At 42.4% G+C, this 129,742-nt stretch overlaps 1 protein-coding gene and 1 long non-coding RNA gene across 2 annotated transcripts; one reads left to right on the forward strand and one right to left on the reverse strand.

Moving 5' to 3' along the window:
• Positions 1 to 3,881: 3,881 nt before the first annotated feature.
• Positions 3,882 to 120,001, reverse strand: LOC121640004 (transmembrane channel-like protein 3). The gene is given in 22 exon segments (XM_041985696.1): positions 3,882 to 4,857; positions 14,047 to 14,356; positions 17,716 to 17,758; positions 23,376 to 23,454; positions 23,538 to 23,663; positions 37,632 to 37,742; positions 40,883 to 41,011; positions 41,207 to 41,274; positions 47,506 to 47,634; positions 50,562 to 50,825; positions 65,308 to 65,386; positions 65,516 to 65,625; positions 76,243 to 76,390; positions 82,524 to 82,567; positions 82,683 to 82,830; positions 82,971 to 83,113; positions 83,352 to 83,450; positions 91,881 to 91,987; positions 96,417 to 96,498; positions 112,713 to 112,788; positions 117,297 to 117,443; positions 119,880 to 120,001. Coding segments are annotated over 22 exon segments (3,516 nt in total). The 3' UTR covers positions 3,882 to 3,905.
• Positions 88,513 to 89,027, forward strand: LOC121641372. The gene is made up of 3 exons (XR_006010697.1): positions 88,513 to 88,625; positions 88,825 to 88,904; positions 88,980 to 89,027. It is a non-coding gene; the product is annotated as an uncharacterized LOC121641372 (long non-coding RNA).
• Positions 120,002 to 129,742: the final 9,741 nt, after the last annotated feature.

The following is a 129,742-nucleotide window of genomic DNA, read 5'->3' on the forward strand; positions in this document are numbered from 1 at the left end:
AGAAGAGTTGCATCATCTGTTTGTGTTGTGTGTTTGCGCGCTTGGGTGTGTGTGTGTGTGTGTGTGTGTGTGTGTGTGTGTGCGTGTGTGAATGTGTGTGATTCAAAATGTAAAGTAGATAGCATTTGTGTTATTCTACTCTTACATTTTTAATATATGTTTTTACATTGTAAAGCACTTTGTATTGCATGATAATGTATGAAAAGGGCTATACAAATAAAGTTTGAATTGAATTGAATTGAATCTCTAAGGGAGAGCTCAGCTGCCCTGCGGAGAAAACTAATTTTGGCTGCTTCTATTCACGATCTCGTTCTGTCAGTCGCAACCGACAGCTCGTGACCATAGGTGAGGGTAGGAACGTGGATCAACCGGTAAATCGAGAGCTTTGCCTTTTGGCTCAGCTCCTTCTTCACCACGACAGACCGATGCAGAGTCCGCATCACTGCAGACGCTGCATTGATCTGCCTGTCCATCCTTCCCTCACTTGTGAACAAGACCCCGAGATATCAGCATGCATTAGTTAAATGTTCAGAATTCTAAGTTAATCTAAAATCAAACAAAAGAAGCATGGAATAATAGAAAAGCATGAATATAAGCAAGTGGAAACTTGTATAGCACAGAGGAAAGTAAAACAAAGTGAAGCAGCATGCCCTTCTCTATCTATATAATTGGAAGAAGGATATCTAAACACGTCCAAGTTCAAGGACATCTGGGGAGTAATGATTGTCATCTACTCCGGTCTCAGTTGAAATCCACAAGATCAGTTGCATTAGCAGGCTGATCCACCCTCCGACGTCTGCATACTCAGTGTAAGCGTTCTGTACACTTGTCGAGTTTTCTGCGGAGAGTTTTTGTACGATGGACGTAGAAATAATTCACACCAAATATCAGTGCATATCCTAGGGCGACCATGCCGGCAATTACAGTGGCTTAGGACAGCATTTGAACAGGGATTTTGCCATGGTTTGTGATTTCTTTCAAAATATTTTCTACCGGGCTCGTGTTGATGTGAACTCCTCCACTTGGGGCAGGACCTCATTGCAGACTCAGAGAAGGCACTCCATCCTGTTCTGGCTGAGGACCATGGTCTCGGAATTGGAGGTGCTGATTCTAATCCCAGCCGCTTCACACTCGGCTGTGAATCGCTCCAGTGAGAGCTGAAGGTCACGGCCCGATGAAGCCAACAGAACCACATCATCCACAAAGAGCAGAGACCCAATCCTGAGGCCACCAAACCGGATCCCCTCAACACCTCAGCTGTGCCTAGAAATTCTGACCATTAAAGTTATGACCAGAATCGGTGACAAAGGGCAGCCTTGGCGGAGTCCAACCCTCAAAGAAAACAATTCTGATTTACTGTCAGCAATGCGTACCAAGCTCTGATGAAGTGTGGCTTAAAACATCTCAATAATGATGACAAACCATGGACCCAGGTTTCCTTTGCCCTAACATGGGTCACCAGGGCCCCCCTCTGGAGCCAGGCCTGGAGGCGAGCGATTGGTGGCCGGGCCTTTGCCCATGGTGCTCGGTTGGGCTCAGTCTGAAAGGGTGACGTGGGCTTCCCCACCTGTGGGCTCACCACCTGAAGAGGCCATAGGGGCGAGTGCAGTGTGAACTGGGCGGCTGCCAGAGGCGGGGACCCTGGTGGTCTGATTCTCGGCTGCAGACGGTAGCTCTAGGGTTCAGTGTAATTCTTGCATTATTTGTTTACATGCAAGAATACACTTTTGTCTAGTTCCTTTTCAGACTCACATATTTTATCTATTTCATTATGTACATTTATAACTGTGTCCATGTGCCGGCAACGCTAACTTTTTATTTCCACTCTAAGCTCATCATTTCATGCCCATCAGATGTTTTATCACCATTTCCTCTTGCAATGATCAATGTGTACTTTTGTACTTATCCAGTTCTTTCAGTTTTTCAGTTGTTTTTATTTCTTTCTTTTTTTTGCTTTCTTGTTCATTTGCTTTCTGCTGATAATTCTTACTGTGATAGTTGGCTTTGATTTCTGTCTTGCGTGTGACAAATAGATATCGCCTCACTGAATAGTCATATTCTTACTGTGCAGAAAACTCAAGACTTGTTCCAGCGTCACCAGTTTTTCCAGAGCATCTTCTGCTGAATCAGAATTGCTCTTGCATGGTCATACGTTTTATGTTGAGTTTCCAGGCCAGTTAGCACCAAATCCCCTTTTCTTGTGTACTGCTCTAGTTCATCCAGTACAGATATCTGTTGCTCTAGTACAGATATCTTCCAGTCCATAAGTCGGTGTTTCTCTGTCTTCGGTCCATAGGTCTTGGTCTTTGGTCCAGAGGTCGGAGTCTCCATCTTTGGTCTATAGGTCAATGTCTCTTTGACTTTGGTCCAAAGGTCGGTGTCTCTGTTTCTGGTCCATAGTTAGGTGTCTTTCGGTCTTTAGCAAGTAGATTAGACTCCTGGTTAGTTGGTGGAATGATCTTCTGCATGAAAAACGTCTCTGACGCCATGATGCATTTTTCACAGTAAACTCTCAGCTGACGGCTGAAAACAGTTGGGGATCCAGAATGAAGAAACCACAACCAGAAATTTACTTTTGTATTTGTTATTTTTATAAACTGGTACTTTTATTAACTCTTACTCTTTATTAGTTGCATAATTAAAGACAAAATGCATAGTAAATATTATATAACTGATTATAATCAGACTAGAATTTACACATATCCTATTTATGAACAACTTTGTTTACTGGAAAACACATTTTAACTGACCATTATATGACCACACAGGTGAAGAGTCAATTTTCTGCAGTATGAGGGAAGAACATCTCAAAGGACACGTTTCATCACAGTCACCAATAATTACAGTCAACACATTCATTGAACAGTAAACTGTCAGTTCTGTCTCTTCCCTGCTTAATGCCATCGGGTTCTTATCCCATCGGGTTCTTATCCCATCTGGTTCTTATCCCATCGGGTTCTTATCCCATCGGGTTCTTATCCCATCTGGTTCTTATCCCATCGGGTTCTTATCCCATCGGGTTCTTATCCCATCTGGTTCTTATCCCATCTGGTTCTTATCCCATCGGGTTCTTATCCCATCGGGTTCTTATCCCATCTGGTTTTAATCACAGCCAATTCTTTCTGTGTGGAATTTCCATGTTTGGGTTCTCTCCAGGTTCTCCAGTCTGAAAACATGCTAGGTTACAGATTGTTTTGGACCAAATAAATGTGTTAATTCAGATTAGAGAGTTGTGTGGAGAGAAACTGGATTAACAGATTAGTTTGCTGTAATCTGTAGAAACACTTGCTGATGGGAAGTGTAAAAACAGAAATTAAAACTGAGGTTGTCACTTTTCTGTGGAGTTTCTAAGATTGTTTAAACCAGAACTACAACCAGTCATTATTTTCATAATTTCACTGCCTTCATGTACAGATCAGCGTTGGGATAGAATGCTCTGATCTGATATAAAAACATGTCACATGTGATGCCTTCAGCCAGTCAAGGAAGAGTAGGTGATTCTCGGATAGAGATCAGTTGCAGCACCTCACCTGCTCTTGTTGCCATGACATTTTAATGTCACATGACATGAAAAGTTTTTTAGCGTGTCACTTATGAACCCTCATAGATCACATTAAAACAAGCTGGACACACCTAATGAGGATGTCTGTTGCAGGAACATGTAGAGAACAGAGTCCAGGTCCAAAGATCAATCTTTTTTTGAGACTGAAAGTGGTAAAATGATCAAGAGTTTGTAACTAATATCAAAGTTGGACAGGCAGCAGATGGTCCATGTAATGCACTTCCTAATGGGAGGAATATTATCTCTCACTTTGTGCTTTCAATAGAAGAATAAATGAGAAGACTATGACATCTGATAGTTTCACAACCAGTTTCACAAAAAACATTTTTTTTTTATGAAAAAATCAAACATTGGAGCAAACAAGCTCAATGGACTCAGTGGGATTCAGGTTAATGCTGGTCTTGGATTTCTTCTTGGACAGCTTATCTGGTTTCCCATCAGACTTGAGGTAGCGCTCCTTGCTGTGGATGACCTGAATGTACTGGTCAGTACTGCTATTCTGCTGGTCGCTGCTAGATGCCACAGACGCAGAGTCAGACTCGGTCAGAGGGGTCTCCAGCTTCGGCTTCAGCTTGTGCTTCACATGCACCTCTGTGTGCCTGGATCTGGTCTGGGACTGGTGAAGCCTTCCTGGGGAATGGATGTGAGACCTGGTTCTGGCCAGAAGAGGGTCAGATGCTCTCACGCTTGCCCGGGATGGAGACTGAAAGTCTAAATCTGGCCAGTCTCCCTTGTCACCCTCCTCTTCATCTTCTTGTGTCCCACGTGTTCCTTCACACCTGTCTTTGTGTCTTTCTCCGCGGTCACCGATGTAGAAATGAGCATGCTGGTGGAGGTCAGACAAGGAATAGGGTCTGCTGGTTTTTCCCAGTGACATGCCTCTCTGGCCTCTTCCCTGCTCCTCCTCATCATCTCCGGTGAGATGCTGCGATGATCGGTGAGGATGTGGCAGGTGATGGGTGGTGCGGGATGTGTAGCGTCTGATGTTACGTGGGTACAGCTCCAGGATCTCTGGAGGCTCCTCCATAAGGTAGTGATGTGGGATCCGTGTAGCAGAGCGCAGCAGTTTTTTCCGGGGCTCGTGCTCATTGACAATGACATAGCGGGTGGTGTGACCCCGGCGTCCATTATAATTGTGTGCGGTGATGATTCCTGCAGCCTCCACAGGATGTAGGGAGCGTACCATCTTCCTGTATGGGGAGTCAGAGTAGATATGGTCAGCACTTTAAGATTTTTTTTATACCATGTGGTAGTAGGATTTGGACCTTTAGGTACCACCAGTTAATGGTTGGGGTCTTTTTCTTTAAACATGTCTTGCCAAGAGGAGCTTTATGGGTATCTATGGAAGCGATTTTGTACCTTATTTAAATTTAAAATGGATTAACAGAAATGCTTTTTCCTTTTCAGAATATAGCTGCATTTTTTGACTCAAAAATAAAATGAATAATAAATAATACAAACTGCATTTTTTCTTTACTTCTCCAAGACTGCTTATTTTGTAACTTAATTAAAATGATAAAGAAAAAGACATTTAAGATTTAATTTTCCAAACATGCCCCAGCAAATAGATACCAAAATTCAATTTGAAATGTTAAATTTGAAAATTAAAATGCATTAGCAGAAAGGCTTTTTCATATCAAGGTCATAGGTGCATTATTTGACTCATAAATAAAATTAATAATAGATCATCCAAACTGCATTTTATTTTCAACTTCAAAACTGCTCTTTTTATGACACAACTAAAAAGAAATCGTTAAGGACATTGCTTTTTTGTTTTCATGTCTGCCCTGTTGCAAAATTCAATTTGAATTTGCGATCCCAGGCGGCGCAGGACAGTGACGTCATGGCCGCTCTTCTTTGAATTCTTTGGCCCCAGTCTGACCCAGTGTTGCCAACTTAGCAACTTTCTCGCTATATTTAGTTAGTTTTCAGACCCTGCTAGCGACTTTTAAAAAAGCGACTAACGACAAATCTAGCGACTTTTTCTGATGTTATTGGAGACATTTGGAGACTGAAGTGAATGAACGTAGTTTTCCCAACAAGGAGCGGGTGCTGCGCAGACCCCTTCCCCGTCCAAAAGCACTCATACGAAGCTTGGTCTTCTCAGAGCAGCAGCTGCTGTCAGCTGTATTCAGAGCAGACAACGTTCACCTCTGTTTCATGACTAGAAAAATGAAAAGTACAAAACCATCACAGTAATGTCTATTAATGAAGAGTGTGGACAAAAATATTTTAAAAGTTATAAGTGTTGTGAAATGTGAAAGACTCCTAATTGAAAAACAAAATACACTTAAAAAATTGAACATACACAGAAGAGGTGTAGCCACCCTTAAATCCCAAAGACTTTCCTTCAAATTAACATCTGAGATATAAGATAACGATGGGAGATATTTGATGGAAGACATGAAGGCACCGTAATATCAATATTGAATGTCTACATCCCACCAGATAGTAATATTTTACAGAAAGATTTTTGACCTAATGACAAAGGCAACAGGTATTCTTATATGCGGAGGGGACTGGAACATACTACTCAACCCAAAGTTGGATTCCTTGAAGTCTTTTACAGAGACTGCGACTCACGAAAAATTGGAGATCCTGATGTCGGAATAATGGATGATAAACCTATGGTGAGATTTTCACCCAATATAATGAGACTACGCATTACTCATTCCTGCAAGATGTATACTCAAGAATCAACTTCTTTCTGGTACATAAGAAACACATGTGATCGGACAGGTCAATGTTACCATGCCCACAATGTTGTATTTTGTGACGATTCCTATCTCGCTGACAATCTAAATAGGAGACATCCCTAGGAACACCATGTGGAAACTGAATACTAATAAACTTAATGACTGTCTGGAAGCCGGACAGGACACCTTGTGGCGGAGATGTGTACTGCAGCCCTGCTCAGTTGTTTTCCTTAGCTTCAGTAGCAGCAGTAGCAGAGTGAGTTAACAGTTAGCGAGACAATTAAACTTGTGCAGCGTGAATTGACCGTGCGTTCATGAATAACTTGTAAGTATTAAGATGCCAGACAGATCGAGTGTTCTTTAATTTCTCATAATTATTGTAAATATAACATATATGCGAGTCAATGTGTTTTCCAGTATTCTGTAAGCAGCTAATCATATCATTGTTAGCAGGCTATTAGCATGTAGCTGTATGCTTATCTGTGAGTATATTTAGCAGTTAGTGTCAATCAAGGAATTCATTGCTTCGTGTTAATACTCCTTACTGTTCAGATGTTCTGTAATAGTCATGTTAATGATGCAGGTGTGATGGGAGAAAGTAGGTAATCGCCACGCCTATGTATATTTGAGTTAATATTGTGAATTCCTCCTCTTTAGTTTAGTCCTTCAAGGAACTGTGTAAAGCTTTCTTTAATTCGGTCCCAATATGTGTTCTGTTGCAGACCACACACACACACATACATCTCCAAGCTCAACTACTTCACGCTCATGTTCTGTGCATCTATGTTGGTGAATAAAACGAGTTGAATGACATCTCTTCTCTGGAGCCTGATTCTCTGACCGGGATCAAATTCATATTGCTACCGCGTCAGCCAGCGTCACAGCTTAATGTGGAAACCCTTTGCCACAAAATTTGGTCCTTCGAGCCGGATTGAGAGCAACTCCGAAAGCAATATGGATAACTCTGTTTCGGACAAACCAGAGAGCCAGGAAAGGCCACACAGAGAACACCGCTTGCCCCGTCACCTATGTGACTATGAAGTTGGTTATCAACCCCATCTGGTTCAACCCCCTCCTGCTTCCTCTACTCGCGCCTATAGCCAACATGGAAGTAGGTCTCGGAAAACAACCAGTCAGAGTAGAACTAGCTCCATTTCCAAATCTAGTCGGTGTGCATCAGGCTTTGTTGGGGTATATCCTGCTGAAGCTCTCTCCCCTGTCCAAACCGTTATTCTGGAGGAGAGGATGAAACAAATGGAGCTTGATAATCTTCGTCACCAATTTGAAGAGGATTCACAGGCTGATCTAGAATATCAACAGCTGCAGGTTAAGGTAAAGGAAGCGCAGCGCATTCAGGAAGAGGCACTGCAGGCGAGGGAAACCTTAACCAAACGCCTAGATAGAAACCGTCGCCTGAAGGAAGCAGAAAAGGATTTGGAGAGGGCAAGACTAGTCGCCTCCCTACTCACAACAGAAACTGGGGCTATTCCATCAGTGCCACTACCATCTCCAGATGGTTTCACACCACCAGCTCCACCTTTGTCTGTTAAACACAGAGACAGTCCATGTATCACTCACCCTGTACACCAACCAAAGCAGCCTACTGTGACTCCTATTCAAGCTACTGGCACCAGAGATCTCCAAATCTCCAGACCTGGACAGTCAGCCCCATTATCAGGACCAGGACCTCCAGCCCCGCCATACCAAGCCCTAATGTGTAATGACCCTTTTCAGGGTGTGCCATATCCTATGCCCGGCACACCACCTGTACCCATCTCGGTAATACAGACAACTCCAGGACCTGTGGCCACAACCTCTCTCCCAGCTACCATGGCTACCGCTGCCTCTGGTCTGACACATTCCTTTAACACCACTCTCCAGGCACCGCCAATTAGTGCCATATATGCTCACCAGGCAGCTCCAGTTGTTACAACCCCTCAGCCTGCATCCTTACCAACTCCAGGAGCAGAACTGTTAATTGCCTCAGCTTATGGCATTCCCAAACCAGCACTGCCTATATTCGAGAGCGAACGAGAGAGTGACTTCGCCCTGCTCAAGATGGCGTTAGACAATTTGCTGAACAGCCACAGTCACCTCAGTGAGCAGTATAAATACCAGGTATTGCTCAGCCATCTGAAGCTATCCAGTGCGCTGCAATTGGCTAAGGCCTATATGTACCATACACAGCCTTACACAGCAGCTCTTCAGGCCCTTCAGGAGAAGTATGGCCAGCCAAGACAGCTCGTCCAGTCCGAGTTGGGTGCCATTCTGAGTGCTCCAGCCCTCAAATTAGGGGATGCTAACGCCTTTGATGCATTTGCATTAGCTATTCAGTCCTTGGTTGGGATGTTGAGGACCCTGGAAGGGCAGAATGGGTATGAGCTGATGTGTGGGTCACATGTGGACAGACTGCTGAGCAAGATGCCTCCAGCGCTCCGCGACAACTTTGTAGAGTACTGCTTGAACCGTGGCATTCTGCAGACAGGAACAGATAGGACCTACACTCTTCCTGACCTGGCTGTATGGTTGCAAATGAAGTCACAAGCAAAGAGAATATCCAGTCGTGCAGCAGCATTATTCCAGACTGAATCCTATAAGCCCATAACGAGCAGCAAGGGAAGAACTCAACTGGGGGAGAGGTCGACGCCGGTTCTCTTAACCGTCCAGGGAAAATCCGAATCCTCTCAGCCCTTTCGTTCTAAACCCAGCACAAAGGTGACACCCTATTGTCCTCGATGTGAAAATAAAGATCACTATCTCAACTCCTGTGAAGAGTTTAAGAAACTGACCACTAGCCAAATTGCCCAGTGGATCAAAGAGGGGAAAAGGTGCTGGAGATGTGGCCGCAGCCATGCCGCAGAGGCGTGCAACTTGAAACGTCCTTGCAAAGTCTGCAAAGAGCTGCACCTTACAGTTCTCCACGACTCTGGGCAGGAGAAAGCCAGTGCAGTCCTGATGGTGAACATGACCCCCACGCAGATCTACTTCGACCGTCCAAACCGATCCCAGAGAGTCATGTTAAAGGTTGTTAGAATCCTCCTACACAATGGTGACTATAACATGGAGGCATATGCAATCCTCGATGATGGGTCAGAGAGGACAGTGATCCTTCCCGCTGGAGTGCAACACCTGGGGCTGACTGGCATTCCCGAAATCTTAACCCTGCAGACAGTGCAACAAAATGTAACACAGCTTACCGGTTCCTCTGTCTCGTTTGAGATTTCACCCTTTGATAAACCTGCTGAAAGATACAGGATCTCCAATGCCTTTACAGCTAAAGGGCTCAGTCTTACGGATCTTACTTACCCAGTTTCTGCCCTACAGCAGAGATACCAACACTTGAGAGGGCTCCCTTTATCCCCAGTGGATCATGTACGTCCACTACTCCTGATTGGCTCAGATTTTCCGCATCTCATCATGCCCATCAGACCCATACGTAAAGGCCCACTTGGCGGACCCATAGCTGTCTGCACACAGCTTGGATGGACATTACAAGGGCCGATGAGTCCATTCCAGACCCATTGTGTTGAGCAGCAGTGCCTGCATCTAGCCACATCTACGGAGCATGAGGACCTTCTCAAGAATGTTGAACGTCTGTGGCAGCTAGACACCCTGCCCCAGTCGGAGAAGGCAGCCACCAGATCTAAGCAAGATCAACAAGCCTACAGCCTTTTGCAGACTGCCACCATCAGAGTAAACATAGATGGAGTGCAACGCTATGCTACACCTATGATACGGCGTACTCCTGTCATCAATCTCCATGCACCAAAGGAAGCGGTGCTGCCCAGTTTACGTAGCACGGAACGTAAGCTTGCTAAGAACCCTAAAGTAGCAGAGGCATACTGTGCTGAGATAAAAAAACTGGAGCAAGCAGGGTACGTGGCAAGGATTTCGTACCAAGAAACCACCCAAACAAAGGACTCATGGTTCGTTCCCCACCATATGGTGAACCATAATGGTAAAGACCGTATAGTCTTTAATTGGTCATTTCAGTACCAGGGACAGTCCCTTAATGACCAGCTGTTGGTCACTGCTAGGTCCCTTCACAGGGCGGCTGCGTCTGATGAGAATACACCTTGTGAGGCTGCAGGCTTCATTGAAGCAGAACGGTTGCTTCTTGTTCAAGCACAGCTGCATTCCTTCCCAGAGGAGGTGAAAGCTCTCAAGGCGAAACGACCTATACCACCCGACAGCTGTCTCGCTTCACTCACCCCAGAATACGATGAGGTCACAGGTCTCATCAGAGTTGGAGGGAGACTGAGGCGTGCTGAAGATCTGGATGTGGAGACTATTCACCCAATCATCCTTGACCCAAGCCATCCCACGACCCAGCAGTTAATCCAAGACTTCGACCAACGTTTGCTCCATCCTGGCAAGGAACGGGTCTTAGCCGAACTCCGACGGAAGTACTGGGTGCTCCGTGGCAGAGAGGCTATCAGGAAACTCCAACATGCATGCAGAGAGTGCCAACACTGGCGCGCAAGACCCATCATTCCAAAAATGGCTGACTTGCCACCTAGCAGACTGCGCCTATACAAGCCCCCTTTCTTCTCTACAGGGACGGATTGCTTTGGCCCCTTTGTAGTCAGAATAGGACGGCGACAGGAGAAAAGATGGGGAATCCTGTACAAATGCATGACCACCAGATGTGTACATATAGAACTTCTGAGAAACCTGGATTCAGATGCCTTTCTCCTGTCTCTGCGTCGCTTCATCGCTCGCAGAGGCAAACCGTTTGAGTTGCTATGTGACAATGGCACCAACTTTGTCGGAGCCGAACGGGAGCTACGGGAGGCCTTTGCAGCCATGGAACCCCAGCTGAAAGAGCAACTGGCCAGTCAACAAATCACATTTCACTTCAATCCACCCAGTGCTCCCCATTTCGGGGGTACATGGGAGCGAGAGGTGAAATCGGTGAAGACAGCCCTCAAGGTTATCCTGAAAGAGCAGTCAGTGCCAGAGGAAGTTCTGTACACTGTCCTTGTGGAGATTGAGGGTATGTTAAATGCCAAACCGCTAGGATACGTATTATCGGATGTCGCAGATCCTGACCCCATAACGCCAAACATCCTTTTAATGGGGAGAAGGGACTCCTCACTACCACAGGCCTTCTGTGATTCCCACAACCTACTAGGGAAGCGACGATGGAGGCATAGCCAGGTTCTCGCAGATCGCTTCTGGACAGCATTCATTCGTTTTTACCTTCCAGGACTGCAGGAACGCCAGAAGTGGCGTACGGATACCCCAGGACTCTCTGCTGGGCAAGTTGTATTAATAATGGACCCACAGCTACCACGGGCTCAGTGGCCTGTGGGCATTGTGACAGAAGCAATTACTGGGGCAGATGGACGAGTGCGGATCGCTAATGTCAAGGTCAAGGACAGAACTTATACATGCCCGGTTGCCCGGTTAATAAAGCTCCCTGAGATTGTGGATGATGACCCAAACACTTCTGCCCGTCTTCCCAACTGATTACAAATGTCTAATTTGACATTTGGGGGCGGCTGTGTCTGGAAGCCGGACAGGACACCTTGTGGCGGAGATGTGTACTGCAGCCCTGCTCAGTTGTTTTCCTTAGCTTCAGTAGCAGCAGTAGCAGAGTGAGTTAACAGTTAGCGAGACAATTAAACTTGTGCAGCGTGAATTGACCGTGCGTTCATGAATAACTTGTAAGTATTAAGATGCCAGACAGATCGAGTGTTCTTTAATTTCTCATAATTATTGTAAATATAACATATATGCGAATCAATGTGTTTTCCAGTATTCTGTAAGCAGCTAATCATATCATTGTTAGCAGGCTATTAGCATGTAGCTGTATGCTTATCTGTGAGTATATTTAGCAGTTAGTGTCAATCAAGGAATTCATTGCTTCGTGTTAATACTCCTTACTGTTCAGATGTTCTGTAATAGTCATGTTAATGATGCAGGTGTGATGGGAGAAAGTAGCTAATCGCCACGCCTATGTATATTTGAGTTAATATTGTGAATTCCTCTTTAGTTTAGTCCTTCAAGGAACAATGACAGAAAATTTAAATTAATCAACTCAAGTCAGAAATAGAAGACTTTATACTAGATAACGACAATGGAGAGGTCCTATCAGTAATAGTATGGGACATGCTGAAAGCAGTCCTGAGAGGGAAAATAATTGTATACTGCACAAAATGGAAAAAAGAGAGACAAAGGAACATACCTAGCTAAGGAATTAGAGGATCTTGAGCAAACACATAAACAGAACAGAGACAAAACACAAAGGAAATAAGGAATCAGATAAATATATGGAACACAGAGGAAACAGAAGAAGCTGATCTACACAAAACAAAGGTTTTACGAAACAGGATCAAAATTTTCTAAACTGTTAGCGAGAAAACTACAAAAAGAAAGAGCAGACAACACCATATACAAAATCAGGGCTTCAACCACAAAGAACTTTGTATATGAAATATATGAAATACAAACAGCCTTCCAAAAGTAATAAAGAGAACTATACTCCCAACCACAATTGAAAGAAGAACAAAACATCAGACATTTCTTCAGTCTACTTAACTTGCACATTTTAAACGAAGAACAGATTAACAAGCTGACTACAGAGATAACGGAAGCCGAATTGGACAAAGCAGTCGCTAGATTGAAAACAAACAAATCCCCCGGTCCCGATGGATTCCCATAAGACCTTTAGAATGGAACGGAGACTGTACCTCCTCCAGATTCTCAAAAATGCCCTAAAGGAAGGAAGGATTCCCCCCATCTTGGAAGGAGGCAATCGTATCAGTTATACCAAAGGAGGGGAAAAATACATTGGATTGCACTTCGTATAGACCCATCTCAGTTCTTCATATTGACTACAAATGATATACAGCGATTCTAGCGAAAAGAAGAGTCCTACCATGGCTTATCCATAGGGACCAAACTGGCTTCATCCCACAACGACAGACACATGACAATATAATTTTCTCCCTTCGTGTACTCAGTAATATTCAAGATCTAAAACTACAGGCCACACTGGTCAGTCTAGATGAAGAAAAGGCCTTCGATTCCTTGAGCTGGAAATTTGTATACAGGACTCTTGAAAAATTTGGCTTTCCATAGAACTTAATTAATGCAATAAGCTCCCTGTATGATAAACAGTTAACCAGAGTCAAAATAAATGGACACCTTTTGTAAACATTCATACTAAAACATGGCACCAGACAAGGATGTGGTATGTCGCCCCTACTCCTTGCACTTTTCATAGAACCACTAGCACAATGTATCAGGCAAACAGAGAATGCCAAGGGAGTTAATATGTATAACGACAATCTTAAGGAATCTCTATATGTGGATGACATCTTGGTATACATCCCAATAACAAAACACCACTTGGATTCAGATCAGAGGGGGCATTCCTCCCAATAACACCCCTCCTGGTCTCACTGTCAATGCCCATTTGAGCATGGAAGTCCCCCAGCAGAAGGAGGAAGTCCCCAGAAGGAGTACTTTCCAGCACCCCATCCAAGGACTCCAAAAAAGGTGGGTACTCTGAACTGCTGTTCAGTGCATAACCACAAACTACAGTCAGAACCCGTCCCCGCACAAGTAGGTGGAGGGAGGCTACCCTCTCGCCCATTGGCCTCACTGTCATTGCTCCCGTGAAAATCATTGATTTTTAAAAACTTATTTTAAAATAAAACTTGTAGTGATTCGACAAATAATCACAAACATTACATGAATTACCACAGACTAAATCTTGATTAATATGCAGTTTTATAAAATTCCATTTATAAAATTATCTACAGCCAGACTTTTTCAGACCTGTTGGGTACGTGCTCCGGTCGGTGTTCCAGCTGGTGCTCCAGTCGGTGTTCTGGTCGTCGTTTCGGCAGTAAGGTCACTGCTGGAGTTCGGACAGATCCACGCATGCTAACTTGGTTCAGGTTTGTCCGAGAGGCTGACTGGGTGATGGTACGGATGCTGTTATTTCGATGAACAGGGGACTGGAAGTTAGGGACACTGCCATTCCGTCTGGGAGATGGAGTGTGGATGGAGACGTCCTGACTGGTGGCATCGCTCTCCTGCTGATCTGACGTTTTGTCTGCTGCAGACTCTGGAGCCTGAAGCCTGGCTGTGAGATGGATTAATATTAGTCAGGTAAGAATGTCTGTTTACAACTACAGAGCCAGTCCAACTACAGCTCTCTGATTATTTTGGAACTAGGCATGTCACAATTACTTAATTTCACAATCAATTGCAGTATTAAACACCACAGTTAATTAATAAAAAGATCCCTCAATATCATAATTTTCCATGAAGGATCATGTCTGAACTATATCATCAGATCAGGAAGGAAAACAACATCTGTACACAGTGCTGGACTGGCCATCGGGCATACCAAGCACTTGCCTGGTGGGCCAACGGTGATTTATTTATTTATTTTTTGAGGCTACTAGTGGTACTAATTATAAAAGGTATGATACGTATTGGTACATAAATCTGATAGAGCCACTAGTCATGATTGATTCTGGACTGGACTAATTACAGCCGAGGGTCGATGCCCCCTCCCTCTCGGTCCACAATTGTCATGTCAGTCAATCACACAGCGGGAGACAGAACAAGATGAAGAACAGAAAATATAAAGGAGGTGCAGAAAAAATTTGAGACAGAAAGAGGCAAGCCATTCAGGCAGATGCAGCTAAATGTGTTAAAATAACACAAGGTTTTGCTGCTAGTGGTGGAGTTTTCTCAGCAGCATCAGAATCAGCCGCAGGTGATGGAGGTGGCCGGCAGGTGAATGAGGGGAACAGGGAAGGAGGACAGATTAGCAGCAACCGCCGTTGGGGAAAATGAACTTCTGGTAAGTGATGAACTGAAGTATACACTCGGTCAGATATAAATCAAGTTTGGGCAGGCCTGGACTGGCCGTCGGGAGCAGCGGGACTATCCTTGGTGGCCTGGGCTCTTAAGTGGCCTAATTTTACTGTAAAATTATACAAAAGATTGCAGTAAAGTTGTCTCATTAGTATTTCTTTTCTGCATCATTGCCATCTGCTCCAACTTCACATTTAATTTAACTTGCAAAATTAATTTTCATGTTTTATTATTTTCTTTCAGAAATTAAAATTTTTGGCTAACTTCTCTTGTATGTTCATCTTTTTGGGTCACTGCAATGAGGTGATAGCATGGCCGTTGTAGGAATGGAGGAGACACATTCACTTTGGGCTAAAATTTTTGTCTTCTTTTGTTTTTGTATAATTGACCTGTTTGAGTTCTTAACTTTCACTTTGCAAATGAGCACTATCAGGTAAACCATCAGACAATAGGAAGTCAGTTAATCAGTCTTGTCTTGAGGTGGTCCACCACCAGTAGTAAACCACTTCCTTCTGGTTTTTGCCTTTAAAGGCAGTTTTGAGTTCTTCAATTTTATTTTATAAAGGAAGATAATATAATGGAAATGATGTCATAGTATACATTTTCATTTGTGTTATATTCACAGCAAGTTTTCTGAATTTTTTTTATTGTCTTAGTTGCAGTTTTATAGTTTATAAATAATTGGTGAGCTTGGCACTTGTTTGATCGACATATTTTAATTTAATCTTATTTTATTTTCAGATTCACATTAGTATATGGTGTTTTTGACTCCTTTCTGGGTTTTTATTGTCACTAGGTTTACCTAGCTTAATCCAGGACTCTCTCAGACTACATAAAACAACTTTAAACCACAATCATAAAGATTTACTCCATCTCTGAAACTGGCCCAGAGCATTTTTAAAATTGGTGTTACTCAAATTATTGCTTGATTCAGATAGATTCTATTAAACTGTCCTATTTTTAAGATACAGAGAAGTCAATATTTTAAAGTGTTCTCAGCTCAAAATACCAGTTAGTTCACTAAACTTAAGAAATTGCTTGGAAAATGTTGCCTTCATTTTTTAAACTTAAAACGAAGTAACAGTTTTTACAGTCCACATAGAGGTCTCGTTTTTCCAACAGTTTTCTCTGAGAGAAATCCAGAGTTAATATGGAGGATTTATTTATTGTTTACAGACTTCTTGGCTACTATGTGTTGTTATATTATTTTATGTTGGCATCAAAAGATAAATAAATAAAACATAAAGCCCTATAAGGAGTGTTTGTGTGATTTTACACATTAAATTGCAAATACCAGTTTGGTACCAGTTTGCTTAGATCCTCTGCTAATAGCACTCTACACCTTATCAGCAGTAAAACCTTGTTCCTCCTGCATGCTACCTTCTACAATGCTGATCAAAAGCGACTCAGTGCTGAATCACTTTCACACATTGTGGATCCAGGTCTCACTCTCATGGTGCTGATGAAAATTTTCCTCATAACAGACATAACAGGACTGAGAGAGGCTCAAACCAAGAACCCCCTGACTGAGTGGAGTACTAAAAAATAAGTGTTGTGGAAATTTCACATTATTTCCTTTACTATATTGTGTCTACTGATCCCTCTCAGGGTAAACAGCTTGTTTAAGTTCTTGGTAATTAAGTTTAATATTGAGTAGCCTGTTGCTATCGTAAAAGAGGATGCATTCTTTAGAACAGTTCGCTCTGACCTGTGTGACTTATCTGATACCAGCCCGACGCCTCAGGATGACCCAGCAGGGCATCCTGGCCTTAATGTCACTGGGGTTGTTTATGTGCTCAATAAGTGTCTAATCCTGTGTGAGGAACAGACAGTCTCTTTGTTTTTATCCTACAAGATATATGATGTGCTGTGACGTGATCATTCTGCTTAAAAGATGCTGCCTGTATGTTTCTTATCAGATTCTGTTCAGATCTCTGTACTGTCAGACCTCTGAGCAGTCTCTCAGGAATTGCAATTCTATTCTTTCTATTCTTTCTATTCTTTGTATTTTAATTCTGTGTTCGAATAAACTTGTAATCATTCTTCACTTCAGAACCAGATTCCTCATTCCTTGACAGAGTAACTTTTTTACCTCAACATGGAGATAACATAGTCATGCTGTTTCCACCTTCCAGATACTCACTACAACTGTCCCCTCTCTTAGAACATCATGCCCAGTCCCAAACAACTCGCTGTCCATATTATGGCATCACAGACCTTTTCCAAATGTCACCAGGTCCAGAGAGGAACTACAAACCAGAAATCCTGCCTCCTTCTGTGCCTACCTTCCATGTTTCTAAAGCCTTGTGCATGTAAACATGGGCACTTTTTTACCAGCAGATTTTTCAGTGTGCTTGTGTCCACTGTTACCATGCAAACTGTGTGGCCATAGAAACCTTTCTGGAAAACACCTTCCATGATAAAGTTTTTTACTGATAACTTAAAAGCCAAAGTTTTTGGTTCGTCTCTTCTTCCTTTAACATCCTTTGTTCCCATGACAGTGGTTGACTTTTAAAAAATATCTAAGGTTGTGTCAAGATGAGGGCACAAATGTGCACACCCATACACAGTCATACCGCCCCTCCCATCTTCATCTAAACAGAAGATCAACCATACCTGCAGCCAGCTGGAAAACCTTTTTCTTGTCATCGGTCCGCTCCTGGTAAAATCACAGGAAAATAAAACTTTTTAAAATATATATAACTGATCAGTAAAAAATAATCTCAGGATCATTTTAACAGGCTGGATGGAAATTTTTATTGGACTTTAAAGAGGCACTAAGGAACTTTTACAGATTTTCTCAGTGTTGCGACGGCTAATCCACATCCACCTGTACTGTGAGCTTTCTCTAGCAAGTAAAAGACAGTTTTTCTTGAATATCATCTTTTCTCTTGCTCTGTCCCTTTCTTTCTCTCTTTTCCTCCAATGTCTTCTTGCATTTCTTTGCTGAATCCAGGCTCCAGAAATGCAAATAATAAATGTTATTGTGCCATCAAATGAGTCCGGAATGAGGGGTTTAAAGGTCAAAGTTACCTACTTAATACTGTGCTGGTAGGCCATAAATGATGCATGGGAAGACTGAAGGTTAAATAAAACTTTCCTTGGGTTGTTTTTGGTCCTCCGGCCCCAAGATCCGCTCCTAGGTCAGATTTGGTCATGTAAGCTTCGCCTGCAGTGGCTGCTGGATTTCAGCTTGCCCTACAACATTATGCTGTGTAGAGGAATCAAACCATCTATGTTCACCTGGTGACTGCTGATCCTGATTAACAACAATCACTATAATTTCAGGTATATGCAGAATTTGATCAGTAAATGTCTTTAAATTTCACATAGATGATGAAGAGGTTCATTTGTGGCTACAGTTGAAAAATAAATTGGAAGATCTTTTTTTAATCCAGCATCATTGATGCAGGATGAATTTAATCATCATCTGCAGATCACTGTGCCATATGGTGCTTATTACACATGTGGAGAAAAGTGTTGGTACCCTTTGATTAATAAAAGAAAAACTCACAATGGTCACAGAAATAACTTGAATCTGACAAAATTAATAATAAATAAAAATTGCTGCCAACTGTTTGCTTTGTCTTCACTGGCTATAGAGATTCCGCAAAATTTACATTGTTTTATGAAGTTTTATCATTGTATTTAAAAAATCTCAGTTTCATATATTCCTAACAGAGCACTTCACTCTCAGTCTACAGGTCTACTTGTTGTTCCCAGAGTCTCTAAGAATTGAATTGGAGGAAGAGCCTTCAGCTATTAGGCCACTCTTTTAGGAACCAGCTCCCAGTTTGGGTTCGGGAGGCAGACACCATCTCTATCTTGAAGGTCAGGCGTAAAACCTTACTTTTTGATAAATCTTGTAATTAGGGGTGCTGCCAGATGTTTTTCCTTCCTGTTAAAAGGGAGTTTTTCCTTTCCACTGCCGCTTCTTGGATGCTCAGGATGGAGGATTGGATCAAAGTCAAGTTTTTTCCTTAACTAGGCTATTATTTATTATTATTATCATCCACCCATCGATCCATCCGTCCATCCGTCCATCCATCCATCCGTCCATCTGTCTGTCCGTCCATCCATCCATCCATCCATTCATCCATCCATCCATCCATCCATCCATCCATCCATCCATCCATCCATCCATTTTCTTCTGCTTATCTGGTGTCGGGTGATGGGGACAGCTGCCTAAGCAGGGCAGCCCAGACTTCCCTCTCCTGGCCACATTCACCAACTTTTCCAGGGGGATCCCAAGGCGTTCCTAGGCCAGCTGAAAGATGTAGTTCCTCCAGTGTGTCCTGGGTCTTCCCCGGTGCCTCCTCCTGGTGGGACGTGCCTGGAACACCTCACCAGGGAGGTGTCCAGGAGACATCCTGACCAGATGCCCGAGCCACTTCATCTGGCTTCTCTCGAAATGGATGGAACAGCGACTCTACTCTGAGCCCCTCCTAGATCACTGAGCTTCTCACCCTATCTCTAAGAAAGAGCCTGGCCACCCTGGGAGAAAACCCATTTTGGCGGCTTGCATTCGAAATTGCTTATTTTTTTGGTCACTACCCACAGCTCGTGACTATAGGTAAGGGTAGGAGTGTAGATTGACCGGTAAATTGAGATATTTGCCTTTTGTCTCAGCTCCTTCTTCAGGACAGACCGATGCAGAGTCTGCATCACTGCAGATGCTGCACCCATCCACCTGTCGATCTCCCGCTCCATCCTTCCCTCACTCGTAAACAAGACCCCGAAATACGTCAACTCCTCCACTTGGGGCAGGACCTCTTGACCCAGAGAAACCACTCCACCCTTTTCTGGCTGAGGATCATAGTCTTGGATTTGGATGTGCAGATTCTCATCCCAGCTGCTTCACACTCGGCTGCAAATCGCTCCAGCGAGAGCTGAAGCTCACGGCCCGATGAACCACAACCAACAGAACCACATCATCCGCAAAGAGAAGAGACCCAATCCTGAGGCCACCAAACCGGATCCCCTCAACTCCTTGCATGCACCTAGAAATTCTTACCAGAAAAGTTATAAACAGAATCGGTGGCAAAGGGCAGCCTTGGCGGAGTCCAGCCCTCACTGGAAACGAATCTGATTTGCTGCAGGCAATGCAGACCAAGCTCTTGTACAGGGACCAAACAGCTCATACAAGGTGGTGTGGCACTCCATACTCCCAGAGGCATCCCTCACTGCTGGTGTCCACCAATGAGTTCAAGGATTTTCGCCGTGACAGGCATCAACGACCTTACAGCCACAGCTCTAGTTAGCTGCCTAAATCGAGGCATGGAACACAGTCCCATTCAGACTCAATGTCCCCTACCTCACCCAGGACATGGTTGAAGCTCTGCCGGAGATGGGAGTTGAAACTTTTTTTGATAGGGGACTCCGCCAGATGTTCCCTACAGACACTCACAACACGTTTGGGTCTGCCAGTCCTGACCAGCATCCTCCCCCACCATCTAGGCCAATTTGCCACCAGGTGGTGATTGGTTGGCAGCTCCGCCCCTCTCTTCAACCGAGTGTCCAAGAAATGTGGCTGCAAGTCCGATGATACGACTACAAAGTCGATCATCGAACTGGAGCCAAGAGTTTCCTGGTGCCAAGTGCACATGTGGACACTTTTATGCCTGAACATGATGTTCGTTATGGACAATCCATGACGAGCACAGAAGTCCAATAACAAAACACCACTCGGATTCAGATCAGAGGGGATGTTTTCTCCCACACTATTCTGAAACTACAGCACCTCTCCATGCCCTTCTCAGACAAGATGCCTCCTAGTCTTGAACCCCCACATGCTCTGCTGCAGTTTGCCAGCTCAAATCCCAGCTCACCTCCCTACCGGTGCTCGACATACTGAGTTCGACCTTCATAACCTGCGATGCCTCTAATGCTGCAGTTGGTGCTGTCCTTTCCCAACTTCAACAGGGTACTGGGTGCCTGGAACGGTGCAAGTTTTGGCTATGGCGCATGAAGGTCACCTGGGTGTTGTCAAGGTCAAGCAACGATGCAGGAGTCTGGTTTGGTGGCCGGGCATTGACAGGGACATTCATACAGTAGTAAAAGATTGCTCAGCCTGCCTGACAAAGGGTAAGACGGATCCGCCCCTATCTCCTCCCTTGCAGTCCCCACCTTGGTCACTAGGACATGGACTCACATTCAACTCGACATCTGCGGTGAACTCCATGGCGTACATCAACGCTTCCTCCTGGCCAGAAGTGCTGCCTGCCGGAACCATCACCACCTGGGTGGTAACTGACTACCTCTCTTCCCTCTTTGCCCATTGGGGTGTGCTGGACACCATCACCACTGACAACGGACCCCAGTTCGTTTCAATTTCGCTGCTTTCACTGAGGAATGGGGCCTGAAACATTAGGACCACTCTGTACCACCTGCCGGCCAGTGGTGGCATGGAGCGGTTTAATTAGATCCTCAAGAATGGACGCAGGACAAACCTGGCAGGCGGTCTCCAGTTGGCTGCAGCCTTGCGGAACATCCTTCTTCACTGTAGGACAACACCTCACACTACAAATTCTCCCCACCTCACTTAATACTGGGACGGAACTGCAGCTTTCCCTGGACCGTCACCAGGCCACTGAGAAAGGGTGGTCTGGCAGTGGGGTCTTCTGCAAGTGACAGAGTGGCGGTAGCAACACCGCATAAAGCAAAGGTTCGAAGCATCGACTGACGCATCCCACACTCGCTGTATCGGACTGGGTTTGAGTCCGTCAACCCAACTGATCCCACAAACTGTTGTCTTTCTGGTCTGTGCCACATCAGACCAGAAAGCAGCAGTTAGGACCAGCCACCTTCCACTTGGTCAATGGTTCGCGCTGGCATGCTAGCTGTCTTAGGCGGGTGGCATTACTGTTCCGCCCTGACCAACCAGTTGCATCTGACCTGGGTCCCCTGGGAAACAACTGGGATTTCCTGGACAAGTGGTTGGAGGTTCCGGTTGGGTGCCCACCAGAACCTGACCTGCTGGCTAGACCTCTCCAGCCAGGACACCGCCCTGCATGGACCCACCAGAGGCCTTCTTATTTGAGTGACTGTGTTACAGACTTTTGAATGATTGTGTTTGAGTAGTCAGTGTGTAGCCTGTCAGGTGGCAGAATATTCCACAAGGCTATGTGGGTAAATCAGCAGTCTACCAGGTTTACCCAGTCAGTTTGAGTTCCTTCAGGTTCTGAAATGTTTTGGAGTTGTGTTGGTTCGGATTAGTAAAAAGGGGGTAAACGTGGTGTACGGCTGTGCGCGACACTGAAACGGGTTGGGACAGTGAGACGTCACTTCTGGGAGATGTGCATGTGCGTAATGTTTCGGGTCTGGGCAATAAAAGTTAGTGGACTATAACTTTGTGGTCCGGGTGTTTCCTGGACACTCAGGGTTAACATGACTAGGAGTGTTTTTTGGAACAGGCCCCAGGTGTGTTGCTGCAGGGAAATGTCTGCACAACAGGTGATGATCCTGCACTAAAGTGGAACATATTGGCCCTCTTCTCCACATTCAGGAGAAAATGCTATGTACTACAGTGTTAGTATTTTAAATTTATCAGTGGGTCCAGATGGATTTTGGTTCACATTAAAAACTTAAAAGTTATGGTAAGAACATATTTACTAATCTGAATAAATGTCCATGTTTATCTACAGGAGTTCCGAATTCACTAAAGCAAAGAATTTGTACACAGGAGAGGGACAGAGCATTAGTGAGATTAAGGTAAAGGTCGGTGCTGTCTTAAATATTGGCCGATCAACTGTGAGTATATATTTGAAATTCCTTGTATATTATAATGCTGTCTTCTAAGCAGACCAGACAACCTGCGTTGCATGGCAGGTTGACTTGGGCTTGCATAAAAGGACTTGTGAACATCTCTGCTCTAAACTGAAACATGAGATTAAAAATATTTAAGAAATCATACTTTTTGCACTAAAGAAGAACTTTGCCATATACAAAAAAGTTTTTTAGAAATATAGTTTTTTTTGTATGCTTTGAAAAGTTAATGCTTAAAATCTAAATGCATGTAAAAAAAAAATTATTTCAGTTTGGCCACTGTCTGGGTTGAGTGAATAAAACTTTGTGAAATTTAGATATTTGGTTTTATGGATTTCACAATAACAGCTAATTCACATGGTATATAAAGTTGTTTGGATTCAGAAGATTGATCAGCCTGATCAGAACAGATCAGTCATAATCCTGCACATAACCATTTAAAAAATTTCTTTTGGTAGACAACAGCAGTCTCTCGTTTCTACTCTGTTTCTACTGTCTCTACTGAAACTTGCCGTCTGCAGCTGCATCCTCAGCTGGCTGTTGGTGAATTTCAGGGATCTGGCGATGGCCTGAAGATAGTAAATCAGCATACTGAAACACACAGGCACAAATGAAAAGTGAGGGTGGAGGCGTGGTGGTGATGTGTGTGTAAATGTGTGTTTCTTTAGTCTTACAACAACAGCAGCAGAGCCGGAAGGACCACGACTGGACTGGTAACGTAACTCATCGCTTTACTGAACCACAGGGGGAAGTCACTGGAAACCGTCTCTGAGATGATGTCATAAATCTTCTCTTGACCACTGAAAAACACAATTTAGATGTTTTAGCAATTTCAACAAAATTGTTTGCATATCATTTAAATACAGTTGTACTATCAAGATTTTTTTTCTTTTTTCTTCAGTCTGTCTGTAAAACCTCTTCTCTTTGTTAATATTTGAATATCACCTTCTACTGTGTTCCAGTTAGAAGTGCATTTTTCATGGATGTGACTTCCAGTTTAGTTTTATTTTCTTTTCTCTCTCTCACTGAATGCTCTGTCCCATTTGCACCTGTCTGTCAGAGATGGTTCTTCCATTTTATGATAGCAGGAAGCGGATATTATCATAATTTGTTTCTTACAGTTTTGATTTTGATTTTGACACTTATTGTGAGTAAATAAGTGAGTGGATGCTGTGGCAAGAAGGTTTGCTCTGTCTCCCAGCAGTGTTGAGAGCATGGAGGTAATACTGGGAGACAGGCCAGTATACCAGGAGACATGGAGGCGGCCGTAGGACAACAACCCAGCAGCAGGAGCGCTTATGGCTCCTTTGTGCAGGAGGAACCCAGAACTCTACAAAATTACTTCCAGGCAGCTAATATGCATGTTTCAGCTCAAATTGTCAGAAATGGGCCCAACACCATGCAGCCCGACTGGTATTTCCTAGAGAACAAACAGCACATGTGACAGACGTGAGTCTGGAGATGCTGTAGAGAACGTTCTGTTGCCTACAGCATCCTCCAACATGACCAGTTTGGCAGTGGGTCAGTGATGGTTTGGGGAGGCAAATCCGTAGAGGGCCCAACAGACCTCCGTGTGCTAGCTAGTTACCTTGACTGCCAATGGGTACTGAGATGAGATCTTCACACCCACTGTCAGACCAGATGCTGATGCAGTGGGACCGGGTTCCTTCTGATGCAGGACAGTGCTCGGCCTCATGTGTGAGTGTGTCAGCAATTCCTGCACGATGAAGGCATAGATGGTATGGACTGGGCTGCCCGTTCCATCCATCGCCACCATTTCTCACCACATACTATCCAGGGGTGGACTGGTGCCCTGATTCAGGTCTAAGATGAGATCCCTCAGGAGAACAGCCATCATCTCATCAGGAGCATGCCCAGTCATAGGGATTTTACACACACACACACACGATTAAACGAATAAAAATTTTAATCGCGATTAACTGCATGACATGTTGCGATTAATCGCGATTAATTGCATTGTTACACACAAAATATCTCTTTCCTTTAAAATAAGACCGACACTATATATATAAAAAAATGCAGTAAATTTTGGTTTAAGTAATGGGTGAATCCCATTTGCCCCCTTGGCCCTACCACTTAGCCCTACCCCTCCATTTTGCACGTTCACGTGTAGGGGTAGAGGTGTCCCAATTTATTTTAGGACAGAGGAGTAGGGGTAAGTGCTAGGGCTATATACCCCTTCAAACGAAGATTTTTCAGAGGCACACTTCAAATGGAGGGGTATGAAAAATTTCCCAGAATGCCTAGTGAATCACCGGCAAGATGGCTGCTACCGAGTCAAAAGATGTTCACAAATGTAAGCATTTTCTTTATTGATAAAGTTTTTATAAATTATGACAATGGTCTTTTTCTTAATAAAATGCAAACAGAAGAAAATCGCTCTATGTTGAGGCTCCATTAATGTAGCAGGCTGAACTGTAGGCAGCCCTGATAATATACCGTGATAATATTATCAACAACTTTGGCAACCTTACTGCTGCTCTTGTCACGTCTCCGCTGATAGGGGTCGGTTTTTCCCAGCCGTTCCCGAACGCATCTCCAGTTTTCAGCATGATTAGGGCTGATGCTCTCCACCTGTCGCAAGCACTACTTATACAGGTCTGTGTGACATCCCTTCAGAGCCAGATCGTCTCGGTTTCACCCTGCACGTATCCAGCCTCTGTTCCCTGTCTGTTTCCCAGTATTGCCTGCCTGCCCGTTGCCGACCCTTTATTCCTGCACCTGGACTTTCGTCTCTGCCCTCTCCCTGAGAACTCAGCCTAGTCTGTCTGCCTGCCTGTTGCCAACTCTGTATTCCGGTACCTGGACTTTCACCTCTGCTCGTTCCCGGACTGGTAACTCTGCCTTTGTTAATATTTGGATCCCCTGTTTAACTGACCCCTGGATTGCTCTCTGGAATCTGTCTTTAGATCACGGACTTGGCTTTGCTGCTCCGTCAGAAGACACGGACGCACCTGCCGCTGTGTTCCATCACCCGGACTCTCTGATCACCGTCAGTATCTGTATTATCTTGCACTTCGTTAGTCTGTTAAATAAACCTCCATTACCTATCCCTGGGTTTCTGATAATTTATGAGTCCTCATTCCTGGTACGTGACAGCTCTTCAGTTACATTGAGGACATCATGGGATACAACATGCAGGAATGTCATGAACAAATCGGATGTAACGCTAACCCTGTAACTTTATTGAATCAGTGTGTTTGTGACCTGGTTGATGCATGAAATTGAAGTTTGTGCACATCGACACTACGCATTTATTATATGGATATTGTAACTAAAGTAATTGCAAGCAATATCACTGGTTTATATAAGTTCTCAACAACAGTTATCCCTATGTGCTATCTATTCAGGGACTCCAGATGAAACTAGACGGTTCATTCGGTTCCGAGCTGAGAATGAGAAGCGTTTCTTAAAATCCAGAGCTGCTGCAAAATGACTATGGGAGTGAGAATTCTTTTCAGATGGACTGCATACTGTAGATTTTTTCTTTTTTTTTATCTTGTTTTTAATTGTGTTCTTAAAACAGACTAAATTGTGCACGTAACCATCGCAAAAGACAGACGAAACTGTCCATCTGTCTGCGTATCCGTCTTCTGTGTCAAGCATAAATGGGCCTTTAGACAGCAGGCTTAACCTGCTGCTTTTATCCACTTGCCATTTTATTGTAATTTTTAAATTATAGTTTGGTTTGGACATTGTTTTTCTTACATTTGCTTGTTCTGTTTTTTGCACATCCTTATTTAAATGTATATACTTCTATATGAACTATTCTTCTAATCTATCTAGCTGTCTGTCTGTCTGTCTGTCTGTCTGTCCATCTATCCATCTATCTGTTAGGTATTGTATATCTTTCTGCACCTGCTTGCCAGTCAACCATTTATCCTAAATTCAAACTTAGGTATCAATAATTCTTTTGATTATTAATTTGGTACATTTGCATAGATATTTTAACAGTTGCAATGTTGAGTTTTGAATTTGATGTACAGAAAATTGTTTTCAATTCATGAACATAAATATATTTTATGTAGAACATACTTCTTATCAGCTGCTGCATGCAGACCTAACCTTGAATGCAGATCTGATTGATATATATCTGATCTACACTTTGCAAACACATACAGAGACACTTTTTAAAATTAATTTTCACCCAAATGAAGCCATTCAAACCCTTTATAATCTCCTTTCTCTGGGGTTGTAACTTTATGGCTGTGGTCCATGATGCGTGTAGTTGTGTTTGAAGTTTCTTCAGTGTCAGAACCAGCATCAAAATCCATATTTTCTGTAGATTAAGATGACCTGTCTCCCTCTCCCTATATGTCACTTCCAGTCTGGCATTGTTTAGACAAAGTTAAATTTCCTCACAAAAATTACTCCAAAAGCCTAAATAGTTCATGTATAAGCATATTTTAATTAAAAAACAGTTCCTACACTTGTATATGTTGGAGTGCTGATGCTGAAGTGTTGTAGCCCGAAGCAGCAGTGTGGAGGATCATGTAATATAGAACCAGGAAATGCTGACAGTTCCTGCACAGCTTGTGTGTACGGATTCTTTAAAGAGGATCCATACACACAATCTGTGCATCACTGCTGTAAACAGGAAGAGGCTCACAGCTGCTGGGGAAAATATTAATTTATCTCATAACCGAGTAACGCACCATGGAGTAACGGTAACCTGGACACCGTGGCTCCACTCAATCAGAAAGCCACTGATCCCTAGCTAAATGATGAGACTCGTGGTGTGAGGCGTGAGTGCCGCAGGGCCGAGCGGAAATGGAAAAAAGATCTACAGGTCTCTTTTTAAATTTTGAGAGATTGTCGGGGTTTATATCATTCCACTGTAAAAGAAGCAAAAAGGAATTATTTTGTTAATGTCGTCCTTTTTGTGAGAAACCTCATGTATTGTTTAAATCAACGAAGACTATTCTTAATGCTCCCTGTTTTGAGCTCGCTATTGAAACATGTGAACAGTTTCGGTGCTTTTTCAGTGATAAGGTAGCCTCAGCAAGGGCACAGATAATGCTGCCCACATCTGATCCTCAGCTACTCCTATGTGCTCTGCTGTTTTCCATCAGCTTGAGCCAGCACTCTTGCTCGGCAACAGGAAGTGGTGGGTCACCTGCAGCCCTCAGGTTCATCTCATGAGGCTGTCCCCCCCATGACTGTTGAAGGAGCTTGTTTCTACTGTGGGCTCATCATTTTTAATGACAGTCTCACCTCAGGAGTGGTTCCCAAAAAACATGTGGTCGTGCAGCCGCTTCTCAAAAAAACCTGGGCTAGATGCAAATGTTCTTGCAAACTTTAGGCCAATTTCCAAGTTGCATTTTTTTTTTTAAATCTAAAGCCTTGGAAAGAATCGTTTCTAATCAAACAATTCCACTCCTAAATGAGCCCAATGTTCTTGAGATTTTTCAGTCTCTTTTCAGTCTCTTTTAAACGTTTTTTAACAATATTCTTCTCTGTGCTTCTGGTGATTGTATGGTTCTTATTCTACTGGATTTAACCGGTCCTACCTAAAAGGCCGAATCTTATCAGTTAGTGTAAGGGATTGCGAGTCCTCCTGTGCTCTACTGTCATATGGAGTCCAGCAAGGATTCATTTGGGGCCCACTTCTGTTTTCCTTGTATTTGCTCCCTTGGACTCAATTCTCAGAAGTCATGGCATCTCCTTTCACTGCTATGCAGATGACTGCCAGATCTATCTTCCCCTTAAAAAGGATGGGCTTTTGGTGGACTCTCTGCAAACATGTTTAAAGACATTAAATCTTGAATGGCACTGAACTTTCTTTATTTTAATAATTCCAAAACTGAGGCGATGGTTTCATTTTAACCTAGTTCTGCTGGTGTTCCTTCCGTAGATTTGGAAAATTTTAAATGATTTTGCAAGCCAGCGACTGAACACCAGGGTTTTAAAATGGATTCAGAACTAAAGCGTGAAGCCAGATTTGGATCCAGTTTCTTTCAACTGTGGTCGCTGGTCAGATTTAAGCACTTTTCAGCACCACGAAACTTGCAAATAGTAATCCATGCCCATGTAAACACCTGGCTGGATTAGTACAATGCACTTTATTTTGGGGTGAGTCAGTCCTTTACTTCTCGACTGCAGTTGTACAAAATTTTAGGTCATTTCTCCAGTGTTTCCTCGGAGGGGGCTTTCTGCACCGGGGGCTTTCATCGGCTGTGGCTGCTGCGGCTCTGTCCTGCGGGTTCTTCAGTCTGGTTGGGCGGCTCCTCTGCCTCTCACTTTGCCGTGTGCCCTGGGTCGGTGTCCTGGCGGTCGTGGCCTGTGAACAGCTCCCGGTGCAGACAGCTCCCTGTGATAGTGGTTCCTTACCTGGCTCATCTGTGCTCAACCTCACATTAGTCTTTTATTATGTGCAAGTATGTGTATGTGTATGCCTGCTTGTACATACTGGTATGTGAGAGGACGCGGGGAGGGAGGGAGTTGTGTGTGTGTTTTTGTGTGTGTGTGTGTGTGTGGGGGGGGGGGGGGGGGGGGGGGGGGGGGGGCTATTGTTTTAACCATGGAAAGCACTTTGGGCTGCATTTATGTATGAAAAGTGCTCTATAAATAAAGACTGATTGATTGAAAATGCAGCAGCACGTGTTTTAACTGGCACATAAAGTATGAGCACATCACCCCGGTTTTATCTTCATTGGCTTCAGGATCCATTTTAAATAGCTTTTATTTGTTTTTAAGTGTTTGAACGTGCTGTGCTTGGCCTTAGCCATGTTGACATTTTTTTTTTTAAATTATATATTTATTCAAGTTTTTTAGGGAAAGTACAAAAATTACAAACAATAAAGTGAAAAAAAAAAAAAAAAAAAAAAGGCAAAAACCAACAACCAAACCAACGGAGAACAGAGCCGGGTATACATTACAATGAAGATGTCCATGTGCATCACAAGTGCAAGCATATGCAAGGAAAAAAGAAATGAACAAAAAAGGATGAGTGGTACAAATTAAACTTCACCACAGGTTAGTCATCATCTTGGTGGGCAAGAAAATCCAAGAATGGCTGTCAAATCTCAAGGAGTTCTTTCAGCTTATTTAATAAACCCTATCTGAGTCTCTCCAAGTGCAAGACACCAGTCAGTTCGATCAGCCAGTCCTTAAAGGTGGGAATAGTGTCTGATTTCCACAGCTTTAAAATCAGTTTTTCCGCAATTATCATTCCAAACATCAGGGTGTTCTGTATGGAAAAGCTTCGATTCCTTAGAGACAGAGAGAATCCAAGCAGTCCAATGCTGGGTTCAGGCTTAAGATCACATTTATGTATAGTGGCAAACCATTTGAATATATCACTCCAGAAATTATGTAAATTTGGGCAGGTCCAGAACAAATGAGCAAGAGGTCCCGAGAAAGCCTTACATCTGTCACATAAGGGGGAAACCGTAGGGTAAATTCTATGTAACTTAGTTTTTGAATAGTGAAGCCTGTGTACTACCTTGAATTGAATCAATTGATGTCTAGAATTCATGGAGCATGAACGAATTCTACTAAGGCCCTCCTTCCAGACCGTATCGTCTAACAGAATACCCAGCTCCTCTTCCCAGGCTGCTTTAATGGGTTGTGTATTACAGTTCACCTGCTCAAAGAATATCTTAACAAAACTAGAAGTTAAATGTTTTGAGTCAGGTCGGCCCAGTAAAAGTGTGCAGCACCCCCTTATCTCTGGAAGATTTTCAAAATGAGGTATATTCTGCCGCACAAAATCCCTGATTTGAAAATATCTGAAGAGATGTGTTGATGGAATATTAAATTTTTCTTTTAACTGGAGAAAAGTAGCAAACTGTCCAGCGATATACAAATCTTTAATTGTGATGATGCCTTTTTGCCTCCAGGTATCAAAAGCAGAGTCAGAAAGAGATGGAGGGAAGGCATGGTTAAGATGAACTGGAAGGTTATAGTTCTTCCGGATTTGCTGCCAGATTTTCAGACTATTTAGGATTATTCTGTTATTCAAATTAGAATTCCCGGGAAGGCCGGGAGGAGAAAAAAGGAGAGCTGGAAGCGAGCTCTTAAAAACACTTTTCTTTTCAATGGCAACCCAAGCAGGGGTAACTCTTGAAACCTCAAGGGTATAGTCATCTTGCCAGTAGGTCAGGACCCTTAGATTCGCGGCCCAGTAATAATGTAGAAAATGTGGCAAGCCTAATCCACCCCTATCCCTGAATTTATGTAAATGGGCTTTTGATATTCTATGAGCTTTGAAGTTCCAAATAAAAGGAAAAATTATTGAGTCTAAAGATTTAAAAAAGGACTTTGTTAGGAAAATGGGGAGATTTTGAAACAAGTAAAGGAATCTCGGGAGGGTAACCATCTTAATGGCATTTACACGGCCTATCATAGAGATGGGGAGAATACACCATTTATCTATATCCTCTTTAAGCCTTTCTAGGGCAGCATGAAAGTTCAACCGGAAGATTAATTTAGGATTCTTTGGTAGAGCAACTCCTAGATACTTCAATTTATCCGTAATTTTAAATGGGAGATTATGTAAAAAATTAACGCCATGTTGACATTTTGATCTGATTTTAGTTTATTTTAATTATTTTATTTTATTTAACTATATTTCAGATTTTTAATGTTGTTTGTACGTTATTTATTTGAATATTTTTAATGATATGTGCTCATTGTAGAACTTTGTTAAACTTTGTTGTTTTTAAAGTGTGTTTAAATTTGCAATTGCAGGATCAGTCTCTCCCATGACTTCCTCTCCTAAACAAAGGAGGACGTCACTTTTATGTTAAGATTTTTTATGCAGGGGGTGGATTAATTTATGTATGATTCTAGTTTAACCTGCACACAAGTATGTTTATTTAGCTCCGCCTTTTTTTAAAGGGAACTCCAGCTAGAAGCGACAATAAACCTAGTTTGATAAACATTTGGTCCAGCTATAAAAACATGATATGGATACTCCACTCTACAGTTTTTAATTATTTTGAAGTTAGTTTCACTCATACGGCGCTCTTGTTGTTTACGTGCAGTATGTTCTGGGTAATAGCATCTAAAGGTTGTAGAGGTCTCGGTGCTTTATAGCAACATACTGGCTCATTGTTTTCTGTTTGGTCTTTTCAATGTGAAACCAAGCTCACTGACAACGAAAAAAATGATGACGAAATCACTGAAAACACATTTAAAGATGAGGACAATTGGGTGGATAAAGAGATGGAATCAATGGAAATATCTGTTTAAAAGCTGCTAGCCAATAATACACTCTGCAAAGATGTGTGCTTTCTGTCAGCAGCAGTTCATGGTACGCTTCAGAATCAAATGTTTTCCACAGAGAGGCTGCTGCCGCTTCTCCTGATGGGCAGGAGGAGAGACGTCACGGACGGGGTTTAGTGAAAACTCTGAGTTTGACAGCTCAGAATTGGTCAACCCAGAGTTGTGCTTATAACTCAAAAATTTGTTGAACCCGCTTTCTGAAACGGGGAGGCGGGGGGGGTATACTCTAACCCCTATTCTTTAATAGCAATATGTGTGTGTATTTAGATATATCAACAGTTCAAATAATCAGTATTTGCACAATTTTAATCAATTGAATTAATTATTTCCAGCATTCATACTTAAACACTTTTGCTCATAAGCCTTGTTTACAATCACCTATTGTGTTCACTTCGTTGTGTTTGTGAATGATTGATCAATGCTCAGTTTCAATGTGCATTATTTATCATCTAACTTACACATGGGTTCACAAATGTTTTAATATGATACTTTTGATAAAAGGAGTCAGAAATGTAACACTAAACCACTCCCAGAGATTATAAACCTGATTTCCTGAGTTTTCACTGACCAGCCAAGCTGCAGGGAGCCTGCTCTCATTGGCTGAGCCAGTAACCACACTTCCAAAGACAAAGAAGTTTTACATTTTTCCTCCATACTCTCCCTTTTCACATTTTACACACAAGTCAAGTTGAGAAAGATAGAGAGAGAATGGAGTCTGCAGAAGAATCAGGTTTTGTCACGATGCGGGAAGATGCCTTCCAGAGGACCCAAGCACGAAAATGCATGTGAGAATCACAAGAGGCAGAGAATTCATCTTTGCACATGCCTAATGTCCGTTTTATGTTTTTTTGGTAGCTATTAAACTCTGTTTAGTTTCATATTTTCCTTTTTAAATTTTTGGTAACCAGTTAAATTTGTTCACCAGAATTGGTCGTAAACAGGCCAACTCGGACCCAATAAAACCGGACAAGAACGACCAGTCTCCTCTCTACTAAACAGTTAAGAAGTGTGGTTGGTGTCTTACAGAATCCCTGACAGTGAACTAATTTGGTTTTTTCAGGAGTTGAGCTTCCGTCGTAAACAGACGATGCAGTTTAGCTTCCTAAGATTTAGAAATCCTTTCAGCATCTTTTTTTGAACATTAATTTGAATAATGCCACAGGTTAATGAACTTCTGTTTCGTTTCTGCTCCACATTTTACACTGCTTTGCCATAAGAGTCCGGTCTGAACATTACAGGCATATTTCCTGCCCACGTCTATGTGATTTATGCTTCCCTTTCCTTCTGTAAATATTTATCCTTTTTTTTATCTTATGTAGTTTGTAGACTAGTTAATAAATATTTGCATTTATTTAAACTAGTTGTTGTTTGTGATTTTTCCTTTGAATCATGTTTTTATACTTCGGACAAGAACTTACATAACTGGTGTCCAGACACTGACTGATTAAGTTGAATTAATTAATTAATTAATTTGAGACTTAGATGGTTTTCCTTGCTTCCATTATGAGGAAAAGCTTGATGGTGCCCTGAAGATTAAATATATTAATAGTAATATTTAATTTTAAATATTGGTTAATAAATATTTTACATAAACATTACTAATTTAATAAGTTAATGACACTAAATCTACTACAGATGGGAAACTGAAACCAAGCGCATTGTTTATGTAAATTCACGGTTTAAGTAGAAAAGCTTGCCACAAACAAGTTGCATTTACCTTCGCCTACATGTGTTCTAGTCTAGAGCGCAACCCTTATACGTCCATCCATCCATTATCTGCCGCTTATCCGGAGTCGGGTCACGGGGGCATCTCCCAGACTTCCCTCTCCCCGGCCACATTCACCAGCTCATCCAGGGGGATCCCGAGGCGTTCCCAGGCCAGCCGAGAGATGAAGTCCCTCCAGCATGTCCTGAGTCTTCCCTGGGGCCTCCTCCCGGTGGGACATGCCCAGAACACCTGACCAGGGAGGCATCCAGGAGGCATCCTAACCAGATGCCCGAGCCACCTCATCTGGCTCCTCTCGATGTGGAGGAGCAGCGGCTCTACTCTGAGCCCCTCCTGGATCACCACGCTTTTCACCCTATCTCTAAGGGAGAGCCCGGCCACCCTGCAGAGAAAACTCATTTCGGCCGCTTGTATTTGCGATCTTGTTCTTTCGGTCACTACCCACAGCTCATGTCCATAGGTGAGGGTAGGAACGTAGATCAACCGGTAAATCGAGAGCTTTGCCTTTTGGCTCAGCTCTCTCTTCACCACGACAGACCGATGCAGCACCGATCCGCCTGTCTATCTCCTGCTTCATCCTTCCCTCACTTGTGAACAAAACCCCGAGATATGTCAACTCCTCCACTTGGGGCAGGACCTCATTGCCGACCCGGAGAGAGCACTCCACCCTTTTCTGGTTGAGGACCATGGTCTCAGACTTAGAGGTGCTGATTCTAATCCCAGCTGTTTCACATTCTGCTGCAAATCGCTCCAGTGAGAGCTGAAGATCACGGCTCGACGAAGCCAACAGAACCACATCATCCGCAAAGAGCAGAGACCCAATCCTGAGGCCACCGAACCGGATCCCCTCAACACCTCAGCTGGGCCTAGAAATTCTGTCTATAAAGGTTATGAACAGAATCGGTGACAGAGGGCAGCCTTGGCGGAGTCCAACCCGCACTGGAAACGATTCTGATTTACTGCCGGCAATGCGGACCAAGCTCTGACACCGGTCGTACAGGGGGCAGACAGCTTGTATAAGGGGATCCAGCACTCCATACTCCGGGAGTACCCCCCACAGGAGTCCCTGGGGGAGTTACCTTTATACGTAATCGACCTCCATACCCCAGAAACTTAGTCAATACATATGATTTTTAAAGTAATTAGGAATTTTCACGTGTCAGAAAAAAATTATTTTAGTATAAAAGGTCAATAACTGCATATTAAGCCCAAAATGCGCTAATAGCCGGGGTTTCTTTAAAAATAATTTAACTCAATGTGAGTAAATACAAATGTATAAAAACATGACAACCAGGGAAACTCAACTCCTTTCCCAGATCACAAAGTCATTTTACTTTTATCTTATATCTGCATTATATGTGACAATTCAAAGTGTTTATGGCAAGTCAGACTAAACTACTCTGGAAAAGAAATCTGCTTCCTAGGAGGATGAGGGAAGTATATGTTTGTTTTTAATTAATTTATATTTTTTATCTTTGCTCCTTGGAATTGTGGTATGAACACCTTCTTACATGATGTTAAGAAGCATTCTCTGAAAACAGTCTCTATTCATTTTCCATTCAAATGATTGCAGATTTAAATGTGAACTGCGTCAGGTCAGAAAGTTTGAGTTTGTGAACTGGAATTCCAGGCTGAAGATCCAAGCGCCCTGCAGTTTCATTTCGCACCTTAGCAACTGCGTGTTTTCATGTAAATGCCTAATAGAGAATGTGCACCGACATCATCAACACAGAACTGTGGGAGAAATTGCCATTTTGGTTGTACCCGCCTTCTGATGAACATCTCATCTTATTGCCATTTTTCTCTGAGCTGTATCCTCAGCTGCAGCAGCAACTTTGTGATCAGCACAACAAAAGGAAATAATTCATCCTCGTTTCATCTTGGTGCAGTGCAGAGAGCAGCGGACTTCTACAGAAACCTTTCCAGGTGGTTTGGTTTTGGCTGACCGCGGGTTGGATATAAAGGACAGTTTGGGCTTTTTGTGAGTAGAAGTAAAGAAGGCTGCATTCACAGGTGAGGTGGTACCTGAGAATTTATGTGGAAAGTGTGACTGGCTACAGACTCAAAAAGTATGTGATTTTAAATGCAGCGGTAGAGAACTGGATTAAACTCACATGTACAGAGAAGAACGTCACTTTCCTCCACCAGGCTGTGACAGTTCTTTGTTCTGTGATTAGAAATCCAAGTGTTGTTCTGTTAAACATTTAATCACGCCATTCAGGACTGTTCACGCTTTTCAGATGTTTCAGAGTAGATCTGCCATCAGATACTTCATTGTTCTTATAATAAATAAAATTACTTCCTTTTGACTACGTTTACATTTTTACTGCTTCTTTTCCAAGACGTAGGCTATTAAATAAATTAATCCTATGTATTTAGAGATATGTCTATCTTTTCTAACACAGATAATATATTATTCATTTATTAGAATTGTTTTATTTTAGAATCAAACTATTAGAACAATAACTGTCTAACATATTGTATAGGTGATTGTACAGTTGCCGTTAACAGTATGTGGACCTGCAGGTTTTAACCCGTCTGTCGACAGGTGTAGGAACTTCCACCAAACACCAGGTAAACCCTGACATCTGTGAAATTGTAACGATCAAAGTTATTAATAAATAGTGTTTCTGCAACAACTCTTCACCTCACTTGTGAGGTTTCAGGTTTCAAGAGAAACCTGAAAGTATCGATGGAAACTGTAGCCGGGTGCCCCCAAAATAGCTGCAAAAGCTGTGGGGACATCAGATGCAAGTTCTCCATTAGTGCTTTCCTGAATGAAGCCCCCCACCCCCATCATTTCTGACCTTTAGTTAGGTCTCTGTTGAGAATGTTTTTACTGAGTGCACTGAAGGAAACGTTATCATCAGCAGCTTCTGATCTCTGATAACGGAATGATTTCACAGAGCGGCCGAGCCGCCAGGAGAGTCGATGGGACATAAGCAAAGCTGTGCCTGGTGCTGCAGCAGAAGAAGGGATGTGATCTGCTCTGGATGTCAATTCTAAATAGTGCATTTCCCCTCATAGTATATAGTGTAGATTGTCATGACAGTATAAATATTCTTGCCTTGCTTCCACATGCACGTGCCACATGTGTTTGATGGTGCGAAAAGAAGGCAATAATGTTTTCCTTCATAAAATCCACTAGATGTTCCTCTGCAGAAACCCCTTTGAGTTGTTTGGGTTTCAGTGCACTTGATAATGTGCACATTTATTCTTACAAAGTCCAAGATCCAGCACTGATCCATCTCTGTATGCCAGCCTTTACAGAACTCTTGTACGTTATCTGATCCAGAGTATCACAAAAATAAAAATAGAACAGCCACAAAATCCTGTGGGTGCAATAGGTAAAATACTTTATTCTTTACATACTACCTATTAAAACTGGTTCTATTAAAAAGTCACATTGTTTTCGGAGAAGTCAGGGACCAGCAAGGCTTTATGATGAGTTTTTGCAGTTCTTTTGTTAAATGCATCAGCACAAACACATTTTCATTAATACAGATTTGAACTGAAGGTAAAGCCAAAGTAACCATTTCTGTGAAGCGCAGTCAAAAGCCTTTGTTCAGAATCTGACTGAAAACAATAGGTAATTTAGTGAGGTGATTAAATGTGGTCCTGCGATGGACTGATGACCTGTCCAGATGTACCCTGCTTCTCACCTGCTAAAACACTGGGATAGGCTCCAGCTTCCACGCGACCAGCAATGGATAAAGTGCTACAGATCATGAATGATTAAATGTGGTATAGGGAGCGGGGAATGAAAATCCTGGTAATTCCAGGATGTGCTTACCTGAATGGGCCACAGTGCTGAGACGGTTTGTATTTCACTATAGCAAAGATGGTGGGCAGCATACACAGAAACAGCATGAAGAGCAGCATGGCCAGGTAGAAATTATTTGATCTGGAACAGCAGAGTAAAGAAAGCGCTGAGTTAAAATCACACTTTTTCAGCTTATTTGTAAAATTCACCAATAAATCTGGTCAGGGTACTTTTACAAATATAGTTCACTTGAATCTAATTAATTGTGAGGCAAGGTAGGTTTAATTGCGCAGCACATTTCATACATCAAACAACTCTATGTCCAGCTTATGATCAAAACAAACACTCAGGCAGAGGAACACAGACATTGAGCTACATTTTAAAACATATGCAGTGTTCACATTCAAGAAAATAGATGCAAAAAGAAAAACTGTCCATCTAAATTAAAACTGGTGTCCAATAAAAACATTTTCAGGTCTAATTTTGCAGGATTTAGGTTTGGATCAGACTAAAGGTTTTCAGGTAATTTGCTCCAGATATCAGGAGCATAAAAACGAAATCTTTAGATTTAACATTCAAGCTTCCTGGGGTCGATGGCGGGTCGATGGCTGTGGTTGGTGTGTGTCCTGGTTGTGGGGGCAGATGCTTCTGGCCTGTCCTGCTCTGAGAGGTCTTCCAGGGGAACTTCCACCAGCCCTTCACCTTCTGGAGAGAAGTTCGCTTCCCTCTGGACTTCCTTTCCCGGACCCCTCTCTTCCCCGCTCTCTCACTCACACGTAGGGTGTTGGTAAGCGTGCATGTCATGCTGGGTGGGGTGGAGGGGACAATCTAAGTAGCCTCCTTGGCTGCACCCTGTGGCGACTCGCCTCTCAGTTTTAATCACACTTAGTCATCAAAACATGAGAACACAACACACAAACAAGTTTTGGAGGGTGTGCCATGTAGTGTATAGCGGGTGGGGCTGCTTGTGTGGCCTTGCTCCCAGCACAGTGTGGTTATAGACCCTCAGGCCAGATTTGGGGCTCACTATCCTCTGGTCCATTGGGGATGTCTCCCTTAGGGCGTGGTGGGAGAGTTAAGTGTGATGTGGGTGTGTAAGAGTGAGTGTTTGTGGTTATGGTGCAGGGGAGCCTGCGAATTAGGGGTTACAGGATAGATAGATGGGTGTACAAGGTGGGTGGGTGGAGGAGCAAGGGTGGGGATGAACGGGAGTGGATAAAGGAGCAGCACCCCTCTGCCTTGAGGGGCAGGTGCTGCTTCCAGGGTCTTGGGGCCCTGTGCTCTGACCGCCCTGGATGGACAGTGCCCAGCAGGTGGGTCTGGGGTGGTCTTCGTGGGGGGGTGGCTTGGGTTCGTGCACCAGGATTGCTGCTGATGGCCCAGGTCTCTGGCCCGCCCAAGTCTGCCTCTAGCCTCCGTAGAGGCGTTTGTTACATTTGCAGGATCACACATCTCTGATCCTCCTCATTCCTCATCCTCTGCATGCTGACAGTCACTGAGTCGTCCAGTGGGTTTATACACTAAGAGATACTTTGGTTCAGGGTTTTTGTGTTTCTGGTAATTTGGTTGTTGTTGTGATGCATGTTTGTTTGTTTATTTATTTATTTGTTTATTTATTCATTCATTCATTCATTTAAAGCTTTCCTGTAAAAGCCATAAGAAATTCTCTGTTTCTGTACAGGTGTAGTGGTTGGTTGTCTGGTGTTGGGTTGGACTGAAGGCAGGGTTCGATTTACGGGGGAGCTAAGGGGAGCTTGGCTCCCTTAAAAGGCAGAGGAACTACCCTAAAGAGATATTTTTTGGGGAGCCCTAAAAATCTTCCAAACAATGCGGATGATCCATTCTGTTTCCTTCAGCACGGTGGACAGCAGCATTGCTTGTCTGTTTGTGCTGTGAGCATCCACACAACCACCTGATGTGCTTCTTTTTGTGGTTAAAGAACTCTCCGTCACTGTTTCTGATTAAACAAGCTTCATGCAGTAGTTTTTTTTTATAGTAACCACATTTTTGACCGCGCTACGTGCATTAATATAAATGTGCGTGCACGTGACGTGAAGTCATGGTGCATGTGTGAGAAGACGGCTCCCCCGAACGCCCCAGTGTAATTCGAGCCCTGATTGAAGGTTGTCTCCTCATTATTTTTTTATACTCCCCTTTTTACTTTTGTTTACTATTCTCTTTTTTTTCTTCTGTCTCGTCCAGTCAGATCCAACAAGGTTACCTAAATTCCATAATACAAAACAAATAAATAAGATTTAAAAAAAAAGTAAAAATCAGATTATCAAGATGAGCCTTATACCCACAAAGCTCCCCTAAGCTAATTTGTTCGCCACAACACAGCAGCCAGACCATCCTTCTGCCGCCACCGTGCTGGACAGGACAAGTTGAAAAATGCAAAAGATTGCACTCAGGATGGAAAGCAAACTTGACCAAGATGATCTAAGAGCTCTGGGTGGCTCTCGTAGTGCCAGCAGATCAGATATATATTTTGGACCAGAACCATCACCAGTGTACTTTTTCCAGTCTTTTTTTAGGACAAGAGCAGCAGGATTCTGGATTGCTGTCAGTTGCCAGTTATATACTTTAGAGACCTTTAAAAGCTATATTACAGTAGTCAAGACTACTGAAAAAAAAGATGATGTAGAAGTTTGGTTCCTAAAGCCAAAATGACACCAAGATTTCTGGATTGATCCATTGTTTTTAACACTGCTGAAGGAAGCCGGTCACTAATACGACACAGTCTAGAGAGACGGCAATAAATCATCCTTGGTTCCAAATCAAATTTATCTTTATTTAACTGGAGAACATTCTGGAAAATCCAAATATATCTGTACTGGCAAATGGGGACACAAACATCTCCTTGATCATCATGCTTGATGGTATTTGACAAAACTCTCTGCTGCCTTCTGAGAGTGAAACTTTTCTCAAGTTCTCCATGTTTTGCTGACCTCCACGCAAGTTTTATTTATTATATTTGCACAGGTACAGTCAAAAATTAGGTGCACTGCTAAACTTTTACAAGCCCAAACATGCACATGGTGTTAATAATCAGATCAATATTTCAGACCAGAACTAGCACAAGTGTAGAGTTGTGAGAGGAATATAAATAATGAATAACAGTACAAATAACTGAGAGTAATGTTTGCTGTTCCTAAATAACATTTAAATTGGAACTTTCAGGAAAATGTTAAACATTAAGTTTATAGAGCTACAGTTATACAAGAAATATCTTCCTATTATTTAGCAATTATATTCTTACTGTGTGTGTTTATGTCTCTGACCTTGAAGCTCTGAACACCTGCTGATGGGGAACATTGCAGGTGAGGACGGCCCAGCTCCTCAGATACATCAGACCGATCAGCTTTAGCACATTGAAGGCAGGAAGGCATGGAGAGAAAAACGCTCCCATCCTGACAAGAAAACACTCTCAGATTTATCGTTTCACCTCATTATGCTTATCGCTACACGATTCTAAAATTAGCTGAAAAGTTAACTGACCACGGAGGTGCAATGAGACGCTCTGCCAGTTCATCCAACCACGGTCATGGTGACCGGTGAGAACCAGACAGACTATTAGCTCTGAGTCAGGTGTTATCGAGACTTACCAGATCATTCCTTGGTTATAAATCAGGTGAAGGACATTCTCGGCTATTTTGAACTCTCCATATTCAGGCTGAGAAAGGACAGAAAATCAAGACTTAAGTTTTTAAATTTTAAAACATTTCCTACAGTTAAACTATAAAAAAACTTGCTGATTATTCACAGTTCTGTCTTTTGTGTGGAGTGTGTTTGTTGTTGTTTTGACTCATTAAAGAAAACCAAGAACACTTTAGTGTGATTCTTTGACTAAAACAGGCCCACCATGGCCGTTATGTAATAAAACAGCCAGAACCAACATGTTGTTTTTTTATCAATAAAAACAAACGCTAACAGGCCCCATTTAATACATAACCACCACATAAATGTCTGAAAAGGAGAAGCCTAAGCTTATTTAGCCCACCCCAGTACATTAACAGAAGAATAGCTTTTACAGATCACATCTCTCGTAATACTAGTACTACTTGTGCAATATATATCACAATACTTTTGTACAAACTCAAAATCACATTCACCAGGGCGCAAACAATATTCAGTCATTTTCCTTTTTACCTGCAATCAGCCTTCATGTCAGCACAGGGTTTGTGTTTTTCTTAAACATTTTTTAAACTGAATTAATGTTGGACGGTCTTTTAGTTCTGGGTCCAGCTTCCTCTAAACATGAACCCCAACAACAGAAATACAAGCTGCTTTTCATTGTTCTCACATTTCACCCCCTCTAACATGATAAACAACTACAAACAATCCCTGAATTTGAGCTGGTAATTTATTTTTTTTATTTTATACATAAATTGAGACGTTTTAAAGTCGACAAAGTCCTGCAGTTTTAAAGCGTTTAGGTGAATAAAAAGCTGGTTTGTGTGCTCTTTATGGGCCGCTTTATGAACTATTCTAATCACTCATTTTTGAACCATACAGATTGGGTTAAGGTTGGTTTCATATGTATTTCCCCACACCTCTCAGCCATAGGTCATGTAGGGGAGAACCAGAGAACAATACAAAAGATGGAAACTCTTTTCATTTAAAAACTCTGACTTTTGAAATAATTGCCAGTGATTTACAGATTTTTGCCTTAATATGGTTTATATGAGGTTTCCAGCTAAGTTTACTTTGTATAATTATTCCAAGAAATTTGACTTTATTCACTTGTTCTACATTAGTGTTGTTTATTACTAATTTTCTATCTACGCTGATGGCATGATTTCCAAAAGTTTGAAATTTACTTTGTTTAAATTTAAAGTTAATTTATTTCAATCAAACCATTTTTTTAAACTCTGCTAACTCTTTTCCGACTGTATCTATCAATGTTTCTAAGGTCTGACCACAGCAAAGTGTATTAGTGCCATCAGCAAATAAGACAAAATTTTACTTTTTTAAAACTAAGCATATGTAAGGACCCAACACTGCCCCCTGTGGGAGGCTGCAGGCCACTGTCAGCAGCTGGGAACCAGAACCATTAATGTGGCCAAACTGGGACCTGTTCTCCAAATAGCTCCTGATCCAAGAAAGTGCTACACCTCTAATTCCATATCTGTACATATCTGTGTATATTTAAGTATAAAATGTCTAATTCATCTGGGATAAACATGAAAATGAACTCCAGGCATTGTCCCTTACTTTCTACATCAGACCTAACCTCTAACACCATGACTGATGTGGAGAAAATATTTGTCTACTGCTGCTGCAGATTCATATTTTTACAGTAGGAACATAAAACGGTTCTTATACAAGAAACAAGCCTAGAATACACAGAATTAACTGTGCAATGTATTTTATACAGTGCACATTAAAATAAAAAAAAATCTTTTTTCATTTTATTTCACCTCACATGGAAAATGACCTCCTGTGATGAAGAATAACTCTTCCTTGCCCAGACACAGGTCTCTGGGCCCCCTTTGGAGCCAGGTCTTGGGAAGGGGCTTGCTGGCGAGCTGCTGATCAGATGGTGGCTTAAGGCAAGAAACTCAGTTTGATCCTCAGCTAAAAAAGCTAGCTCTAGAGAATGTCACCTCTCTTTCACTTTGAGACGCTCCTGATGTGCTTGTTACAGATTGTCCATGAAACTTCTGTTTTATTTTATATAAAATTGCTTTGTAATTTCTTCTTTCTATGGAGCATGCATTAATGTAGCTACCAGTTCTGTATTCTATATATAAGCAATATAATGAGTGAAGTTACTTGCAAAACATTTTTCATCATTTCAGAAACACAGTCTGGTTTTATAAAAAAAAATCGACATATAACAAACAATGTAAGGCTGGTGATGGATTTACTAGACTACTCTGATGCAGTGCAGCCAAAGGCTCTTGTCCTCTTTTTAGACTTCTACAAGGCCTTTGATACAATTGAACACACACTTCTTCTCCAAACTTTGAAAATTTTCGACTTTGGCATCCCTTTTATTGGTATTATTGAAATGTTTTATAAAGACATAAATAGCTCTATAATAATCAACCAAAATACAACAAACAGATTTGAAATAAAAGTGGGATTAGGCAGGGATGCCAAATTTCCCCTTCTTATTTGTATTGGTCACAGAATTACTGGCAATAGGTGTAATCCAGGATCGCAAATTACAAGGTATAAAGATTTTTAACAGAGAAATTAAAATTGCACAACTGGCCGATGACACCATTGTATTTGTATTGTGCAGGATAAGGAACAAGTCTCTCACGCGTTAACCTTGGTCGAAGAGCTTTCTAAAGCATCAGGCCTTAGGATTAACACCTCAAAATGTGAAATGTTCTAAAAAACATTCCAGTTAAGGATCATATTAAATACTTAGGAATTCACATAACCAGAAATGCAACAGACAGACAGCAATTAAATTTTACATCGAAACTGGCCAAAACAAAAGGCTTTCTTAATTCCTGTTTGCAAAGAGACTTGAGTATGACTGGTAGAACTCTCTTATCCAAGATGGTCTCTCTCATTTTGTCTAAAACCAAGGAGGTTTAGGTATCTTAGACTTAACTGACACTGTTAACTCCTTCAGGGTTGGTTGGATCAGAAAGATGTCTTCTTCATTCCAATTCCTTGTGGTTTCTTATTCCCAACTATATATTTAATCAGACTGGTGGTCTTTCCTTTGTTTCAAAGTGTAACTACGCTCCTATCAAACCACCGGTCACATTATCTAAATTTCACCAGCAATGTCTTCTTGCTTGGAAACTATGCTTTACTCATAACTTCTCACCCCATAAAACTCTCATCTGGAACAACATGGATATCACAATCAAAGCAAATCCCGCTTTCTCTCTAGATGGTTTGATAATGGCGTCTGTAGTGTTCTGTCCTTGTTTGATGGATCTGGCACTATGCTAACATATGAAAGTTTTTATCATGGCATCCCGATCCCACTAAAAGAATTTAACTCTGTAACTAAAGCTATTCCTAAAGGGTTAGCTCAACTTATGAAAAGCCATCTGTCCTTTGGTATATCCAATATCACACAACATAAACTACTTCTGAATAGGATTGAAGTGACGAACAGAAGATACAACAATAAACATATTCGCCAGATCTTTCAATCACCAAAGAAGATTACACCAAGAGGGAAATTTTATTCGAACTCTTTAATTCAGAACATTAACTGGCAGAAAGCTCGGCTTTTACCTTATAAATATTGTATATCTAACAAGGTAAAGGAGGTTCACTTCAAAATTCTTCACAATATATATGCTTTGAATGTTATCATATTAAAATACAGAGACAAAAGTGCTGTTTGTTCTTTTTGTGATGACAAGAATGAAACGCTGATGCACCTATTCTTTGATTGAGAAAAAACATTAATGAATTAAATTGTCACCTGTTTGATTCCTCATATTGTGTTACTGTGAAATACTTTCTGTTCTACTATGAAAACTCTGCCAACAGCTCACTAGAATATGTAATTAACCTTTTCACTTTACAAGCAAACTTTTTTCTCCACAAACAGAAATGGCTACGAGTTAACTCGTCTTTTCCTGTTTTTAATTTGGAAACAGCCTCCGTCCTAGCTTCTCTTCACCTGGTAAAAAATAACAAAAGAACGATAGACTCTTATCTGTTCTCCCCACAGTTTTACAAAGATAAACTTCATACCTCTTCTACTTGCTAATGTAATGTCCTAATGTTATATATCCCCTTCTCAGGTACCCTGTAACCAAGCATAGGACACAATTCAATAACTCCTCCTTTTTCTTTTTCTTTTCTTTCTTTTTCTTTTTACAGTTTCTTTTTTTGTATGTGTATTATGTATAATATGTCTTTGCTGTTACTGTCAATGTTCTCATTGCTGTGTGTTCTGTTAATTGCCAGGTGTTGTGCTCATGAAGATTTAATAAAAAAAAAAAAAATTTGTGGTATCCACAGAAAGTCCAGAATCTCAGCTTCCAGCTCAGTAAATTCATTTCTATCACCAACAAACACAGTTAAGACAACAATAATTAAAAGACCAGGAACACAAAGTCCGAACACACGTGTAAACACAGATGATGTTTCCCCATGAACACGAACAAACGATTCCACAGCTGGAAGTTTCATCTCGCTACGACCAAGATCCACCGAACCAGAGGCAGAAGAAGACCCGATTTATGCTTCATGTTTGAAAAGACAGAAAACATGTCTTACCTCTGCGGTCTTGCCTAAATTAAAACCGCATTTATTAAAAAAAAAACAAACAAACAAAAAAACATGTAAAAAGTTTCTCGTTCTTTTAGGAGCAGTTTTCTATGGAGTTATTTTTGTGTTTTTATTAAATGCAAAATAAAAGTGATCTGAGAGTGGAAAAAGCATCTGAAAGGAAAAAAATATATTTGATATAAATATTTTTCACACTGATAGCAAAAGATAATAATATTTGAGACTAAAAAAAGTTTTGAGATAAAGTATCTTGTTACAGCACATTTAAAAAATAATTTGACATTTAAAAAAATAATTTCCTAGAAAAAAAAACTCTCAAAAGCCTTTCTTTACTCTCACATATATATTTTTTTGCTATCAGAGTGAAAACTTTTACTCTCCCAATTTTTTCTCTCTCAAAGCTTTTTTCTTTTCTCTCTCAAAACCGAAGTCTTTGCTATCGTTTCAAGATTTTGCTATCGATGTGAAAATTGTGTCATGGGCGGGTTAGTCATGAATATTAATGAGAAAGGCGTAATCAGTATGGAGAAATGATGCCACCCAGCTGTCAATTCGGTTGAGAATGACCAATAGTAACATGGACCTGCCCATGACCTGATGCCGGTCAGGTCTGGCAGGCCCAAACATGTTGTGAAGGTCTGCTAGGAATGTCTGGTTAAGTCCCCGGTCAGAAACAGCTTCATCTCCTACCTTCAGCAGAACTTCAACCATATACTGAGTGAGGCAGTAAATACTGAATCCGAGTGGGCTGACTTTCAGGGTTGGATGAGTCCGTCCGGAGTTTTGCAAGGCTCTTGATGTTGTGTGGCTGTCTTAGTTGACACACCTCTGCAGCCCTGTGTGGACACTGGGGACAGCTCTGGACTGGCAGACACGGAGCAGATGTAGGTATATTTTTGGGGTATGGTATGCCTTAGGGTGGACTCTTGTGGGAAGAAAGGGGGACCAGAGGCTGTCTCCTGATAAGGGCTATTCATGGTCAACCAGCCTATGTGTTTTGTGGATTTTTTATTTTTATTTTATTTAAGTTTTATTTAATTTTTATTTATTTGTAGTTCTTATTGCTGTAGACATCAATATTTGTTTTTAATTTAAAGTATGTTACAAATAAAATGTATTATTATTTATTTCTTGGAGAAGGCGTTCAAGCATGTCACCTGGGGACTCCTGTGGAAAGTGTCTCAGGATTACGGAGTGCCAGACCTTGGTATGGGGCGCTCTTGAATGGCTTGTGTCAGAGCATGGTCTGTATGATTAACCCTTTGTCACAAATTCTGATCATAACTTTTATGGATAAAATTTCTATGAGCAGCTGGGACATCAAAAATGAATGGATACAAATGGATTAATTCATATTTAAATAGGGTAAATAGAAACCAACCCAACCCAACCCAGGCCTAAAGAAAACCATTTGAAGAACGTATTTAGGCTAGAAAATCCTTCTCATACTGAATGTTGAACATGTGTCAGCTCCTCTTCAGGTATTAAAGCAGAATTTCAGATTAACTTTAGATAAAAGCAGGTGTTTCACAGCAGTGGAAAAACATCTCATGTGTTCATTTCCTACAGGAAACAATAAATTCATAATTTTACATTATCAGTGTGTTAGCCTGCTCTGCATTCAGTGGTTGTAAAAGTGATAAAAAAAAACTGTTTTAAAAGATGTTGACTGTGAAAAACTTACAAATTTGCTCTCTAAATCCCAACAGCAACAGTCACTGAGGTATCGAACCACAAGACCTCGGATGAAGTCAATGAGCAAGATGCTGGCCACTGTGAAGATCATGTCAATAATGGAAAGCTTCAGCATCTCCTATAAACACACAACACAGCACTGAGTTTATGACATAAAAGTACAAACACATGATACACTGATAAATTCTTTCACTGCTGAAATCAGAACTGAAATGGTTCATCTGCATCAAGAGTATGAACAAAAACATTTTTTTCTTCTGTTTTCATCAGGACGGTAACCAAATACTATTAATTTATTATCTTAATGAACAAATACAGCATATTAATGAGTCCATTCATGACTAAAATCAAGATATCAATTCTGTCATGATCACAGTTGGATCTGTTTTACTGTCAGTAGTTTGTCAGGTCTTCAGGTGTCTGTTTTACACACATTTACTTTCACACTGACATGACTGGTCGTGTTAGTAGGGCTGGGCATTGTCACTGATTTTCTGAATCGACTGTTAGATTTACAACAGCTTATTTCCACTTGATTTCAATGAAATCAGATTTGATTCAATATTGATTCATTTACAGCTAATTATGTAACACCACCTATTTTTCTTGAATATTTTACAAAAAAACACTGAGTGCATTTACTTGACAATCAAACTCAGTTATCTGGGAGTAATCAGATTACTGTAATAATCTGATCTGATCTACCAGAACAATAGTGTTTCCCCATATTTAGTCAGAGATGCTGTGATTGAAAAACAAAACAAAACAAAACCTCTGGACCGAAAAAAGTTGATGAAATGAAAGCGTTTCATTTAGTGGAGTTGCTCTAAATATTCTTAAAGTTCAGATAATGTGTTGATGTTAATAAAACCTACAAACAATATTGGATCCATTTTTGAACCTGTCATACAACTTAGAAATTCCTTCAGTGACGGTAGATTTGGCTTGTTTTGTTGTGCACGTTGCCACGACGACCGTGACCATATTGGCATAACACCAGAAAAGGCAAAATCTTCCATCTGCTCCTCACTGGAGCAAGATGCTTCCATCTTCATCTGCCTGACAGAATTTAGAAAACACTGATAATTTTGTCTGATTTCCAGCTGGTTGATGTGTTTTCCGACCTGTGCAATCTGTCCTCTGACGGAAACCTGTGTGTGTGTACACGTGTCTGTGTGTATGTTCACACAGCCATCGACACTGAGAGCAGCTATGACATGCCGTCATGGAAACCAGATAAATAACATTAGATTGTTTTCTGTTTGATAAAAGGACGAAGTGTAAACCTGTTCTAGAGTAAATGTGAATCTAAAATAACATGTTGAATTAATTTCAAAGTGTATTACTTCTGTCTGTTAGCATTAGCATTAGTGTTAGCTGCTAATGTGAATGTAATATGCTGCAAAAGACTTTTTAAATGAATGAAATCCACACTGGTGAATAAAAAAACATCTGAATGTGACATTATCTCAGCAGGAGAAGCTGATTTTGGACGGAGGCTAAGTCTCGCTGAGCCTCGGTAAGTCACGCGAGAGAAGGGTCACGTTACCGGAAATGACATAAAAAATCAATCTCCAAGTTTAATGAATCAACATTGTATTTTTTTTTCTTTGAATCGATTAAAATCAATAAATCAAGTTTTATAAACCCATCCCTAATAATTAAAATCAAATCAAAGATCAAAAGGTAACTGCTCATACAAAAAAACAGTTTAGGTTTAATAAGTCAAGTTTACCTTCATGACAGCTGTGTGTGGGGGGTTCTAACTCATCCATTTGGATGTTATTTAATTTATTTAATCTTGAAATTTGGCATAATCAGGGGCGTGTCCTTTTGATTGACAGGTATCCAATATCCATGGCAAGAAGGGAGAGTGCAAAGCAACCACGGTTTTTAGCCGGCTAACAGCGTGCCTTAGCTTTAGGCCACCTATCTCCGTTAGCTGGTTAGCTACCATTAGCTCAGTTAGTTCTTAGCTACAGGTAGCTCAGAGTTTGATGGGTGTCAATCATCCACCCCCACCATTTCACTAACACCCCAGCTGTAACATCGTAATTACAACTTGGTTGATAAAGAAATTTATTAAAGACTGGAATGCACGAAAATACACTGAGGCTATGTTCACACTGCTGGTATTAATGCTTAAATCTGATTTCTTAATTAAATCTGATTTTTTTTTTTTTTTTTCCATGACCGTTCACATTATAATTTCAATGTGACCTTCGTCACAGTGAATGGTATGTGGCCCTGAAGTGACATGCATGCGTAAAGGACAACTCAACGTCATCTAGTGTGTAGTATTTATGGTTACAAATGGATGCCTCACATGTCTACACCAGTAATTCTGAACCAATAAAATTATGCCCAACTGGTGAATGTAAGTAGGAGACTGGGAAAAAAAAGAGCATAAATGTTAACAATGGCCTTTTGTGGAACAGTGGCTCCTACTTCTGTACAGAGGCATGTACAGACAATGCAGCAAAGTTTGTTCGTTCAGAGTCCTGCACGGGTCCAATTTTACCAACCTGCACCCGCCCGAACCCGTTAGGATGATCACCAAACCCGACCCGTGGATATCTTCCAGTGAAATCTATGATAATGGATTTAACCCATGAAAAATGGACGGACACGTTTGGGTCAGTTTTATGTTTTTCCTCCTTGCTGTGAGGTTGCGGTGCTAACCACCGCACCACCGTGCAACCTAATGATGTATGTGCTTACATTACAATGATTTGTCAATGACACAGTGGAAATGTAATTACAGGGACTAATGTTCATGTCAGATAAAATCTGTGACGGATCTTTGTTCTTTGCAGCTAACAAGAAACAGAGTTTAAAGGACTGACCACACATTTTATAACTCCTCTGGACACTCACATTAAGTTTTAAACCTAATCTGTGTGTGGAAACGTATTTAATAATTTGCAGGCCATGTTGATGTGCTGCATCAAAGAGTTTGGATATAACCACTAAGAACTAAGAACTAGCAACTAAGAAAATGTTTTTTTTTTTCGTCCTTCTGAAAGAAAGATGAGATGTATAAACCTGTCCAACGTAGGTCTCCCAGCACTGATCCTGCTGAGAACGGGTGTTCTTCTCAAAAAGAGCTGTGTGATTGTAGATGGTCGCTGAGGTGCTCCTGCTGGTGGTGCTAAAGGTCACCGCTGTGGCGATGGTTGCTATGGTGCTGTTTTGATGCCCTGAGAAAGAGACCTCTGACACAAGTGTGGACAGGCTGTCCATCTCAGGCTGAGACATGGTGGCCCAAACGGAGCTGGTGTCGGTCCAGTTACCTGAACTAGCTTGGAGCTGGAAGACAAACATTACAATAGTCAAATAAGATATGTTAGACTAGCCTAGAGTAAAAACCACTCCATCCACTCATAAATGATTTATGCATAGTTTTATGTACGGAGAAACCATTTTTTTTTTTTTAGAAGAACTGAACTAAGGAAGAAGTCTAGACCATTCTAACTCCTAATAAACAAATCTTATAGACAGAGTTTAGATACAAAAGACAGAATCATGCGAGTGGAAATTCTCGTAGGTGAATGAAATATCTTGCGGATGTGCTGGGACACATCATCAGTAATGTAATCTGGGGTCATTTGGTGATTTGGGTTTTTCTTTTTTCTTTTTTTTTTTTTATTAATTTTGTTATAAATATGTCCTGTCCAGCATCATGACAGCAGAATGATGATGATCATTTCTCCAAAGTGACTTACATCTGAGAGTAAGAACAGCACAAGCAAGAAATCAAACAGGAGTTATAATTTAGTGATAGTCTGACTCCTCTGAGTCCAGTTGGACCAAGGTGCTGTCATATAGTCCTGGAGGCAGTGTGTTTTTGTTTTTTTTCCTCCCCTCCCTACAATAGCGCTTTGTTTAATTACGAGATCACGATTTCATCACACAACATCATCTTGGGCGTAAGTACACGCACCTTATTCAGTGCCGACTTGTGCCAAGAGCTGAACAAATCTTTTTAACTCATTCTGACGAGTAGAAGAGTTAAGCTTAAGTGTGGAAATGCTCTGAGTCTTTAGCTTGCTCTTAAAAGTAGATAAGGACTCTGCAGATTGGACAGAGTTCGGCAGATCATTCCACCTCCGGGTTGCGCTGCAACTTGAATCTACTCATCCACATCAATGCTGCCATACCACTTCATCCATTGCATCCAATCCCAATCCATACTCCTAATCCAATCCAGCCCCCAGGCTCCACCTCCCACCCACCTCTTTGGGAGCAGCCCAAGTGGCCACATCAACAGACAGCCATACACACCTCCACTTCTAATGATCACCCGTACATCCTGCATCCACACCCATGCCATATAGTACAAGGACACCATCTCTCCCCAGTCCACTCAGGCTACTCTCCATCCACACAACAACCTCCCACCCCTCCCCCACCGCCCACCCATCTGCCCCAAACCCCACCTGTTCTTCCACTAACCCAACAGCCCCACCTATCCACCCTCTCGCCAAACAACCCTACCGAGCCACCCCACCCAGTCACCCTGATTCTATATTGTGAAGTGTCTCAATCATATAAAGTTTAAAGTATAAATAAATGTTGATGCTTTTAAAACATTTACGGTGTCTGATAGCTGAGTGATGGCAGGTCACAGAACATAATATGAATAAATAAATGACCAGATGCTCACACAGTGCTTGCTCTATATTGAGCTATGGTTCATCATCTATATGGCTAGGTTTGAGCCATTTTGAGATTTATTGTAATCAGATTGTTATGAAATAGTGATGAAAATTGGGAAAATCTAACCCACTTGCTTTTAGTCTTTTGTGGAGTTTTCAAACTAGTACGTGATGGTTTGTCTTTCCAGAGAAATTTAGGTGATGTGTAAGTCCAATGACTTGAACCAGGTGGAGGAAGATTTAATGGGAATAACTGAAAACAGATCATTCCGTTTAGGTAGAATCTTAATTTTTATGGTGGCAACTCTCCCTATAAGTGATATGGATAGGGGTTTCCAACGTGTGAGATCATCCTCAACTGTTTTTAGAAGCTGGATATAATTTAGCTTTGTTAGTTCTGACTCCCTGGGGGAAATGTTTATACCTAAGTATCTAATATTCCCTGATTGAAGTGCAGTATCAGGAATATTTGGGATATTAATGGAGTAGTCAGAAACTGACGAGAATTAATTGAGTGTGATTGTCTGACGAAGAGATGGCTGTGAACTTTGGAGGAAGAGTAATCATCAGCATAAAGACTCATCTTATGCTGTATATTTCTGCTACTGATACCTTTAATTTCTTTATTTTGTCTAACACTAGCTGCCAAGGGTTCAATAAAGATTGCAAAATGTAAGGCAGAGAATGGACAGCCTTGTCTAGTGCTTCTCTGCAGATTGAAGCCTGGAGAAGTTTGGTCATTTGTCCTAACATATGCATTTAGATTACTATATAATATCTTTATCCAGTTAATAAACAATGAGCCAAACCCAAATTTGTTTAATGGAGCAAATAAAAAAAATTCCAGTTTATCTGATCAAATGCTTTCTCTGCATCTAGAGAAAGTATTGTGGTTTCCAGATTTTGCATGGTGGTAAAGTCGTCTTGTAATGTTGGAAGGTTTAGGTTACTAAGGAATTCTTCATGGCGGATCAATTTGTGATGAATATAATGTTTTATAGAAATCCCTAAAAAGGTTATTTATTCTGTCAGGATCAGGGGAGATATTTCCTGCTGAATCCTTAACACAGGAGATGGTTGTTATCCTTGTTTGCTTTTAATTGGTTAGCCAGTAATCTTCCACATTTTTGCTGTGTTCAAAGTTCTCCAAGCAAAGTTTTTGCTGTAAAAAAATTGTTTTATTGTAATTTATTTAATTCATCTCAAATTTAGCTTTCCTTATACTATTCAGCATGCGTTCTTCTGGAAAAGGCATCTTCTAGAGATTTAATTCTAAGCTCTAGCTCAGATGTTCTTGAACTCTCCTTTTTCTTATGTGATAAAAATAAGATTATTTTCCCTCTGATTACTGTCTTTCCTGGTTCCCAAAGAACACACGCTGATGTCCCTGGTAGGTCATTATTTTTCTATATACAAAGACCATTCCCTTTTGAGGTATTGATAAAATCAGGATCATTTAAGTAATGATGTGTTAAATCTCCAGTTTCTAGAAGGTGGTTTAATTTTCTTATCAATTATAGTAAATGAGATTGGTGCATGGTCACTGATAGTGATGGGATGGATTCTAGTTTCTGATATATCATTCACTGTATGAGTATGAGTGGTGCACTGATGAAAGAAGGGTGTACTCTCTAGAAGTAGGGTGCTGTGAGCACCAAGCATTGCAAAGACCACAATCCTCCATATACTGTTTAATAATAATAATAATAATAATACATTTTATTTGTGGGCGCCTTTCTTGACACTCAAGGTCACCTTACAGGATAAAACACAAGAATAAAACAAATCAATAAATACACTCATAAATTAAAGGATGCATAAAAAAAAAATCAGTTGTACAGAATTAGAGTCACGGAGGTCTTGGGGGAGGGAGTTCCAGAGATGAGGAGCAGAGCAGCTGAAAGCTCTGCTCCCCATGTTAACAAGGAGGGCTGGGGGGACGGTGAGGTGGATTGAAGAGGAGGATCTGAGGGAACGGACTGATATGGAGACATGGAGGAGATCAGAAAGGTAGGGAGGAGCGAGGTTATGGATGGCCTTGTAGGTAAACAGCAGGATTTTGTAGTGGATGCTGTAGGTGACGGGGAGCCAGTGGAGCTGCTGCAGAACAGGGGTAATGTGATGGGTGGATGCGGTTCTTGTGATGACCCGGGCTGCTGCATTCTGAACTAGTTGAAGTTTATGAAGTGTTTTTTTGGTGAAGACCGAACAGAAGGGAGTTACAGTAGTCGAGACGGGAGGTGACAAGGCTGTGAACGAGCATAGCGGCGTGTGAGGGGTGAGGGAGGGGCAGAGGCGGTTGATATTGCGAAGGTGAAAATATGCTGACCGGGTTATGTTATTGATATGTGATGTAAAATTTTTGGTATTTTTGAATTTCCTGAGGGAGTCATCCCATAGGATTAATAAAGTTAAGTCTAAGTCTAAAAGACACAACCTTTGTTGACTGCCAGACCTGATTGCTTCCTGTTGTACCCAGCCTGTCCACTCCTGCTGAATTCAATGCCATGTTAAAGTCTCCTCCAATAATCAGAATCAGAATCAGAATCAGAATCAGAAAGGTTTTTTATTGCCATATGAGTGAACAGGTTCACATCATTAGGAAAATGCTGCGGTACTTGGTGCAGACATAAAAACAATATAAGTTATAAGTTTAAGCATGCAATAAATATAAAATAAAAATTTTAAAACAAAATAAAGTCTCTACACTTTAACACAAAATTACAAAATATACAGGATGGGTATGGAATTAGAGCATAATCCAGAAAGTATGCTAAAGTGACAGTAAAGTAGCTTTGGTATGTTTGTCTCTTTTTGCATGAAGCACAGGTCCTGTGACTGAGACAGAGCGTTTATGGCCTAGAGTTCTTGTTCATGAGTCCAACAGCAGAGGGGTAGAAACTCTTCTTGTGGCGAGAGGTTCTGGTCCGGATGGACCGTAGCCTTCTGCCTGAGGGGAGTGGCTCAAAAAGTCCATGACCAGGATGAGAAGGGTCGGCTGCGATCCGGCCCGCACGGCCCAGTGTCCTGGAGGCGTACAGGTTCTGGAGAGATGGGAGAGTACAGCCGATCACCTTCTCAGCAGAGCGCACGATACGCTGTAGCCTCTGTACGTCCCTGGTGGTGGCTCCAGCGTACCACACGGTGATGGAAGAAGTGAGGATGGACTCAATGATGGCTGTGTAGAACTGCACCATTGTCTTTGTTGGCAGGTTGAATTTCTTCAACTGCCTCAGGAAGTACATCCTCTGCTGGGCCTTCTTGATGACAGAGGTGATGGTGGGCTCCCACTTGAGGTCCTGGGTGATGGTGGTACCCAGGAAGCGGAATGAGTCCACAGTGGTGATGGGGATGTCAGTCAGGATGATGGAGGGGAGTGGGGCTGTGTGCTTCCTAAAGTTCACAATAATCTCCACTGTCTTCTGGGCGTTCAGCTCCAGGTTGTTGTAGCTGCACCAGGACACCAGACGTTCAACCTCCATCCTGTAGGCAGACTCATCCCCGTCAGAGATGAGTCCAATAACGGTGGTGTCGTCCGCAAACTTAATAAGTTTGACAGACTGGTGGCTCGAGGTGCAGCAGTTGGTGTACAGGGAGAAGAGCATAGGAGAAAGTACACAGCCTTGGGGGGTGCCAGTGCTGATGGTCCGGGAGGCCGAGATGTTCTTCCCCAGCCCCACGAACAGGATCCTGGCGTAGGTAATGAGTGTATTATCTAAAGCCTGGTACACACTTAACGATTTTTTTAAAATTGATTTTAATCTTAATCTTAACAGTTTCGATCATAATCTGATAATCTAATCACAGAACAACACACGCATAACGATGCTGTGCCGCAACCGATCTACTGGAGACGGTATGAACACAGGCCGTGTCCGAATGTGCACCCTACTCCCTACATAGTGCCCTATATAGGAGTTATGCCATTTTGTTGGGGTGTCCGAATGTCCAGAGAGAAAAAAGTAGGACACTCAAAATTACCCACAATGCATCTTAAAAAGTAGTGAGCATTGATGTCACTAGATGGATCAATATAGACCACAATGCATTTCAGGCAGAAGCTCAACATGGCGCAAGAAGACGAAAAAACATTCTTTATTGAATAGATATGCAATGAATAATAAAATACAACATAAGAAATAAAAATAAAAATATTAACACAACTTTGGATTGGATTTGGAATGACATCTCGATGCGTGTTATGGTTGCCGTGGTGACAGCTGGTAGTCACGTGGTCTTAGGCAAGGGAAAATTAGGCAGCTTCGTGTCTGAATCGCCAAGAGAATGAGTCACTTTGTAGCATGCTATATAGTGCAGGCCTATGTAGTGAACGAGGGGTTAGGGAGTAGGATGGACATTCGGACACAGCCGCAGACTTTATTAACTTCCTGGTTCCCCAGCCAGCTCTCTCTCTGATTGGCTACATACCATGTGACCATCCACGTAGTCACAATACAGTCATCGGCGTTCCTCAGAAATCGGCTCTGAAATATTGAACATGTTCAATTTAATCATCAGCAACGACCTGTAAATGAACACTTGGCGTAAATGTCAGTGATAATGGTCCATATGTGTGTAATGTTTCCCATAGGTGTGCTTATGTTCAGTGTATTCACATGTTCAGTGTATTTACACACAAAGGCGCACACAGGGAAATCCGTAATCACCATACAAGTCCGAAATCACTCCCAGGCTGGCAAACTGTGTGCCACTGTCCACAGTTGCCACGATCAGGGTGACTGGTGCCGTTTTCTAGGAGCTCCTCCCCTAGGATTGGATAAGCAGACCGGAAGCGAGAGAGGTATGGATCAATCCGGACACAGGGAGGGCGGATCCTCGTTGGCAGTCGGGACCAATCACAATCAGGTCCATCTGCAGTCAATCCAGTAATCAGTCTTCCTTGATGGGGAAACTGACAGCCGTAACAGTGTAAATTGTGGGTGTTGATGTTTGCTTACATGTTCTGTGTTGTTGGTATGTTGTATGTGTGTCATGTGACCGTCTGCGTGTGCCTTATACATTATTGTTAATATGGTATAATAAAGTGAAATAGAGGCTAACTGAAAGAGATGAAAGGAGAAGAAAATAACAGACATCCAAGCCAACATGTAAAGAAACAAATATCCATCAAAAACAAAAGTTATGGAGACTAGCAGTAGGTGTGCAACTATGGATTAATACATTTAGTGTGTTTATGACAGATCTACATGCATATTAAATATAGTGAGCTAAATGAGCAATGATTACTTGTCACAATAAAGATGTCCGTTAATGAATAATTTATCCAAGGCGATGACAGCACGGGAACCTTCTTTGAATCTTCTCCAGATTGGAAACAGGACCTTACATCTCTCCACGATCTCTTTGGGGAACTGGTTGTTGACTCTGAAGTCTGTTCCGGTCAGTTCCCATCCTTGGCTCTTTCTGCTTGAAGCTCATGAATTTCACCACCATCGGTCTTGGTCAGCTGCTCTTCTGTCTTCTTCCACACAAATGCTGAACTCTGTGAAATTAGATTATCCTTAACATGTCCTTGGGGAGTTTTAGCATGTTTTGGATGAATGATTTAATTGCCTTTTCAGGATCCTCTTCTTGTTGTTCCGGGATTCCTTCAAAAACCAGATAATCCCTCATACTGAGCGCCTGGAGATCGATCACTGTATCTTAAATTTTTTTATTTTCATGAGGGACATGTCATTCCCTTGGTAAGGGATTTCACCGACTCTCTGAGGCTCGCATTCTCTGCAGCCAGCGACTCGACCTGCTGTTGGATAAATTCCAGAGACCGCCGTAGCCTGAAACTCTCAGTGGAGAACTTCCAGTAAGTCCAAACAAGCGTCAAAGCTAGTGAGATTTTTATCTATAGATGTGAGGATCTCTAAAGTGTGGTCCACACTGGGAGAGGTAGCTCCAGTTTACTTCTCTTCCCGGCTTTTTTCAGTTTGAAGCAGCTTTGGGTGTGGAGGTAGTAGACGTTTTGTTCGTCCTGCCCATGCGCTCGTCAGTAAACTCTGAAATCCTCTTTGCTTTTCTCCATAGTGTAACCAGAATTTTAATTATCTGCTTCAAGAAAAGTTTTAGGTTAAATTTGGAAGATTGCTTAATAGAATGGGCCCCCCTCTGGAGCCAGGCCTGGAGGTGGGGCACGGAGGCGAGCGCCTGGTGGCCGGGCCTTTGCCCATGGGGCCCGGTTGGGCTCAGCCCGAAAGGGAGACATGGGCCTCTCCTCTCCTCCCGTGGGCTCACCACCTACAGGAGGGGCCATAGGGGTCGGGTGCATTGTGAGCTGGGCGGCTGCCAGAGGCGGGGACCCTGGCGGTCTGATCCTCGGCTGCAAAAGCTAGCTCTAGGGACGTGGAATGTCACCTCTCTGGCGGGGAAGGAGCCTGAGCTGGTGCGCGAGGTTGAACGGTTCCGGTGAGAGGCGCCAAGCAGGTGTAGGCCTGCTCATTGCCCCCGAACTTGGAGCCCGTACGTTGGGATTTACCCCGGTGGACGAAAGGGTAGCCTCCCTCCGCCTTCGGGTGGGGGGACGGGTCCTGACTGTTGTTTGTGCCTATACACCAAATAGCAGTTCAGAGTACCCACTTTTTGGAGTCCTTGGGGGGGGGGGTGTTGGAGAGCACTCCTTCTGGGGACTCCCTCGTTCTGCTGGGGGACTTCAATGCTCACGTTGGGAATGACAGCGAGACCTGGAGGGGCGTGATTGGGAGGAACGACCCCCCTGATCTGAATCCGAGTGGTGTTTGTTGTTGGACTTCTGTGCTCATCATGGATTGTCCATAACGAACACCTTGTTCAGACATAAGAGTGTCCACATGTGCACTTGGCACCGGGACACTCTAGGCCGCAGTTCGATGATCAACTTTGTAGTTGTGTCGTCGGACTTGAGGCCGCATGTCCTGGACACCCGGGTGAAGAGAGGGGCGGAGCTGTCAAATGATCACCACCTGGTGGTGAGTTGGCTCAGATGGTGGGAGAGGATGCCGGTCAGGCCTGGCAGACACAAGCGTGTTGTGAGGGTCTGCTGGGAACGTCTGGCAGAGTCCCCTGTCAGAAAGAGTTTCAACTCCCATCTCCGGCAGAGCTTCAACCATGTCCCGGGTGAGGCGGGGGACACTGAGTCCGAATGGGCTGTGTTCCGTGCCTCTATTGTCGAGGCGGCCAGCCGCAGCTGTGGCCGTAAGGTCGTCGGTGCCTGTCGTGGCAGTAACCCCCGAACTCGTTGGTGGACACCAGCAGTAAGGGATGCCGTCAAGCTGAAGAAAGAGTCCTATCGGGCCTTTTTGGCCTGTGGGACTCCAGAGGCAACTGATGGGTATCGGCGGACTAAGCGGAGTGCAGCTTCGACGGTCGCTAAGGCAAAAGCTCGGGCATGGGAGGAGTTTGGAGAGGCCATGGAGAATGACTTCCGGACAGCTTCGAGGAGATTCTGGTCCACCATCCGGTGGCTCAGGAGGGGAAAGCAGTGCTCCGTCAACACTGTGTACAGCGGGGATGGGGGGCTGCTGACCTCGACTCAAGACGTTGTGAGGCGGTGGAGGGAATACTTCGAAGACCTCCTCATTCCCAGCAACACGTCTTCTGATGAGGAAGCAGAGTCTGGGGTAGCTGGTGCTGGCTCGCCTATCTCTGGGGCTGAAGTCGCTGAGGTGGTTAAAAATCTCCTTGGTGGCAAGGCCCCGGGGGTGGATGAGGTCCGCCCGGAGTTCCTTAAGGCTCTGGATGCCTGGATGTAGGGCTGTCTTGGTTGACACGCATCTGCAGCATCGCGTGGACATCGGGGACAGTCCCCCTGGACTGGCAGACTGGGGTGGTGGTCCCCCTCTTCAAAAAGGGGGACCGGAGGGTGTGCTCCAACTACAGGGGGATCACACTCCTCAGCCTCCCCGGTCAGGTCTATTCAGGGGTGCTGCAGAGGAGGGTCCGTCGGATAGTCGAACCTTGGATTGAGGAGGAGCAGTGTGGTTTTTGTACCGGTCGTGGAACAGTGGACCAGCTCTACACCCTCTTTGGGGTCTTTGAGGGGGCATGGGAGTTTGCCCAACCAATCTACATGTGTTTTGTGGATTTGGAGAAGGCGTTTGACCGTGTTCCCCAGGGACTCCTGTGGTGGGTACTCCGGGAGTATGGAGTGCCGGACTCGCTTGTAAGAGCTGTCCGGTCCCTGTACGACCGGTGTCAGAGCTCGGTCCGCATTGCCGGCAGAAAATCAGAATCGTTTCCAGTGCGGGTTGGACTCTGCCAAGGCTGTCCTCTGTCACTGATTTTGTTCATAACTTTTATGGACAGAATTTCTAGGCGCAGCCGAGGTGAAGGGGATCCGGTTCGTTGGCCTCAGGATTGGGTCTCTGCTCTATGACGTGGTTCTGTTGGCCTCATCGGGACGTGATCTTCAGCTCTCACTGGAGCGATTCGCAGCCGAGTGTGAAGCGGCTGGGATGAGAATCAGCACCTCCAAGTCCGAGACCATGGTCCTCAGCCGGAAAAGGGTGGCGTGCTCTCTCCGGGTCTGCGATGGGGTCCTGCCCCAAGTGGAGGAGTTTACATATCTCGGGGTCTTGTTCACGAGTGAGGGAAGGATGGAGCGGGAGATCGACAGGCGGATCGGTGCGGCGTCCTCAGCGATGCGGGCTCTGCATCGGTCTGTCGTGGTGAAGAGAGAGCTGAGCCAAAAGGCAAGGCTCTCGATTTACAGGTCGATCTACGTTCCTACCCTCACCTATGGTCATGAGCTGTGGGTAATGACCGAAAGAACGAGATCTCGAATACAAGCGGCCAAAATGAGTTTCCTCCGCAGGGTGGCCGGGCTCCCCCTTAGAGATAGGGTGAGAAGCTCGGTGATCCGGGAGGGGCTCAGAGTAGAGCCGCTTCTCCTCCACATCGAGAGGAGCCAGATGAGGTGGCTCGGGCATCTGGTTAGGATGCCTCCTGGACGCCTCCCTGGTGAGGTGTTCCGGGCATGTCCCACCGGGAGGAGGCCCCGGGGCAGACCCAGGACACGCTGGAGAGACTACATCTCTCGGCTGGCCTGGGAACGCCTCGGGATCCCTTCGGATGAGCTGGTGAATGTGGCCGGGGAGAGGGAAGTCTGGGTTTCCCTGCTTAGGCAGCTGCCCCCGCGACCCGACTTCGGATAAGCGGAAGAAAATGGATGGATGGATGGGCTTAATAGAATGAAAGTTTGATTAGAAATGTGCCTTCTCTGAGTCTTCTGTCTCACAGAAAGTATGTCACTCGTGCATCAAAATTGCTGATTTGGGTCTTTCGAAATCAGACACCCTTGCCCAGGGAATCCAGTGGGGTTGCTCAGACCCCACTTTGTGTTCCAACAGTGCGTGTCCACAGATCTGCCTTCTTGACTCATAGCCACCTTGTTATTTGCTCTACGGATCAGTTGTAGATCTAATTGCTTTTTTCATTGCCTCCTGAATGAGGATTCTCAATACAAGTGGGAAATGCATATCATAGGATGTGATATGCATGGCAAAGAATGCTTATGCTTTGCTAGAAATGTGTGTGGGTGATAGATAAGTACAGGGTGACATATTAATTGGTGTCTAGTCTTTGTATTTCCTGCTCTACTATTCTCTACATCTCCATTTACATTTCATAGGTATGCAGAGCAAAAACACGGGCGTGGGAGGAGTTTGGAGAGGCCATGGAGAATGACTTCCGAACGGCTTCGAGGAGATTCTAGTCCACCATCCGGCGGCTCAGGAAGGGAAAGCAGTGCTCTGTCAACACTGTGTACAGTGGGGATGGGGGGCTGCTGACCCCGACTCGGGACGTTGTGAGGCGGTGGAGGGAATACTTTGAAGACCTTCTCAATCCCACCAACACGTCTTCCGATGAGGAAGCTGAGTCTGGGGTGGCTGGTGCTGGCTCTCCCATTTCTGGGGCTAAGGTTGCTGAGGTGGTTAAAAAGCTCCTCGGTGGCAGGGCCCCAGGGATGGATGAGGTCCGCCCAGAGTTCCTCAAGGCTCTGGATGCTGTAGGGCTGTCTTGGCTGACACGCATCTGCAGCATCACATGGACATCGGGGACAGTTCCCCTGGACTGGCAGACTGGGGTGGTGGTTCTCCTCTTCAAAAAGGGGGACCGGAAGGGTGTGCTCCAAATACAGGGGGATCATACTCCTCAGCCTCCCGGGTAAGGTCTATTCAGGGTTGCTGGAGAGTAGGGTCCGTCGGATAGTCGAACCTCGGATTGAGGAGGAGCAATGTGGTTTTCGTCCCGGTCGTGGAACAGTGGACCAGCTCTACACCCTCTTTGGGGTCTTTGAGGGGGCATGGGAGTTTTCTCAAACAATCTACATGTGCTTTGTGGACTTGGAGAAGGCATTCGACCATGTCCCCTGGGGACTCCTGTGGGGGGTACTCCGGGAGTATGGAGTGCCGGACCTGCTTTTATGAGCTGTCTGGTCCCTGTACGACCGGTGTCAGAGTTTGGTTTGCATTGCCGGCAGTAAATCAGAATCGTATCCTGTGCGGGTTGGACTCCGCCAAGGCTGCCCTTTGTCACCGATTCTGTTCATAACCTTTATAGACAGAATTTCTAGGCCCAGCTGAGGTGTCGAGGGGATCCGGTTCGGTGGCCTCAGGATTGGGTCTCTGCTCTTTGCGGATGATGTGGTTCTGTTGGCTTCGTCGAGCCGTGATCTTCAGCTCTCACTGGAGCGATTCACAGCCGAGTGTGAAGCGGCTGGGATGAGAATCAGCACCTCCAAGTCCGAGACCATGGTCCTCAACCAGAAAAGGGTGGAGTGCTCTCTCCGGGTCGGCAATGAGGTCCTGCCCCAAGTGGAGGAGTTGACATATCTCGGGGTTTTGTTCACAAGTGAGGGAAGGATGGAGCAGGAGATAGACAGGCGGATCGGTGCGGCGTCTGCAGTGATGCGGACTCTGCATCGGTCTGTCGTGGTGAAGAAGGAGCTGAGCCAAAAGGCAAAGCTCTCGATTTACCGGTCGATCTACGTTCCTACCCTCACCTATGGTCATGAGCTGTGGGTAGTGACCGAAAGAACAAGATCGCAAATACAAGCGGCCGAAATGAGTTTCCTCCCCAGGGTGGCCGGGCTCTCCCTTAGAGATAGGGTGAAAAGCGTGGGGATCCAGGAGGGGCTCAGAGTAGAGCCGCTGCTCCTCCACATCGATGAGGTGGCTCAGGCATCTGGTTAGGATGCCTCCTGGACGCCTCCCTGAGGGGTGAGAGGGGTGAGAAGCTCGGTGGTCCAGGAGGGGCTGTTGTTTTTCATCTTTGCTAGTCACTTTGTCTTGTTTTTTTTTTTTAGGCTTCAGAGTTCTTGTCACAGCTTGTGAATCTGGGTGGCTCTGTGGTTCATCGTGAAACTGGTCTCAACTTGCCAAACCTCTTAGTTGCAAAGCTGAGTATTTACGATATTATGGTGTCAAGACACCAGCCCACCTCCACCTTGGCTGTTGTTTCCAAGATGTGGCTTATGTCAAATTGTTACTACACTATCTAGTTGTTAGCTGATGGTCATTTGATCCTCTTCTGGTGGACTGTTTTGCAGGGGTTCAAAGGTTCTACTGCTTGGATAGATAGGTTACCACTGCCCTATTAACAGTGGTTGATGCTACTGTATTTAACTAGATGGGCTCTCATGTTCCACCCCTCTTGGACTCCACAGTAGGCTTTTCCGTAGCAATTTATATGCGTTTCTCCTTCGCAGAAGACTCAGGGTCAGAAGAAGATACCCGGGACAGCCCTTCCTATCCTGAGTGTCATCTTTGCCAGCTGTAAGCTGTCTTCCCATTCATCATCAAACTGCTCTTGGTAGCCATACAGTCTGTTCCTAAGTGTCACTGGCTTGGCCTGCTTAAAAGGTGACTGATAGATCTTGTGGATATAGAGGGACACATCATCATCAGTATAAATAAACTTGAAGTACTCAGAGAGCGCATACCTGTGCCAAGCCATTGTAAAAGAATTTTGCCAATGATTGTGGCTATTATTTTTGAATTAGATGCTTTAATGGTAAAATTGTTCTTATCTCCCCATAGTAAAGAATCCAGTAGCACTTTGCATTACAGCACAGTAATAATACGGTAATGGGCTACAGTTATAGTTACAGGACTGTAAAATCATCAAATGTATATTTGTGTCATTCTTTACATTGAATGAAACATCAACAGATATAACAATAACCACAGAAACAATTTATTGATCATTTTACAGCCCTGATTCATGGTTATTAGATGGACTACCTTTGTTTCCAGGTTATTGTTATATCAGCTGATCATTGGTTTAATATAATATTGCTGTTAAATAAAAACAAAAAAATGTAATTGAGCCTTTTACAGCCCTGATTTGTGGTTATTTCATTGAAGCAGTCCAATTTTTTTAGATTATTATGACATTTCTGTCACTATAATAAATATTTTTTTTATATTTATCTAGCTTTTGTAGACATATCCAGATAGTTACCACATAATTAGTACACTACCATACTACTACTTTTATTGCATTGTTAAATGTGTTGCCCTCTCATTGCAGTAGGGCTCCAGGCCCCTTATTATCCTGTAACTTCATTTCTCGTCTAGTAATTACCCAGTTATTACTTTAGCATTACCAACATGATACCAGAGTATTGTCATATTGTTTCCAAGTCTAGGTGGTGATTCAGCTACTAACTAATCAGTTTTATGTTTTAGCAACAACAACCTAGCAGTGTAGTCTTTGATCCGTTGATGCCTTTTGATGACAATGCATTGATGGAGATTTGGTACCTCACAGATCTTCTGCTTATCCATTCATTTTGTTACTTTTTCACTGTTTACTTGCTACAGACAGTCACACCAGCAAACAACAACAAAAAATGTAATAGATAGCCGGTCTACATGCTACTATGTGCCAGTGCAAACAAACAATCAGTATGGCTGTTTTCATTGCAGGACTCCTAAAAAGCTGAGATGATTTCTGGAAATATTTTAATTCAAAGTTGAAGTGAAGCCTTTTTTCCATCTTTTTTTCATCAAATATGGAAGTAAAATTGTTATTAATGACATTTGGTCAGTGCTCTGATTTCATCACCACCTGACCTGACTGGAATGGATAAAGGGGATTTTATCAAACTGAATCAGTCAGTCTGGAGGAGGTTTCATACTCACAGCTGAGCTCATACTGTTGACTTTGTCAAGTAGAGCGATGATCAGGCTGTACAGATTTCCCAGGTATAAAACAAGAACCCTGTGAACACAAGTCATATTTCAGGAAGATATGCACTAGATCATCAGAAGTTGGAATTCCCCGTCATAAGTCCAAGTTGAGATTGTTAAAGTGCTATAAAGTGATTAAATGATGGGCAGCTGACAGTACCTGGCAAGCTGGAACCGCAGCGAGGTTCGGGGGTGGTACATCTCCAGCTGAGCCACCAGCTCAAAGGCTGATGGGGCAATCATGGTGATGAGAGACACTACCACACTTACCTGAGAATAAAAACACATCATGTGAGAAGATCTCATAATAACTTTTAGTATTTGATCAGAAATCAGCTAAATTTGGCTGGATAGCTCAGTTGACAGAGCACCGGTCTTCCATGCAGTTGGATTCCCCATGGGGCGAGTATTAACACCTTCTAGTTGGGTCCTTAGGCAGTAGCGTTACTGCCTAACCACTGTAAGTCGCTTTGGATAAAAGCATCTGCTAAATGCCTGTAATGTAAATCCTCTCTAAATATTCTGACTTTTACTCAGACATTGTCTCATTAAAAATCAGGAATTCCTGTTAGAAATTCGAGAGTAGACTTGATTCAGTCACTCAATCTGGAAATATGGTCTATTGTAAAAATTACAATCATAGAAGAAATTCATGTCTAAGAAGCACCCCATAACAAAAACAATATGAGTCTGTCTATGGGAATTCACTGGTAATGAATGTTAGCAGGTGTGAAATGTAGTTTATATAATTCATATTGCATGTAGGCATGCACTAATGGGTAAAACAAACATAACATGGTGGGAGAAAGCCGGAGAACCTGGAAAAAACCCACACATACATAGCCAGAACATGCAAACTCCACACTGAAAGGCCACTGTTCAAACCTCTCCCCATCTGAGACTCAAACCACCAACCTTCTTGCTGTGCTTACTACTGGATTTTACATTTTCCCCCTCTTTTCACGGAGGGCACCCAGCATCCCCTATGGGCTGGCTGCCATTGCTTTGCAGTTAGCTAGCAAGCGTTGACGCAAGATAACGTGTTGCATGTGCGAGTTGCAATATTGACCTAAATTCTAGTGGTGCTCATGCAAACAAGAGCATAAACATGACAGGTCCGAAGTAAGCACAATGGCGGATAGTTTTGAAGACCATCTTTCAGACCTTGTCTGCAACTACTGGCATTTGTATTGTGGGTTTTGTGGGTTGATGTGATGAAGATGTCTCATCACTGACAGCTCCCCCTACTAACACTGAGTCCATACACGAACACACACACACACACATACTCGCCTGGCTAGTTTGTCTCGTGGGGACAAAATCATTCACCCCAAAGCCCAACAGTCACATTACCGCAACGAAACACACATGAATTCTATCTGCCTCATTTAGCAAGTTATTAAGGGTGCACACATAATATTTTGCTATGTTTATTGGGTATGTGGTGTTTGTTGGTTACTTACCGTCCTCCTGTCTGCGCCTTGGCTTGGGTCAAACCCGAAGCAACGGTCAATTAGCTGTTAAGAAGCGGACATGGTAGGCTTGTGGAAGTGACGTCACAATCAGGTTGTCACTCCAGTTCACGACAGAACATTTTTATTTAAAAAAACGGTTATTACTTTTGTATTTCTGGTATGTGATAAATCTAATTATCCTTAATTAATGTGTATAATTTGTGTTATTTTTGTATTTATTTTTGTCTTGTAGACACTTAAGAAGTACTTGACAAAACTGATTTGTTTGTAGAAATCAAGAACTATTGAATCTAAGAGGAAGGGCTTAGAGTATAGGGAAGCCTGAGAAGTGCAGAGGGTCACTGAGTTGCATTGCTGGCAACTGGAAGGACGTGTTGAGGTTTGAGTATTGGTATAGTTTTGGCTGGTCTAAAGAAAGACTAAAGGTATATGTTGTTTTTTTCTTTCTTTCTTTCTTTCTTTACATATATATATATATATATATATATATATATATATATATATATATATATATATATACATATATATATACATATAATTAATCTTTGCACTGGAATTTTTGGACATTTTTGCACTGTTGCGCAAAGTCTAGGAGTCACGAGCACAATAAAACCACCACAAACTGAAGAATGACTTGGCCTGTTTATTGGTTGGCGAAGAACCCAGACACAAGTGGTTTCAGAAGTGGGATGGCAAGTCGTGGAAAAAAGACAGCTCGCCCTCTAAGACGGACTGGACTGCGCTCACAGGCAAAGGATGACTTGGACCAGGAAGCTGGTGCAGCAGGAGGCAAGGAAACCGGCTGGGACACGGAGATGACATTGGAAGAGGAGGTGGACCATCAGGTGTGTCATCGGACCTAGTCACTGTGGTGAAGACCTTCTTGAAGGCCCAGCAGAAGAAGGAAGAGGGTATACTGCGGGAACTGCACAACTTCAGGGTGTCACTCTGACCCACTGTCCCTCCGCAACCTCTTGCCCAAGTTCCAGGTCCTGGACTTGCGACCTCCAGCACAGCAACTGCTGGTAGCCTGAGACTGGTGCTGCCTACATCTGCCCCTCGCCGGCATGATGTTGTCCCTTTCACGTCACCAAGTGATGCAGCTGTTATAGTGACTGGATCAGACTGGCAGAGACCAGACTCCATATACAACACAGCTTTTCAACTATACTTCAACAAAACTATTTAAAAAAAAATAAACTCATGAAACAGGCCTGGACAAAAATGATGGTACCCCTAGAAAAGACTAAAAATAAAGTGACCAAAGGGACGTGTTAATCCAAGGTGTGTCCACTAATTAGCATCACAGGTGTCTACAAGCTTGTAACCAGTCAGTGGGCCTATATATAGGCTACAGGTTGTCACTGTGCTGTTTGGTGACATGGTGTGTACCACACTCAACATGGACGAGAGGAAGCAAAGGAAAGAGTTGTCTCAGGAGATTAGAAAGAAAATTATAGACCAGCATGTTAAAGGTAAAGGCTATAAGACCATCTCCAAGTAGCTTGATGTTCCTGTGGCTACAGCTGCTCATATTATTCAGAAATGTAAGATCCATGGGACTGTAGCCAACCTCCCTGGACGTGGCCGCAGGAGGAAAACTGATGACAAATCAAAGAGATGGATAATACGAACGGTAACAAAAGAGCCCAGAAAAACTTCTAAAGACATTAAAGGTGAACTTCAGGTTTAAAGAAACTCCAGTGTCAGATCGCACCATCCCTCGTTGTTTGAGCCAAAGTGGACTTAATGGGAGACGACCAAGGAGGAACCATTGTTGAAAACAAATCATAAAAAAGTCAAACTACATGTTGACAAGCCACAAAGTTTCTGGGAGAATGTCCTATGGACAGATGAGACAAAAATGGAACTTTTTGCCAAGGCACATCAGCTCTATGTTTACAGATGGAAAAATGAAGCATATGAAGAAAAGAACACCGTCCCTACTGTGGAACATGGAGGAGGCTCTGTTATGTTCTGGCCTGCTTTGCTGCATCTAGCACAGGGTGCCTTGAATCTGTGCAGGTACAATGAAATCTCAAGACTATCAAGGGATTCTAGAGAGAAATGTGCTGGCCAGTGTCAGAAAGCTTGGTCTCAGTCGCAGGTCATGGATCTTACAACAGGACAATGACCCAAAACACAGTTAAAAACACCAAGAATGGCTAAGAACGAAACATTGGACTATTCTAAAGCGGCTTCTATGAGCTCTGACCTAAATCCTATTGAGCATCTTTGGAAGGAGCTGAAACATGGCGTCTGGAAAAGGCTTCCTTCAAACCTGAAGCAACTGGAGCAGTTTGCTTATGAGGAGTGGATCAAAATACCTGCTGAGAGGTGCAGAAGTCTCACTGACAGTTACAGGAATCATTTGATTGCAGTGATTGCCTCAAAAGGTTGTGCTACAAAATATTAAGTTAAGGGTACCATCATTTTTGTTTAGGCCTGTTTCATGAGTTTATTTTTTTAAATAATTCTGTTGCTCCTCCCTGTGCCGCCACCTTATCATGGTGGAGGAGTTTGTGCGTCCTGACGATCCTAGCGGCTATGTTGTCGGGGGCTCATGCCCCTGGTAGGGTCACCCATGGCAAACAGGTGTCTTGGGGAGGGACCAGACAAAGTGCAGCTCAGATCACCCTTATGATGATGAAAAAGCAAGGACCAAGGTTTCCCTTGCCCGGACGTGGGTCACCGGGGCCCCCCCCTCTGGAGCCAGGCCTGGACATATCACCGCTTAAAAGGACTCTACCGTCATCCCATTGGAAAGAGGCCCCGGGGAAGACATGTATGCTACATGCTCTTTTCATTGTTTGTTGTCTTAACTGTGTTTGTTGGTGATAGAAATGGTTTTACTGAGCTGGTAGCTGAGATTCTGGACTTTCTGTGGATACCACACATGTTTATAGTTACATCTACAGACCTGACGTTACACCCTTAAATGGATGCTAACTCCCCCTTATCTCCCGGAAGAGGAGGGTGCAGGTGCAAGAGGTGAAGCTAAACAGTCAAGCAGCAAAGTTAGATCATTTATAGGCCAGAAATCTGGATAATGAAGCAGTGAAACTGCATGGATGGAAGTTATTGTGCATATTGTGAATATTTCTCTCTCCTCACCATCTAGAAGCTGTGAGATTCTCATCCTGCTTTCTGTCTGTTCACCTGATGCTGATATTCATCACATATTGTTCCTTCTGTGTTTAGAAGGAAGCAGCTTCACAGCTTTAAATCCATCCTGCTGACTTTTTACCTTTTAGATAGTAAATCCTGAACATTTCATCCTTCTTTCTCATAAATATTTGATTTTATATATGAAGAAATATTTTAACTGTTGCTGTTTAAAGAGAAAACTGCTGCTAACCCTTTTTTTTTGTTTAGTGCAGGGGTCTGCAGCCTTTCCAATCCAAAGAGCCATTTTTCCCTCAGGAAGCTAAATAAAACTCCTTTAGAGACGCAAATATTATGAAACCTTTTTTTTAAAAAAGGCAACTTGATATATATTTTAATGAAGAGCCACCATAGGCTATTTGTTATTTTTGAAGAACCACATTTTTATTTACATTTTTAGGTTTTAAAATAAAGAAAAACATAAAACTTTTATAAAAAGAGCATACACAGATTTTCTTCTATGGGATGTAGTTGTATATATATGTATATATATAGCTGTAAGCCTTCTTTAAAAGGAAAGAGACAATTTGCGCGTAACAATGCGATTAATCGCGATTAAAAATTTTAATAGTTGCCCAGCACTATAGGGCTGTCAAATGATTAAAAACTTTAATCAGACTGATCAAAGCTTTAAAATTGAGCAGAAATTTAAAATAATTAAAAAATAATGAATCACCTGAAATTTGCCTGGTTTTACTGTTTTGTATCAACAGAAAGAAACAATGCTTACAAATATTTATTGTTAAATTACCTTCCCTTGGGTAAAAGTAGTTGTCCAGTGAGCATGTAATGTACTTCTACACGCTGTTCTAAAGCAGCTCTACCATGTTCTAGATCATAATTCTGAATTATTATAACTTATTATAACTTTTTAATTAACTGTATAAAAAAAAAACGATGATCTGGATAAAAACAGCTTTTTCCTTTTATCATTGAAGTGTGTTTGTGCAGCCGTGATAAAAGTCCTACAGCAGCATCACCCAAAGTAAACACCTGCTGATAAATGATATAATTGGGAAGTTTTTCTTCACTTTTTTTTTTTTTTTAAACATCAGATGATTACTGTAGTTGTAATAATCAGTTCAATATTTCATAAAATCTAGACCTAAAAACAGTCTAATTTGTGCCCCTCCTGGTCAGTGCTCCTGCCTGGGCCCCTGTCAGAACTTTTCTAGACCTGCATAGCTGCAATCCTTTCCACAGCTACTTTCTGTTGTCAGCTACATGCTTTGGTCCGCTACTGTGTTAGAGAAGGTCCTTTCAAAAACAGCACTTTGAGGTAAATATGTGATGGTATGAACCATGAACCGCTAGTTTCCTCCTTCTCAGCTGAACCATAAACAAACACAACAAAAGAGAGAAGTCGATCATCTGATAACCGGCAGCCATCACAATTCTCGGAGCAACATGAGAGGAGAGGGAGGAAGCAGCTGTTGCGCAAACACGGAGACGACCAGAGATCCTCTAGAGCAGCCATGTTGGTACAAAATGCAGGATAAGTTTAAAAAAAGAATGCAGGAAAAGTGTGGCTCTGGAACCTTCTCACCAGGAAACGAGTGTGTGTTAATACACCACATTCTCCACGGAGGCAACGTCCATGGGTTGCTCCATTAACTCTGTGTTTTTTCTCAAAGCCATCCATAGAGCCAGCTGGCTGATCTTTTACATCACGCCTCTCCACGTCCAGCCATCATAACAGAGAATGACAGATGCGAGACTGGGGGCAGTTGTAACACGTGCAATTGCTCCAATCAGGAACAAGTTTGGATTAATTTGATTCACTCAGCACATGCTCAGTTCAGTCCTCGGCCTGAATGTGAAAAAGTATTGCCTTGAGGACAACACAGCAAAATTTGAGTGGAAAAATATCATTTTGAGTAAGAAGGTAATTTTTCTTTACTCAAATCATTCTTGTAATTAAATTGCTAGCTTTGTAGTTCTCCTGAAACATATATCATGTTGATTATAGGTCTGTTTAGCTGTTTAAGCTAGCTCATTGGTATTGCACTCGGGGACAGTTGTAACACACTTGCATGGGGTCGGTTGTAACAGCTGAAAAATGTTACAATTGATCCCAACTAAATTTTAATGAATCCGTGAGTAAAAGTGTGATTTTAATTAAAACATTTCTTTTTTAGCTTCAGCATGCCTTGGTCTCAGAAGAGAAAGACTGACAGGGGTGTGCCTCTTGAAATTCTGAAGAGGGCAACCACTGAAGTGAAAGTCCAGGGAAAGTCAGTAAGATCAGTGGTAAAATTGTATGGTATATGTCATGTCACACTCTTCTGCTCCTGCAAAGCAAAGCAAAGATGCTGCTAACGCATACGACGGACTGTGTCTATGGGAGATAAGCAGAGTTGTACAAAGGTAAGTCAGGTAAATTTTTTAAAGATTATACTGGTGGCAATATGAAATATAATAAATTGTTGTATATTAAATGTTTTTTTTTATATGAATAATATTACAGGTGAGAGAAATTGCATACCAGGTTGCAGTAAAATATGGCTGCAAACATCCAAATTCATGGAACATGACTTCAACTGCTGATCCAGATTGGTTTTCTGACTTGATGAAACAAAAACCCAACTCTGTCCATTAGAAGTGCTGAGGCCACCAGCCTTGCACAGGCCACCAGTTTCAATAAACACAATGTGTCGCTCTCTGTTGGAAAGCTTGGCGAGATTATAAAAAGGCACAACTTGACTGCAAATGACATTTGGAAACACCTGCCAGTGATTGCAAAATGTGGAACCAAACAGGTGGGAGCAATGACATCTGCTGTTTCTCAAGCAAACTTCGCAAACCACATAAAAATTCAGTCCTGAGAAAAAAGTGCTACTTATCTTGGATAATCATTCCTCACACCTATCTATTGCAGACATTGAATCCAGCAATGGCATCGTAATGCCAACTCTCCTTCCACACTGATCCAGCTTTTCAGGCCACAACCTCAGAAATTGAACAAGCTACCAATCAAGCTTTTTCTCCAACAACTGACCCAGGATCTGCTCCATCCAGCAGCCAGGGTTCTGCCCTAGCTACAAACCAAGCCACTTCTTCAGCCATTGAAACAGCCACAGACTATACTGAAGAAACCCTGACTTTCCTAGACTTTAGCCCAGTTGTAACACACTGTGTGACCCTTGCCAAAACCTGGACCACGTAAACCTGCTACAACAGCAATACTTACTGATACACCTGTCAAAATGGGACTGGAATCAGAACAGAAGAAGAGGTCTGTGAAGGTGAAATGGAAAATAAACTTGCCAAAACAAGTCTGAGCAGGAAACAAAACAAAGCAACAAAATCCTAGGCTACAAAAGAAAACTCCAGGAAAGAAGAAGAGGAAAACCCGAAACACTGAGCCGTAGGAAACTGATTCCTCTTATGATGAGAATTTGTGTGTCATCTGCATGGAACAGTTCAATACCTCAAAGCCAAAAGAAGTGTGGGTTAAGTGCATGGCATCACTGCACACAGCCTGCACACCAGGAATGCCATCACCTGTCACCACTGTCTCCTGACACTGACACCGATTAACCAAATAGGCACATAAAACCTTGTCCTCCCACATGCGCACACACACACACACACACACACACTCACACATTTAGTGATCAAAGTCAGTGCATGTTAGCACATTTTGTTCATTATTTTGTTCTATTTTTTTTTTTCTTTCAATTTTAGTGTCAGACAGGCATGTTGATAATGGGAATAGTGCTGTGTTGGACCGTACACTTAAATTACTATAACTGGTTGCATGTGTTTTTTCCGTGCTCTGTTGGGCCACAACAATTTTGTTGAAGTTTTGAATAAAAAGTTTAATATCTTAAGTCATTACCAATGAAAGGTCCTTATTTCATAATGATTAACCCCAAGGCATGTTACAACTGACCCGTGCTATGGGGTCAATTGTAACATTTCTCTTTTGGTGTTTGAGATTAAGCCATGCATTTTCTGTTTGTGTTGAACAGGCATTTTATACTTCCTTTATAAGCAGACACTTGAAGCTAGTTTCCATATCCGTTTGAACATACTGGGTTAAAAGAGCTAGTTAAGAGTTAGAAATGTCAAAATTAGTACAGCTGTCCCCGGTCTCTCTTATAGGGCTTTTCATGCATATATATACTGCATGTAAAACCTTCAGGATACATCAAGCATATCCGTTATATCGCCCAGTCCTTATACATACATATATATATATATATATATATATATACATATATATATATATATATATATGTAGCGTCAAGACCCCTCTTATTATCACACCAAAGAAGGCTTCCTCTTCGTGTTCCCCTCACCCATCCTATCTACAAGCTTTACAAGCCTCTTTCCAAACAGATGGCCAAAATTGTTTATTTAAGTTGAATTCCCAGTCATCACCCACTATTTGCAAATGAGGAATTCCTTATTTGTGAGCAATAAAATGAACCAGAAACTAAGACTTCAAATATCGTCAAAAAAAAGAAACAAAAAAAAAAAAGAGACCTTCTCGTCTCGAGTTGATTAAATCCAGAACTAAGTGTCAGCCGGTACCAGTGGATTACTAACAACCTTGTTGATAAACAACACTTAGGCCATCTTCCCTTCTTTCAAATGTCCTTTCTCCCGGACGATTCGCACATGTTTATCACCTGAGCCGGACGTCTCTCCCCTTTCCTGCCCCAGCTGGACTCTGTTAAGAAGTGTCAAGTAATAACCATTTTCCCTTTGCAGGTCTGGTTTAAACTAAATCCCTAAACTGCCTTAAATGTTTGATTTCTGTGATAACGACTGGTTTAAGATGATTCCACATATTAAGAAGCACAAAGTGTAATTTGAACGGAGTTTTTGGGACATGCCGCTAAGTTAAAATTAAATGGATTTTTATCATGGAGCAACAACTGCTCCTAGTGGCCGTTTTCAAAGTTTGTACCTGTGGTCACAAAATAAACTTTTCAAGACTTTATCCAAACTTTTCTCTATAAACATTCATAGCTAAACTGATACTGTACTTTAGTAAATATGAACCTTCTTTCCAGGCCCCGGATTTTCAAAGTGTATTTTGTTTTATCAGTGAAATGGTATAAATGTGTGCATATTTCATGAATAATTAACTTCCTGTAATAATCGAAGCACTCTGACTAATAACGCTTAATTGTGGACATATTCAATAAAAGGCTTTGATTGTGATTTCCAAAACTTCTGGAAACACATTTGTCACACCAGCGAATGTCACCGTTGTGCCAGTTGAGAACTGAAGACCACGAGGTTTACCTTGGAAGCTGAACCAGACCGGTTCCGGACGGGCTGTCCCCTGCTGAGCATCTACCCGGACTTCAGGGAAGATCCCACCTTGACGTCTTGTCTTGCTCCGCTAATAGGCCCTACCATCTGCTCCAAGTAAGACCTAACCGAGCTGGGTCTAGCTGGTTAAAAATTTTAACGCAATTAATTACATAAATTATTTTTTTCTTCTTTTTTCTTTTACTTCAAGTTTCCCTTAAAGACTTAAAAAACTCTGGCACTCAAAGCGTTAATAAATCTACGTTTTGGAGCCTTTGTTTCCTGTCCAGATCCTTGTATCTGTTGTGCTTTTTTTCGGAGTGTCTTCTTACTCTTACTCTTTCATTACAGCCAAACTGTCTCCACACAGAAGACACACTTCGTCCCTTACATCCACAAACATATTCTCCATTTTTAAAGTTCACTTTCCTGTAGCCATTGCTTGGGGAGAGGGGTCATTGACAAAATGAGTAGCTTCACCAGGCTGCTAGAGAACGAGCGAGGTATGTGCCTGCAGCCCGTGATTGATGCACCAGCAGTGCATTGTGGGGCCTGTAGTATTATGGTTGTGCATGCACTCTGTCAGCTCTAATAGTGATTAGATATGCTCATGCTGGTGAGTTTAAAACATCATAACTGTTTAGCTAGATTACTCATTTAAAAAAAAAAAAAATTTCTCTTCATATTTTTATTAAATTTGTCCATTCAGTTCCATCTTTTATTTAAAGACTGTAAAATATTAATTGAGACTGATGGCTAGTTGAAGCCGTAGTTTGTTATGGACGTGGACATTAACGGATGACGTTGCAGGAGCTGAAGATGGACTGAAAAAGTCTGAAATGAAAAACTCAGCTGCTGGTCATCACTCAGAGCTGATGTTCAGAAACTGGATCCACCTCAGATCTCCATTTTCATTGGTTCTGTATCATATGCTGAATAATCAAATCTAATGATGATGATGTCTGCTTTGAGCCTCTACCTCATTTTTCTCCCACAGCGTCAGCTCTGGCTTCTCCTGTTCCAGTTTCTGGGAACGGTCCACCACAAAGTAGATGATGTAGATGCTGCCGGCTAAGGACAGCAGCACCAGGATGTTGGCTAAGATACGCAGACTGATCAGAACCGCCCTGAGGAAACAGACAGAGTGATTACTGTAACCCTGACATCCACCTGTTGTAGCAGATACAGTTCTAACATCTTGTTTTAGAAGTGCTGATCAGGGAAACAGTTTTAAGTTAGTTCCTGAAAGATGTGGACAAAGTGACTTTCTGTCAGGTGCATTTCTCTGACTTTCCTTTCCACAATGTAAATTTGGATGGGGGCAGGAAGAAATTCTCCATTCATGCAAATGTGTTGGTAAATCAAAGAAAGATGTTTTTACAACTGATGAGCAGCAACGGTTGGCTCCTTAGCATTTTCTTAACACACACCTGGGTGAACCTGAGCCTTTCATTAAGAAGCTCACACTGATAATGATCAATTAATTAGTACAATGATCAGCAGTTCCGGGCTGATACTGACCCTCTGAATTTCTGTAGAAGCTGTAAGAACGGACAGTTTTTCACACTTCAGACTCATGATGTCCATTTGAGGTTGGATTTACTCAAAATTAACACTTGATGAGGGGCAGGTGAGGTTTATCAAGGCCAGACCCACACAGAGATGAAATAATATTGTTAAAAAAAAAAAAAAAGAAGAAAAGATTTTCATACAGACACAAGCTTTTCCAGAAAGGTGTGTGTTGGATAATTCCAGGTAAACTGCTGTAATATTGAAACCAGGCCTGTACGTGGCACTGCAACGCTGCCACGGAAATACACCAAAAATTGAGAAGACTACATGGAGCCTGCTCAGATGCAAACCACCGTCAATACAGAAGCAGAAGTACGTAAGTAAAGTTTATTCATAACGTACTTTCACAGTTAAAATCACAAAGTGCTGTACATGAAACGGGTGCAATAAAAATTGTAATAATTTCATGAAATTTTCATAAAAGCTAAAAACTTTTCTGAATAAAATAGTTCTAATTGCTTTTTAAAAGAGTCCACGGTGTCAACCTCATGGAGGGACAGGGGGGTCTGGGGGTCTCTCAGGTCTCTGGGACCTTCAGGAGGCTCTGGCATGAAGATCGAAGGGTCCGCCTTGAGAAAGGAAACAGCAAGTCGGCAATAAACTGCAGGTCTGACCACATAACGGCTGGAAAGTCAAAATGAAATTTGAGTGGAAGCCAATGAAGTCTTGATAAAACAGGGGTGACGTGGGCTGTTCTGGGCGTACCTGTCAATAGTCTGGTGGCAGAGTTTTGCACTAACTGAAGTCTGTTGAGAGTCATCTTATTGAAACAAGTGAAAACAAAATTGCAATAATCAATATGAGATGAGCTAAAAGCACGAATGATCATTGTTAAGATCTGATTTGGACAACATTCTCCTACATTTTGAGACAGATCTCAAATGATAAAAACTATATTTGGTCAGCTGTCAACCTTCCAAAGATACAGCTTGATCAAACACAACCCAAAGTTCCTGAGACTGGTTTTAACAGATGAACCTAGAGCACCAGATAGTTGGTGCCCCTGACAGCAGCTTTTCGGGTGGAAGATTTTACAGCTGGGGAGAGTGAGAGGTGACAGTCCAAGCACGGTTGAAATAGTTACTGAGGCGCACGGAGGTCGGGTGGAGGAGCGACCGGGTGGAGGAAAGGTTTGCAGAGAGAGAGAGAGAGAGAGAGAGAGAGAGTCCGAAGCACCTGCTGCTGGAGTCTCGTACATAATAATATTGGCTTATGTTAGAGTGCGATGTCTGTCACTGATAGACAATCTTTGCATGTCTGTGCGTCGTTTGGTTGTCAGAGTTAATAAACGAACGGCGCCTCCTGTCTGCAGCAGCAGAGTTCTGAGCAACACGTCTGCTGTCTTTAAGTTACAAGGTAAGATTTAATAAATCAATAAGAATACGTACCACAGGGAGAGAAACTACATCAAGGTACGTATTTTTATTGATTTATTTATTACATCTGGCCTCAATCTTGTACGATATTAGAGAAAGATCAACTGTTTTAAGTTACGTAAGCATAGTAAAAACTTTTTTGGGCAGATTTTTTTTTTTTTTTTTTTTTTTTTTGCAGGATGACAGACTTGATTCACAAACTCTGAAATTATTTGCACACATTCATTTACAGCTTCAAGACCTTTATCACTTTATATTTAGCCCATAGATTTTGATCTTGGTGCTCTGGGCCAAACAGTAGAAGAAGAGGGAGGTCTGTGCTAGTGGTTTCACCTGCAAAAGCTCAAAACTTCAGAGCTTCTGGTGAGCCGGGCCATGCTCACACCAGTTTAACAGGAACTAAAGTGGAAATGCAAATCAACATCTTGTAAATTTGGTCCTGACAGCTAATGGTTAAGTCACACTCCATTAACCCAGTTTCCCAAAATAAACAAACACATTCAGATGACGAAGAGAATTTCATCAGATGTCAATAAATGGAAGCAGAGGCGATGCTCGGCTTCTTCAGCTGCAGCCGCTGCAATGGTTGCAGCTGGAAACATGGACATGTGACACCATGTCCACCTCTACCATGTCTTTTTTCTGTTGCATTATTCCTTTTTCACTTTCTGAGGCTTACTGATTATTTTGTCTGGCGTTTGCTGTTTTTTTGTTTTGTTCGTGTTTTAGAAAAATCAAACTATACTGAAACAGCGTGTGTAGCACTACTGTATAGCACTTGTGTGGACACTGGCATCTGGAGAGATTGCATCATCAGGTTGTAAAAAAAGTTGCATATAGGTTGTTCACCTAATGTAAAAGAATGATGATGAAAAAACAAGCACCAAGGTTTCCCTTGCCCGGACGTGGGCCACCGGGGACCCCCTCTGGAGCCAGGCCTGGAGGTGGGGCATGGAGGCGAGCGCCTGGTGTCCGGGCCTTTGCCCATGGGGCCCAGTCAGGCTCAGCCCGAAAGGCAGACATGGGCCTCTCCTCCCGTGGGCTCACCACCTACAGGAGGGGCCATAGGGGTCGAGTGCATTGTGAGCTGGGCCGCTGCCAGAGGCGGGGACCCTGGCGGTCTGATCCTCGGCTGCAAAAGCTAGCTCTAGGGATGTGGAATGTCACCTCTCTGGCGGGGAAGGAGCCTGAGCTGGTGCGCGAGGTTGAACGGTTCCGGCTAGATATAGTTGGACTCACCTCGATGCATGGCTTGGGCTCTGGAACAACTGCCCTCGAGAGGGGCTGGACCCTCTTCCATCCTGGAGTTGCTCCCGGTGAGAGGCGCCGAGCAGGTGTAGGCCTGCTCATTGCCCCCCAACTTGGCGCCTGTACGTTGGGGTTTACCCCGGTGGACGAAAGGGTAGCCTCCCCCCTCCGCCTTCGGGTGAGGGGACGGGTCCTGACTGTTGTTGCCTATGCACCAAATAGCAGTTCAGAGTACCCACTTTTTGGAGTCCTTGGGGGGGGGGGTGTTGGGGGGGGGTGTTGGGGGGGGGGTGTTGGAGAGCACTCCTTCTGGGGACTCCCTCGTTCTGCTGTAGGGTCTTCAATGCTCACGTGGGCACTGACAGCGAGACCTGGAGGGGCGTGATTGGGAGGAACGGCCCCCCTGATCTGAATCTGAGTGGTGTTTTGTTGTTGGACTTCTGTGCTCGTCATGGATTGTCCATAACGAACACCTTGTTCAGACATAAGAGTGTCCACATGTGCATTTGGACACTCATTTGACAAATGTGTTTCCAGAACTCTAGGCCGCAGTTCGATGATCGACTTTGTAGTCGTGTCTTCGGACACTCGGGTGAAGAGAGGGGCGGAACTGTCAACTGATCACCACCTGGTGGTGAGTTGGCTCAGATGGTGGGGGAGGATGCCGGTCAGGCCTGGCAGACCCAAGCGTGTTGTGAGGGTCTGCTGGGAGCGTCTGGCAGACTCCCCTGTCAGAAAGAGTTTCAACTCCCATCTCCGGCAGAGCTTCAACCATGTCCCGGGTGAGGCGGGGGACATTGAGTCCGAATGGGCTGTGTTCCGTGCCTCTATTGTCGAGGCGGCCAGCCGCAGCTGTGGCCGTAAGGTCGTCGGTGCCTGCTGTGGCGGTAACCCCCGAACTCATTGGTGGACACCGGCAGTAAGGGATGCCGTCAAGCTGAAGAAGGAGTCCTATCGGGCCTTTTTGGCCTGTGGGACTCCAGAGGCAGCTGATGGGTATCGGCGGGCTAAGCGGAGCGCAGCTTCGGCGGTCGCTAAGGCAAAAGCTCGGGCATGGGGGGAGTTTGGAGAGGCCATGGAGAATGACTTCCGGACAGCTTCGAGGAGATTCTGGTCCACTATCCGGTGGCTCAGGAGGGGAAAGCAGTGCTTCGTCAACACTGTGTACAGTGGGGATGGGCGGCTGCTGACCTCGACTCAAGACGTTGTGAGGCGGTGGAGGGAATACTTCGAAGACCTCGTCAGTCCCACCTACACGTCTTCTGATGAGGAAGCAGAGTCTGGGGTAGCTGATGCCGGATTGCCTATCTCTGGGGCTGAGGTCGCTGAGGTGGTTAAAAATCTCCTTGGTGGCAAGGCCCCGGGGGTGGATGAGGTCCGCCCGAAGTTCCTTAAGGCTCTGGATGCTGTAGGGCTGTCTTGGTTGACATGCCTCTACAGCATCGCGTGGACATCGGGGACAGTCCCCCTGGACTGGCAGACTAGGGTGGTGGTCCCCCTCTTCAAAAAGGGGGACCGGAGGGTGTGCTACACTACAGGGGGATCACACTCCTCAGCCTCCCCGGTCAGGTCTATTCAGGGGTGCTGCAGAGGAGGGTCCATCGGATAGTGGAAACTCAGATTGAGGAGGAGCAGTGTGGTTTTCGTCCCGGTCATGGAACAGTGGACCAGTGGACCAGCTCTACACCCTCTTTGGGGTCTTTGAGGGGGCATGGGAGTTTGCCCAACCAATCTACATGTGTTTTGTGGATTTGGAGAAGGCATTTGACCGTGTTCCCCGGGGACTCCTGTGGGGGGTACTCCGGGAGTATGGAGTGCCGGACTCGCTTGTAATAGCTGTCTGGTCCCTGTACGACCAGTGTCAGAGTTTGGTCCGCATTGCCGGCAGTAAATCAGAATCGTTTCCAGTGCGGGTTGGACTCCGCCAAGGCTGTCCTCTGTCACCGATTCTGTTCATAACTTTTATGGACAGAATTTCTAGGCGCAGCAGAGGTGTGGAGGGGATCCGGTTTGGTGGCGTCAGGATTGGGTCTCTGCTCTTTGCGGATGACGTGGTTCTGTTGGCTTCATCGGGACTTGATCTTCAGCTCTCACTGGAGCGATTCACAGCCGAGTGTGAAGCGGCTGGGATGAGAATCAGCACCTCCAAGTCCGAGACCATGGTCCTCAACCAGAAAAGGGTGGAGTGCTCTCTCCGGGTCTGCGATGGGGTCCTGCCCCAAGTGGAGGAGTTTACATATCTCGGGGTCTTGTTCACGAGTGAGGGAAGGATGGAGCGGGAGATCGACAGGTGGATCGGTGCGGCGTCCGCAGTGATGCGGGCTCTGCATCGGTCTGTCGTGGAGAAGAGAGAGCTGAGCCAAAAGGCAAAGCTCTCGATTTACCGGTCGATCTACGTTCCTACCCTCATCTATGGTCACGAGCTGTGGGTAATGACCGAAAGAACGAGATCTCGAATATAAGCGGCCGAAATAAGTTTCCTCCGCAGGGTGGCCGGGCTCTCCCTTAGAGATAGGGTGAGATGCTCGGTGATCCGGGAGGGGCTCAGAGTAGAGCCGCTTCTCCTCCACATCGAGAGGAGCCAGATGAGGTGGCTCGGGCATCTGGTTAGGATGCCTCCTGGACGCCTCCCTGGTGAGGTGTTCCGGGCACGTCCCACCGGAAGGAGGCCCCGGGGAAGACCCAGGAAACGCTGGATGGCCTACATCTCTCGGCTGGCCTGGGAACGCCTCAGGATCCCTTCGGATGAGCTGGTGAATGTGGCCGGGGAGAGGGAAGTCTAGGTTTCCCTGCTTAGGCAGCTGCCCCCGCGACCCGACTCTGGATAAGCGGAAGAAAATTGATGGATGGATGGACCTAATCGAAAAGAGTAGTATTTGAAGAGATATATGCTTTGTAAACTATTTTGTGTGCATTAATACCCATGCTGGATGCTGTAAATCAATTAGATTTAAGATAACTTTAAGGGAAACCGTAACATGTTTGATGGAGTTATTTTGGGTCTGTTTAGATTAACGACAATACTTTAGGATTTAGGATCACAAAAACATGAACAAACACTTACAGGCTGGTATCCTTCTTCTTCTGCTGCTCTTCAACTATAGCTTCCTGTGTAGAAAAAGAAATATCATCATATATTTAACTCAGAAAATATGAGCTCTAACATTTTGTATTTTACAGATTACAAGCAACAACAAACTTATAATTTCTCTAAGTTTCGGACCCGGATGTTGTTGACGATGGCAGCTCCTTTGCTCTCTGCAGCCTCTGGGTTTCCTATCAAGTAATCCCATGCACAAAAAACTCTCCAACAGAAGGTAAAGTTCTCATCAGAGGCGCTGGCCAGACTCAGGCGAGAGTTTTTTGCCATTCTGCAGGACAAATGATCAAATTCTCAAACATCATCGTAACATCATCTAAAACAGACCTAAACTGAAAACCAGATAAAACAAACCTCCTAATGATGTAATAAGAACACTGAAAAAGAAGTTGTAAAGAGCAAAAAGATTACTTTCGTAAAAGAATGATGAAGCTGTAGGCAAAGACTGCCATGCCAACCAGGAAGTATGCAAGAGGCAACCGGTACCCTGCACTGCCGATTTTCCTCACCCTGCCGTAGTAACCATAGAATAACACAGAGTACTGCAGGTAACCCTGTGGAAAGTCATACAAGACAGTAATGATGATGATACAGGACTTCCAATTACACCTACAGAATGAAGAAATACTGTCCTTTAATCACATTTATACTTTCCCACTGCAAAGCACAATTCTAACTCTAACCCCATGATGTGAGGGGGGGGGGGCTCTGCAGGTCAAGTTATTATTAAATAATGATCCGTCCTGTTTCTGTGTAATGTGCTATTGATCAAACAGTAAAAAGGAAGCTTGCCCCAAGAGACCAGATGGTGTCCAAGTCCTGGGCTGAAGCCAGATGTTCCTTGGGGATAGTTTTACTTCTCGTCGTTCCAAATGGAGCTCCGGCCAACAGCTAGTGGAAACAGATCCAACACACAAAAAATAATTTATTTATGTTTTTCTCCACACTTAATGGGTCAGATTACATCTAGATGTCTCACAGTCATCCACCCTGGACTGCATAACAGCATCAGGTTTTGGTTTGCTTGATTTATATACGTGATCAGGGCGGTTCCTGTGATGGCGCTGGCTGTGGTCATGGGTGGGTGGACTCTGGGTGTTTATGGATCCCCAACATGTTGGTTCCTCACAGCAGCATCAAGCCAGATGCTTATTTTATTAGTATTTCTATACCTACATTTGATTAAGAGACAAAAGAAGGGGAGTAGAGCTCTTGTTTTGGTAGAATAGAGAGGGAGGGAGAAGTGGGGGAAATTGTGTGTGTGGAGGTGGGGTGTACTTGCGTTCGTGTGTGTGTGTGTGTATGTGTGTGAGTGTGAGTATGTGACTGTATGAAAAAAACTAGAATATTTGAAATGGCTTTGTTATACTTTGTTGTGCAAAGGCTTGTTTTATTTTATTATACATACACTGTTTTTATTATGTTACCATCTGTGTTGGTCCTGCGATGGACTGGTGGCCTGTCCAGGGTGTACCAGCCTCTCACCTGCTAAAATGCTGGGTTAGGCTCCAGCTTACCCATGACTTGTAATGGACGAAGTGGTACAGATAATGCATGAATGAATGAATGGCCTTAGATATCTTCCAGATTGTAAACACGTCTCTGCTTTCAGGTGTCTTCCCTCAGACCCTAAAAACAGCCGTCATTAAGCCACTGTTAAAAAAGAAAAACCTAGACTCGTCCCTCATGAGCAGCTACAGGCTGATATCAAACCTCCCCTTTCTTAGTAAGATTCTAGAAAAAGCTGTCTTTCAGCAGCTACACAACTTCCTGACACTAAATACCTGTTTTGATGTCTACCAGTCAGGTCTTTGGCCACACCACAGCACTGAGATGCTCTAGTTCAGGTCTTTAATGACATCCGCCTGAGCACAGATAGCAGGAACATTTCAGTCCTGGTACTGCTGGATCTATATCCAACTAGATTTCTATATTTAATTGGAAGGTTGTTGACTTCTGTGAAATTACCAAGTACACAGGGTGATGGTAATTGAGGGATCCTGCAGCTCATAGAGCAAAGTTTCTAAATTAACTCTTCCAAAAAGAGTGAACAGGTGAGCAGGTCCATCTGGCTTGAAAGTAATCATCAGTGCAACCCAAAGTGCATCATGAGCATGCGTCTGTGTCTGGAAAATTTATAAACTTTGAATATTAGTTTTTAAGGTTGGTCATTTAATTATTTCTTTTATTAATTCTGAAAATTTCAATGGATTATTGGTAATATTTATTTTTTATTTAAGTATGGATTTTAATTGTTGGTAATGTAAAAATTCTTTTTCCCCTACTCCGAATTTCTGGACAAATGTATGAAATTAAATAAATTGGTTATTTTGAAATAAATGGTGGAGGTGAGTGATCCCCTTGTGCTGCCATGAGGGAAAGTGAATGGGATTGTTCTAAAGTTGAAAATCTGGATTATGCAAAGGTGGTGTGTGTTTGCAGGGTGCTAATGAGGATTTTGTAATGTTATTAACTTTTCACAAGGCTGTCCGAGTTGAGTTGATTGTGATGGTTTTGCAACAGGTTGTTTTCTTTATTGAAACGAGTAAAAAAGGTTGCATTGATTTTGTTCCAGTTCCATCCACGAGTTGTTGTGATTATTTTTCCTGATCCATTTCACTAAATATTGAAATTGATTTTATTAAGTAATATAATAAGTTTGGTGCTTCTAGTCAAACTGATTTCTGTTTTTGTAGTGTTGCTAGTGAAAGTTTTGGTTTCTTGTTTTTCCACAAGAATTGTGAGATATTGAATTAATTGATTTAAACCAGTTGTGTGATGGTGTTATTGAACTGAGGACAGATAGTTGACTTGAAGTAATATTTTCATTTCAATTGTGGGTTATGAGTGGTAGTGGTAGATTTGTCCAGCATTTAAGATCATGTTCCATTTTCTTTTTTAACAGAGGGGTGTAATTAAGATTAAAAAGTTCTGATAGCCTGGAGGAAATATTAATTCTTAAATATTTATTATCACCAATATGATGTGGAAGCACGTTTTTTTGAGCTGCAGGATCCCAGGCTTCTTCAGATGAAGGGAAAATAGTTGATGGTGTATGGTGAGATTTTGGAAAATTCATTATTGAATTAAAGGTTTTCTGTAGCAATTTATAAGGATCCTGTAAATATAATAATAAATCATCTGCATATAAACTAATCATGTGTTGTGAAGTGATATATTGAATTCCTTTGATGCCATTGTTTTGTCTGATTGCTGGTGCAAGAGATTCTATGAACATGGCAAATAGAGATGGTGAGAGTGGACATCCATGTCTGGTGAAGTGTAAAGCTTTGTGATGTAATCCCTTTGGTGGTTATTGTGGCCCGAGGTAAGGAGTATAGAGCTCTTATCCAATGACTCTCCAAAACCAAATCTTTGGAGAGTATTAAGTATGAATCAAATACCTTCTCTGTGTCTAATGAAACTGTTGTGTTTTTGGTTTGTTTTTGTTGGGTTATGTTTATTAGGTTAAATAATCTGTGGGTAATGTCTGATTTATTCTGATTTTCAATAAAGCCGGTCTGATTAATGTGGATTAATGTGGGGATGACTGATTCTATTCTACTAGCAAGTGTTTTAGTGATGATTTTTAAATCTGTGTTACTTAAGTGACTGGCTGAAAGTGGTCAGTAACTGTAGGTGTACAATATCTCACATAAGTGAGTACAACCCTCACATTTTTGCAAATATTTTAGTATATCTTTTCATGAGACAACATTATAGAAATTAAACTTTGACATACAGAATATCAAAGTTTAGCTTCCATAGTTTGATATTCTGTATAACAAAGTTTTATTTATATAGTGTTATTTCATGAAAAGATATACTAAAATGTTTGCAAAATGTGAGGAGTGCACTCACGTATGTGAGATACTGTAGATTGGATTTTTGTCTGGTTTTAAAAGAAGTGTCATAGCTGCTGTATTCATTAGTGGGGGTATTGCAGAAGTAGTTTTATTTCTGTTACCACTGTGAAAAATTGGTGATAACATTTGCCAACAGAGTATATAAAATTTGTCTGGAAATCCATTATTCCTGGTGAATTATTGTTGGGCATTTTGTCTAGTGCCGTTTTAAGTTCTTCCAGGGTGAGAGGCGCATCTAATGTGTTTGTTCTAGATCAGAGGTCATTACCAAGCAGACCCGGAGTTAAAATATAAAATCTGATAAAGTGCTTTATCTTTAACTAGCACAACTTTTGCAGTCTTCACGGTAGTGATCAGGAAACACGCAAACCAATTGCACGTGAGGTAAGCCATCCTACTTGATGCACTCAGCCAATCAGTGTGTGAGGCTCCAGGCGCAGCGGTAAACTGCTGCTAGATCAAACAAAGCAGGGAAAAAGACGACTGTGCTGGAGAAAAGCAGCAGAGTTGCTAAATCTGCCTGTTATCAGCGACTTTGGGCTTGTTTTTCTGTTAAGTCTCTTGCAAATATTGTCAGTTGCAGGTTTTGGGCTTGTTTTTGTATGAGTGTAGTTGCTTATTTGGGCTGGTCCTGCTTCTGTTATGAGGACCCCTGATTCTCTCACAGCTGTTCACTATATCGGATATTATGTTAGAAAAGTCCCGACTATAAGAGGGGGGATCTAGGTCATCAGAATGTACCTGCATTATAATGAACTCAGACTTAAAAATTCGCAAGACTTGTCTTCTCAGATGTACATGCAGAGAAATGTATGCTGTATATATATATATATATATATATTCTACTTTGCAGAATTACATAATTTATCTCTAACATTACTCTGAGAAGGAGATAGTCCTATATAAAGACAATTAAAATTGCTAGTTAAATGAGAAATGAGGAGGGATACAGCTGAGGTAGCCTGACCCCAAATTCCATCCTAGGTCACAGCATAAGACTAACAGAGTCATAAAATCTGTCAGAGCAGCAATGATGTTTGATGGTGAATGATTTTACTCGCTAAGCAGCAGCCAGATAAAGACAGAGACAATGGGAGGTTATTTCCTACAAACCGTGGCAGGAAGGAAAGATAAAGATGAGATAAATGGAGGAAAAAGATGAGGCTGCAGGAATGACACCATAAGTAATGCCAGAGGAAATTGCATGTGTCTGCATGTCAGCGACAACCATAAATCCAGCAGCATTTCCTCCATCCTGTTCTCGTCTGTTGTTTGTACTTTTTAGAAAAGGATGCTTGGATGTGTTTCTAAATGTTTCTGCTTCTCAGTCCTGAATTTACTTCAGACCAGACCACCCATTGTGTAATTTAAGTGACAGCAGAGATTGTAATTAATAAGGGTGCTTTGCTGAAGAAACAAAATAGAAGTGTTTCCCTGTGGACTGCTCACTTTTTCCATTTGTTTCAATTAGTGGTTATGTGGACCATGGGTCTAGCAGGCTATGAAGAGGTAGTTACTGGGCCACAAAAACCCATAAAAAAAGAAATTAAATAAAATCAAATAACTCCCTTTACTGGAGCAAATACAGCAGTCAGAGGCTTCACGTAAAAATGTTTAAAAAGATCACATATGCCAGTTTCTATGCACAGTTTGACATGTAGAAACATGAATGAGAGTCATGATCCATGGTAAAGAGGTATGAATCCAAATACCGGACTGTCAGGAAGGAGGTGGATGGACTAACAAACTAAAATTTTATTGACTGGAATGAACAACGCAGCTGAACATGGAAGTAAAAATGTACCAAAATCCTCAGGAATATTCTTCTGTTGGTATTCACTTTGGTTCTGAGTTTCTTGGTGAATTGGATCATAAGAAGGAACAAACAACACATATTGGGCAAATTTTTAGATTTGATTTATTTTCCACTGTCAAGGACCACAGTGGTGATTGTCACGGTGTATAGCTGAGATTTCCTAGCCGTCCCTGAAGGCATTCTCCCTCAGCACAGCCTTGATTGCCGATGCGCTCCACCTGCGCTATGCACCTTAAATACCAGCCTGTGACAACTCCTCCCTGCCAGATCGTCTCGGTTTATTCCTGCACGTTTCCAGCCCTGATCTCCTGCCTGCCAACCTGTTCTCTGATCTTCGACCCGTTTTTGGACCTGGATATCCTGACTCTGCCTGCCCCCTGTCTGGTAACTCTGTCTGTCGTTTGTTTCTGCTGATACTCTGACCCTTGGACTGTCTCCTGGATTTGATTTTGGGTTACGGAACCTGTCTCTCCCCCGTCTGGAGAATCTGGAGGATTACCTGGATCTTTCTGGAGGATTTATTCAGTCTGGATATTCAGCTCTTGTAACTATCAGAACCAACTAACTGTTTTTGGTCCAGTAGTTTCCACAGCCCCGGTGGAGCCCCATTGCTGCCATCTCGGTTCCTAAAAATCACCCGGCTGGCTTCCATTCCCTCTGCTGGTACGTGAGCAAATTATCTTGCATATTCCTGTCTGAACTCGCTGGATTCTCATCTTGGTTCTCCTACCCTCACAGGCTAGCTGACTGTGAAACCAGACTCGACTCCCCTGGAGATATTCTCACTGTTACAATAAAAACCGTTTTACCCAATCCTCAGTTCCAACTTTTATTGTGGTCCAGTTTGTTGTTCCGTGACAGGTGATAAAGATCTGTAAACAGCAACAATAGCTAGTACCTCCTGCTCATGCTGGTCTGTTCACATTTAGCTCTGGGATGGCATCCCAGTCCTCAACCAGGACTCAGTGAAGGTCCACTGCCACTGCCTCCTCCTCTATCATGCTGGATTTCAGCAGTCTGAGACATTTATTCAGCAGTCCTTGTTTCAGATGTTCTCCTTGTTTCATCCTAGATGGCAGCTCTGACCTCACCAGCCTTTATCCTCCCTCTCTCCAGTCTCATTCTCTCTCATTCCCTGGTCTTGATCTCAGTGACATCCATCTCCTCCTTCCACCAGCCTGTGATGCCAGCTGGTTCTGATGGGCATACATGTTCATGGCTTGGCCTTTGTTCTCAATATTTATTTTACTCTCTGTAGGTGAATTGTATCTGACTTCCTTGCTGCCTCCTGATGTTATTACCACATGTTATTTCACTGCAAAAACTGTCTGTTTTCACCATAGTGGAGGCAACAAACCAAAGCATCACAGTTACTAAACAGACACAGAAATGTGAGTTTCAGGAGCATGAGACCTGACGGAAAGATGAGGAAAATAACTGGTTTTGTTGTTGCTGAATGCTCCTGTGGGCGCATTGTTTAGCTCATGTAGCATAGCAGGTGTCATGTAAATGCAGCCCACCCAGGTTCAATCCAGATGTCTTTCTGACCCACTTTCTTATCTACCTGCTGAACAATAAAGGATACTATAGCTAACAGAATGTTAAAAATATAACAAACAAATTTTTAAAAATGTGTGTGGAACATACCCATTACACAAAATTTTCCTTGGGAGATAAAATATTTTTAATTTCATTATGTCAAGATGGCGTCACAACTAATGAATAACCAATTTTAATTAGCTTGATTAGTCAACTTAAAAAATAACCAAAAATTCCATAAAAGCTATGGAATCTAATACGGCTGCCAACCTGTGATGCCACAGTATGAAATTAGATGAGCAACTTTATAGTCAATATAAACTGTGGTTCAAATTCAACATTTTTTTCTCATTGACAGTATGCATGAAAATTTTTAAAACTCTGGTTTGTAAGGGTTAACTCAAGACAATTCAGACTCGAATCCAGTAAAATAACTGGCCAGTACAAGAAGATGATTACACTTTGTAAGATTTCCTGAAATAAAACATTTCCTGGCTTTAGAAGAGTGAGAACTATCCTAAAACAAGTGATGAAATATTCATACAGCACACTTTTTATTGAGTTCTAAAACCTCCAAACTATCCTGTCAATGCTTCTTTCAACCCTTTCTCACTTTGCGAGAAAAGATTTTAAATTAGAGCAACATTTCCATGAGTTCTCCCAGGACTGTGGCTGCCCATGAAGCTACCCACCACAAGTGAATGATGATAACAATGGATTCGATGAAAAGCACTGGCTTCCTTGAAAACTGCAGCATAAATCTAATCCATGTGTGCGGGGATGCAGAAACCCCCTCACTGCGCAGGTCTCAGTTTTATGTTTCATACTCAAACTTGTAAATACACCCTGGTGCCATTTATTTATGGTATTGTCCAGTAAAGATGGATCCTATTTAGTTGCTTAATACATTGATTGAGTTTATTTTCAGTATATTGTTTTGGTTTACTTTAAACCTTTCTATCTGTCTCTCTCTCTCTCTCTCTTATCTCTGAGGTGATTTTGGACATCAGCGCAGTCATGGAGGCGTGCTCATGAATATCGCTGACAACAACCTGGTGTGCTTATACCAGTCTAAATGACAATCGGATGTCCTTCCAGTATATCCTAGATGGTGGAATCAGTAAGATGATGTCTTGCTCAGTCCTGGCATACAGCTTGATATCATCCAAGTAGAGGAGGTGGTGGAACCAGTACAGAATCAGTATCTGTAGCCACACTTAGTAATGATCTCACTGAGGAGGTTTTGTTCTGCAGAACAGCAGAACAGCATGGATTATCTCCTTGGTACAGACCAAACTTGTTGGAGACTTGTGTGATCGGTTTTCAGTTGGCCTCCGGAGTTGTCTTCCTCAGTTCCATTAAGTTGTAAACGAAGGCTCTCAGTGTCCTGTTAATGTTTTAGAGCTCCAGTCATTCCAGTATCCTTGGGTGTTGCATCAAATTTTAGACTTTCCAGTAGTCAGTCTATTCTCTGACGTTGCAGCCGAGTTTTGCCTTATGCACCCAGGCACATGCTAACAGACATACATGCACCGGCCATTTCGAATGTGATTTTCTCAGTTTTAGGGGGCCTATCGCTGAGAAAATCGGCAAAGGTTCTGTAGTTCTTTAAGAACACCCCTATTTTTCCAGACCATTATTGAAAGACAGTCAGAGTCATAATTATTCAAAGAAATTGAGGACATTGGGGTAATTGGTGGAATCACCTTTCAAGACATCATCAACCTCTTTACTGCTTACTTTTGTACCACTATTGTACTTTAACAGCTTAAATGTCAATAAAAATCTACAAATATTGGGGTTGTTCTAAAACTTTTGACTGGCGGTCTATGTATAAAAACATATATGAGTGGTTTACACTTGAACGAAAAAAGCCATGACTGACATTTTTGTCCCATTTCCACTCTGCCGGAGAGTGTAAAGTTTATTATTCACACCATCCTAAATGGAATGGGATTTTAACATATTAAATCAGTTTGAAATAAAACAATGAACTGGGATCACTACTTAAAAAAATGACCAATGTCATGAATCACAATTAAACACAGTGACGTAAAAGAATAAGTGTGTTGACAACAGAAACTGTTACACCGTGCTGACCTCTGGTAGGACAATGAAGGCTCCAGTCATAATGGTGAGGACAATGTTGATCCCAAACAACCAACGGAGGAAGATAAAGTACGAGGCCACGCCTGATCCAAAGTGACCTGAAAGAGACAGAACAAATATCTGACCCATATATTGAAAACTGCACTGCTGACCTTCACATGTATTCATTAAACAACCCTAGTTTTAGAAAAGGGTGCTGCTTCAAATGTAAATAAAAAGAGTCTCATCAACCTAATAGATCATAAACAACATATCAGATTAAATGAAATGAGAAAATTCAATGTTGTAGTTTTTTTAATTTATTTATTTTAATAATTAAAAGATGAAGAACATTAGTGGCTTCTTCCGAAGGGTGATGGCTGCTGGCAGGAATGATCTCCACTATCTTTCTGTCTTTTAGTGGAGTTGAAGTCCTCTCATGCCCATCACTGATACTCCCCACAGCTGCAGAGTCATCACAGTATTTCTGCAGATGACAGGACTCATAGTTTTAGAAAGAGGAATGGTGAGAGTACAGCCCCCTGTGGTGCTCCAGTGTGCTGACCACCATCTCAGACATGCAACCTTTCAGTTTCACAAACTGTGGTCTGTTTGTTAGCTAGTCAAAAGTCCAGGTGGTTGTGAAGGCATCCATCTGGAATTTCATCTGAAACTTCTCACATAATATAGTAGCTGAATTGTATTAAAAAAAACTTGAGACTTCAAAGGACATGATCCAACATGAAGTGCTGCCTGACGGGTGGTAGAGTGGGCTCTCTGAAGCAGGTAGATGATCACACTTCAAACCAAGAACATTAAGATAAGCAAACTGTTTATTTGAAGTTTATAAACTTGTTTACTGAAGTGAACCAATAACAGTCTCTGCAGGACTTATATGGTGTCAGATGTTAGGACAACTGTTTTGTAGTCATTTAGTTCAAATGGTTGGGATTTTTTAGGTACTGGATGTTTTCCACAGTACAAAAACTCTTTCTCTGACTCAGGCTGGTGGTGAAAAGTTTAAGAATCCACCACAGTTGTTCTGAGCAGGCTTTCAGAACCCTGGGGCTGACACCATCTGGATCTGCAGCCTGGCTCCAGTTCAGTTTCTCCATTTGTTTCTTCACCTGACTGCAGGAGACAGACAGGCTAGAGGTGGAGGTGAAGGAAGTCTCAGTATGTTCTAATGTGGAGGGAGATTAGGTTGATCTCTTTTATTCCTGACCACACATCCCTCACGTTGCTCTATTGGAGCTGACTAACTTTCTTCCTGTAGTCCTCCTTGCACCTCTTAATCTTTGTTTTGAGTTGCTTTTGTGTGTCTTTGATAACTCCCTGTCTACCTCCTTGAAGCCCTTCTTTCTTATGTTTAGCAGCTTTTGCAGTTCACTGGGAATCCAGGTTTTGTTATTGGGGAAGCATCTCACTTTTCATGTTGGGATGCTGTCCACACAAAAGTTGATATAATCTGACTAATAAAGTCCACTAGGGTTGCATCTGAAATAATGAGGTTAATAATAATGGTCACACATGGCTTCACTGCAGAACCAAGAATTTGATAAACACACAACTACTCGTGCCATGACGGTGATGTCACTATTCGGTGATGAATTAATATTCCAACACAAAATACACTCACACCAGGGTGAGAATCAAGGCTCTCTGGAGGTCATCTAAAGCAGTGGTTCCCAACCTAGGGCCCAAAGAGCACAGGGGTCCCTGAGGCTTTGAACATGAAAACCATTGTGATTAATGTCCACAAATTGTCCTTATTTTAAGGAAAAAAGAAAGGCTGTATGTTATTCATTCAACTTGGGCTTCATCAAAGGACAGGACTCAACCAGAATACATTATTTATAGTGAGAATCTCACAATCGCAAAGCCTAAAACCAGCATGGTTTCAGCACAGGGTGGAGCAGAGGTCTATGGCATTTTAGTATATGCATGAAGGGGGTCCCCAAGTTAAAAAGGTTGGGAACCACTGCTCTAAAGGAAATCTTCAGTCTCTGATGTCTGAGACGTTTCTGTTCCTTACACTGGCTCCAGCCTGTGTTTCCAGGGGCAGCGGTGGACCAGGCTCACCTGTAGGTGGCAGCTCCTCCTTTCCGCTGGTCCCTGTGGCTCAAGCTTAGCGGTCTTAGTTCGCTGGGTCGGGCCTCGTCGACAACCACGGATGAGGTGACTGCCCTCTCTCATTAATGCTAGATGGCCAGCAAACAAAACTCTTTTTTTCACTTCCCAAGAGTTGAATTTTATGTTTCTGATGGAGACGTAGCTTCAAGCCGGTGAGTCCCTTTCTCAGAACTTCTTCCTCCTGACTGGATTCTTCAGCGCCCCTCAAACTACAGGTAAAGGTGGAGGAGTCGCTGTCGTGTTTCGAATCTGTTTTTTGTGTGTCGGCAGCTGCCAGGAGATCAAATGTGAATCCCCGCTGCTGTGTAGTGATCTACCAGCCGCCCAAATTTAATAACTTTCTTCAGGACTTTGCGAACCTACTCTCAGCAATTATGTTGGATTACGATTGGATTTTGATTGTTGGAGATTTTAACATTTATGTGTGTTGTGAGACCAAGCCGCTAACAAAAGACTTCATGAGCTTGATCTGCTCTTTTACCTTGCATCTGTTAGTAAAGGATCCAACAGATAAAAAGGGACACATCCATTCTCACCGTTGGTGTGCATGAAGATGTAGATTTGTGATGCTGGTATCTCTGATCATCTGCCTGTTCTATTTGAGTTTCATCTTTTAAAGTCTGGGTCTGGTTTTGCGCGCCTCTGTCCGTTCAAGCCGCCTGATCAATGCACAGATGGCTTCGCTTACTCTTCCCTCTGTGGAGTTACAGCAGCATGGAAATGTTGACAACTCCTGGAGGATTTTAACTGTGTGTGTGGATATTTAGACGCTCTTGCCCCTGTCAGGATTAAACATTGTAAATCAGCTACAGAGCTGTGGCTCAACCAACACACTCGTGAGCGCAGACGCATCACTCGACGAATGAAAATGGAAGAAGGACAGGTTTCACGTGTGTTTGGAGATGTTAAAAAATGCTTTAATTGAATATCAGGCTGCTGTAAAAAATGACAGACCCAGTTTACCTCTGACTTTGTGTCTGTAAATATTAGCAAGCCTTGAATTCTTTGTAATTCTTTGAACTCTCTTTTGAATCTGTATGAGTCCTCTCTTCTGACTCCTTCTGTTTTAATATGTGAAAGGTTTTTTAAATATTTTATTGATAAAGTGAGTGCTGTCAGGTTTCTACCCTCATTTTGCACCCAATCCTGCTGTTTTACCTGTAGCTTCTGTCATTTTAGAACATTTTGAACCTGTGATTGTCTCTCAGATTTCTGAAATAGTTCAACATCTCAGGCCTTCATACTCTCCAGGTGACACTATTCTTCCCAGACTCTTGAGGGAGGTATTTTGTGCTGTAAGTCCCTGGGTAGTCAGATTTTTTTTAGAATTTCTTTTAAAAATTTACTTTTGACTTTTAAATGTTTAAATGGCACCTTCTTGTTTTTCTGAGCTTCTGCTTCACCGTCCTCATAGAGCAGTGAGGTCAGAAGATCATATGTGGCTAGTAGTCCCTAGGACTAGACTCATGACTCGAGGAGACAGAGCTTTTTCCTCAGTAGCCCCAAAACTCTGGAATGGTCTCCCTCTTTCTGTCAGGTCTGCCAGAACCTTGAATGATTTTAAATCTCTTTTAAAAACTTGTCTTCTTACTTTGGCTTTTAACTCCAGAGAGTATGATTATTAGGCTTTTTACTATCCTTTCTCTTTTGTTTGATTTATTGTTGTTTTGATGTTTTTATGTAGTTATTTTACCTGTGCGGCACGTTGGGTACCTCTTGGTATAGGAAAGTGCTATATAAATAAAGACTGATTTGAAAGTAAGCTGCTCTGCAGGGTTTCACTATATTTGGGAATGCCAATCCCTTTTATATGCGTGCGCACTGACCAAAATTGGAGAACTCTTGGTTCAGTTACTGAGTTGATAACCAACTTCATAGTACCACTTATTAGGATTGTCTGGGTAAGTCAACCCAGGTAATGGGGAGATATGCCAGGTTTGTTAATCCCACTTCGTAGTGCAGGCCTCTGGCCTCTGCCTGCAGTCCAGACTTCTCACCAATAAAAAACATTTGGAGCATTATGAAACGGAAAATCCATTAACAATCATCCAGGATTGTTAAGCAGCTAAAACCCTGCCTCAATCCAGACTGGGACAATATTCCTCTCCTAAAAATCCAGCAACTGGTCTCTTCACTTCCCAGATGTTGACAGTCGGTTCAAAAAGGGAGGTTCCTAAAGATGGTAAACATCACTCTTAATTTTACACAGGGTCCCAACTTTTTAGGAATTAGGTTGCATTTTATTTTCTGTGCTCTGTAAATCCCTAACAGCAAAGAATGTATTATCAGCGTGTTAATGCTTAAATGTATAAAAGTACAATGAAAAGCTAAAATAAATGTTTATGTCACTAAACTTTAAGAAGATCTTTGTGGTATAAACTTGATTATTTGTGAAATGTAAATGTAAAAACTCACTTTCAATCTTCTTGATCCTCACTTCCCAGGGAATGAAAAGAACAACAGTGTTGTAAAGCAGACGGGAAAACTTCTTAAGCAGCTGCAGAGGAGAAGAAGTGAGGTTAGAAACGGTGGCGAAAGTGAGAGAAACAGAGGTTCAAATCAGTGACAGAGGTCAGGAGGCTGACATTCATTTAGATGGGAATATGGACATGAAATCTAGATTTCTACCTACATATACCTGGATTCAGTTTTTTTTTTTTCCAGAAAAATGGATGTGGTGCCCTATTTCTGCCCAATTATCTCACCAATTAAGACCACCAAGACCAGAACTGACCACCAATCTCCACTCCACTTTTTTTTGTCCCACCAGTTCCCAAGCACCACCAGCCAGCTGGGTCAAAATCAGGGACCTCATGCATAAAACTGTGCGTAGCAAAGCAAACTACCGGTGGCATCTGCAACGCAAAAAGGAAATGCTGCGCAATTCAACTTTCAGAATTATAAAAGCATGCACATGCATGTCCTACGCCTGTTTCCATTTATAAATCAGAATCAACTCTAAAGCAGGCGCATGTGAGGGAACGCCAGGTAACCTATGATACATATTTGTCACATCATTTTCATGATGGATCGGGAGGGAAAAAGAGGGAAGAAGTGGAATTTTCGGAATGTGAGACTGAGATCCTGATAGACCACCTTGACAAACTTAAAAATGTTTAATTGGTGGGCACGGCGTGGACATTACCGGTGTCAGAAAGACAGAATAGTGGCAGCAGGTGGAGATGCTGTCATCACAGTGTCAGAAGGGAAGAGACGCCAGAGGCACAAGGGTGAACGTTAACACCTTCATGTTGGGGCCTTCAGCAAGATGCTAATCAAAAATCTTTTGTTTAAAGTGTAAAATTAATTTTATACATTTTTATTATTCAAAATAAAAATGTATAAAATAAATATGTACAGATACATCTGAGATGGTAGCAGTTTCTTTAGTGTTAACAAATATTTCTTTATAGTTCCTGGGTGTTCCAACTGGGTGGACGGTGCTACAGCTGTGATTGGAGAGGGTGAGGCCAGAGACTCCACCCAGCACCACAGCAGCCGTGTCCTCCGAGGAAGTCCTGCAGGTGCAGAAGGCCACTATCACCGCTATTAACCAGATGGACAAGGAGCTGTGGGAAATGGAGATTGTCTTGATGGAAATTGGGACAACAATTACAAAAGGAATGTGTAAGAATAAATAATAAATAAAGGAAATCAACCTCTTTTGTGTTTCATAAGCGTTGCATCACTAGACTCTCCAGTCTGTCCCACTCTGCTGGGTCTCAGAGTAAATAACCGAAGCTTACCCTTCGCATTTATTTTCTTTTACTGTTGGCAGCAGACTCTCCACCTCAACATTTGCTTGATTTTATTCTGGACCGTTGGTGTTGCAGTTTCCCGTTTTTCCAGATTTTGTGCGTATGCCATGGTCAGAATTTGCATGGAGGTAGGAACATTCTCCCGCCAAGATTTTTATAAATCCCAATAGTTGACTATATTTAATGTACACTGGTTTTTGTACCTACGCCAGCTTTATAAATGAGGCCCCAGGTCTGTAGGTCCTTTTCTGCCCATCCAGCAAGATCTGATCACGAGGACCCCTAGATAGAGAGAGTCTCAATCATCTTTGAAGTGGCATAGTCTAAAATGAGAGGCACCAAATCGCCCTTCACCACTCAGTGAATTGGGCTGTGGCCGAATGTTCACAGCTCTGTAGCTCTACTACATATGTGAGAATCAGGTATCTAGGTGCCCATTTTGAGTCCAAGGCAGTGTTGTTTTTGGCAAGCATCTCAGTTTTAGTCTTAGTTTTAGTTTTCAGGATAAAAATGCTTATTAGTTTTACTCACTTTTAGTAATTTCTAAGTTTGATAGTTTTAGTCCAGTTTTACTTGACGAAAACTCAAAAAGATTTTAGTCTAGTTATAGTCAAATAAATAAAAAAAGGTATTAGTCTTTATACAAATTCATTTAGGTCAATAATACTTATTAAAAACTGGAATGAAGGTTGACAGGTTATAACAAGTAATTCATAAAACAAGTTAACCTTATTGCTTTTACATAATAACCAGATCCTTTACCAGACCGACAGCTTTAGCCGAGACTTTACCATCAACAGGGAAGCAATGCTGCCTTGTTACTTAACTGCTGTTGGGCAGAAACCTTTTATTTCTATATTTCACCTTTTTTATGAATTGATGCCCCTACTTCATCATCTATAAGTTCAACATATAACAACACATTGTGAACTTGTTGTTTGGTTATTTTCATCATTAATTACTAAATTAAAAGGAATGTTTTTAGACTTAGAAGGTTTCCAACCAACAGCAAATACTTTCTGATCTACTTAGGGTGATGCTTTACACAGATAAAGTTCTAACTGTGGAATCAGTTTCTCCTAAAAAGCAAAGAGCAACAACATCCTGACTTTGGTAACTGTGGCTTTATTTCTGAGAATCTTCTGAAGTGTAAAACTCCACCCTGAACACACACATGACCAAAATAGTCAAAAGGAGCAAAGGATGAGGAACACCCTTTTGCTCAACTTGACCTGGTCTGCCAGAGAAATTATGATGGATTATAGTTAAAATATGTCCATATATTGTTTCCTCGCTTCCACCAAACCCTTTCGTTGACGCTGCCGCCATAATTCATCTATGAATGAATAAACTGATTGTCTGTGTGTGCTGAGCATCTGGTGGTGGACGTGGCCAAGGTGCAGCAGCACTGCTGACCAACAGATTGAGCTCACAATAGGCAGAAATGTCATGCATTTTTAATGTCGGACAATCAGCCCTTGTCTAGTCTTGTCTTGTGGACAAAATCTCAAAACGTCTCATCATGTTTTAGTCATCAGAGAGCCATTTTTAGCTCGTCACCGACTTGTTATTATCATGAAAAAAAGGCTCTTCAGTTAAATAAATTTGCCATCGTCATCATTGAAGAAAACAACACTGGTCTAAGGTCCAATCAGGCTTCCCAGTCTCCAGGCCCTGTCGTGCAGTTTTTGGCATAAAGTAGCAAGTGGTCTTTTATTGGTTGTTGGTGGATGACACAGATATCTACAGAAAGGGTGGAGTGCGCCAATTGAAGAACTGTCAAAACTAGAGCCATAGATCATTTTCCCCACTGCCCTAGAGGGTGACAAAGCTCAGCAACCCTGTTTCTTTGGAGGGCTGTATCTCGGAGAAGGAATGTGGCAGAGATGCGACGCACCCCTCTATTACATACTCAGAACTGCCACCACCAAGACCACCCCTGGCGGAATGGCTGACCCTAGACCGCCTTGGGACTCAACAGATTTAAATGTGGACCACGCCTTATTGTGATTTATTGACATTGGTGTGAGCATAGAGCGTCTCAATCATCCTTGAAAACACCTCACATGGAGCAGAGAGGCACCCTGAATCAGGCAAAATCTGTTCTGTAACTGTAACAGGTCATGGGGACGAACGAGGGCTCAAAAGACTGGTGCAAGAATTTAAGAGGTGACCTCTTGACTTCTGACCTTGGAGGGCCATAACCCAGGGAAGGAATGTGGCAGAGATGCAAGACCCACACTCCTGGGACAGCCTCTCTATAACATACTTTAAACTGCCACCTCTAGGACCATCCCTTGCGGAAAGGCTTACCCTAGGCCAAGAGGCCAAAGGACTCAAATTAAATTGGTTGTAATTTTTTCGCATGGAATCAGGAAAATGAAGCAGACAAACTAATGTTTTGACAGCTCATGCTGTTGGAAACATTCTGGTCAACACTCCAGACCACTTGGTGGCAGTAATGCACCACCAAAAAACATAAAGAAGAAGAAAAACAGTGGAACAGAGATCAGGGTTTACTGAGCCCAATCACATCGAAGGAAGAAAAATATGAGAGAGATATGAAGAAACAGGTAACTGGGATGAAAGAGGGCAGATATCTTGCTCTTAATTTAACAGTACAGGCATTTCTTATTACATTTCCCTTAAGTCAGTACGACACTCCAGTTTTTAAGATAAAACTTTTAAGATAAGAGATTAAAACATGCTTGGAAACCACAAGCAGGAAATGCAGCTAAATAAAAGGACATTGTAGCGTCTAATTATTAGCATCATGTAGGCAGTATAATCATATTTAGATGTACTAAGCAAATTTAGGCATAAGGATCTGAGCCCTTAACTGTGATGTGCTTATAACACAGTACTGATCTTTGGAGGTGGTTCATTATCAGCTGAACTGAACATACTTCAATTAACTTGCATCTTAATGCAGTAAATCATATTATCGCTCTGAAATGTTGCTGCTTACGGTGACATTTTTTTTAACCAGATTGCTTTGGAAAAACAAAACAACCCAAGTCCCTGGTTTTAACTGTATTCTTTGTTCTTTAATCACAAAAATCACAAAGAGGTAGGTAGGTGTCACTGGTGGCAGGTAAGTGACGCTAATGCTGTAGGTGACGTAGTTCCGGGGGAGACGGCAGATTCAAACTAGGCGCGCCCAAACATTTCTACTTTCATTCGATTGTATTTTTTGCCAACTTAATCAAAATATTCTTTAAAGTAGGACTATAGTGTCTTTAAAAGGTACACTCTGGAGCACAGCGGGGAGGATTTGGCCAGCCTGACAGATTTTATAGATCGTTGTTACGACAGAATCGTCATGGGGAAACCAAACAACACCTCCACCCCCTCCACCTCATCCAAGTCCAAGAGACAGCGAAATGAGGATTCACCTGGAGCTATTTCACCAACGGGGAACGACTCAACAGATGTTCTGATCTCCATAGATAAGAAACTCAGTAGTTTTGATGCCCGTTTGAGTCTGGTAGAAATTCTCCACAAAGAGTTCCAGGCGCTACGTGAATCATTAGAATTCAGCCAGAAGCAGGTGGAAAGTCTGGCTGCAGAAAATGCTGGTCTCAGAGAGACGGTAAAATCCCTCACCGAGGGCTTGACCCGTCTCTCAGATGAAAATAAGAAGATTAAGGAAACGGTGATCGATCTGCAGGCGCGGAGCATGAGAGAGAACCTGGTGTTTGCAGGGATTCCAGAGCAGACGGAGGAGGACCCCGAGACCACGGTGAAAAACTTCATCAAAACCCACCTGAAGCTCCCGGAAGAAACGGTGAAAAACATCTCCTTTCACAGAGTCCATCGGCTCGGCGGGAGGAAACCCGGGTCCAGCAGACCAAGACCCATAGTAGCGAAGTTCGTCAGCTTCAAACAGAAGGAGCAGGTGAAGAACCAGGGCCGCGAACTGAAGGGGACCAACTTCGGAGTAAACGACCGATATCCGAGAGAGATTCTGGACCGACGGAGAGTCCTGTTTCCCATCAGGAGGAAAAAGATCGCCGATGGCGCTCGCGCTGTCATCGCGGTGGATAAACTGTTTATTAATGGACAACTGTACCGCGACCCGGACATCACTCCATGGCTCTTCTGATCCCAGGTGCTGTAAGTCAATCTCTCCAAATGATCACTCTTAACTCGCCATTATAGATCACTGACAGTAGAACACACTGCTCGTCTCACCACAGCCTCTACACCTAGATCGATGTATTTTTTTCTGTTTTACCACTCTTCTCACTTTTCACTTTTCACTATCTTTCTATTTCACGTCTTCACTGTTAATTGTAATCTAGCTCGTAATATCAGCAGCGCACGTAGCCGGTCGAACACCGTCAGGACGCACAGCCGCACCATACATGATACATATAAACACTCGCGTTTTATGTATGAGAGAACACGCATTAAGGTAGACTACATATACGGACATTTAACATACGGACAAACGCGCGCAATCAGGCTGCATGCAAACACGCGCGAACACGCAAGAGGGGCGCACAAAGACACACGCGTCAGTAACACGCATGAAGCATTAAACCGTTCACAATAACCATGTTAAAAATCGTCTGTTGGAATGTACATGGAGCCGGTTCCAGGGAGAAGAGGTTGAAGATCTTTAATAAATTACAGGAGCTGCAGGCTGACATTGTCTTACTACAAGAGACTCATCTAACAAACTCAACCATAGATCTTCTTAAAACAGCTCAGTTTCCTCATGTTTACTCAGCCTGTTATAATTCTAGGCAGAGAGGAGTAGCTACTCTTATTAATAAGAGACTAAATTTTGACATAGATAGCACAGTAGTGGATCCGGAAGGCAGATTTCTGATAACTTTATTATCTCTTTGTAATATCAAATTATGTATTACCAATGTGTACGGCCCCAATGCAGATGATCCCTCCTTTTTCCACTCCCTGTTTGCTACACTCCAGAATTATTCAGATAACAGAATAGTGCTAGCTGGTGATTTTAATGTAGTCTTGACTGAACAAGATCGCTGCAGCACATCAGGTAGTCATCGAGTCTGGCAGTCGTCAGAAACTATCAAACAGTACATGAAGGATTTTGGTCTTTGCGATGCTTGGCGCTCTCACCATCTTAAACTAAGAGAATACACCTTCTTCTCTTCAGTTCACCACTCCTTCTCTAGAATAGATTATATTTTAAATAGTAACTCACTAATGGGCGACATTTCAGAGACTCAGATACATCCAATCAGCATCAGCGATCACGCACCAGTTTCATTCAGTCTGAGAATCAAAAATAATAAACCGATTGGTAAAAGCTGGAGATTTAACACCTCTTTATTGAAAGATCCTGAGTTTATTGATTATTTTAAAAAAGAATGGTCAATTTATATAGAAAAAAATGACATGCCTGAAACTTCAGCGTGTCTCCTTTGGGAAGCAGGAAAAGCAGTAATGCGAGGGAAAATAATTTCCTTCTCCTCACATAAGAAGAAGAAGGAAACAGCAAGAGTTTTAGAATTAGAACTCAGGATTAAATCATTGGAGGAGGCTTACAGCATTTCCCCTGAAGAGCACACAATGAATAATATAAGGAAAACTAAATTGCAGCTTAAAGAAATTATAGATAAAAAAACACAGTTTTTAGTGCAAAGACTTCGCTTGGAGAACTTTGAACATAGTAACAAATCTGGAAAGTTTTTAGCAAATCAACTAAAAACAAACAAGGAGAAAACAACAATCTCCTCTGTTAAAGATCAAGACGGAAACATCAGCCATGACCCAGACAAGATAAATGACACGTTTAGAAGCTTCTATAAAACATTATATGAATCACAGATTAATCCAACAGATGAACATATTGAACAATTTTTAAACAACATTAATCTACCAAAACTAAAAAATGAAAATAAAATAAATTTAGATGCACCTATTACTGTAGATGAACTCCACGAAGCTCTCCAACATATGCCCAACAATAAAGCCCCGGGTCCAGATGGTTACTCAGCAGAATTTTACAAGGAATTCTGGACAACGCTAGCTCCTACATTTTATAATATGTTGTGTTGTTAGAAATACAGGAAAAACAAAAAATACCGCAAAATATGAACTTAGCTAATATAACACTATTGCTAAAACCAGGCAAAGACCCCACACTTCCATCCAGTTACCGTCCCATATCTTTAATAAATGTAGACCTGAAAATAATTAGTAAAGCTCTTGCCAGAAGGATAGAAAAAATAACCCCTCTTATAATACATCCGGACCAGACAGGTTTTATAAAAGGCCGACATTCATCTACTAACACGCGTAGACTAATTAACCTCATAGATTACTCTACATAATCTAGAATCCACAATCATCTCTCTAGATGCAGAAAAAGCCTTCGACAGGGTAAATTGGAAGTTTCTATTTGCAACACTAGACAAATTTGGGTTTGGATCTGCTTTCATAGAGAGGATTAAAATATTATATAATAACCCAAATGCATGTGTGAAAACCAACGATCAAACTTCTCCAAGCTTCCGCTTACAGAGAGGCACCAGACAGGGCTGTCCACTCTCCCCCTCACTTTTTGCCATATTCATAGAGCCGTTAGCGGCTGCTATTAGAAAAAATATAGAAATTAAAAGAATCCAGGGCAAAAATATAGAACATAAAATAAGTCTTTATGCAGATGATGTATTACTCTTCCTTCAGAACTCACAAACATCACTCTCTGAGACAATCACAGTTATTAATAAGTTCTCATCAATATCTGATTATTCTATTAACTGGTCTAAGACTACAGCCATGTCCATCAACTGTGACCTACAAAACATCCCTAATATCAAAATACAGACAGGAAACATTAGATATTTAGGTATAAATATTTCCCCCAGATTATCAGATTTAACAAAATTAAACTATGTTCAGCTACTAAAAACAATAGAAGATGATCTCTTACGGTGGAGGCGCTTACCCATCTCACTAATGGGGAGAGTTGCCACCATTAAGATGATGATTCTACCTAAAGTTAATTATTTATTTTCAATGATACCCACTAAACCCTCCACCAGTTGGTTTAAATCTCTGGACTCTTTCATATCCAAGTTTCTTTGGAAAAACAAGCCGTCACGTATCAGTCTTAAAACCTTACAGCAGACTAAAGATAGAGGAGGACTGGATCTACCAAACTTTAATCACTACTTTATAGCTAACAGACTGCAGTACATCTCAAAGTGGCTCAAACCCAGTTATCAGGATGAGCCGTGGCTAGATGTGGAGCAGGCTTTGTGTGAGGACTTAGTCATCTCTGACCTGCCGTTCATCAGCTCAACCATTAAACCATATAAGTGCTTTAAAAGCCTTAACATCCGTTTTTCCTTAATGGCTTGGTGGGAATTCTGTAAGATAACCAGATCTTCCCTCTTTCCATGTAGACTTACACCCATCTGGAACAACCCTGACATCCTGCAGAACAAAAAGATGATAAACTTCACTCAATGGAAGACTAAAGGAATACAACAGTTAGGACAGATAATAGAAAATGGAAACTTGGTATCTTTCAGCACAATAATCTCACAGTATGGAATCATCAGTAATAAATTTTTAGAGTACCACCAACTAAAATCAATTATATGTAAGAAGTATACCCCTGTACAGTTAGACTTGCAGCTTCCTGTCAGAATAGCAGAATTCTTGAATCTTAATACAAAAATATATAGATTATTTGCAAAGCTAGAAGACAGGATATCTCTCCCAACTTCAAAATGGGAAGATGATTTATCTAATAACTTTGATCAGAAAAGATGGTCACAAATATGTTTAAACACGTTTAAAATGACTCAGAATTCAAATATACAACTAATACAATTCAAAATTCTCCATAGAACTCATTATACAGGACACAGGATGTTCAGGATGGGCCTTTCACCATCAGATATCTGCCCACACTGCTCTGAGAACACTTCTGATAGCTACATCCATGCGCTGTGGTCCTGCACACCTGTCCAAAGGTTCTGGATTAAGGTGTGTGAAGATCTCTCAAAATGGTTTAAAACCAGTTTTTCTGCAAACCCCACACTTTGCCTACTGGGCGATCTGGGTGACACTAACATAGGAATACACTCCATAAACTTGGTCCTCGCAGTCTTATGCATCGCAAAGAAAACTATTCTTGTGAACTGGAAAGATAAGAATAATTTGTCTATCCAGCAGTTTAGAAATCTCCTGTTAGATCACATCAGCATTGAGACAATGTCTGCCTCCTCCAGGAACCAATCAGATGACTTTCATTCCCTCTGGTCCCCTGTGACTGGCTACATCACCTAATGTAGGTGGAGGATTGCGGCTTCGCTGGGATGGGGGTGGATATGGGTGGGGGGTCCCTGGTGGCTTCGGGTCTCCGGTTGTCTCCTGGGTGGGGATCTCGGCCGCTCCGCTGCTGGGTCGGCTGGGGGTTCCGGTCTGGGCGGGCGGCATTGGGTGGGCCCCGGGGTGGGGCTGCCTCGTGGCGGTGGGGGGTGGCTGCCGGGGTGCCTGGGTCGGTGTCCGTCGGCCCCTGGCCGGGTGGCCGGTCGGGCCCGGGGTGGGCCGGGTGGGGGCCCCGGGCTCTGGGGTGTCGGGTCTCCCCCCGCTCCTGGGGGTGGGGGGTCTGCCGCTGCTGGGGGGGGCTGGGCCCGTCCGGATGTGCCGTGCCGGGGGTTGGTCCGTGCCCTGGTGCTTGGTCGCAGCCCCGGAACCTGGGTGGGGGTGTGTTTGTAAATAGGTGGGTGTGTGTGTGTGTGTGTCTGTAGGTATGCTGGTGTGTGGGTGGGTGTAGAGGGATGTGTGTGCTGTATGTGTGTGTGGGTGTGTATGAAGGTCTAGGTGTGTGCGTGTATGTGTGTGTGAGTGGTGTGCGGGTGTGTGTGTGGAGGTCTATGTGGGAGGTGTGTGTGGGTGTGTGTGAAGGTGTGTATAGATGAGTGTGTGCACGTGGAGGTCGAGGTGTGTGTGGAGGAGTGAAGGAGTGGGTGGAGGCGTGAGTATGTATGGAGGTGCTTGTGTGTATATGCAGGTATGTATGTGAGTGCGTATGTAGTGGTGTATGTGTATGGAGGGGTATGAGAGTGTGTGTGTGTGTGGGCACCGGTGTGTGTGTTTATAGGTATGTGCGTGAAGTGTGTGTGTGGAGGTATGTGCACGTATTGAGGTGTTGGTGTATAGAGGTGTGTGAGAGGGTGTGTGAGTGGCTGGGGGGGAAAAAAAAAAAAAAAAAAAAAAAAGAGTATGTGTGCGTTTGCAGGGGGTTAGGACGTGTCCTCTGGGGGGCGCCCTGGCCGGGTGTTGGGGGCGTGGGCCTGGGGTTCCCTTCCTTTGCCTCGCCCCCCTCCCACTCAGAAAGAGCAAAGTGGCCCCTTGGGCTGGTGGCTGGCCCCTGGGGGGGTTCGTGGCGTGCCTGGGTTGGGGTGCCTGCTCCAGGCCTGTGACGCCCTTCGGGGCCGGCGGGGGACGGGGGCGCCCTAGGCCACTGGCGGGTCGTCTTCCAGGGGGGAGGCCTACTGCCTCCCAGCTTTTAATTCCACTTAGTCACTGAGCACAAATAACATTTGCAACATACAAACACGTTTTGGGGGGTGGAACATGCGAGGTCAGGTGGGTGGGACTGCTCAGGTGGCCCCGCCCCCTCCTCAATGCAGTTACTGCCCCCCAGTTTTAACCCTCTTTTTTTAATTGCAAACAGCACATAATATATTCCATCACTAGTGAGGGAGGGAGGGGGGATGGGGTCTTCAAGCGCCCCTGTCTCCACGGATGGCCCGGGGGCGGGGCGGGCCGGGTGGCCTGTCGCGTTGGCCCGGGGCGTAGGCGGGCTGTCCCGGGGGGTTTTGGCTGCTGGCCCTGGGGGGAAGGTGCTGTTTTGGGGGTGGGGAGTGGGGGGCGGGGGCGGGGTGGAGGGGTGGGGGCCTGGCTCATGTCTCCTCGCCTCCTGGCTGGGGCTGTCCCCCCGCGGCGTGGGGTGGCGGGAGGATGGTGGTGGGGGGATGGTGTTTGTGTGTGTGTGTGTTGGGGGGGGGGTGGTGTGTGGGTGGGAGAGTGGTGTGGGTGTGGGGGGATGGGTGGTGGAGGGATGGTGTGTGGGAGGGTGGGGTGTGTGGAGGTGGATGCGTGGTGTGTGGGAGGGGGGGTGGTGTGGGTGTGGGAGGATGAATGGTGGAGGGATGATGTATGTGTGGGAGGATGGGGTATGTGTGGGAGAATGTATGGTGCAGGGATGGGGGAGTGTGTGGGAGGATGGATGGTGGAAGGATGGTGTGTGTGTGGGAGGATGGATGGTGTATGGGAGGGAGGATGGTGTGTGTGTGGGGGAGTGGTGTATGTTTGGGAGAGTGGGTGATGGAGGGGTGGTGTGTGTGTGTGGGAGGATGGGGTACGTGAAGGTGGATGTTTGGTGTAGGAGAGGGAGGACGGTGTATGTGTAGGAGAATGATGTATGTGTGGGAGGATGGGTAGTGGAAGGATGGTGTGTGTGTGTGTGTGTGGGAGGTGTGAAGGTAGATGAATGGTGTATGAGAGGGAGGATGGTGTATGTGTGGGAGGATGAGTGGTGGAGGGATGATGTGTGTGTGGGAGGATGGGGTAGGTGTGGGAGAGTGTATGGTGGAAGGATGGTGAGTGTGTGGGAGGAAGGATGGTGTGTGTGTGGAAGGATGGATGGTGCAAGGATGGTGTGTGTGTGTGGGAGAACAGAGTATGTGAGGGTTGAATGGTGTATGCGTGGGAGGATGAATGGAGGAGTGGAAGGAGAGTGTGTGTGTTTGTGTGTGTGTGTGTTGGTCTGGGGGGGGGCAGGACTGGTTCTCGGGGTGTGCGGCTGGGCGCTGGGGTGTGGGGCTGGCCTCTGGTGGTGGCCGTCTGGGCGGGCCGGGTCCCCCCGGGTGGCGTGCTGGCCCTCGGCCTGTGTGGGGGGGGGGGGTCCCTGCGCTCCTGGGCCGGGGCCCTCTGCCCCGTCTGTCCTGGGCGGCCGGTGCCCGGGGGGGTCGGGGACTGCTGGCCTCGGCCCGCCGGGGCCGGTGCCCTGTGTCCGCGGGGCGGCTCCTGCTGGGGTCTCCTGCTGCTGCCTTCCTGGGCGGGCGAGTGGTCGTCTCTGTGGACCGGTCGGGATCTGTTGCCTGCGGGGGGGCTGGTGGCCTGGGTCTCGGGACCGCTGGCCTGACTCTGGCCTCTGTTCAAGTGAGGTGGCATCTGCATGATCACTCTGCATGGTCACTCCTTCCTGAACGTCTCCACACAGTCTTTGCGTCGCCGTGTGGCCGAGTTCTCCAACACATCCACACAGGTTTCTCTGCGCGTGTTCTTGAATACAGCAGTTTCACTTATATCTATTATCATATTTTTTTTTCCTTTTTTTTTTTTTTTATTATTTCTGTTCTTATTATTATTATTACTCTTACTCTTATTATTATTATTGTTACTATTACCAACTAGCTGTGTAATGACCTACTGGCTAGGATGATCTTAGCTATATATGTTGTAAATAGTATGGATTACATGGTCTTCTGTATGATGTTTCAAGTCCCCACCCGCACTCCCCACACCCTTTCTGTCCCTCTCTCTCCCCTCCCTCTTCTCTCTACTTTCTTGTCTCTCTCTCTCTCTCTCTCTGTCCCCTCCGGTCGAGTCCAGCATTAAGAGTCTGATTTAATAAAGTTTTTCATGTCATCAAGAGGGACTTTATACATGTAGTATAAATCCCTGCTTGATAGAGTAAAATTGCCCAGCATCAGACAGCAGCCAGACAATCATTCTGTTTGCAACGATGCTGGACAAGACAGGTTAAAAGAAAAGAAAAAAAAAATAAATAAATAAAAAAAATAATCACAAATCCACCTACAAGAAAGGAAACTAGCATCTGATACTTGGAAATACTGTTATTTAAAAATCCAAAATATGACACGGTTATTTAATATCTATGTTTAAAGAAACAAACAATTTTCTCATCTGTGACCGGCCAGCACTCGTTATATTTCGATTATCTGCAGGTACCAAACACATCACAAGAGTCAGGGTCCAGCTTGAGCTCTTTTTGCCAAAATACTTGACTTTTTGTTATTTTTACCAAACTTTGTTGTTTTTTTGTCCGGTAGCAACCTGACCCCTTTCAACTTGTAATTTATTTATTTAATCTCGTCTGTATTTGACCGTTCTTTTTCATTTTCTCTTGTGTATTTTGTCGATCTGTTTTAGTGACAATTTGTCTCCACAATGGTTCATCATTATTCATTATTATAAATAAATTAGAATTGTATGGGCTCACTAATGTTTGTTAATGTAGACATATTAACAAATGCAGGTTTTTTTTTTGTTATATTTCAGTTTTTTTCATTGAATAATGGCATTGAATTTCCCCAAAATAATTACACTACAAGTACAAGTACAAAGTTTTTATACTTTTCTTGTCATTAGGTTGAAAACTATGGCCTGGGTTTTTTTTTTTCTTTGTTCGTTTTGTTTGTTTGCTTTTTTTTTTTTTACATTATTTTTCAACCCCCACTGGGTCTCAAAGTGAGACTGGGGCTGGAAGGGAGGTTTGAACAGCCGCCTTTCCATGTGGAATCTACATATTCTCCCCATGTATGCATGGGTTCTCTCCGGGTTCTCCAGCTTCCTCCCACCATCCACAGACGTGCATGTTAGGTTCGTAGATCACTCTAAATCAGGGATCTCCAACTCCTGTCCTTGTGAGCTACCGTCCTGCAGGTTTTGGATTCTACCCTGATGCAACACACCTGACTCAAATCACTGGGTCATTAACAGGGTTGTGCAGAGGTGTGTTGAAGTAGGAGACATCTACAACCTGCAGGACAGTAGCTCACGAGGACCGAAGTTGGAGGCCCCTGCTCTAAAGTGTGTGTGAGCAGAGTGTGAGCATGAATCTCTGTGTTGGACTGGCAACCTGTCCAGGTGTATCCTTCCTTTTGCCTGCTAATTGCTGGGATAGGCTCCAGCCCCCCACGACCCTGAATTGGACTAAGCTGCATAGAAAATGAATAAGGTACTCCAGTAGAAAAATAAACTGGTCCGAATATTTATTTGATGATAAACTTAAATTTTTAGACAAAAATGTCAATATTTTTGTTGTAATCTTACAAAATGTCTACTTGTGGAGGACTGACGTCCAATCTGAGTCTTTCAACATGTTATTCAGTGTTTTTGTTTTTCCCGTCTGTGGTCCAGTTGTAACTGAACCCATCATCATAAATCAGCATGAGGTCACAGCTGAACCACTGATTCAGATTGTTAATTAACTGGGACCTAAAAGGTCATTAATAACTCATCATCTGACTGCTCATTAAAAGTCCATTCATTGAAATGGAGCGAAGCAGCCTGGGCATTTTAATTAAGCTGAGCAGTAAATCCACTCAGCTCTGCTGTGTTATTGCAGCACTGATGTCTCGCTGAATATTTATCTTCTTTGCATTTGTGTGTGTTACACCAGTACAGGAGGTTACACGTGTGTGTTGTCCTGAAATTCAACATGTTTTATTAATCTGGCTCTGATCATAAAGCTGCTGCAGCGCAATGAAACAGCAGAGAAGCTTCTGTCAGCACATCGTCAGAATAAACTGAGTTTATCAGAACTGTGCAGCCACTTATGTAGTTTTAGATTTCACATTTCTTTAAAACAACCAGAAGTAACTCTTTAATGGTTGTGGACTAAATATGTAAATATAACCAGAATACACTCCTTAGCTAAATCTTAAGACCGGAGATGGACCACTGGAGATGATGCAGGAGGTTGGATTATAATCTGGACGCTTCTTCAGTGGAACAGCGGAGCTTCAGGTTGTTTCAGGATATCCAGGGTGTTTCAACAGGACAACGCACCCCAGCGCACTGAGGACTTCTTCCAGCAGAGTAACTCCACTCTTTGAACCATCCTGCATGTTCCCCAGATTTAAATCCCATTGAGAACTTTTGGTGATGAATGCCAAGGAAGGTTTTCAAGACAGTTGATGCCCATCACGATGTCATCTTCACCCCATGGAGCAACATTAGCCGCCTGAAAACACTCACATGGAGCATGCCGACACAAGTTTTTGGAGTGATTAACACGAACGGTGGAGCTGCTCACTACTGAGTCCTTTTTAGACCATTTTAATTCTGCTTTGGGGTTTTTATGGTCCGAAACTTTTGATTAGCTGATGAACAGCCTCTTTAAGTTTAAACTCAGTTTTCAATAAAATCCCGACTCTTTGTTTCTCGTGCTCTTGTGTTTTTTCTTTTTGCATTTTAAAGCTCTGCTGACATCCTGGTTACAATTATAACGTGAGGGTTTATTATATAGTGGTGAGTTCAACCTTCAGAGGAATAAACAACAGGATGGAGACGGATTACTTTTTGAGCAGCACTTTTCTCCACACACCACCTCCAAAACAGCTCTGCATTTCCTGTTTTCCCTTCCCCCCCAACAGTGCTAGCCAATCAGAAGCCAGGAGGGGTTAAACTGAGGTAAATGCAGAAGAAACACAAAGGCAGACTGAATGGACTGTCACTCTTTTTTAGATGCAAATATGAAGAGCTAACCTATAAAGATTCATTTTGTGAAAATTCATTTAAACAAATCAACTCCAATCCACGAATTACCATGTGAATCTTATACAATCTATCAACATGAAATGTGAATATTTGTAGCTCAGGAGTGTACTTTCTTTGTTTATGTCACATTATGTTCATGTCTTAATCAGGAATAACCATGAAGTCCTCTATGATTTTTCAAAGATGACCAAACAAATTCAGACCCAGCAACACGAATTAAATGTGTATTTGTCATGCTGGTAATTTGCTGGTCATGTTATTGTCTCAGTTCAACAAATTATCCTGAGAAAACATCATATGCAATGCAAATAGTACTTTATTATATCATCGTCATAGTAGACTAAAAACTGAATTGCATTCCCTACAAAACTCTAACTTGGGACATCATGAGGATGAAGTTTTGGTCTGTACGTACATCAGCTCCAGCAGTCTGATAGCCTCGTGTTCTCGTCAGTCGGCCCTCATACTTAAGGACGATCTCTCTGGCCTGTCTGAAAAACAAACGATTCAACATTAAACATTCATTCAGTCAGTAAAGACTGAAAATCATTACTGTGAATCCTGTTTAAGGTTTAACTCAACATTGTTTTTTTTTTCTGTTTTAGAAATGTTCTAAAACAAATTTTCTAGAAATGTGGGTCATATTTCAACAGTTGTAATTTAGTCATTTGAAAAAGTATAACTAGAACATGTTGGCTTATTTCATCAAGTTTAATTGAGATATGTTCAGATACTAATATTCTGTTATGGAAGTCTCAGGGTACGCCTGCAAAAGTTAGTACTCCCATAAGAAATACTTATAAAATACTTATAAGAAATGAGGAACATTCTGTCTCAGAGTATGGATTCGTTATTGAATTTGTTATTTTCAGATTGGACTACTGCAATTCCTGATTATTGCTCTGTCCCAGAAAGGTTCGGAAAAGTCTCCAGTTGATCCAAAGTACTGCAGTTAGAGTTGTGATGAGAATTAGCAGTCAAGATTTTATTTCTCTGGTTTAAGTTTCTCTACTTCAGCTCCCTGTGAAATCCAGAATAGAATTTAAAATGATTCACCGGACATATAAAGTTCTTGGGGACCAAGCTCTATGGGGTCTCTGAGTTCCAGAGTTTTCACTTGTGGTTTCTAGAGGTTCTAAAAGTAGAATGAGAGGCAGAACCTTCAGGTATCAGACCCTTTTCTGTGGAACCAGCTCCCAGTTTGGGTCTGGGAGGCAGGCACCCTCTCTACCTTTAGGATTTTAAGATTAAAACCCTGGCTTAGAGTTATGGTGCTTGTTGACCCCTCTTTCCTGTCCGCTCCACCCACAACTAGTCCAGGCAGCTGGCCGTCCTTCCTGGTTCTTGTTCTGATGGAAATTTTTTTTTTTTTTTTTCCTGGTTTTGGTTTCGATGGAGGTTTTCCTCTCCATTGTCTCCTCCTGCAACTCAAGATGGAGGACTGAAATCAAAAAAGATTGATCCAATCCATTGGTTTCGTTAGCTAGGTTATTACTTTTATAAACTGGTTTTCATGAACACAGTAATTATAAATCATATAATAGATTTTTTAAATCAGGTTTTAATTGGACCAAAATGAATAGGACTGTCTGTAAAAGTGTCTGGCGATGACTTTGTTTTAAAATGGTGTATAAAAAAACGTGGATGGAATTAAATTGAATGGTACATGCTTCCTCTGGGTGATGTCAGGAAATATGACATATATATTTTATGCCCTTCACGCTCAGCTTCCTTTTACATATGCAACCTGATGAAACCAATCAGTCACTGAAGCTGCAAAGACATATAAATCTAGATAACCTGTGATTTTCTCTTTTTGAACCCAACCCAAAACTAAAATACTTGCTTTTGGTCCTAACATATCAGATATTCGCTTTTAAGCCATATGATTACTGTGGATGGCATTGGCCTTTATTTCCTCTGTGAGGAATCTTAGAATTAGTGTTGATTTATTTTTATTCACGTATTTAACAGATCTCTAGATGATCTTTTTTTCATTTGTTGATATTGCCAAAATCAGGAACGTCATTTCAACTTTAATTCAAATTCAAAATACTTTATTTTCCCTGTGGGGCAATTAAATCCACACAGGCAGTTATACACCAAATAAACATTGAAAAAAAGTAGTTAAGACAATAAAATATGAAGAAGGTGGATCAGTGGGTTCTGGTGCAGGGAGGTTAGGGGGATAAAAGAATTCAGGAGTTGGATGGCATTGGGAACAAAGGTTATCCTCCTTCTCTGTGTCCTGCAGCATGGGTAGCTGAGTCAGCGTCCTGAGGGAGCCACTCAGACTCAGGGAACAGAACATGGAAGGGGTCATGGAGAATCTTTGGCATCATCAAACCCCCATGCCTCCCTGACCTCAGAGTCTGCTGCTCACACTGGGACAAAGGTGCTCTGACTGGGAGTCCAATGATCCTGGAGCAGACTCTTACCATGTTGTGCAGACGTGTTCTGTACCAGCAGGTAAAAGAGAAGGTGATGAGCATTTCAATTAAATTGTAGTAGAATGTCCCTAAGATGTCCTTGCTCATCCCAAAGCTACTGAGCTCTCTCAAGAGGTATTATAGTGAATTACTTGAAGCAGGTGATGTGGCAAAAATACTTGGAAGGTAAAAAAAATTCCTGACACCAACTTGATTTATAATAAAAAAAGAAGGTTTTATTACAAAAAGCGATATCTTAAACAGATTTGCAGCATCTGTGAGGTTTCGGGCCAATGTAGAATCCTAACGACTCTCCATACAACCACCTCGGCTGTGTGCCTGTGAATTGTGCTCACGGATCCTGCTCCCCCAGCTCCCTCCACTTGCCTCTAAAAGGTTATCACCATGTCTTTGGTCTTGCCAACGTTTAATTACAGAACAAGATTATCACTCCACTGCACAAACTCATTGAGCGCTGAGCTGTGGTGGTGTGAGGAGCCAGACAGCAGCGACAGAAGAAAAGTGTCGTCCGCGTACTTCACAAGATGACAGTTCGGCTGGGTGGTTCTGCAGTCATCAGTGTACAGGATGAAGAGCAGAGGTGATAGGACGCAGCTTGGGAAGAGCCAGTGGCAGTGAAGGACAAGTCGCTGCTGACCATCACCCTCTGTGTCCTGTTTGTCAAGATGTCAGTGTTCCTCAGGATGAGCTGGTTGTCCAGGTGGAAGCGGGAAAAGAGTTTCTCCACCAGGATGTGTGGCTGAAGTGTACTGAATGCAAATGAGAAGTCTGCAAACAGGAGTCTGGCTGTGATGTTGGGAGTTCCAGATGTGAGTGAATTGTGTTTGTTATAAATACTTCAGCATCATCAAGCCCCCTGCCTGCCTGGTACTCAAACCATCGAGGATCCATGCAAACTTCAGTCACCTTGATGATGTGGTTCTTTATGACCCTCTTCATGGCCTTCATTGGAAGTGAGGCGAGAGCCACTGGCCTGAAGTCATTTTTCGAAGTGATGCTGAGAAACTGGATCATCTTATCTAGACTGGACTACTGCAGGTTTATTTATGGATTTTCCACAATTCCTTGAACGTCACAAATGAAGATGGAACATTCATTTTTCAGGCTTCTAGTCTGGATAATGGATAAATAATCCCAGCTTCTCTGATTTTACATTAAGCTTGAAAACTCACCTTTCTCTAAAAGAAAAATAAATAAAGACAAAGTTGGCCTCACCAAGCTTCTGTTTTATTAAGATATTTTTTGGTCTTTTATGTTTTCTGACCCTTTCTCTTTTTCTGTTGTTTGTGTTTTCATGATATTTTCATTGTTCATCAGTAAAGTTGTTCTTTCACATTTTTAAAATTTTTCCTTGCTTGTGTATTGTTTTGACTGCTCCACGAGGATGATGCCTCTCAGATGTATTTGGCTGAACAAAGTGCAGCACAGATGAAACATGATGAATGGATGGATAGTATCAGAAATATCTGCAAGTGATGTGTAAAGAAACAAGTCTAATTAGATCACCTTGAAAACCAGATTTTGTCAAAACAATCAGATTTAATGAGCATTCCTTCCTTTTATCAAAGAATCTGGTGAATCTGGTGAATCTGGTCCAGAGTAAAGCTCCACTATTCAATCCAGGATTGTGTAAGGGCTATTTAAGCAGTTTATGCCAGTATAATCATCCTGACATGTGGATACCAGTCAAATCCAGACAGTGAACTCTGAAAAACTACTGGTGCTTTTACATTGTAAAATATTTCTAGGGTTAGATATTTCTGAGATCATGGTCTAAATATTTAATATTTAAAGATTTTAAAAGCTTGATTTTATACTGAAATAAAACAATTATGTTAAATATAAGCTGTGGTTGCAGTGGGAGTAAGACATTCAGCCTGGGTGTAAAATCGCAGACTTGCAACCCATCCCTGATGATGGTAATAAAACCTCTGCAGTAATAACAAACGGCCCATATAAAACCTGTTACCCACTCAGCACATCTCACTGTAGAAGCTCTGTCTTTCTGCTGAAGCTCTTTGTGACTGAACTAGTCTACACACACACACACACACACACACACACACATAGATAGATAGATAGATAGATAGATAGATAGATAGATAGATAGATGTAAAGAGAGCGATATTAAATTTATTCTACTTTATTAATCCCAGCTGGGAAATTTTTTCTCTGCATTTAACCCATCCTAGGTGCTAGGAGCAGTGGGCTGCCAGATTCCTGCGCCCGGGGAGCCGTTGGGGGGTTGAGGGCCTTGCTCAGGGACCCACAGTGGTTTTACCTTAGTTGCCAGCCCTGGGACTTCTGTCAGTAAATAAAACTTAAATCTCTTGTGTGTCACCAATATGACAGGAGACACATGTTAGGTTGAAATATTGTCTATCATTTAAATAATTTTTTACTAGTCTAATTTATGTTATTACAAATGTTTTTCATTTACACGTCATGACAGGCGGAGCTGCAGAGGACTGAGGATCAGCCACATATAAACAGGGAAAAAAGAAGAAAAGCATCACAATCACAAAGAATAAAGTAAAATAAAAGGATACTTTAGGACTTTGAGCTTGCGTCTCATTGGCCACGGTCTGCTCCGGATGTTGGCAATAATCTCCTTTTGGTACTGAATGTTCTGGAACATTTCTTCTGGGTCATTGCTGTCCACCCGCTCATTGCATTTTCCTTCATCATCTGAAGAGCTACAGGAGATAGTTTAAATTAGAAAGAAAAACAAAGAAATAGTGAGTGGTTAATCTGTTTGACACATGACCCTAAAACATTGATTTTAATCAGCGTATAGACTCTATAACAAATATAAGTCACTAAAATGTAAGACTCAAAGCATTCAGAAAAATTCAGATTTAAACATTTATGATAGATACAGTTAAAACCAGAAGCTACATACACCGTGAACTCTCACTAAAGACCTAAAACAGAAGAAGTTTAGTCTGATTTAATGTCAGACTAAACTTCTGTTTTAGGTCAGTTAAAGGTGGACTACAGAACTCCTGCAGATTTTCTCACAGACGCATCCCCTTTGACGGCAAATTCGGCATCCATCTCGCATCCTTCCCGTACTGAAATCTCACCAGCTAGAAAACGTCAGTCTGATGTTGTCCTATCTCTTGTTCTGTCCCTTTCTCGCATCTTCTGGCCCATTCTTCCTGACAGAACTGGTGTAAATGAGACAGGTCTCTTGACCGAAAAGCTCGCACAGGCCTTTTCAGGTCTGACAAATTTTTTCAGGGCTTTGTGATGGCCACTTCAAAACATGGGCTTTGTTATCCTGAGGTTACTTAACTACTATGGCCAAATATAATAACAGTCATTATGGCTAACAGCTCCTCTTAAGTTTCATCAGACCACAGGAGAGACATGTATGCACAAACTAAGGTCTTTGTCCCCGTGTGTGTTTTTTCTTTGGCTTTTGGAGTAATGTTCACTTCCTCACAGAGCAGGAGACATATGCCGTCCAACAACGAATCATTTCTTTTAAACAGCTCTTTTAAATGAATGATGAGAACTTTATTGCAGTTGCGAGCTGTTTGTGTTTCTTTTTTACCTACAAACTGTCCATGTTGCCTTTACGTGACACATGTGTGTCATCATGGGAGTCTGATGTCCCACACACACTATTCGTGTGAATGCATCTATGAGCAGAAAGTCTTGTGTGGACACAAATACTGTGACTTCTCCAAAACATTTACTAAAATGTGCACTGATGACATTCAGGTTTATTCCACTTTTATTGATATTTTTTATTTTTAAAAAATTGTATAGTAGATGTTACAAAGGTACATGTTTTTTGGGAGTTTTTCGCTTTACTAAAATGCTCCTGTGTGGAAATTTTGGGGGTAAAGTTGTTTTACATGGAAGTTAATTACAGTCTGCTTAGTTCTTGTACAACAAAGATTTTGGTGAGAGACAATCCAAAATAGTAACCTCACTGTCAAAGCATGGGGATATGGAGCCACCTTATGGAATGGTCACATTAAAAACACAAGCCAGATGAAAATATAACTAATATTTCAGAAAGATTCCCACCAACACTCTTTATGTTGGCGGGTGTGTAAGTTTGAATTATTCTAATCCAAATCTTACCTTATTATTGGCACAGGTGATTATTTTAAAAGGTATTTTGTCCTGGAATCAATTCACATGTTTCAGACCAAAACACATTAATCTCTGCGACATAGACTCGTCTCCTACCTGCGAGGTATGATGGCTTGAGATTCCCATAGTGGTTACACTTGCATACTATGATTTGAACAGATGAATGTGGCTCCTTTAACCTTCTGGTAATTATATTCCAGGATGAACCGGTTCTCTTCCTAATATTTTGGCTGATTTTTATTTTATTTTCCCATTAAGTAAAACAATTAAAGCAATATGTTTGAGGTGTGGCCTTTAAATGCATCCAGAGGACAGCGTCCAATTAACTCATTTGTTCTCAGTTAACCTATCAGAAGCATCAAAACTCATGACATCATCACCTAGGCTTTCCCACGTTGTTCAAAGTTTCTCTTTGTCTATGTAAACATATGAGTTTGAATCTGAAATATTCTCTCTCCTGATTGTGGCATTTTAAAATTGAAATATTAATTTTGGTAATTCTAACTAACCTAAAGTAGAAGACGTTTTGTCTGATTTCACTGAGAAAGAAAAGGATTAAATGTGTTTTTAGACAGTGTATGTCAAATTCTGACTTCATCTGTAAATTCAGATTAAAACATTTATGACAGATAAACTCAGATAAAAATAGTTGTGATAGATTACTTCAGACTAAAACAGTTCTATTGAGATCAGATTAACACGACTGTGCTAAACTCAGACTGAAGCACTTGTGATAGATAACCTCAGATTAGAACAGGTGTGATGGATAAACTCGGGTCAATCGATGAAGAGGAGCAGAAACACATCCCTGAATAGAGATGCAGACAGACCAGTAAGAAGCTCCTCATAGTTTTCCTTGCTGATTCTGTTTGATTAGATTTAGCAAGCGACTAATTTCATTACCTTCAGGATGTTTATTGCTAGTCAGACAGATGAGGGACAGGAAGAAAACGAGATGGAGAAGGAGAGGGAAACACTTCCAGAAGCTCTGAGAAAATACTGATTAAATGAGCATAACTCACCCTTGCTGATGGTCCTGGTAGGCTGAATAAATCCTCCTGGAGTTCTTCCGGATACTCTTGTGTCTTTTGGCAGCAGATGAGGACCTACTGCTCCCAACCAAAGGCTCAGAAACGGTACTCATGTTTTTTTGTGCCCAGAACGGATGTTAATAAAGGTCAGACACAACCAGCTGCCTCGTTGTACTGGAACATCAGAGCTCTGAGCTACCTGCTGCTGTGGAGCTCTGAGACGGGACTGAAGCTCCCTCAGTCATCTATCCAGTCACAGCCTACACTAAAGGCTTAAAGGGGCAGCAGCATCACGACACACACACACACACACACACACACGCACACACACACACACACACACACACACACACACACACACACACACTATATATATATATTTATATATATATATATATATATATATATATATATATATATATATATATATATATATATATATATATATATGGTAAATGGTCTGTGTATTACCCAATGCTCTTTACATTAAACATCACATTCACCCCATCACACACACATTCGCCATGCAAGGTGCTAACCACGACCCATTTGGGGTTCAATGTCTTGCTTAGGGACACCGCGGCATGAGCTTGAAAGGGCGAGGATCAAACTGACAACCTTCAAGCTAAAAGATGGCCGTGTGTAGAGTGGTCCAGTATATATATATATATATATATACATATACATATACATATACATATATGTGTGTGTGTGTGTTTACATTGTGGTGTCTTTTGACTGAGTGGTGCAAAACCATTTTCTGAACAGGTAAATCTGGAATAGTTTGAGTTGTGTATTTAATGACTGCACACCATGGCTACCACAGTTAAAATGATGGCCCTTATGTTCAGTTGGCTCTTTTTTCTGTTATCAAAGAACCCGAGGAGCAAATGGATCATAAGGAAGATCAATGTAGGCACAACAGATGTCTCCTGTTCATCTGTTGGCTCTCTAACTAGACTCTATGGAATACTTTTCACATGTGTGTATTTCTCCCAGAAGGCCAGTCCCATCTTAAAGCTTTATAACACTTATCTGTTACAGAAATCAGAAAAAGTCTAAAGAAACACAAAGCCTGTGCTTAAATACAAACATAAAAACAGATTATTGCTCCTACATTTTTATTATGCAAACTCACCACAAATTCAGTTGACAGTCATATATGTTGTGTTTTTTCACTGCTAACTTTCTTCTTTCTACAAGAAAAAAAGAACAAAATATCTTGACTACAATACAGTGTTGAGACCCATTCATTTTCTATTCCACTCATTTCAATTCAGGGTCACAAGCTGGAGCCCATCCCAGCAATTTGCAAGTGAGAGGCAGAGTAAAAACTCTAAATTATTACAGCGCATTGTTCCATTATTATAATATCTATCAGGGGGCTGAAGACAATATCAGATTGTGTTTTGAGCCAATATTTTACCAGAAAGTGATGCAAAAGGTCTCAGAATGATGATGCATATGGCATTTGTATTAGCTGTGGGACTTTAAAGTGTTAATTATAATTAATTAATTACTGAAAAATTAACGTGTTAAAAAATGTATGCATCACAGTTTGTGTTCCAAACAATGCGGAACGTTATCTGTGCATGATTTCCTGGTACTCCAATTAAAGCACACGTCAGACCTCAGCTAACACCTTGTTGCCAACTTAGCTACTTTAGAGCTACATTTACAAAGTTTTCAGACACGTCAATGACTTTATTTCAAAATAGCGATTAGCGAGAAATCTACTGACTTTTTGTCTTGTGTTACTGGAGACTTTTGGAGACTGGCCTGAAAGCATGTATACTTTACTCTTCTCAATGAGCAGCACTTGTACAAATTGATGTTAGCATTACTGTTAAAAATCGCCAAGTGTCAATCAAAGGAGCAAACACTTGCTCTATACACATTAACAAGACAACAGGACCATTGTGAGTCCAGCAAATAAAGTTCTATTACTCAGCGACAGAAATCAGCAAAAGCATCCTCTCTTGTCAGCTGCCTCTCCAGTTTTTGCAGATGTCTTTTGCAAAAATTCAGCTGAACAGCAAGAGAAGATAAGCTAAGATATACTTGCTGTTAGTGATGCGTCAGAGTATGTATCATGGCTGCCACACTAAGCATTTGTTTGACACATCTCGCGTTGATGAAAGGTAATGGGTCACATGTGTGAGATGCAATATTGACTTGAACGGCAGAGGCGCTCATGTGAACAAGAGCATTAATACGACAGGTCAGAGGTAAACACAATGGTGGATAGTTTTGAAGACCGTCTCTACGACCTTGTCTGTAACTACCAGCATCTGTATGATTTTTCCTACATGTTGCACAGTGATTAACACTCGTGCTTTAACATTTGGCAACAAATTGGAAAAAAAAATACGTTTTTGGGGTTGATGCCCCAGAAATACAATGTGAAAGTTAGATGGACATTTTGACTATTAGTCCAGGTCCTGTGTACTCCCCCTTGCAGTATCGCGTGTTCTTGCTGTGCCGTTCTTCCGCCGTTTGCAGCAAGTATATACAGAAATGTAGCGGAAAGTTGACGTGATGCTTGCGTTCACAACAAGTTTACCCCAGCCCCGAGACTAGGCTGCAGCATGCATGACGTCACGGATAAGCTTTCTCCCTGCCTGGTCTGATGGTTTATTTTTCCCACATGAAGTTTGGCTGACCTATATTAGTGTTGCCAAAAAACCCAATTCTCAGATACTAATAGATTCTAAAATTTATAGTTATTAATATATCAATATCAATACTTTAAAATTTATCCTGCTGACTTTTTTACCTTTTAGTTAGTAAATACTGAACATTTCTTCCTTCTTTGTCATAAATATGTGATTTTATAAATATATGTGAAGAAATATTTTAACTGTTGCTGTTTAAAGAGAAAACTGCTGTTAAACCTGTTTATGTGTTTAGTGCAGGGGTCTGCAGCCTTTCCAATCCAAAGAGACATTTTTCCCTCAGCCAGCTAAATAAAACTCCTTTAGAGACGCAAATGTTACCAGACTTTTCAAAAAGGAAACCTATTATATATTAATAAAATGCAACCATAGGAAATTTGTTATTTTTAAAGAACCACATTTTTATTTCCACTTTTTAGGTTTTAAAATAAAGAAAAACTTAAAACCTTTATAAAAAGAGGATAAACAGACTTTCTTCTAAGGGACGTAGATATTTGTAGAAAATGATGTAAAGTAAAAAAAAAAAAAAAGTTCTTGGTTTCCAACCTAATGACAAGAAAGATTTAAAAAAATATTTTAGCCACGTATTTAGAGGCATTGTGGAAGGTCCAGAGAGACACTTGCAGCTCCAGAGTCGCAGGTTGGAGACCCCTGATGTTTGTAGACCAAAAATAACTGCATTTTCTCTATATAACCATAGGCCTGATTTTAAAGGAAAGAGACATTTTGCGCGTAACAATGCGATTAATTGTGATTAAAAATTTTAATAGATGCCCAGCACTAATAATAATACATATTTCTTACACATTAAAATTAAGGAAAACATATTCAGATTTAACAAACTTAATAAATTGTTAGTGTTTAATGTCATGGTCAAAGTTTGATGTTTTACTGTTCTGTAAGTTTGCTTTGTTATGGTCCTGACTGATTTCCTATTTTATTTTAGTAGTTCTTTCCCTTTCTGTTTGGCTTTCTGTTTCCTGTTCATTAACTCACCTGGTTTGATTTGCTCATTCACTTCACCTGTTCCTGTTAGAGAGCGATGTCTGTCCCTAAAAGAGGATAGAGGATCCTGTTGTGGGCTGTTAAATGAAGATGGCAGCTCCCCTTCTCTTCAGCAATGATTGTGGGCAATATTTCATTAAGTTTTAATGTCAAAATAATCTCTATCTCCCTTATTGTAAAGCATGGCGGTGATCCAAATAACCCCCAAAGTTTAATAACTTGTCCCTTATTCTACCGGATGCTGTCCCTGGACGGGTGCTGAGGGACTGTGCTGACCAGCTGGCTGGAGTTCTTACTAAGATCTTCAACCAGTCCCTGTCTCAGTCCATCGTCCCACCCTGCCTGAAGTCCTCCACCTTCGTCCCCCTGCCTAAGGAGCAACACATCTCCAGCCAGCCAGTAGCTCTCCCTCTGGTGGTGATGAAGTGCTTTGAGAAGCTGGTACAAGGTCACATCACCTCACTACTCCCCAGAAGTCTCCACCCTCACCGGTTTACCTACAGGGCAAACAGATGGACGGATGATGCTGAAGCCACAGCGCTCCACCTGGAGCAGCAGGGGAACTACACATGGATGCTCTTTGTGGATTACAGCTTCACATTCAACATGCTCCCTCACAAACTGGTGGGTAAACTGGTGGACCTGGGACTTCCACATTCCACCTGCATGTGGATCAACAGCTTCTGGTCAGACTGCAGTCAGAGGGTTAGAGTGGGAGACCATCCATCTGCAGCCACCAGCATCAGTACTGACTCCCTCAGGGATCTATAGCCTCCACACATCTGACTGCATCTCTGCACACCAGTAACACCATCCTCAAGTTCGCTGATGACACCACAGTTGTGGGGCTCATCTCTGGGGGGATGAGTCTGCATACAGGACTGAGGTGGAGCAGCTGACGGTGGTGGTGCAGATGTTCAGACAGAAAGAGAGGAGTAAGACCATGTAAACATTTAAAAGTCAGAAGTAGCACTTTAAAAGAAATTCTAAAAGCGACAGGCAGCCAGTGAAGGGATCGCAGCACTGGCATAATGTGCTTCCGCCGTCTGGTCCCCGTTAATAGGCGGGCAGCTGAGTTCTGAATCAGCTGTAGACGGCGGAGGAGAGATCGATCAATCCCAGAATAAAGGGAGTTACAGTAGGCCAGTCTAGAGAAAATAAAAGCGTGAATGACCCTTTCTAGGGCACCATGGGGAAGGTAAGACTTAATTTTACTGACAAGTCTCAAATAATAAAAACTAGACTGGACTACTGCACAAACCCGCCTGTCAAATTTAGGTTAAAATCAAATAAAACACCATGGTTTTCAATAAAAGGATGAGTGAATGAGTCCAGGGAACCAATAACACTACTGCATCATGTCAGCAGGTCAGATTTCCCAAAAACAATGACCTCTGTTTTATTTCTATTTATACACAGGGAATTCCTCTGCATCCAAATCTTAACATCCTTTTGAAGATTTTTAAGGCAATGATTTCCTGTAGATTTAAAAGACAGATAGATCTGGATGTCATCGGCATATCACTGAAAAGACACGCTATATTTTTTAAAGATGGACCCCAGAGGAAGTAAGTATAATGAAAACAAGATAGGGTCCAGGATGCAGCTGCCTTGGAACAGCAACAAAATCAGTCGCAAACAACAGGTTTGGACCAAGCAACAAACTCCGGCGGTAAAATATGAAGCCTATACGGAAGTTCAAGAAATTGCAGTTCACCCCTCATCCACTAGGGGCTACAAAACAGAGCAAATCTCCAAAGACTCCCATGTTAAAAAGACCAACTTCACAGTAGAAATAAAGATGTTTAAAGCCTGGTACAAAATTCTATTTTAGGATTAATAGGTCAAGTTTACCATCATGACAACTGTTAATTTTTTTCTAACTCATCCGTTTAGATGTTATTTAATCTTGAAATTTGGCATAATTAGGGGCGTGTCATTTTGATTGACAGATATCCAATATCCACAGCAAGAAGGGAGAGTGCAGCACAACCATGTTCTCACGTTCTCAGAGCGGCCTCCCTCAGTAGCTCTGGCATAGACTTGGACATGATGGAGATCTTCCCGATGTTTCTGACAGTCTGTGGTACCAACACAACTTTCAAGCTCTACTCTTCTCTCATGATCCAGTGTCAGATATGCACACCCCCCTATTATTAATTTTATTTATGAGTCAAATAATGCAGCTATGACCTTGAAAAGAAAAAGCCTTTCTGCTAATGCTTTTTAATTTTCAAATTTGACATTTCAAATTAAATTTTGGTACCTATTTGCTGGGGCATGTTTGGAATTTTAAATCTTAAATGTCCTTTTCTTTATCATTTTAATTAAGTTACAAAATGAGCAGTCTTGGAGAAGAAAATGAAAATGCAGTTTGTATTATTTATTATTTATTATTTATTATTCACAAGATAAATAACACTTTCAAAGAATTCTATAAAACATTATATACATACATCACAACTAACTACAACAGATCACAATATTGATCAATTTCTTAGTAACATCAATGTTCCAAAACTAAAACACGAAAGTAAAATGACCTTGGATTCACCTTTTTCAGAACTTTACGAAGCTCTCCAGCATGTGCCCAACAATAAAGTCCCAGATCCAGATGATTATCCAGTCCAATCCAATTTCAAGTCAAATTCAAGTCTGTCCAATTTCATTAATAAACGTAGATCTTAAAATAATCAGCAATGCTGTCGCCAGAAGGATAGAAAAAAATAACCCCTCTAATCAAAATAAGATCAAATCAAACTTTATTTATAAAGCACTTTTCATGCTGAAGGCAACACAAAGCACTTTACATGGAAAAAGCTGTTTATGCATATTAAAAGTTAAACGAGTCTTTACACACATCAGAATAGGTAACATACAGGAAAAATACTCTTTCACACAGTCGCACGCACACACATGTATAAACACACAAAGCAGCACTCATTCTGCACAAACATGACTCCCTAATTTCTCTCTAAACTGAAATGTAGGTATAAAATACTAAGAGTGATAAACATCTGGCTTGATGCTGCTGTGAGGAAACAATATCATGAGGATCCATCCACACCAGGAGCAAGTCTACCCATGTCCTGCAGCAGCCGCCACCATGGCAACCACCCCATTACAAGATGGCCATGGGGCAATCACACATTTTGGCAGGTCCTGTGTGTATGCTACAAAAACTCTCTACAAACACTAAAAGACCATGGCTTTTGTCATCAACTTGTCTGTTACTTGCATTTGTATCTTTATATTTACTCTTTTGCGTAACTTGTCCACAAAAAAAAGGTTACAAAGAATGACCAGATCGTCTACCCAGCCATGAGGAGTCAACACATTCTCTTTACAAGAGTACTGAACAATGGACATGCTAAGTTAACCCCAGGTAAACATGAACAGTCGAAATCTATGAAACCTTACCTGGGAGTTTTGTATCTTCTGATGATATTACTCTTGGCTGGTGATATTGAAATAAATCCTGGTCCACTACTAGTGGAAACTGGGCTACATTCGTTGCTAGCTGTGTTACATCTATTGCTAACTGGGTTACATCCACCTGGTCCTGGGCCTCATTCACCGCTAGCTGAGCCACCCCCACTATCAACTGGGCTAAATCCATCGCTAGCTGGATTATATCCATCTGGTCCCAGGTTACCTCCATCGTTAGCTGGGCTTCCTCCACCGCTGGCTGGGCTGCTTCCACCTTTGGTTGGGCTGCATCCCCCTGGTCTCGGGCCTCATCCACCGCTGGCTGGGATGCCTCCACTGTTGGCTGGGCTACCTCCGCTGCTGGCTGGGCTGCCTCCGTCACTGGCTGGGCTACCTCCGCCGCTAGCTGGGCTGCATCCTCCTGGACTTGGGCCTCATCCACCGCTAGCTGGGCTACATCCACCGCTTGCTGGGCTACATCCACTGCTAGCTGGGCTACATCCACCGCTTGCTGGGCTACATCCACTGCTAGCTGGGCTACATCCACCGCTTGCTGGGCTACATCCACTGCTAGCTGGGCTGCATCCATCTGGTCCTGGGCCTGATTCACCGCTGGTTGGTCTGAGTCCACCGTTGGCTGGGCTACATCTTCAGTGTGGAGGTGTGTCAACCAATACAGTTGCAACATCACCTGTGCAGCTTCATACTAAGCTGCATCTCCCAAACAGCAAAATAGAATAGAATAGAATAGAATAGAATAGAATAGAATAGAATAGAATAGAAATACTTTATTAATCCCTTTGGAGAGTCCTCAGGGAAATTTGAGGTAAAATGAAGGTAGGCACAACATCAGATGAGTGTGTTGCTTCAAATTGCCTTTATGCCAGGCCAATTCATTCTCCCGCTCTACAAATTTTGTTATAAATCATAGTCAAACATCCGTAGAACATCTGCAGACATTTTCACATGTCCCTATGAGCCCATCCAGACTATCTGGGACCCACATCTTAAACCTAAAGGGTTACTCGGAGGACATCTTAATATTAGAAACGTGATTCCAAAATGAGAACATCTTGAGCACCTATTGAGTCTAATGTTGATTTCCTGGGGCTGACCGAAACCTTGCTAACAAGTTCTTCACCCAAAGCTGCCATACATATGCCAGGATATAATGTGTTTAGGAAAGACAGGGGTCAAGATAAAGGAGGGGGCGTTTTAGTTTACGTAAGAGATACTTTAAGATGTTTGCAAATTGAATGGCCTGATAATGTAAAACTTGAATGTGCTGGAGTAAATATTGTGCTTTCAAAGGAAATGAACTTTACTGTTCTCTGTATTTTTTGGAAAACATCAACCAAAACAGATTTTTATGATCAGCTCAAAATGCTTGTTAACTTTTGTTGTCATACGAAAGAGATAATCTAAATTGGTGATTTTAATATGAATTGGGATAATAAGAAAGAAAGGAAAATTTTTAAACAGATCACTGACATTTTCAGTATGGTTCAATTAATACAAAAGCCAGCCCATACAACTAACCAGTCAAAAACAAGAATTGATCTCTTATTCTTAAATAAAAGTGACAGAATTTTTAAAACCTTTAATGTTTTAACTGGTCTTTCCGACCACAATGCCATCTTCTTTGCTAGAAAACTAACTAAATTGCGTTTTAGAATAGAATAGAATAGAACAGAATACAATAGAAATACTTTATTAATCCCTTTGGAGAGTCCTCAGGGAAATTTGAGGTAAAATGAAGGTAGGCACAACATCAGATGAGTGTGTTGCTTCAAATTTGGGTTTTCAAATGCCTTGTACAGTTGCTCAGAACTCCTCATCCTTATGATGTAGTCCCAAGAAGTCAACATCAAAATCTAGCTAAGGCCTTAAAGGAGCTGAATTGGACAGGACTGGCCTCTTGTGATGACATCATAACAAATAGTGATATCTTCTTCTCCAAAATTAAAGATGTTATAATTTTATTTACAAGGAGGAGAAAGAAAAGCAAAACCAGTAAAGGTGATCTATCATGGCTCAGTGAGGAATGCAGAAAATTAATTAAGAAAAGGGACCAGTTACTTAAAAAAATCACTTAAAACTAGACTTACTTCGGATAGTCAACTTTTTACATCTGCCAGAAACAAAGTAATTCACACATTGCACAAAGCCAAGGCAAATTTTTATATGTCAGTGATTGCATCTGCTAAAGGAAATTTCAAAAAGATTTGGCATAACATTAGTAAATTAACTGGCAAAAAAAATGAACATGTAAAGGATTTGTACTACAAATAAATAATGAACTTGTTAAAGATCCTCTTACTGTAGCAACCAAATTTAATACTTTCTTTAGAAATTCAGTCCAAGAAATCTCACAGCTTTTTACTTCAGGTGAAAATGAACCCTACTCAGTTGATGAGTCTTTGCCTATCTTTACGATAGCTGAAATTAGTGACTCAGATGTAGCTTCTATTGTAAGTGAATTAAAAACTTCAAAAGCTAAGGATACATATCGTCTGGACACAAATTTTATGAAGCTACACAAAGACTCCTTGATACGTCCAATAACTCATTTGATAAGTCTGTCAATTAGACACTCAATTGTTCCGGCAGCATGGAAAGTGGCTATAATTACTCAAATTTTTGAATCTGGTAATAAAGCAGACATTAAGAATTATAGACCAATTAGCATACTGCCTACAATATCTAAAATAATGGAAAAATGGGTCACTAAACAATTAATAAGTC

The sequence above is a fragment of the Melanotaenia boesemani genome, chromosome 1, assembly GCF_017639745.1.
Source record: "Melanotaenia boesemani isolate fMelBoe1 chromosome 1, fMelBoe1.pri, whole genome shotgun sequence".
Taxonomy (NCBI): domain Eukaryota; kingdom Metazoa; phylum Chordata; class Actinopteri; order Atheriniformes; family Melanotaeniidae; genus Melanotaenia; species Melanotaenia boesemani.